We start from the raw sequence: 121,386 nt of genomic DNA on the forward strand, positions 1-121,386 counted from the left end.
ACTAGTGACCCTGTAGATACATCAGCTAGAAGAAGTTACCTTGCAGAGAGTTCAGCTACAAAGAAACCATTCTGTAAAGAGCTCAGCTGCAAACAAATCACCTATACAGAATTCAGCTACAAACAAATCACCCTGTAGAGAGATCAGCTAGAAGAAGTTTCCTTGTAGATAGTTCAGCTACAAACAAATCATCCTGTAGAGAGATCAACTAGAAGAAGTTACCTTGTAGATAGTTCAGCTACAAACAATTCACCCTGTACAGAGCTCAGTTAAAAGAAGTTTCCTTGTAGAGAGTTCAGCTACAGACAAATCACCCTGTAGAGAGATCAGTTAGAAGAAGTTACCTTGTAGATCGTTCAGCTACAAGCAATTCACCCTGTAAAGAGATCAGCTAGAAGAAGTTACCTTGTAGAGAGTTCAGCTACAAAGAAACCATCATGTAGAGAATTCAGCCGCAAACAAATCATGTATAGAGAATTCAGCTACAAACAAATCTCCCTGTAGAGAGATCAGCTAGAAGAAGTTTCCTTGTAGAGAGTTCTGCTACAAACAAATCACCCTGTAGAAAGATCAGCTAGAAGAAATCACCTTGTAGAGAGTTCAGCTTCAAAGAAGCAATCATGTGAGAGTTCAGGTACAAACAAATTGTCCTGTAGAGAGATCAGCTAGAAGAAGTTACCTTGTAGAGAGTTCAGCTACAAAGAAACCATCATGTAGATAGTTCAGGTACAAACAAATCACCCTGTAGAAAGATCAGCTATAGAAGAAATCACCTTGTAGAGAGTTCAGCTACAAAGAAACCATCATGTAGAGAGTTCAGCTACAAACAAATCGGCCTGTAGAGAGATCAGCTAGAAGAAATTACCTTGTAGAGAGTTCAGCTACAAAGAAACCATCATGTAGAGAGTTCAGCTGCAAACAAATCACCTGTAGAGAGTTAAGCTACAAACAAATCTCCCTGTAGAGAGATCAGCTAGAAGAAGTCACCTTGCAGGGAGTTCAGTTACAAAGAAATAAACCATGTAGAGAGTTCAGCTGCAAACAAATCACCTGTAGAGAGTTCAGCTAGAAACAAGTCACCTTGTAGAGAGTTCAGCTAGAAGAAGTCACATTGTAGAGCTACAAAGAAACTACCATGTAGAGTTCAGCTGCAAACAAATCACCCTGTAGAGAACTCGGCTACAAACAAATCGCCCTGTAGAAAGATTAGCTAGAAGAAGTTACCTTATAGGGAGTTCAGCTATGAACAGATCACCCTGTAGAGAGTTCAGCTACAAACAAATCACCCTGTAGAGAGTTCAGCTACAAACAAATCACCCTGTAGAGAGTTCAGTTACAAAGAAACCACCATGTAGAGAGTTCAGCTGCAAAAAAAATCAATCACTCTGTTGAGAGTTCAGCTAGAAGAAGTCACCTTGTAGAGAGTTAAGCTGCAAATAAATCACCCTGTAGAGAATTCAGCTACAAACAAATCACCCTGTAGAAAGATCAGCTAGAAGAAGTTACCTTGTAGAGAGTTCAGCTACAAAGAAACCACCACGTAGAGAGTTCAGCTGCAAACAAATCATCCTGTAGAGAGTTCAGCTAGAAGAAGTCACCTTTTAGAGAGTTCAGCTACAAAGCAACCACCATGTAAAGAGTTCAGCTGCAAAAAACTCAATCACCTTGTAGAAAGATCGGCTAGAAGAAGTTACCTTGTAGAGAGTTCAGCTACAAAGAAACCACCATGTAGAGAGTTCAGCTACAAACAAATCACCTATAGAGAGTTCAGCTAGAAACAAGTCACCCTGTAGAGAGTTCAGCTAGAAGAAGTCACATTGCAGAGAGTTCAGCTACAATGAAACTCCCATGTAGAGAGTTCAGCTGCAAACAAATCACCCTGTAGAGAACTCAGCTACAAACAAATATGCAGTGTAAAAAGATCAGCTAGAAGAAGTTACCTTGTAGAGAGTTCAGCTACAACAAAACCACCATGTAGAGAGTTCAGCTACAAACAAATCACCTGTAGAGAGTTCAACTAGAAACAAGTCACCCTGTAGAGAGATCAGCTAGAAACAAGTCACCTTGTAGAGAGTTCAGCTAGAAGAAGTCACGTTGTAGAGAGTTCAGCTACAAAGAAACCACCATTTAGAGAGTTCAGCTGCAAACAAATCACCCAGTAGAAAGTTCAGCTATGAACAGATCACCCTGTTGAGAGTTCAGTTAGAAACAAGGAATCCTGTAGAGAGATCACCTAGAAGTATCGCCTTGTAGAGAGTTCAGCTACAAACAAATCACCTGTAGAGAGTTCAGCTACAAACAAATCACCCTGTAGAGAGATCAGCTAGAAGAAGTCACCTTGTAGAGAGTTCAGCTATAAAGAAACCACCATGTAGAGAATTCAGCTGCAAACAAACACCCTGTAGAGAACTCAGCTACAAACAAATCACCCTGTAGAGAGATCAGCTAGAAGAAATTACCTTGTAGATAGTTCAGCTACAAACAAATCACCCTGTAGAAAGATCAATTAGAAGAAGTTACCTTGGAGAAAGTTCAGCTACAAAGAAATCATTTTGTAAAGAACTCAGCTGCAAACAAATCACCTGTACAGAATTCAACTATGAACAAATCACCCTGTAGAGAGATCAGCTATAAGAAGTTACCTTGTAGATAGTTCAGCTACAAACAAATCTCCCTGTAGAGAGATCAGCTAGAAGAAATTACCTTGTAGAGAGTTCAGCTACAAAGAAACCACCATGTAGAGAGTTCAGCTGCAAAGAAATCACCCTGTAGAAAATTCTGCCAGAAACAAATTGCCCTGTAGAAAGATCAGTTAGAAGAAGTTACCTTTTAGAGAATTCAGCTACAAAGAAACCATTCTGTAAAGAGCTCAGCTGCAAACAAATCACCTATACAGAATTCAGCTACAAACACATCACCCTGTAGAGAGATCAGCTAGAAGAAGTTACCTTGTAGATCGTTCAGCTACTAACAATTCACCCTGTAGAGAGAGCAATTAGAAGAAGTCACCTTGTAGAGTGTTCAGTTACAAAGAAACCACCATGGAGATTTCTGTAATCAATATAATATTATGTGACCGGATTTGCGAAAAGGGGTCTTCCACACACATCCAATTCCGTAACCGTTGGAGACCATAACTCAGTGTTCAAGTAACATATTAACCTGAAAATTTCACCACGTATTCAGCTATAGTGGTGCTCTCCACTGTCCAAAATTCAAGGTAATAGCTCTTTCCAATCTGAAGTTATCAATTGTCAAAGTTGGCAAATTGGATGTGTGTGGAAGACCCCTTTTCGCAAATCCGGTCACATATGTATTATACAGTATATATAATTTGTACATTTACTGATAAAATATTTAAAGTACATCTACTTCATCTTTTCTTCTTCCTGTAGTAAAGAAAAAAACATAGGTTAAAAAAGTCCCAAAGCTGGCCATAGGCCGGCTTTGGGGTATACAAATTCAAAAAGAAATGAAATCTAATCCAAAACAGCCAAGCTGTAAAAAAAGTGTGCGGCCCTCAGAAAGGCTATGGTGAAAAAAGATGTGAAATCCAAGGTGGCGGCCAGGAAATGGCTGTGATGGTAGGTTAATGGTAAAAATTTTAATAATGACAATTTAGGTAAATTTTGTGAAGCGGCACAAAAATTCACCTGAATTGTCGTTATTAAAATTTTTACCATTAACCTACCATCACAGCCATTTCTTGGCCGCCACCTTGGATTTCACATCTTTTTTCACCATAGCCTTTCTGAGGGCCGCACACTTTTTTTACAGCTTGGCTGTTTTGGATTAGATAGTCATTTGTTGATTAAATTATAGCATTTCCAGGAGCATATCAAGGGGGGTTTCCAGGGGTTTCCTGAAACCCTTTTGGATTTTATACACATTAAGAAATTGAAACTTCAGGTTTTCAGAATCTGGAATCTATCATGGAACAAGACACATTTTAAAGTTCCATCTTAGTTAAATAATAGTTTCCAACATGATAGCAACACTTATAGCATTTTTCTGAATTATGATTTTGGTGAAAAGATTGAGATACTCTAATAGAGCAGTCAGGTAATATAAACTACTCTAATATAACAGTCACTTAGCTGTAGTGGAAACCCCTTTTCAAAATTCCTGCATACACCCCTGATTTCCATCAATTTCCTTCTTGCTCTGATATTATTTCAGTTAAAAGGAGGTAATTTATGTTTTTGTATGTCCTTTGTTATTATAGCTAATTTTGGTGCATGCACAAGAAAGGTGTGCCACATATCATAGTGTAACACCATTTTAAAATGCTATAGCTGAGTGATCTATAGCTCTATCAGGGGCTAAAATGGGGCTAGTTGTAGCCAAAAAGCTAGTCATAAATGACTTTTGGCTAGTTGTAAATGATGATGGGGCTAGTTGTAAACTTGGACAAAAATAGCCAGCTCAAAGTCAGTTTTCCATGTTGTACATCTCAACTCTTTTACAATTTACTACAGTGATTTGACTAAAAGTACCTCAAGATCCAATCTTGAGATAGCCATTTTCAAAAAAAGATTTCATTTTGTAGTCTACTTATTGATTTAAAATTGCCTTACAAATCAACTAGTTTTAAGTTTCTTTCTTACAGTCCACTATATTTGCCTTAACCACTAAAATGAGGCTTGCGTTTTAAATTTTGTCCCTTTAGCTTGCTATTGTCTTAAATTACTTCCAGATCTCAATAAAATTGCTCCCAGATTCAATCTTGACACACTTACATTTCAAAATTTTTCCCAAAGGAGTTTGCCCCAGATCCCATTAGTTAGTGAGAAATCCCTACAGTGTCCTCTTTACTAGCTCTTTAATTGTCACACAAAGCCTTTTGTTTATTTTAACTGTTTGAACAATCTTTGCAATATACAGCACAAAAGACATGCTTACTTCAAACATGATGTGTATCTCCCAGTTCTGCAAAACAAAACTGTGAACAAGCTATGCATGGATGATTGTCATTATACACAATATGAGGTATCACATACCTTGAAACCATGTTGTGATTTTAACATGCAAATAGAACTTAATTAAAAATCAATAAAAAACATAATAATTTAGTTATATCCATACAAACCAGAAATATGTTGCCAGTTTTTGTAATTGAAGCATGGTGTTCGAAAACAGATGTGAATCATGTGATGGCACATAATGGTTACATGTCTAATTTCATCAATATTAGCCCAAATGATGGAACCTAGCTCCTCCATTAACTTAGTTCCATTAAGAGACTGAAGAAGGAGTACAGACACTTTAAGTGAATAAGTAATCACTGATAGTAAAGAAATTTAGATCCTATATTATTTTAGTAATGACCCAGACAAAATTTCTGCAGCTGTGTATTAAGACCCGGGACCAATTAAGTGTCCTGATTTTCCAGGTCAATTTACATGCTAAGGAAAACTTTGGGACCATTACCAAGTGTACATATCCAGATTATGCAAGTCTGTAAGTTTCACTGTATTATAATCATGACAGTATATAATCAAAACATTTTATGCAATACTGTTGCAAGGTCAGAAGTAGCTACCAAGGCAAGCAGCAAATCTTTAGAGTTGTTATTCATAGCACTACTGAGGCTGGTATTTCAATTGGTTATAATGCTTAAAATTAAGATGTTTCAATCTACATAAGGAGATGACAGGTGGTGCAAGTAATCAAATTGGTCAAGGCATGTCCTAATAACACCAGCAAAACAAGGAAGTTTGGTATTCATGTCTGTTATATCAGGTATCCACATTGAGAACATCTATATTGTTTAGTATTATGCTGTTATTGCCATGTTATTGGCAGTATGACCAACTCAGCATGTGAAAACCAGTTATATAGATTTTTCAAAAGCCTGCATGTTATAAGAGTTGATTTCTTTCTGCATGAACTTTTGAAATGAATTGGTCAAACAAAACATACATCATATAGCATATAAAAGTTGAGTAGTGATTTTAATTTAATCTAAAGTTATGGTGAAGTAAAATAATTGGAAGGCTATACATATAAGACTGGTTTTCACAGAGGTGGTCATGAATATAACAACATTCTTGCTGTCATGCTTGTGTAAAACTAAACACTAACAAAAATTCACAACTTTTTTCACAAGAAAAACTGAACAGTCAGTAGTATCACACAGCCACTGTATTAGTATCTTCTTTGGGAGTGCCCCACACTAACAGTTGATAGTGATCACTTGGTCTATCAATTGGTGGTTCAGCTTGCAAATACTTGGATGCCCCATCCTGGCTAAGGCTTTGATATCTGTTTCCAACTGTCAGTATAAGAGAGTCGTAGACAAAGGCAATCTTGTTTGTAGTGATGTTGGTAGAGGTAAACTTAGTACACTCCTCACTGATACTTTGTGCATGTACACTGATATTGCATATCGATTAATGTCATCTACAAAAATGTCATCTTCATCAGCTTCTCCACACAGTGCCTCAATAGAGAACGCAATCATCTTTCTACACCTGGTTCCAACATAAAGAGTGTTTGTACTAGAAACCAAGCTTGTAATTCTAGCAGCAGTTGTAACTGGGCGTGGGCTGGTAGGCAGTTTATCTGTACACACATTGTAAATGGACACCTTTTAGTATATTAAGTGAAACTTAATACAAATGCTGAAGATATCTATCTCTTTAATGTAGCTGCCAGTTTTTGATTTGTATCTTTTTATTACTGGTTGTTTGTAAAATGTAATGACGGCCACATCCTTCACTTGTTCAATATAGTTGACATAGGTCCCCGGTGAACCTTTCTTACGTTCATCAATGATAAACTACAAAGTCAATCAAAGAACAGCAATTACTGAGAAGACAACGTATTTCAGAAATGTATAATATTGTGTTGTGTATACAACTGTTTATTAGAATGATCTTGCTACTGGCCATGGAAAACCATAACATACAAAGGTTACCAGAAATTTCAATTTGGCTACCCTTAGTCCATCTACAAAAGCAATACTTCAGTGTGCACATGCAACCTTAAGATTTAAAATATTAATCCCTCAAAAGAATAGCTGTGCAATATTTAGGAACCTCAAAAGAATAGCTGTACAATATTTAGGAAAACACTAAATTACTGCATGTCAGCATGCCTACAACAGTCAAAATTGCTGTGTACATAGTAAAACTTGTCTAGCATGATTACGTTGTGTATTGTTATAATCAAGCAGATGGCTGGTAAATATTCATAAATGCAAACACATGAAACATCATAAAATAACCCACATTTTCTACTCTAAATGTACGTGGCTTGAAAATATGGGACACACAAGTACACAAAGCTCAAGAAATTAGGAGCACACACCACATAACTAAAATGATTATGCACACACGTAAAAGTTGTACTAGGCATCAAGATACCACAAAGTTGCAAGTGTAGGGACTATAACATACCACACAAAGTTATCAAGCAGGGCCTGTCTATATAACGGCTTGATAAGGCACATTGTAATTACAACCAAAATGTCATCACAAGACTGACATAAATACGTACAAGCACATTCTAACACTCTAACTACAGATAAATTTTGCACCTACACTGTACCTGCACTTGTAAAATTCAATAGAAAACTTATAAATTGTAAATTCTAGATCTCTAGCGTAACACCGAGTCATATTGCAAACTCAGTTACTTCTGCCCAAAACAGTAGATCCTCAGTTATTCAAACACCCTTGTTCTTATAAAAGTGTTCACATAATTAAAATTGTTCATAGTTGAAGCCCATTAATTTGTAAATGGAGCTTTGTTCAACTATTCTGACAGAACAATCATTTACTGTAGAGTCAAGCACATTTGTGTTGATAAGCTATACTTATTAACATTTTTCAACAATTGTGAGATTTACATACCTCATTAAATACATGAAAAATATGGTCAGTGGATCCTTGCTTATCCAAACCTCGAATACCTCAATTATCTGAATGCCAAAAGTGACTGTTCTATGAAAGTATTTTTCATGTGGCAGATTCTTCAATCTTCACCCAAAATAGCAAATAAACTGCTTTTGTACAAATAAAAACTTTAGTGCATTGGAATTTGGAAAAGCACAAAAAATTCAAAATATTTGTAACTATGCTTTAAATCATCTACACAGCTTAGCATGTGTACTACATGATGTGTACTCCATCATGTAGTTCATATCTAATCAAAAACAGCCAAGCTGTAAAAAAAGGTGCGGCCCCCAAAAAGGCCATGGTGAAAAAAGATGTGAAATCCAAGGTGGCGGCCAAGAAATGGTTGTGATGGTAGGTTAATGGTTACATTTTAATAACGACAATTCAGGTGAATTTTGTGCCGCTTGGTCTTGGCACCAAATTCACCTGAATTGTTGTTATTAAAATGTAACCATTAACCTACCATCACAGCCATTTCTTGGCCGCCACCTTGGATTTCACATCTTTTTTCACCATGGCCTTTTTGGGGGCCGCACCTTTTTTTACAGCTTGGCTGTTTTTGATTAGATATCACTTCTTTTTGTATTTGTATACTGCAAAGCCGGCCTATGGCTGGCTTTGGGGCTTTTTAACCCATGTGTTTTTTTCGTTACTACAGGAAGAAGAAAAGAACTTAAAGAAGAATTTTGTACTTCAATTATTTTTGATTTTATTAGTAATTATACAAATTATATACATATATTTATTACATGCCCATTATTCCCCACAGGATATTTTTTTGCAGCTGATCTCTCTACTGGGTGACTTGAAATGTAGCTGAACTATATACAGGATGGTTTCTTTGTAGCTGAACTCTCTACAAGGTAACCTCTTCTAGCTGGTCTCTCTACAGGGTGTTTTGTTTCTAGCTGAACTCTCTACAGGTGATTTGTTTGCAGCTAAACTCTCTACATGGTGGTGTCTTTGTAGCCGAACTCTCTACATGATGGTTTCTTTGTAGCTGAACTCTCTATAAGGTGACTTCGTCTAGCTGAACTCTCTACAGGGTGATTTTTTTGTAGCTGAACTCTCTGCAGGTTGATTTGTTTGCAGCTGAACTGTCTACATGATGGTTTCTTTGTAGCTGAACTCTCTACAAGGTGACTTTGTCCAGCTGATCTCTCTACGGGGTGATTTGTTTCTAGCTGAACTCTCTACAGGTGATTTGTTTGCAGCTAAACTCTCTACATGGTGGTTTCTTTGTAGCTGAACTTCCTACATGATGGTTTCTTTGTAGCTGAACTCTCTACAAGGTAACTTCTTCTCTACAGGGTGATTTGTTGTAGTTGAATTCTCTACAAGGTGGTTTGTATGAGGCTGAACTCTCTACATGGCGGTTTCATTGTAGCTGAATTCTCTACAGAGTGATTTGTTTGCAGCTGAACTCTCTACATGATAATTTCTTTGTAACTGAACACTCTACAAGGTGACTTCTTCTAGATGCTCTCTCTACAGGGTGAATTGTTGTAGCTGAACTATCTACAAGGTAACTTCTTCTAGCTGATCTCTATACAGGGTGATTTGTTTGTAGTTGAATTGTGTACAGGTGGTTTCTTTGTAGCTGAACTCTGTACATGATGGTTTCTTTGTAGCTGAACTCTTTACAAGGTGACTTCTTCTAGCTGAACTCTCTACGGGGTAATTTCTTTGTAGCTGAACTCTCTATATGATGGTTTCTTTGTAACTGATCTCTCTACAAGGTAACTTCTTCTAGCTGATCTTTCTACTGGGTGATTTGTTTGCAGCTGAACTCTCTACATGGTGGTTTCTTTGTTGCTGATAGGGACCCGCCGATTATGCTGGCATAATTATGAGCATAATATGTGTCTGAAAGCATTGAGCATAATGCTAGCATAATAGGTAGAATATTTGTGTAATAGTATGAATTCTTGCTTATCAAAATAGCTATCACAGAAAGATCGATATACTCTAATAGAACAGTCAGTAACTCTAATAGAACAATCACATAGCTGACTGTTCTATTAGAGTATATCTATCTTTTCTGTGATATGCATTTTGACAAGTAAGTTTGTGCTTCAGCCACTTATTATTTATCCATAGATTGGAAATTATTAGCAGAGCATGAGAACTGAGGCATAAATAATTGGGCATAATTTGAGCATAATGGGTAAGTATTGAGCATAAATTTAAGCATAATAGGTAAATTTTTGAGCAGTGCAGCATAGCATAATAGGTAAAATTATGAGCATAATCGGCGGGTCCCTAGTTGCTGAACTCTCTACAAGGTGAATTCTTCTACCTGATCTCTCTACAGGGTAATTTGTTTGCAACTGAACTCTGTACAAGTGCGTTTTTGTGGGTGATCTCACTGCAGGTTGATTTGTTTGTAGCTGAACTCACTAAAGGGTGATTTTGCTTGTAGCTGAACTCCTTGCATTGTATCTAATTTCTAGCTGATCTCTCTACAGGGTGATTTGTTTGTAGCTGATCTCTCTACAAGTTGATTTGTGTGTAGCTGATCTCTTTGCAGGTTGATTAATTTGCAGCCGATCTCTCTACAAGGTAATTTGTTTGTAGCTGAACTGTCTATAAAGTGATTTATTTGTAGCTGATCTCTCTGCAGGTTGATTTGTTTTAGCTGAACTCTCTACAGGGTGATTTACTTGTAGCTGAACTCCTTACATTGTGTCTAGTTTCTAGCTGATCTCTCTACAGGGTGATTTGTTTGTAGCTGAACTCTGTACAAGGTGCTTTTTGTAGGTGATCTCACTGCAGGTTGATTTGTTTGTAGCTGAACTCACTAAAGGGTGTTTTGCTTGTAGCTGAACTCCTTACATTGTGTCTAGTTTCTAGCTGATCTCTCTACAGGGTGATTTTGTTTGTAGCTGAACTCTCTATAAGGTGATTTGTTTGCAGTTGAACTCTCTACATGGTGGTTTCTTTGTTGCTGAACTCTCTACAGGGTGTTTTGCTTGTAGCTGAACTCTCTACAGGGTGATTTGTTTCTAGCTTATCTCTCGACAGGTTGATTTGTGTGTAACTGATCTCTCTACAAGCTGATTTGTTTGTAGTTGAATTCTCTGCAAAGTGTTTTGTTTGTAGCTGACCTCTCTTCAGGGTGATTTGTTTCTAGCTGATCTCTCTACAGAGTGATTTTTTTGTAGCTGACCTCTCTTCAGTGTGATTTGTTTCTAGCTGATCTCTCTACAGGGTGATTTTTTGTAGCTGACCTCTCTTCAGGGTGATTTGTTTCTAGCTGATTGCTCTGTAGGTTGATTTGCTTGTAGATGAACTCTCTACAGGGTAACTTGCTTGTAGCTGAACTCCTTACTTTGTGTCTAGTTTGTAGCTGATCTCTCTACAGGGTGATTTGTTTGTAGCTGAACTCCTTACATTGTGTGTAGTTTCTAGCTGATCTCTCTACAGGGTGATTTGTTTGTAGCTGATCTCTATACAAGTTGATTTGTGTGTAGCTGATCTCTCTGCAGGGTGATTTGTTTGTAGCCGATCTCTCTACAAGGTAATTTGTTTCTAACTGAACTATCTATAAGGTGATTTGTACATAGCTGATCTCTCTGCAGATGGATTTGTTTTAGCTGAACTCTCTACAGAGTGATTTGTTTCTAGCTTATCTCTCTACAGGTTGATTTGTTTGTTGCTGATCGCTCTAAAGGTTGATTTGTTTGTAGCTGAACTCTCTGCAAAGTGTTTTGTTTGTAGTTGATTTCTCTACAAGGTGATTTTTTGTAGCTGACCTCTCTTCAGGGTGATTTGTTTCTAGCTGATATCTCTACAGGGTGATTTTTTGTAGCTGACCTCTCTTCAGGGTAATTTGTTTCTAGCTGATCGCTCTACAGGTTTGTTTGTTTGTAGCTGAACTCTCTACAGGGTGATTTGCTTGTAGCTGAATTCCTTAAATTGTGTGTAGTTTCTAGCTGATCTCTCTACAGGGTGATTTGTTTGTAGCTGAACTCCTTAAATTGTGTGTAATTTCTAGCTGATCTCTCTACAGGGTGATTTGCTTGTAGCTGAACTCCTTAAATTGTGTGTAGTTTCTAGCTGATCTCTCTACAGGGTGATTTGTTTGTAGCTGAATTCCTTAAATTGTGTGTAGTTTCTAGCTGATCTCTCTACAGGGTGATTTGCTTGTAGCTGAACTCCTTAAATTGTGTGTAGTTTCTAGCTGATCTCTCTACAGGGTGATTTGTACATAGCTGATCTCTCTGCAGATGGATTTGTTTTAGCTGAACTCTCTACAGAGTGATTTGTTTCTAGCTTATCTCTCTACAGGTTGATTTGTTTGTTGCTGATCGCTCTAAAGGTTGATTTGTTTGTAGCTGAACTCTCTGCAAAGTGTTTTGTTTGTAGTTGATTTCTCTACAAGGTGATTTTTTGTAGCTGACCTCTCTTCAGGGTAATTTGTTTCTAGCTGATATCTCTACAGGGTGATTTTTTGTAGCTGACCTCTCTTCAGGGTAATTTGTTTCTAGCTGATCGCTCTACAGGTTGGTTTGTTTGTAGCTGAACTCTCTACAGGGTGATTTGCTTGTAGCTGAACTCCTTAAATTGTGTGTAGTTTCTAGCTGATCTCTGTACAGGGTGATTTGTTTGTAGCTGATCTCTCTACAAGTTGAATTGTGTGTAGCTGATCACTCTGCGGGTTGATTTGTTTGTAGCCGATCTCTCTACAAGGTAATTTGTTTGTAGCTGAACTATCTATAAGGTGATTTGTTTGTAGCTGATCTCTCTGCAGGTTGATTTGTTTTAGCTGATCTCTCTACAAGTTGATTTGTGTGTAGCTGATCTCTCTGCATGTTGATTTGTTTGTAGCCGATCTCTCTACATGTAATCTGTTTGTAGCTAAACTCTCTATAAGGTGATTTGTCTGTAGCTGATCTCTCTGCAGGTTGATTTGTTTGTAGCCGATCTCTCTACATGTAATCTGTTTGTAGCTAAACTCTCTATAAGGTGATTTGTCTGTAGCTGATCTCTCTGCAGGTTGATTTGTTTTAGCTGAACTCTCTACAGGGTGATTGCTTGTAGCTGAACTCCTTACATTGTGTCTAGTTTCTAGCTGATGTCTCTACAGGGTGATTTTTTGTAGCTGAACTCTCTACAGGGTGATTTGTTTCTAGCTTATCTCTCTACAGGTAGATTTGTGTTGATTTGTTCATTGCTGATCGCTCTAAAGGTTGATTTGTTGCAGCTGAACACCCTGCAAAGTGTTTTTTGTTTGTAGCTGATCACTCTAAAGGGTAATTTGTTTGTAGCTGTACTCTCTCCACAGTGACTTGTGTGTAGCTGAATTATGTGTAACTGAATTCTCTAGAGAGTGACTTAATTGTAGCTGAATTCTCTACACAGTGCATGACTTGTTTATAGCTGAACTTTCTTCAGTGTGACTTGTAATGTTCTGAATCTCTATAGTGATATATTTGCTTAACTCTCCACATGGTGACTGTCTTCTTGTTGAACTGTCTATAAGATTAACTGTTTGCAGCTGAACTCCCTACAGAATAACTTGTGATGTAATAAAATTCTATAATGGAATAAATAAATTAGCCGAATGCTCTATTAGGGTGACTGTTCTATTAGAGTATCTCGATCTCGCATTTGCTACACGGAGTTGGCTTTCGAATCATAACTCAGTGGTTTGTAATCCGATTCTTCTGTACTACTGCAAGGACTTTCAATGAAGATTATTCCAGCTATACACCGATTTTCAGCTCATTGCTCTAAGCGGTTTGCCTAGTAGGTGTGAAAACTAATACTTTTATATTTATAAAAAATCGATCGCGTAATTGTGACACAGGTTGGATTTTGTGTCATATCTCCATGGTCTTTATCTCGATTCCTTTCAAACCACCAAAAGGCACTCCTACGATGGTTACTCCATCTACATAGCAATTTTCAACTCATTCCATGAAGCGGTTTACCCTGTAGGCGTGACAACAAATCGATCTTGTTTTACGCGAATAATCGGTCATAACTCCTGAACCATTCATCGGATTTGTACCAAAGTTGATGCTAGGATTCGCCTTTAGACTCCCTTTCTGTGTGCCAAATTTCAAGGCGATCGGAGTACGCGTTTGCGAGTTACAGCAATTTTTGCAAGTGTGCGAAAAGACGAAGAAGAAAAAAAAAACGAAGAAAAAAAAACGAAACTTTGGCAGCTCATATCTCGGAAATGGCTGGAGCGATTTCCTTCAAATTTGGAATGTAGACTCCCTTGGCTGGCGGGCAACTGTATAGCAAATTTGGTTCCAATCAGATAAGTGATCACCGAGATACAAAGGTGTGAAAATGACGTTTTCGTTCTTCCTGTCAATATACTCACGGTGTGGCGCGCCGGCTTCTTGGGCCGCACGACACACTACCGTGTGTCTTGATACCAGTCCATTAGCTGTACTGAAATGTGTAGATGAACAAACACCAAGTCTTACATAGCAAAAAGCATTGCTACTACAGAGATACCTGTTTATTAAGGAAACCTTGAGACTGATCAAAAGTGTCCTGATTACCTAAATTTTCAAGTCAGATTACACATTCAAAGATACTTTAGAAGTGTCCAGATTATGCAAGTGTCCTTATTAACAGGTTTCGCTGTAGTAATAGCTTGAATCTTGAAAACAACCACTATTATAATTCTGAATGGCCCTTCAGCAAGTCCACTAAGTCATGAGATGTATGACATGCCACATTGGTCAAATTTAATTTTGTCTGCAAGCGGCTACTCTGTGAGCAATTTGTCAAATTTGCCACCACTAAAAATTTCCCTCTGTAATATGGGATATGACATATGTCCTACTGTGTAACAAATTTCAGCTTTGCACACCTCTATCCCAAGTTGAAGTGGATGCATGATGTACATTAGTTCTCTAGCTACAATCCAAAGTTTGCCAACAATAGATTTTATGCAGTTGATGTGAGTCAGTTGATCCGGTGGGCATGAGATCCTAACAGTGAGAGGTTATTCAATATTCCATGTAGCACTGTCATCTGAAACAATTTTCAAAGAGAATAACGTAGTATGCATGTTCATTATTTCATACATGCTAACAGAAGAAATTGGTTAATAACAAGTCTCAAAGCCAGGCTATGAGGTATTTAAAATACAAAAGGATGTGGAATCCATGCAAAAATAGCCAGGTTATAAAAATTAAAAATTGCTGCCTTTTCAAAGGCCTGGGTAAAAAAGTAATGAAATTAAAGGTGGGGACCAAGAAATGGTTGCAGTGATGTTATAACATATACAATCTTCAATAATGCACAGAGATGTACACTGAAAAGTTCACATGCTAATAAATTTATTAGCATTAACATCATTACAGCATTTCTTGGCCCCCACTTTCAATTTTTATCCAGGCTGCAACCTTTCTTACAGCTACGATGTTTTTACAATATCTTATACACTATATACCTTTACATTTCTTGAAGATCATCAAGTTACTATAAGACTGTCCAATAAATACGGAATTATTAGCATATCTGTATGGTATGATACAACTACTACATTTGGGAACATCACTTACTCAATACAAGAATAACAGTGAAGTAGTTCAACTGGATTCAGTTCTCTGTGACAAACCTTAACAACATTGTGGAAAGATAGCCTTTGGGCGTATACAGTTTAATTATCACACTAAATATTGATGCCAACCTTTTATTTTCTGAAATAATCCACATCACAAGTTCTCCAGCAGGTTCATCATCTTTACTTATGGAGCCTTTCCTCAATGGATCCTTATCGTCAGAAACAATGGGCAACTCAGCTGTCAAATTGATTCTGGAGCATTGGCATAATTCCTCTGATACAGGAACATTACCAGGTATATTGCCATCATGCACTGTACATACTGACATTTGGTGACAAATTGAGTTTTGACATGCTATAGACCAACAAACACAAAATATGAATACTGCTGCTTTGTCTACAATCTATAAAAACCTGTTAATATTCCACTACCTGTTTATATACATTTGTCAGCCATCAAGACCTTAAGGGGAAACCATCTTAAATACACACAGCCAGCAGTCTATGTAGATCCTTACAAATTTAGCTTCTACCCTTCCACAATCAAGCTCTGGAACAATTTACCTTCACATATTGTTGATTGCAGCTCATTAGATGATTTTAAGTTTTAAGGATAAGATGAGAATGTACTGTAATTGATAATGACCTTTATTTCCTTCCTCCCCTCCCCCAATTCTAATATACTCGTTAATATGAGGTCATACAATTATGATTATATTAGTACATATATTTTGCTAACATATTTTCAGGCAGTAAACTTTACCACATGCTTCACTGTTCAAAAACATTGAGTTCATGAATGTAAAAGTTACTGGCAACTAAAGGAGCTGATATCTTGTACAGCCAACGATGAATGGTAACACAACTATTAAACTATATTTTAGTAATAACAACAATGAACCCTTATCATTGACTTGTGCAGTCTTGCTACATTAATTCCTTTTAACTCTAATTGGCTTGTAATTTTGCCACCTTTTTCAATAGTCTTCTTCAAAGAGCAGCCAATTTACTAGCCATTTATAGTTTAAATAAATTTGTTAGGAATGCAGGAAGACTGCACGAGTCAATGACAAAGGATCAATATTAGAATTATAGTTGGTTGCTTTTTCTTGGCCACAATAGATATCAGTTCTGTTAGTTGCTGGTTACTTTTACTTATGTGGATGCACCTGTTTTGTACAGTCAAGCTTGGAGGTTTTGCTCATGTTTTGTGAGTATCTAAGAAGAAAGGTAAAAGCTAAACTTTTGAATATGATTTGTAAAAAAGTATAGGTCAAACTTTATTCATAAGTCAATCTAATTATGTATTATTCCAATTAGTGAATTTGTTTGGATAGGCCAAACAATTGTGTTTCTGGTCCACCACTTACAGAGAACGTGAAATTTGAGAAATGCATGCATGGCAAAATGCTTGCATTGACTGACTGAAAAAGTCAGATTTCAGAAATACAAATCAGGCTGCAGCAGATATATTTTGAGTGTTACGATCTGCAGAAAATTGGTGTGGTATTTAGTGTGGTCGATATACTTTAATAGAACAGCCAGTAAACCATAAAAATATATTAATTGAGCAGTCACTTCACTGTTGCTGAATCCCACTAAATCACCAGTTGGAGTGGCCATAAATGGACCTCATTAAATTGTCTAATTGAGCGTACACTACTTAACACTGGCAGGAGATATCATTGTTTGGACAGTGGACACTTCATATATTATTTACCCAGAATGTTGGCTTGCTATAAGGCTGGTACTCCATAGGTTGCTTGTCAGAACCATTGTTGAAATTTAAAGCCACAACTCTCAGCCACTATGTATGTGCCTAGCCCTGAGGAAGTTTTGTTACTTGTGGTATGGTGGGTACATGCAGTTTATAATTACTTGAAGTAGCTTGTTAGTACATATCTGATGTAGCTATTTTTGCTTTGTATTGTAAAGAACTATTGACTTTTAAAATGAATCTTACCACACCAGGCTTTGATCCAGGGAGCCAGCAATTTAGTCATGCTAGTAGTGTCGGTGGTGCTACTAGCCTTCTCCTGTCTGTAAGAATGCATAACTTGGTATGTAGTAAGTGACAATTCCACTGTGACTTTATACTTGGTTCCTCTTCAGCTGAGCTTTATGATTCTTGCAAGGATAGGATATAAATCATGGACTTAACAGGCTCATATTAAACAATGCACTATAATTATTATTATAGAGGTACACCTGACACTAGACTATACTCAAAGCCCATCAGGCATCATTGATCTCATAGTTAGAAGTATATATCCTTCTACAAGTTCCTTTAAACTTTCAAAGAAATGTTCCCAGGCAGTGTCTCTCAAAATCATTGTTATTTTGCGGAAGTTATTAATTCCAGTTGGCATCTTCACAAAAAATCTGCCAAACTGCTAGTTACCACTTCACAAAAAAAATTAAGTTTATTGCACTAATGTTTAATATTATTAATAGCAATAGTAAAAAGGATTACAAATTGTATGGCTTCATATTGTAATTTATACTTTTGTGGTGAAAGTGATCACCTGGGTGTAAGTGACAGTAATGAATCAACCAGCACCAATTCATTTCATATTGGGTGAGTGAATAGGTATGGTATAAAAATTGTTTATGTATAAGATGAAAGCTTGCTGTACTGAGGTGTTAACATCATGTGGATTATGGTGAGGATTGCAAAAACTGTTGCCACATGTAAACAACGCACAGTAGTGGTTGTGCTTGTTTATTTGTGATGTGCAGGTGTTACTTTCTTGGCTGCATGACTCACTACCGTGAGACTTGACAACACAAATAAACAAGATAGACAAAGTCTTACTTTCTCACTGGGTGACAACTAGTACTAGTGACAACACCAAGACTACTTCAATGTGTGACTCAGCTACTGGTAGCTACCCAGATCTCTGCTGTACATTGTCCCAGCTTGTTAACACCAGTAAACATTAATGATCTTTCTGATCTGGTGGATGCGGATGATGATTCTAAAGACCTTGTAGGAGAGACGTCCGATGTACAAGTGCCTTGCTAATCCTTGCAACAGCAGAGCAGTCAATCTAATTTAAAAATAAAGTTTTATATACACATAATTAAGTATTAGTGGAGTATGTTCCCTTTTTCACTGAGGATATGTACTAGCTGTAAAATCTTGCCCAGCCTTCATCAAAATTGATCAATATTAGCACCATTGTAGGCATTTCATGGCCACCAACTTTTTGACCCTGGGAGTTGTGCCTTCTTTGACAGTTTGGCTGTTTTAGGTATCACTTCTTTTTGTAATTTGCAAGCCCCAACGTCAGCATATGGTTGGTTTCCCTTTTTATATGTCTTTTTTCCTATGCATTTGTGATTACAGTGATTTTGCAAATCAAGATGAAGAAAAATTACAAAGTTCAGGGGCAGATCCAGGACCTGGCAAGGGGAGGGAGGCAAGTTGTAGGTGGTTAGGGAGAGCCAGATCCTCTTGTTAGTTGCTGCATTTTTGAAGCAGTAAATAATACACCTCTTAGTAGTATCTCACTGTTGATTGTTACCATTTTGGCTTTTGCAGATGGTTGTGAAGTCACGATAATTATTTTAGAGGCACTTAGTACACACGAAGGTGCTGGGTGACGATTTCATAGCTAGTTAGACTTTGGGTTGCTTTAGTTTCTGGTGAATCCGTAATAATCTAATAACTACTAGCAAAATGTCTGATATCTTGAGTGCTGCCTGAATTATGATAAATAAGTTGATTAAATAATAAGTCCAAGAAGTTCGTCCACAAACACACACTCGTTCCTGTATAATTTGAATCAGTGGGCCATCCAGCTAGGTCAGCAAAACACACTTACTGAAAATTAAACAAATTAAGACCTACTATTGTAATTCACCACTAATTTGACATGCTATTCTCTTACAGTTACACTAAGCGTAGAGTAGTGATGCACCATTTAATTGGTAAATAATCAGTAAACTGCTGTTTTAAAATGACAAAATACTTGCAGAATTTATGTATAAGTAAATCACATTGGATATCAGCATTGTCCAATATGTAAATTTCACTATTGGCTAATTAATTGGATATTTGGCAAAATGCATCACTACCATACTGTATGATATTTGGCGGGGGCAAGATGGTGTTCAAAAATTGAAAAGGAATGTGTTGGGATCAATTAGGCCAAGTTATGGGCCATTCAGGGCTCAAAACTGGCTAATATGAAAGGAAATTTACAACACAAGTCATTGTCCAATACCGCAGAGCTGTACAACCACACACAGCCATCTCCTGGTTGGCCAGGGCTCCATCAAGACCCCAAACCACTTGTACGGCTTGCCACTGTGCTTGAAAAAAATGCAGACCACTTTACTCTGGTCGACTGTGATAGTGAAATTTGATAGGGCATTCATCAGTTAAGGTTTGTGCTTGTGTGAAAAAAATCAAACTTCCTGTCTTGGGCGATAAGACTGGTTTTCACAGATCCAGTCACAATTGGTGACTTACGCTAGTAACAAGTACCAGACCGAAGTCAAAAAGTCAAAAGTCAATTCATGATTCAATTTAACACTTATGTATGGGGTTAAAAACAATAATAGCATTAATCATGAGTCAAAGTCTGCTATATATGTGCATGTATCCACACCATGGGTGGTTGTATGCAATCACTGGACTGGACTGGTGGACTGGACTACTGCATGAACTTGGGTTTTTTTCCCTTTTTATCCAAATATTTGAACAATTGGTTGATTGATTGATTGATTGATTGATTGATTGATTGATTGATTGATTGATTGATTGATTATTTGTTTAATCTCATGGTAGTCAGCAAAAACTGAGCTGTTCTTCCCTACCAGAGCACATACAGCAATAAACACAATACAAAACACAACTACAAGCTATAAAATCATACTGATAATACAAGATAAGCTACAAGTAAAAGTTCAAGTAAAAGTCCTTAACAAAGGGTGTAAATTCATTATAATTAAAAGTAGCCTGTGTGGTTACAGTAAGAGAATTCTACCAAGCAATGGTTGACGAGCAGAAAAACTTTTTGGTAGAGGAGAGACAACAAGTTTGTAGGTTAGCAAAGCTGTCCTTGTAAAGTGTTGATAAGAAGTTTCATGTAGTTAGACCACTCCCCTTCACACAAGAAAGCAGTGTAGCCATATTTGTCAACTATATAGCTAGCTATGTAAGGCATGCAGATGGGATAGCAAGACAGTTAACTATCACCACTTAATTTTGCTGACTTGGATGACCATTTAATACTTGTATCATGATGCGTACTATGCAAACATGTACTATATAATTTATACCCCATGTGTAAGAAGAATGGTAGTTATGAAAGAAGTTTGATAGATGAATTTGTATACTTTCATTTAAGTATATTGATGTAGCTCCTAATTGTTTCTGCACAGAATTCAAGATTAAATAGCACTGAAAATGATACCTGCTCAACTAAGTTATTATGAAAATTGCACACAATCCTACGTATGTAAGATGGACAGACAGTACCTAGTACAAAATCTAACAAGCAGTGCTTTAACACATGTATCAAACTCATGGACTAGAGTAGGTTCGTTCATTTACAACATGTAGCAAGAAAAAATGTAGCAATGATAATAATAGGTCAGGCACATTGATATATATGTATACCAATTTGACACCTCACATCAAAGGAAACCACAGGGTGTGACTGGATTTTGGAAAAACGATCCAAATCGCACATTAGAAGTTCCGAGATAAACGGTTTTAAAGAACTGAAGCCAGCATAACTCTCCAAGGATAGCAAGCACGCGTATGAAATTTGCACAAAAGATGCATCAATCTGTTACCTTTCAAGCCACTTCCAGTACTTGTAGCTGCTTGTACAGTTTCCCGCCAAATAAGATAGAAAATCTGAGCAGTTGGACGAGCGAAGTAGTATCACGAGTGCTCACAAAGGGGTGGAGGTTGGGGGGTGGAGGTTGGGGGGTGGAGGTTGGGGGGTGGAGGTTGGGGGGTGGAGGTTGGGGGGTGGAGGTTGGGGGGTGGAGGTTGGGGGGTGGAGGTTGGGGGGTGGAGGTTGGGGGGTGGAGGTTGGGGGGTGGAGGTTGGGGGGTGGAGGTTGGGGGGTGGCGGGGAGGGCAAAAGATAGACCTCAAAATGGAGGCAGACCACGATTGGAGTCCAGACACCAGATTACAGGGCTGTGCTGGCTCCTTAGTGGCTGATATGTAGCAAAATCAGCAGAGAACACGTCTGGCCAACATTATAAGGCTGTCCACCAGTAAACCACTGACTCTTGCCAAGCCAGGTCCTACACAAGGCCTGAAACCGCCATTTGAGCACTCCACACCACCCAGAAAAGACGTGTGTAAAAACCAGCCTCGTGTAGTTTGAGTAGTGCTGAGGGTCAAAACTTGTAGTACGATAGTGTAGCTATCCACTGGTGGTGTTAGTTTGATTTTGCCTGATGTGCGATTTGGATCGGTTCTGTGAAATCTGGTCACAGGGTTATATATCACATATTGCCCTGACCACAGGGCGATATCTAGATATCGTCCTGTGATTAGGGCGATATCATGATATAACCCTGACCACAACTGCGAGACAGTTACAAAGCATTGGTTCCCTTTGATTATTTATATAGAGCTGCTTAAAGTTTTGCATTGCGGGTTTGAATTAGAACTGCTTAAAGTTTTGCATTGTGGGTTTGAGTTAAACATATTGGTTTAGTTAGGGGAATTATTGTAAAGCAAAAAGAATTGAGTGAGTCAGCATTGCATAGTTCAGTTACTAGGCATCACTAAAATAATCACTTTTGCAATGTGGGAATTGTTTTTCTACAGAGTACATTTCAAAAGATACCTCAAACATTCCCAACCTATATGTCTAAGTGTTTATTTTAGCATCTTTGGTTACTTTATTCATCCACAAAATGGTAATTTGGTTAAAGTGGTATCATTACAACCAGTGAAACCCACAATCATTTCTTTTTTGTGCCCACAATTTAAACCCACAATCGATGTTTGCAAACCTCTGTATAAATAATGTGGTGAATGCAGGTTAGTCTTCCTTCACCTATTAGGTGAGCATACCGGAGTGGTATATATTACTTATACCATGGCCACTCGGGATTTGCCTGATATATGTACCCGCAGCCCTCGGGCTTGGGCATATATATATATCAGGCAAATCCCTCGTGGCCATGGTATAACTATTAAATATATATATGAAACTTCCGCAGAGCACATGACACTGATGAATATAAACAACAATAGAGTGACAATTACATGCCAGTACACATAAAACTGTTCTAAGAAGTTTAGCATTCTAGTAATGCTCACTCTATCATTGCTTTATCATACATCATTCTGTGGTCCTGGGTAGAAAGGTAAAGGCTATAAACAGTTAAAACAGCAAACAACTAGTCTCAAAAGAATAATTGTGATTGCATTAATATGCTCATACGCATGCACATACAGGCCAATTGTGTATAATTGTAGCTGAAATAGGACATAGTTTTGGAATACCCAAATGCAACTATATAGGATAACTCATTCTAGGATGAACATGCAACTTTATGTATACTGTATGTTGTACTTCATGCTTGTTGCTGTGTGCCCAGTAGAATTGCAAGAAGGTAAACACGCAATGTCACGCATGGTATAATTAAATGGTATAGAACAGATAAACTTTGCTAACATTAGCAGAAGACAAAATTAATTTTGCTCATTTCATTATTATGCTTTCCATACATGGGCAGTGGAAATAGAAAACCATGGACAGTCAATGCTTGTAACATAATACCGATATACTCTAATAGAACATTCAACTACTCAGTTCATAAAACTCTTGTACTTAAATTTTATCTGTGCTATCAGACTGACAATTGTCTAAAGTACTATCTGAAAGCTTCTAAAACTTTTCTGCCCACCACCATCACCACCTCATTCCTATATACTGGAATTGATCTCACTACAGCTTACACAAGAATAAATAAATAAATAAACAATATCATGATAAAGTACACCTGGATATATGAATTATGAATAATGTTGAATACATCCAGATATAATACAATACAGTGAGTAATATATAATTCATTCACTTGCACTTAGTACTATCACTTTGCTTTGTCGAGGGTAACAAGTAAGCATCTTCTCTCGTATTTCCTTATTGTACAACCCGAAGCACAATGAGTGGCTTAGTAGTTGACAATAGACCAGAGTTACACCAGCTATTTGTAAAACAAGAAACTCTGTCACTGGTGAAGATAGACTATTTATTCTGATAGCGATCAAGAAGAAATCAAATAATCCATCAATCCCCCCAGTAATCAATACAGACACAGTAGGCTTTACCTGTTCCATAAACGCTTCTACCAATCTACCCGCTCTGATGGCATTCTCCCTATCTGCAGAACTTCTCTGTATACCATGGACTAATCGATTTGACTTGATGATCTTGTAGCGCAGGTAGGCAGAGGCAAACAGAAGAACCACAAAAGACATCACTTCAGGTACTACAAAGATTAAGATTACTGCTGGGTGAATTTTAATAGTTGCAGCACAGGCTGCCAAAGATGGTACAAAGACAAGATGATAGTTTGCAGCAAGGACCACTGTAACTAATACACCAAAAACCCATAATGCTATTATCATTGCAATAATCTTCTTCTTTGTCATAATCCTCTTGTAAGAAAATGGATACATAACACTCACTATGCGATAAACAGCCAATGGAACAGCCATCAATGTAGTAACCCTTGTCAACATCCACAAAACTGGGATAACCACATTACAAAGATCATCCATCTCAAGACCAAAAATGTATATAACAGTGAGGTACATGTTGAAACTGAAATGCCCTACTACAAACATTAGGTATGAAACTAGAAGGTTAACAACTAGAAGATTGTTAATATTCTTTAACATCTTATCTTTTAGAGTAACACAGATGACCATCAAAGAGGACATAACCATCAAAAAGGCTGACAACTGCAACAAGAACATCTTCAGATAGACAGCCCACAAAGGATAAGTGACATTGTAAATGTCCAGCTCCTCAGGTCTATTTGACATAGTTGTATTGGCCTCCATAGAAACTATCTCAGTAGACACTGTCTTCTTCACCACTTTACTGATAGCTGCTCTGATACTTTGTGATGTCATATGATGTCATGTGATCATCGATAAAATACATAACAATAGTTAGCACTATGTGTTGATGGTTTACACAATTTCTTTAGTTACATAGACTATACTAGTGATGTAGACATTAATTTTTCATCAACTAATCCAACACCACTTATTTTAACTTAAGTAATACCAAAAGCCCATAATGAATTATGGACACTCACTTTAAGGTTTATTTGTTTCATGTATGTAGCTGATAGCTACTACAGTTATCAGCACTATTACACAAACAACTATGACACCATATAGGAATGTAGTTTGCACACTGACAGCCTTACAATTATATTATCACATAATCATTTTTTATAAATTTTATTGTGCAATTCTAACATGTACAAGAGGAATAGCTTCAGTCAGTTAACTGACAGCAGAGTTGGGAGTACCTACACTTTGAATTCATTTTAGTAAAAAATTAACCCAAAAATATTTTCATGATTTATTATTTTAAGGGACTGCTCTGTTAGAGTGGACCTCAATCTTTGCAGCTACGCCTGCATCAAATATACAACAGCTTAACTAGCCAGCATAATAAAGTAACTACAAACTTATCCCACTACTCACTTTTCCGTAACTAGTTTATAAGTTGCATGGGTTGAATAACAAATTACTTTTTTTGAAATGACTACCACAACTATTGAATAAAATTATATTTTGCCGCCCATTAATGGTTTTGGTATCTCCTTATTTTCATGCAAACAAGAACAGTACAAATTTCTGCTGTGTAATATATTGTTAACAAAATAATAAAATTCTAACTTATACACAGTTATTATTGATGTACAGTATAATAGTCTTATTTCATAACACATATCGCTCCCTATAATTATCATCATTACTGTAGTCTGTTAACTCCTATTCTGATTCAGCCGGTTTTGAAAAATGTTGACTGTCAAAATTGCTGCTATCATCATCAATCTCAGCTTCTTCATCATGTGATCCAGGCTCTCTGAGATACTGGTGTCTTGTGATACTTGGTGTTCTGGGCCTCTGGTGCGGTCAATGCCATGAATTTCTGCTTCTGAGGCCGGCATCCCAGCATCTGGATCACCTCCAGGAATAATAGTGACATCACTGTCTTCATCTGTGCTTCCTGTGAACTATATGACATTCTGTAAAACTACTGTTAAGGCTAGCACAGACGAGGGTGGAAGTGCTTAAGCAACGTTAAAATGAATTACGCAAAACCCTTGGTTCTCTGGATTAAATAAAATTATTAATGTTTCTGCCCTCCTCTGGATTAGCAATGTACAATTTGGCTACAGTGGATATCATAGGCTCATTGACAAGGTCACCATTACTGAGACCATATCTTGGTCCCCTAATTGCAATCCCTCCAATTCAAACCTTGGGAAAGTCAATTGACACAATAATGAATTTGAATTAGAGACAAATAGCTGTTTACCTGCAAGGTGGTTGGTTTATTCTATTAATAGCTACAGTTGCTAGGAGATAGTACATTATTACAGCCCAGGGGAGTGACCATAAATGTTCTGTAGTGATGTGACTTCCCCTTAAAATGGAAAGTATTACTATTGGTAGCAATAACAACACTGATCATGTTTTAATTTGATCACTGTAGCAGATATAACATGCATTTCTTAGTAATAGACATTTCTGAGATATGAGACTGGACAGCCGAGGTTTCTTATGCTAACTGTACGTGACTGTTTTAAAACAGGTTCAACTTACGAAATATTTCTACAGCTCTTTTTAGTGTAATTTTAGCACTGTTAGATCTCTCCAGGTAGTGCTTGCAAGACAGCACAAAACATTATACCAAAGGAATCAACACAACACCTCTTACCCATTAGAGACTTCATTACTCTGAGCTGGTGGTGACCAGTTAGCATAAGAGTACGTAGTAGAGGCATAAGGTTTCTAGTGGAAGAGTACCAACTAGTCTGTTAATACTACACATGTTAACACTTACCCTTTCTAGTTCACCATTCAACCACAAGAGGGCATACTTCCATGCTTTCTTCAGTCTAGCATCTTCATATACTATCTGCACTGCTAACTGAGACCTGTACAATACAAAATGGGTGGTGGTAGTAACAGTTGGTTGATGTTGGTATAGCTACTCAGGATGCTCAACATAGGCTGTCAACAATATCAGGGCCCTTGAACCCAGGTGCTTATCCTTTAATACTAATTCAGGAAACACAACTTTAATACTTTAATACAGATTTCATTTAACTTTTACTTCTTACGTAAAAGCTGCTTTTCCATTTAACGATTTTGCTCAGGTGGGTGCGTACAGACAAACATAGGTAGATAGGTAGGTACACACACACTTTTACGAAAACAATTTCAGTAAACCAGGCACGCGCCCACAGCCGGCCTTTGGCCAGCTGTGGGCATGCGTTTGGTTTAAAAATTCCATAACCATGCCTAATATTCAATTTGAAATAGCCTATCTATAAGTTTGGAAAACATCCACCCATGCAGTCAGTATTATACATGCAATGTTAGTCAGTACAGTATCTTAGTGATCTCACACAAATTATTTATTCACCAGATTCAACAAACAGTGCACTGCTAAAAGAATAATTGTGTACATGAGGTGCACATGGATATTACATCATTATGTCATCACTATGCATTGTGCTCTACCAATCATAGGATTTGGCTTCACCCAATCCGCACAAAAATCAAAATCAACACTCATGACACAGCCATAAATGACTAACCAGTTTCACAACTATTTCAACTGTTTTAAATCATAGTGAACTTGGACAACTATATGTACACTTTTAGGCACCTGGTTACCCCCAAAACTCTGATCCCCCCCAAAAGAGAAATCCTACAATAAACACTGGTTTTACTCCTGTCTGGAGTCCAATGGCGGATCCAGGATGGGGCATTAGGGGCAAATTCCCCCCCTCCCGGTCTGCACTTTCCTTTTAGAAAGAATAGCTATCACTTTAATAATGCCAGTTAGGCCAATATCAGTTTATTACTCAAGAAATGGATACTTTTTAGTTAAAAGGCAGAAATATTACCTCTCCTTACAACACATTTAACCTGAAATTAAACTCAAACTGTCACCTAGCACCTTCGTGCGTGTTAAGCACCTCTAGAAATAATTATCGTGTGACTGGTGTTTTAGCTTTTGCATACAACCTTCTGCAATGATCTAAATGGCACAATTCAATAGTGAAACACTGCTGAGAGGTGATTATTTGCTGCTGTGTGTATATCAACTACGACAGATTGCAGCCAGTAGTTGATTCCCTTTTTAATGGTGAATCTGAATTTGTTTGTGCCCCTCCCCTTGCCAGCTCCTGAATCCGCCCCTGGAGTCCCCAACAGGCTAGTGCCCAGGATATGGCCCAGGGCAAATTGCCCCCTTCTCTCAGCAACCCTGCATCTAGCACAAAACTGTGATACCTCAAACTCACCAAAAACTTACCTTCATACAGACAGTGAAAGACATCATTATGCAAACCTCAGGTTAGCATTAGGTTAGGGTCGGGTTCAGCTTTCGTTTTTCTTCACCTGATTTAGTCGTTCCGTTCCATTCCTGATTCCGGTTCCGGTTATCAAGTTGTTCGACACGATTTCTGGAACGTGATTTTTCACGTGATGCAGTGATGTGGGGGAGTACCTCGGAGAGTACACTGCATACATTGGATACGCAATTACAGCGAAAGTAGACTATATAATAACAATTTTTAATCAGTTTCAGTGCGCCCGGCATTAAAGATGTGGTGACGAAGACAAATGAGCGGAGAGGGAGAGAATTTAAGAACAAACAAACTCGAGAGTAAACTGGATATAACATGTAGTGGTGCTATCTCTATTGTATTTCTTTTTAGGGCATACTCGACCATTGCGACGGGACTTGTACAGCTTCGTAGTACCTGTGGTAGCAGATAAATGGTGGGACCTTGGTATACAGCTGCTACCGGTAGCTTCTGACGAACAGCGGATAGCTACTTTGAAAATAATTGCAGCAGATTATCCACACGATCACGTAAAGTGCTGCCAAACAATGCTTGAAAAGTGGCTACAAATACAAGAAGACGCCAGTTGGGATCAGCTAATAAAGGCTCTCGAGCGTCCAGGTATTCGGTTAATACACCTCGCCAGTCAGCTTAACAAGTGGCTGGAAGAAGGTGAGACTTTTTAGTGTGCTTATATAATTTGTGGGAGAGGTTGGGAATTCTAAATAGCTACACTACCTCGTACACTACTATATGCCTAGCTACACTACCTCGTACACTACTATATGCCTAGCTACGCTACTTGCTAGCACTGGTATCTGATCCATATGCGGGACATACATTAAATTGCACTCTCAGTTGGGTCATTCAGGTCAGGTCAAGCAGGTCTAGACGACCCAAAGTGTACATGTACATATATAATCCTTGCCCAGCTTTTTGTGAACCATTTATAATGTGTATGCATGGAGCCATGCCCATTTATGAGTAAAATGCATTGCTGTGTAGGTGTACACAAAACCATGCCAAAATGTATTTTGCTATCATGCTCTAACTGAAACTTTATTTTGGCTATTATACAGGTAGCTACCCATTTACTTAATACACTTAGTATAGAGTGCCCAAAATGTTGCTCTTGATGTGTGCCTCTGTTTTGATTAAACTGGGTCAACTGGGTCTGACCCTAGAAATGATACAGAGGAGGGGATGCTAACTAACAGGGGTGTTGCAGTAGTGGAGACTAAGAAAAGTGGTAGCTGATTGTGCAAGCCACACTGAGAATGCAAGAGGGGAGCATGTCCCCAATGGAAAATGTACTAACCTTCTGAGATTGAATTGGGTAGGTAAAAACTGTGAACCTGGGGACCAAAGACCCAGTACCTGGGGACCCGCAGAAATCCAACTCTTCTTAGAATTTTATACACTTCACAGTATTCTATACTTGTACTAGGTACCACTGAAAGTAGTCTTGCATGGCCAATCCACTTCCCCCCTCACGGTGCCTCACACGATGTTTACATCAATTAGAAATTATAAGCGCCTCTGAGAAAGTGTGTGAAGTTGACTGCATTAATTATAGGTCACTCGCTATTTCCCAAGAATATTTGTTTGCACTATGTTTCTAAACTTTAGTAGCTAGGTGACATAATAGACTAGCATGCTCATTGTGCAGTTGCAGGCAAACAATTACTAGCTAAGCCGAGCTAAGCAAGTTCCAGCAGCTCTTCATACATCATGGTGCATTTGTACAATGTTCCTAAACTACCCTAGTAGCTAGGCGGCATAATAGACTAGTATGCTTATTGTGCAGTGGCCTATAAATCATATAACTTTGATTTACACTGAATGTATTCTGCTTATTATTTGGGGTTGTGCAGTTGCACCCCCCTGTGTTGTATCAGCCTTATGGCTGCCTTACACAGTAATAAAATCCAAATCCAAAATGCAGTCAGCTTCAGACACTTTTCAGAGGCGCTTACAATTCTAATTGGTGTAAACATCATGCGAGACACCATGACAGAAAAAAAAGTGGATTGGCCATGCAAGACTACTTGCAGAGGTACCTAGTACAAGTGTAGAATGTTGTGAAGTGTATAAACATCCAAAAAGAGTTGGATTCCTGTAGGTCCCTGGGTCCTTGGTCTCAGGGTCCACTGTTTTTACCTATCCTGCAATTTTGATTTTTGACTGGATCTGTAAGAACCCCACGTGTTAGCACATTTTTCGAATTCAATTTTATTACATTTTCTTTATCTAGATAGCCAAAGGAATGGTCAACCAAAGTTTCAGCTCTAGAAGCCATGAACTTTTGAAGTTACAATACGTACTACAAGTGGCAACAACAGAAAAATCTATTTGTACTGTGACAATATGGAAAATAAAATACTCTTAATCAAGCAATAATAACTTATGAATGCAATCCTTTACTGAAATACAACTTACACCATCAGGTTCTTCATGAACAGGCAAATCAATTGCAGGGCAATTAAGTTTTGTCTTCCAGGCCCTTCCTACAATCACAGTGAAGGCAAACATGTGAAAAAAAAACTATAACAAACTATTCATCCAACACAAAGCAGACTATTGCTCATATCTTCCATCACAATTACATTCATAATCACAAGTAGTGACTGGGCCTGTGAAAATAAGAAGTTTGAGTGCAAACTATACCCTGTCACAAAACAGGACAGGACATATCTCAGTACAGAAATATACTATTTGCATTCTGCAACTTGTATTATAAAGCAAATTAATTGCTTAATACCTGTGGAAAATTTCAAAGCCACAGCGTGATTGTACGAAATGTTATGGGCAATAAAAGTTTGTAAAGGAATCAACTTTTATGTGCCCACATGCCCTATTTTCACAGATCTGGTTACAACTGTAATTGCAATCACTTTCCTTGTGTAATTGCCTGTTGCGAACTGTGTGCTGAGCTGGGCTATGGAAGAGGAGCTTTCCCAAGGGATCAATCAAATTTGGCCTCCAAATTTCTGATAATTCAGTACAGAAAAGTGTAAATTTCGACCTAAGCAATAATATTGGTATCATTGTTGAAACCAGGTAGGATCAACTGGATCATCCAGATCATCCAGATCTGACCCAAATCATGCATATTGCATTATTCATGTGCCATTATAACATCTTGCTTGATAGTGACGATTGGAACTCTATTCCTCAGAATAGATCAGTGTTAGCACAGTAGAGCATGGGAGCAGTTTCAAACCAGGCTACATGACTGCTCTATTAGAATATTTCAATCGTTTGGTGCACATACCTTCTTAAAAGTAAATAGCAGATAACCATTTTCAATATCATCTATATTTTTCAGTGATCACTCCATTAATACAAACAGCAAGAAAACAGTATGAGACATCCAGTTGGGGCCATGCCTACTTTTGTGTGCGAGAGTACTGATGAATGAAGCTTGCTTGTGTTATCTTTTGATTATAGCACAGAACCAATTAATATGGTGCCCAAACTTAAAGTTTTAGTGCATACCTTAACTTAATCTGTGTTTTACCTGAATTTCTATCCAGGTCAGTGTGATGAGCTGATTGGTATGATAGGATGTTTATTATAATAGGATGTTCTAGCTATCATTATCCTATGTATCCTACTCCGCACGTACCACACCACTTATGGTTTTATGTCAAGATGAGTTTTGCTATTTCTCTGTTTACTTATTTTATCAGTATGTGCTATGCTAATGTACATGCAATTTATATATGTGTATATTATCTTATTAGTTAGACTTTAAAACACAGGGTTCTATACTGAAATTTAGCAACATGAAGACTCTGTGTTGTAACACCCAAGGAAAAGGAGGGCATTACTACTATACTGCAGGGCCTGAGGGTTATACCTTAAGGTGACTAAATTTAGCAATACACTAAATTGAGCGATTTTGTATATTGGCGAAATAAGCGCATACAAAATTTAGCGATTTTATGAATTTGTGAATTGATGTAATTAACTAATCATACATTTTGCAGGTTTAGTGTGTACTAAATTTAACGAAAAAAACAAAATTGCTAAAATTGCGAAAATTGCTAAATTTAGTATATTGCAAATTTAGTCACCTTAAGGTAGAAAAATGACATTAAGTAGTAGAAACAAGTCCACTCTAATTCAATGCGGCTATTTCCTACAAGCAGGTCATGGACATGGGGAAGGCATACATGCAGACATACAATTTTCCTTGATAATAATACAACCAAATACTAATAAATGCAGTTGACATTACATCATATAATGAATGAAATATGATTGAGTTAATGAATTAATGTATGCTAAAACTAGAGGGCCTACAAAGACATGCATTTTGTATTGTCTTTTTTTTAATAATATACTGGTGAACCATTGCATATCGTATCAGAGGAAAGAATGGCACCAGACCCATTATAGAAACAAATTGTCCGACTAAACATTGGGTACTTTGAGATAACAAGTCACTCTCCAGTGTTCCTATGGATATAAATGCATGAAATGAACAAGGAGAAAACATCCTGACTGCCTGGCAGTCTCCTGTAAGCATTTAAGCATAAATCAGATAAGGCTGCCCAAGGATTTTCTCTTTTTTCTGTAACTTTTCAAACATACTTAATATAATGTTTTTAAACAGGCTATAGAGCCTATAACCTTCAGCACTTGTGCTTGTAAAGCCTTAAAAAATAACAACACATACCCTAACTACTGAAGCACAAAAATGACCATTCTGCTTATTTTCGGCTATATTATACCCATAAACAACATTAAAAATGAAGAACTGTACAAGAAGTGCCTCTCCAGTTGCTACATAAATTACAACTGAACTGTACATGCCTCGACTTTCCAATACTGAAATGAGAAGTAACCATTCTGCTTCAGCTGCATTATACAGCATTAATGGAGAATCACCTATGCAATCAGTCCGTGGGTTTAAAGTACTAAAGCCATGGCACGTTAATGCCAATCAACACCTATACGGTAGTGAAGAAAGAAATGGAACACAAAGGAGGGCAAAGGTAAGTCCATGATGCTCACATTGTAACTGCTACTGTTGGCAAAAAGGCACATCTTTGGCCAAAACAATGTCAAACAGTGTAGAAATTGTACTAAAGCCATGGCACGTTAATGCCAATCAACACCTATACGGTAGTGAAGAAAGAAATGGAACACAAAGGAGGGCAAAGGTAAGTCCATGATGCTCACATTGTAATTGCTACTGTTGGCAAAAAGGCACATCTTTGGCCAAAACAATGTCAAACAGTGAAGAAATTGAGCCTGTAGTCTTATCCGTTGTCGAATTATGCTTGGCTGGAGGCATCAGTCAATCATTTAGCAGAAAATTTAGTTGAATAAACAATTTCATAGAAACTAGTTGGAAGGGTTTAGGGTCACTCTGAAGACATTTATGGGCTTGACCACTGATATGAAGGAAAAGTGACTCAGAATAAGACTATGACTTGTTGTTCAATATTCAAAGTTGATAGTTTAGTTCATTCCAAAGTTAAATGTACTAGCTGTAGTTGTAGTAATATCTCATTAGTGTACAGTGCTTATGTTTCATTGACTTGTTTTAGTGATAACACTACATGCATTGTTAAACAACTGTCCTGATTTGTGCACATCTGTTTATAATGTGTGCACAATTTTGCTGTGTTACTATATTAAACCTTTACGCCTGTGCTCCAATGTGCACTTTTGAAGCCATTGATTTGTAAACTTTACTCTCATATAGGTAAAGGTGATTTCACCTCTGTGATACCTAGCATTCCTGACAGCTCATTATATGAACAGTGTAACCCTGAGTTTGCTGAGTATTTGCCCATAACAGAAGAGTTACTAAGTGACAAAGGTAAGAACTACATGCTGTATATACAATGTACTGCATTAACAACCAGAGGATTATATAGAATATCACGAAATAGAACCACAGTAATTGAGATTGCCCATGTTTTTTGATAGAATACTCGCCACATAATATCACTTTAAAAGCACTCCCAACCAGCGTTGTAAGTGGGTCAGTACTGTTGACCCATTTAACCCACTGACTCGAGTAGTAATCCGGATGGGACCCGGATCTGACCCACATGTGACCCTGTTTAATAAAATAGAGGCGTGCCTCAAGTGATGGATTAAAAGTTCACAAGTTCCATTAGTTAGCCCTACACTATAGAAAGAATTGTCTGCAAGAAGTGAGTAGCTATGTGTTACCAAGTGGGTGTGGCTCCACGTAAGTCTACATGCAGCTACAGCAATTAAGAATTTCCAGAAATTAGTTTTTTTGTTTGTTTTTTTGAGATTAAAATGCACTACACTTCAAAAAACAACAAACAATGCACAATAACAACTAAATTAAAGTAGAAGTTAGTTACCTACATGTCAAGGAGCAACACGGATCTTACAGAGAACAGCTGATACAATTCCGAGAAGTGTGCATGGTTCTACATACCCCACATATACAGCAAAGCATATTCCTGAATGGTGGGTGTGGCTCCACGTAAGTTTCTTGAGTGTTTACAACTGCATTTCCACCAATACAATCGAGCTTGTTAACTTATAGTCACACATGATCTCATCCGGGTCAGACCCAGATATTCAGTGAAGTGGATAAGACCCACTTGACACGGACAAAATGTGACCCAGATAATCCGGATTACCTGGCTCACTTACAATGCTGCTCCCAACTGCAAAGGCTTAGGGGTTAATATGTTAAAAGAGAAGTATTGGTTCACTAGCCGGCCAGTACAAAAATATTGAGACTACCATTGTTCAGTACTTACATACTTGTATGTGTACAATGAAGTTCTATACATACGTAATATCTTATAGCTGTTGGGTCAAAGCTTAAACTGCTTCTCCACATTGTTAAAGATAGATATGATAGTTATCTTGGTCATCTTGAAGTGCTGATAGAACACTTGACAGATTTAACCAACAAAGCAAAAAGACTTTGTGAAGAAGTTTATGAAGTTCGCAGACAATCTAAAACAAAAGCATATACAGGAATGTCAGCCTTTCTTACAGGAGGTGCTGTTGCATCAATTGGTGGTCCAGTAACCATTGGTTTAGGCATAGCAGCTCTTACTGTTGGTGCAGGTTGTTTAGTGGGTGCAATGTTCAATACTGCTACTGGAAATTCATTGCAGCATGAAATCACATCAATAGTTGAAGGGATGAAATCAGAATTTACAAAGGTCCAGAGTGCTTATGGTGAATTACAAAATCAGCTTGAACAGTTAAGTATAGCAGTTGTGGGAATACTTCCAATAATGAATTTGATGTGTTTTAATACTGTTGAACAGAGAGTAGTATTGGGATTTGCTTTAGCACGTCATTTGGTCTATAATCAAACACTGGACTTGAGCAGAACACTTGAGGTTATGCCCAGGCCTGACTTTGAAGGTCAATCAAGAAATGGGAATGGCAGCAGAAGTTATCTAAATCCTGTCATTATGTCAGTAGTACATGAAGCAATAGCAATGAATGTAGTAGGACGTCAAGCAATAGCAATGAAAGTAGTAGGCAACTTTTTTTCAGATATAAAAAGACAACAAGCAAAATATGCTGAGGTAAAGAACCACCTTTTTATACTCGAGGAAGTTTGTACAGATCTTAAAAAACATTATGCGTCATTTAAAGTTGACTAGTAGCTACAGTAACAAATAGCTGAATTAATTGTAACAAGCTGAACTCTTCATGTACGTTATATGTAGTTTTACAGCTATACATAAATAAAGAATTTTATATATACAATCAGTAGAGTAGTTCATAATTAATACAAATGAGTAACCAAGTGTCTGTGTGGAAACTATTACTACAGTGGCGGCAGATCTAGGATTTTTAAAAGGGGGTTTCTGAAAGTTGGTATAGCTGAATAAGGCATCTGCTGACATTTCTCCAGAAAAAAATTGAAATTTTAGAAGCTCTGAGATCGGATTTTAGGCTATTTTTAGTTAGCAATTACCAGTGTTGGGCAAGTTACTTTGTAAAAGTAACTAGTTACATATTACATATTACTTGCAACTGAACTATTTAGTTACAGTTACATATTACCCATAAAATAAAGTAACTGTAATAATATTACATATTATATTACTTTGTGTCCACAGCCTTAAGCTGTCACGTATGAAACTACCACCTTATCACATGACATGATTGTGTTGTTGGACAATATGCAAATTTTGGTTATAAGTAAGAAGCTGGTGAATAAGCTTCATTCAGTAGGCCTCGTTACTTTGTTGTGGCTAGCCGTTACTCAGAGGATAACTAACGAGATTGGTAACTTCGTTACTTGTAGTAATAATATTATGTAATATTAGACTCCTTACAGTAACTATATTACTTAGGTAACGCGTTACATTTGTAAGTAAAGTAGCTTGCGTTATATAACCTGTTTTATAGCGTATTTCGTTATATTACTTTATTACCACAAAAGTAATAATATTACGTAACGCGTTACTCCCAACACTGGCAATTACAATATAAATACTATAGCTAACTATAGGGCAAATATGGTGACAAACTGTAGCTTCGATTGCTCAGAGTAGTTACTTGACTGCTCTATTAGAGTATCTCAATTGTTCTTAATGCAGTGAGAGATGAAAATTGATGTGTTGCTAAGGGTTTAATAGCTATAAAAGGTGTTAGTTAAGTGCAACTGCATGCATGCTACTGAAATAGCTGCAGTGGTATATAGTTGTTTGCTATAACAAATTGTCAGTACAACAATATTTATGTATTTAGACTACCACTGAGCTAAATTTAAAAGGGGGTGTCTCTTGAAACCCCAGAAAGCTATCTAGATCCGCCACTGTACTATACTCTTGACAAACTATATTACCTGCAGCTTAGATAATTTATATTCATGACCTCCTTTGTTTGCTGTGATTGGACTAGTTTCTTTGTGTTATTTAGGCTAAAAGGAAATGTTTGAAAAATTTACTAATATTTGGTAAGAAGTTAACACTGTAATACATAGGAAACAATTTAATATTATTCATTTTCCATCAATGTTTCACCAAGACATATAATGACTAAAGGGATCTTTCATAACAGGTTTTTTGGATGAACTTTCCTTTTAACTCAGGAACACACAATAGCTGATAGTTGGAGCTTAATATGTGACCAGATTTTACGAAACCGATCCAAATTGTGCATCAGGCAAACTCAAACTAGCACCAACAGTGGAAATTTACACTATTGTACTATTAGTTTTGACTCTCAGTACAACTCAAACTACTCGAGGCTGGTTTTAACAGACATCTTTTCTAGGTGGTGTGGAGAGCTCAAATGGTGGTTTCCGGCCTTGTGAAGGACCTGGCTTGCAAGAATCAGTGGTTTACTGGTGGATGGCCTGATAATGTTGGCCAGACATTTTTTCTGTTGATTTTGCTACACGTCAGCCACTAAGAAGTCAGCACAGCCCTGTAATCTCGTGTTTGGACTCTAATTGTGGTCAGTGTCCATTTTAAAGTCTATCTCTTGCCCACCCCGCCACCTCCCACCCTCGACCCCTTTGTGAGCACTCGTGATACTACTTCGCTTGTCCAACTGCTCAGACTTTCTATCTTATTTGGCAGGAAACTCTACAAGCAGCTACAAGTACTGGAAGTGGTCTGAATGGTAATAGATTGATGCATCTTTTGTTTAAAATTCATACACGTGCTTGCTATCCTTGGCAAGTTATGCTGACTTGGGTTCTTTAAACCATTTATCTCAAAACTTCTACTGTGCGATTTGGATCATGTTTCCAAAATCCAGTCGCACATAATATACATGTGTATATAATTCAGCCCTGCATCCAGTCAGTAGTTAGTGTTTATTAGCTGAAAATAAATTTGTAGTCATTGTGATATGACATAAACAACTAAGTAGAGGGATATGTGATATGAATCATTGTAACATACTTTTCTATTAGTCTATCCTACCATTTTAACTCAAAGACTGCAGTACAAGTTGCTGTCAGACCTTCAGTGTTGGTCACTGTAAAGATAATGATAATTCTCTACTGGACTGATTGCTGAGGTGCATGTTCTTCTCTTATAATGGGCTGAAAACAAAGCCACTTTAATTGATAGTCAGGGTGTGCATCCATTCATGCAATTACTTTTATAATAGCGCTGCTCTTTCCTTTGATGTGGTATGCATTCAGTTAACTATCTTATTAAAAGCGAACAATCAAGTGTAAAGAAAAATTAGCAATTTTACATTTGAGTAGGAATTGTAGAAATAAAGCAATGGGTTCATCTGTCTGCTCCTGCTGGACATTTTCAGTCATGGCTATAGTATTATTGACAGGTTGTATATATATATGACTGAAGTAGAAATTAGTATAGTTGCAGGTGTAGATGACCTCCCTTGTTGTGATTGCAGTCTCCGTACACTGTGTACTGTTTTGAAACAATAAACAGAGTGTAGAAACTTTCTGTAACTGCAGAGACTGTTCCATTGTTACTTGTTTCTGTAACAAACATGCGTAACTCTTCATGCACATCCCTCTTACAGTAGTGTAACAGCTTCAAAATTTTATGATTCCTATAAATATGTTCTTCTATGGGAATTCTTGATACAAAAAAGTAACACCTTGGTATGGTTTCCCTGAGATTTGCATCATGTAATAATCACATGAGGCTTGAACATGGTATTATGGACTTTGATTATTACCAAGTTTGCCATCACTATGCACAATGCTACTCAGCCACGCAATTAAAATTTTACTATAAAGTAATAGAACACATATTATTTCATTTGCATGCCATCAATATCATAAATATGACTTCAAACCTACAACACCCGACTAATACTACTTGTTGACAACATCTTAAAAGCAATGGATTCTCAAGTTAGTGTTGTTATATAGATTTTTCTCTAAAGCATTCAACACAGTTGCCAACCAATAAGGCCACCTTTTATGGTAACATTTACAAATGAATTACCACTTGGCTTACCTCCAGAACACTAAGAATTTCTGTTGAAGAGTACGTATCTGGCACAAAGCTAGTCCTGCCCAGGACACTGTCCTAGCTATTAGAATTAGTTCACTAACTACAACTGTTTTGCAAAAGTGCATAGAATAGTTATTTGATGATTTTTAATGATAGCATTTTGGCAGGTGTTTATACTATACAGTACTACAATATATTAGACTACAAGTTGTGGTTACACATTTTAAATTTTTTGCTATGCACATTATGTGCATCCACAATTTAAACGTAATAGCTAGTGCAACATGTACACATGTGGCTCTGTATGTATAACCTGCAAGTGTGAGTTGCAAGTGGAAGGTGGATTCAAATTCTACTGATGAAAATATAAATTCTTCAATAAGTAATTTTAATGTTTCAACACTTTTATCATTTCAATAGCTACTTGTAGTGTATAGGATCTGCATGAATGTGTATTCAAACCAAATTCAGACACTAAAACTGTGTAACCTAGCAAGTCCCCCCTGGAGGTGTACAAGTGGGGCACTCCACCAGACCACCGAAAATTAGACAGCAAAAATTTAAGCTTGAGATTATGGCCTTTCACCCACTTATAAGTTAAGTTTGTGCCAATTATACCAGCTTAATTTTGCACAAAATAGGCTAGCTAAAGCATATGCTAGTATATTTCTAGATTTTTAATTGAAATGCACACACCTGAAGAAAGTAAAATTAATAGTGAACAGATCGAGTAAACATTAGAATAATAGCAATGCTCTTATCTGATAATTTCAAGATACTTTAATAGAGCAGTCAGAAAAATAATGTTGATACACCCTAATAAAACAATCAGCTGGTTAATTTTAAGGCTTAGTTTTTTGACCATTGCTCAAAAGTATATAGGCTAGTTTAAATTATCTTACACCTAGTTAGGCCATAATTTTGTTTCAGATTCCCACATACCCACTGCTATGTCTCACTACCTAAATTTGGTACATAATGCAAATTTTTACCTTTAATTGTATTGATTTTCTATCACCTCTTACACATATAGCTTATAAGGAGCTGAAGCCCCACCTCAATATCAGAAATGGGTTTTGAAGATAGTGATCATAAATCGAAATGCTCTAATAGAGCATTCAGCTAACTAAAGTGTAACCTCTCTTATCCGGATGGTCTGGTACATATACTACTGTTGATTTCATGTCCATTGAGAATTTGCATATTCCATAAAGAATTATAAAAGTGTGGTTTTATGATACGGGATTTTTGAATTCCACATGCAGTACCATCCATATCTCAGAAATTTTCATAGCTACATACATCTGACTAGCTGGTTTATTACAGTGGAACCTCCAGATCTCTATTATCAGCCACCTCCATTGTTCAGACAGCCAAATTAGTCATGTGCATGGCTTGTAGTAACTATATTGACTTTTGGTTTAGATGAAAGCACAAGGAGGGAGCCTAAAGATCGCTGTTTACCTGTTTGGTGGCTTGTTTATTCTACTAATAATAACTACCACATGGTTGCTAGGTGATAATGCATTTTTACAACCCAGGGGAGTGACCATGAATGCTCTGTAGTGACTTCCCCCTCTACCCACTAAACTGCATAGCACTACTACCAATAACAACCATTACTTGTATTTAAGTCATTTACTATTACCAAGAGTTCATAATGTAAGAGAGAGTATCCAACTGCCATATACTGCATCAAAAATGAGCAGGTCAAGTAGAGAAGCCATCCTGTAGTGCTTTCAAAGAAAGTGTTGAATGAAGTAATAAACACTTGCTAGCTCAGACTGTTTGAAGTGTCCAGGCATGATTTGAAGTCAAATAGTCTGAGCTAGAAGGTATTTATTACTTTATTCAACACTTACTTTGACAGTACTACAGGATGGCTTCTCTACTTGAGTGCTCATTTTTGATGCAGTATATGGCAGTTGGATACTCTCTCTTCCATTATTTACTCTTGCTATTACATAATATAGGCCTGCGTCAAATATTCCAGCATAATGAAAAGTATAATAGGCTCATGGAGTGCCATGCCAGAATATTAGATGAATATTTTATAAAATAGATTGAAAATAGATCGATGGCTACTCCCTAATAGAGCAGTCAGTGGAAAGTATTGTACATAGCTCCTCAGATTGATACTCTCTAATAGAACAGTCACTTTGTAATGAAACACTCTAATAGAGTATTCACTGATTAAAAGTTCCAAGATTTTTGTAAGAAATGTTGTTAATTAGGAGCATAATGGGAAGAGTATAATAGGCCTGCACCAATTATGCCAGCATAATAAAAAAGCGTAATAGGCTGGAGTGCTATGCTAGCATATTGGTCAAGATATTAGTGGATAGTTCAAACTATGGAGCTTAATTCCTTGAAAATAGATCGATACTCCCTAATAGAGCAGTCAGTGGAAAATGCAAACTGCAATAGAGCACTCAAGTGCATACGTACATAGCTCCTTAGATCGATACTCTCTAATAGAACAGTCACTTTGTAGTGAAATACTAATAGAGCATTCGCTCATTTCGCTGATTAAAATGTTCCTTTTTTTTTTTTTTTATGAGAAACAAATTAATGACATAAGTGATAAGATAAAACAGTACATAATAAACAAAAACAAATTATCTTACATATGGGCCTCAGCGACCTGCACAGCAATCGGTGCCTCAGCAATGGGACAGTGCAAACTGGACCTGGCACCGCGAATGCACATAATTGCAGACCTCAACAAAGAGAAGCTCAATTTACATCTCAGCCATCCCATCACTATTCCATAAGAAAGACTGCGCTTTGCACTCAAAAGGTTGGCCAATCTCTTATAAAACTGAGTAGCAGCATCCCCCCTTTCCACCAGTAGTAGTAAAAATTAAGGGAGTAAATGAGGCATTCTCTACTTCATGAACCCGTTGTTGGTATTCACGTCTCTTTTCCTTGTCATGACGTCGGTATGCAGAGTGTAGGGGTTGATTTGAGGGTGCACTAGGGTTAAAAATTCTGACATCAAAGTATGACCTCTCAAATCATCCTCCCCAAAACCATTAGCTGCAATGTCAAGCCTTGCGTTATCATCACGATTAGCTGTTTTGTATTGAAGGGTCTCACCAGAAAGAGGCTGAAGGTGGGGTTCAGTGACAACATTGTTACAGACCTCGGAAAGTAAATTGGCAGTTAGATCACGCACTTCATTATGTCTCAGAGAAGGAAACCCACCCTTTGGGCAAGACAGAGCATGTTCTATGGTAAAAGAGTGACCACAGACACAGGAAGTAGGGCAGGCAGATGGTAGCCAATGATAGCGAAGCGCAATTGCATCACGAAAAGCAGTTTTATGAAGCACAAAATTATGCGACTTCAATGGAAGACAAGAGAGCCAATTCGATGCACCCTTCTCTTGAGCCAACATGACTGAGGAACGCATGCTAGGAGGAAGTTCATGGAACAAGTGATTGGCAGATTGAAGTTGCTCTTGATGGCTCCTAGAGTGATACTTGGATCACAAGTGAACCTGTGCATCAAGACAGTCACCTAGTTGATGTACCTGAGAGATAATCAAGCCAACGAGACCAGCATTTACTTCTACAGAGCAGGAACGCTGCTGTGACACAACAATTGAAGGATCAAACACACCAAGGCCTCCTAGCCGCACAGGCAAGGCAAATAGCTTTCTCTCAACATCACCAGGGACAGTTCGACCCAATAGACTAGGAAGGAAAACAGATTTAACAAAATGTTCAAGAGGAAGGAAAAGGTCTGTAGAACAAGAAGAAACACGAAAAAAAATAGTTCCATCGGAAAGAGAGACCATGACAAAAAGCAGCATAGGAAGCTTGAGGTTGTGTTTCGGCAAAGAGGCTCAAGGTCTTAAGATCATCAATCCAGCCATCCACTTTACGTCTCAAAAATAGCTGTTCAAAGGTATAGGAGTGCCAATTACACCTCCCAGATAACGGTGTCCTTCAGCAGTAACCTGAATGTCACAGTCTCCAAAAATTGTTCTAGCATCAGTTAAAACAGTTTCCTTGACTATCAAGATAGTTTTAGTAGCATTTGGAAAATAGCCATAACGGGGCCCTACGGAAGATAACAAGTCCCACCACTGCTTAAGCTTGGAAAGCTTGCCACCAGCAGCAGAGTCATCAGTATACCAGCACTGCTTTACTAGACCAGTAAGACGAGAAATCAAGGGCAAAGTACCGATAGTGTACATAGCCATACCAAGAGGATCACCCTGGGTAGTCCCTTCACTAGAAAAGATGGTACGACCTCCAGTAAACAAAAAAGCATCAGTACGATAAGTGTTAATTAAAATGGGAGCAAGAGAAGGGCAGAGGACCTCAATGTTTCAGAGTGTTACTTGACGATTTAACTCATTAAAATGTTCCAAGATTATGGTAAGAAATGTTGCTAACCTGGGAGCATAATGCAAGCATAATGGAGGAAACTGAAGAGCATAATAGGTAAGAAATTCCTGAAAGCATTTTGGGCAAAATTTTGAGCATAATTTACATATTATATAATAGCATGCAATTCTTAGTTACAGATTTTAATGAATGGTGAGCCACAGAGTGCATAGTTTAGGCTAACTATGACACATAAAAATTTAATGGCCTTAGAATGCATACTTCAGAAGTATTTTCACTTTTTTATAATTAGTATAGTCACCAGCCTTCTGCTGGCATAAGACTCAACAACTACTTGACTATATAATAACTTTTTTCATAGCAACAGTATCCTTTACTTTTTGATCACAAATAAGTTATTAGTCAATTTAGAAAGTGATGTAGCTAGTTTGTGTATTCAGCATGATAAATTTTGAGCACTATAGTACTACATAGTCCCTGGTTCTTCTCCATTCTGTTGTACCAGAATACAGCTATAATTATAAGTGTTGAAAGGTACCTTCATCAGCACTTGCAAGTTCCTGGTTGTATTGCAAAGCAACTATAATCCTGCATGTACAGCAAGTATCAGTACCATCAAGAGTTAATAATATTATTAACTCTTGGTACCATTAGGTAGCAATAAAAATAACTGGCAAGTTCAACCATGCTTCCTGTTGGAAATTCAGTGAATAATCATTGCTGAGTAGTAACCACACCACAGCTAGATAAACAAAATCACAGAAATTTTTGCTGTGTAATATATTGTTAACAAAATAATAAAATTCTAACTTATACACAGTAATTATTGATGTACAATATAATAGTCTTATTTCATAACACATATCGCTCCCTATAATTATCATCATTAATTGTAGTCTGTTAACTCCTAATCTGAGTCAGCTGGTTTTGAAAAATGTTGACTGTCAAAATTGCTGCTATCATCATCAATCTCAGCTTCTTCATCGATGTGATCCAGGCTCTCTGAGATACTGGTGTCTTGTGATACTTGGTGTTCTGGGGCTCTGGTGCGGTCGATGCCATGAATTTCTGCTTCTGGGGCCGGCATCCCAGCATCTGGATCACCTCCAGGAATAATAGTAACATCACTGTCTTCATCTTGTGCCTCCTGTAGACAATATGACATTCTGTAAAACTACTCTTAAGGCTAGCAACAGACAAGGGTGGAAGTGTTTAAGCGATGTTAAAATTTCTGGATTAAATAAATTATAAATGCTTCCGCCCTCCTCTGGATTAGCAATGTACAATTTGGCTATGGTGGATATCATAGGCTCATTGATAAGGCCACCATTACTGAGACCATATCTTGGTCCCCTAAGTGCAATCTCTCCTTGGGAAAGTCAATTGATACAATAATGAATTTGAATTAGAGACAAATAGCTGTTTACCTGCAAGGTGGTTAGTTTATTCTATTAATAGCTACAGTTGCTAGGAGATAGTACATTATTACAGCCCAGGGGAGTGACCATAAAGTAGCAATAACAACACTGACCACATTTTAATTTGATCACTGTAGCAGATACAGTATAGTATGCATTTCTTAGTAATAGACATTTCTGAGATATGAGACTGGACAGCCAAGGTTTAACTGTACGTGACTGCTTTAAACAGGTTCAACTTACTTCTATAGGGAATATTTCTACAGCTCTTTTTAGTGTAATTTTAGCACTGTTAGATCTCTCCAGGTAGTATCTGCAAGACAGCACAAAACATTACACCAAAGGAATCAACACAACACCTCTTACCCATTAGACACTTCATTACTCTGAGCTGGTGGTGACCAGTTAGCATAAGAGTATGTAGTAGAGGCATAAGGTTTCTAGTGGAAGAGTACCAACTAGCCTGTAAGTATATACTACACATGTTAACACTTACCCTTTCTAGTTCACCATTCAACCACAAGAGGGCATACTTCCATGCCTTCTTCAGTCTAGCATCTTCATATACTATCTGTACTGCTAACTGAGACCTGTACAATACACAATGGATGGTAGTAACAGTTGGTTAATAGACTCTGATACTGTTCACAGCCTATGTTGAGCACCCTGAGGAGCTTTTGTTGGAGTACAGCACAGTGTGGTACAAAGGCTTTAATAATAATTCAGGAAACACAGAAAATACACTTCTAAGGCATAACATTCTCTGATGGCATATCAACCTCCTTATCTACTTACGTGTGGAAGATGTTCACTAATAATTTAATGCACAAGTAAGCTCTCTTTTGGTGACGTTGTTTAGCTTGTTGAATAATGTCCATTATCCCATCAACTGTGTTGGGTACTCCTGTAAGATGTGATGCTCATGTTTGCATCATTTTAATATGATACATACCTTTGAGTAATGCATTAAACCTTGCATGCTGCCATGAGTCATCAAGGAATAACAAGTTTCGTAATAGATCAAAAATTGGACGCAAATCAAATGTTTGCATTGTGGCAATCTAAAATTGACCATAACATAAAATATGAAATTAGAAATAAGTCAATAATATGAAGATTCAGAATCAAGAATTTCAAACTAGCACTAGTACATATTAGAAATACATTTCAAAGCATTACCTGCTGCATTAGCTCACTGAGTATGATGACAGAGAATGGATAGTTCTCCCAACAGCAATGCTGAAGAAGAAAAGGTTAACAGCTCTACAACAAAGTAGACAGAATCACAAACCTTTAACAACATGGCAGTTCCCTCCGCTTGATTGTTATCATCAATCACTTTCTTGATATAACTTGAGAACCGATTAAATTGCCTGTGAAAAAACCTATAATTTGATTGCTATTAAGTCAACCCTCATTTATCCGTAGCCTTTGTTTATCTGAAATGACTGCTCTATTAGAGTATTTTGAGTACAGGTGTATGTTCTATTAGAGTATTTCAACATGGGCTTTAGTAATCTGAACACTTTACCATTGCCTGAGACCATTGGAGCTTGGATATTTCTCTACTGTACAAGACACTTCTTTATAAAATACACCTTAGAACCATGAATTTCTGACCAATGTTTCCTGGTAAACCAAAATCTTTGGAGAATTTGCATTAAATTTTTTACTATAATTAGTTTGCAAAAGTGTAGGAAGGAAAACAATGCAATAAAGATCGATTATACAGTATAGTAGATACACGTGTCATTTACTATAACTCACCCTGTTCTCTCAAATATCCACTGGTTGATGTCATTGGTTAGGGGAACTTGTACCTCAACATCAGCTATAGGATTAGGCTTCAGTTTAGCTCCCTGTAGAGGACAAACAGAGTCCTAAACACCAGTGGCCACTAATCACTGACAACCAACCTCTATGGAGCTTTGTTGTTTAACTGAGAGGTCATAACATCTTATCAATATGCTCACGACGGCATACAACTTTGTGTAGTCAACATAAGGTGAACGAACTGGATTCCCTGGACCCTCATCCAGACATAATGCTATAAAACTACTAGGAACACCAAGTTGTAGTAACTGTTGTTTCTGTAATAATAAATGAATAAAACCATCAATAACTTCATTAGATTACACAGTAAAATTCCTCAAAAAGGAAACCCTGAAATGTGAATATCTTAGTAATCAGGACACTTGCATTTAGATCCCTGAAATCTGGACACCTCGCTACAGTGGTCCCTCTATTTTATAGGGCCCTGAGCAGAATCTCTAACCCTAAGTGTGTTCAGAAAATTGATAAATGAACACCATTAATTTTATATAGAGAGCACTATTCAATTATGCATCTCATAGACAAAATACTCTAATAGAACAGTCATTTCTACCACTTGAATAACAGTTAATCAATGGGCCGGATAATGGAGGGACCTGTAATAAGGACACCTCAATGATCAGGGCACTTTCCCATAGTCCCTTTTGTATTAGTGTACACACAACTAGAAATCAATGATGCCTATTTTTCATAAGGTTACTCAGCACGGTCCCAGAATAGTGGTGTAATAATAGTGTTCTGTGAACAGGATATACCCTGTATCACTAATAAGGACACTTCAACATGGTCCAGAGGTGTCCTGGTTCCACCGTAATACTAACTTCTCTGGCTCCTTTCATTGCATAAGATAAGAACACATGGAAGTATTGCTGCAAGTGGCGGCCATGTTCTGGTACCTCCTTCTTCAACAGTGATAATAAAATTTCTAGGATCGTCTGACTTAGGTATTTGGTACCACCTAATGTAAGACACATGTGCTAATAACTCAGTGTAGCATGTGGTGAGTTCTCTCACTTTTTGTTTCTACACTTTCTGGTCCAATTATTGGGTATGGCCCATCATCATTGGAGACTTGACACAGGTACACCAATAACTTGGAAAACATATTCCGTACCTGAAAATAAGAGATAGATAAGAGATAGACAAATAAAAATCTCAAAATCACAAACAGAAGCTAATACTAACAAATTAAACAACTCAATTAGAAGCCCTGTGTTAAACAAAGCTGATAAATTATGCTAATTTCACCATATTAGGAGATAAATAATTACTACTACTTATGGTAACACAGCTCACCTCAGTACTGGGACACTCCAATAAATATTGTGGTATTCTCTCAGGATGTCTTAGGAGTACATTTTGAGCAAACCATTGTCTGATGGTCTGGCTATAGTTGAAGTAAGGATGGAACGTGTCGTACCATTCATTGGCTGGTCCACTATAGAGACAACAAAGAAAACAGTCAAGTTATACATAAGCTACAACAAATGGTTCTCTTACCGAAGCGGTTTCTTAGTACGCAGACCAACACTAAATAGAAATTCAGTACCTAGTTTGACACAGAGTAGAGCAATTTCTTCACACTCCTCCTACATATATAGATGATTAAGACAATAAAAGTCTCTACAGCCCAAAAGGTGTACATCTATCAAATACATAACTCAAGGATTCTCTCAAACTAACAAATACTCTGAAATATAGTGAGACCTCCATACTGCATCACCTTTCAAAAGTAGTCAAATTAAAAGTTTTCCAAATAGTACTACATATTTATCTTGCATAATTTTGGCAATGGAAATTCCTTTAATAAAATGTAATTGAGAACACGGTGGTTTCCGTTACAGTACAGTGTATGACAACAAATATCTTACAGTTAGTTTCTTGTTCTGCTCCATACACTGGTGTAGACATTGTGCATTGACATTGAGTAGTTGTTTGATGAACTGGAAGTATGGCAGATTGAAGTGAGCTTTGTGATGCAGGAATTCCAAGTTCTGTTTCTGTACTGCTTTCCTTATCGGGCATGGTACAGAATACTCTGGCTCTTCAGCCACTACAATGGTAAGCAAGGTGATGGTAAAGGCTTAGCATGCACTTGTCATAAAAATACACAGACTGCCATTAAAGTACAACAGAAGTAGCTAATACCTAGCAACTTACAATATGAGATATGTAACATCTTGTACAGCACTTACCTACAACTTCTGCTGTGTCTTTGCCTATACGTTCATAAAATAAGAGATAAGCACTCCACCATCTTTTCTGTCGTCGATATTGTGTTCTAATAGATTGGTACAGGATAAATTTGGATCAGTATATACACACTGATGGACACACCTTCGCATCACATGATCATACACTTCTCCTGTGTACTCACCACCAAAACACTGAGCCTTTAGCTCCTAATTAATGTACATTAGTAACAATGAAAACACCTTGACAACTATTGAGGTACCTCATCATTATCCATCTTACACTCAGCCACTTCATTATCATCAAACTTGTACCATCGTGGGGTTGAGCTATTTGGAGGTCTAGGAAACAAAATCAGTTCACACACACACGCACAAGCACACACACACTACACAGGTTACCTGTAACTGATGAAGGAGTAGTAATGGCCTCCACTGGCTTGACCACTGTGTACCACAATCCCTCTCAGTCTGTAGCAAGTGTCATCATCACTTTTGTTAGTATCTTCTTCTTCAACTTTCTCCTTGTCAGTTTTCTCCTGTCCCTCTGGGGAACTATCAGTATTACTGGGAATGACTTCACCTGAAATAAGACACCACAGCTAGTCACATAAATGTTACAAAAGTTCATAATATCAGAACTGGAAATACAGTACTAGCTGATGCAATAAAACAATTTATTACCTTCCACTTTGGCTAATGTAGCAGCTGTGTATGGTGACATGTCAACTTCTCGAGGGAACTCAAAATAATCGTTAAACTTTACTGCACACTCCCTACACACATACAAACACACGTACACAACACCATTTAAATACTGTTAACACATTCCAGTACACACCTCTCCCAATCATAGTCAAATCTCTTCAACTGGATCACTAGTATCTGTGGTAGTTTCTTTATACACAATCTCTTCACCGTATCAATCTGTACAATAGAACAACACAAAAATAATAGCAGACTACTACTTTGAAAGACAACAACAGAACATGACACACAGGAATACAACCATAATAGAGTTATCCTCACTCTGTGATGGCACATGAAGCTGATATAATTTTACAAACTAAACAAAAGCACAGGATGCCTGTATCACCTACCTTTTTGTCACATTTTTCACAATGGTAGGCATTGGCACCTTCTAACAAGTCTCCCTTGACAAAGGCATCCAGTGACTCATAGAGGTTGTCATGGTGTCTTACATCAACATTGAGTGCTGTGAAGGGTTCTTCCCTTGAATATCTGTAGATGTAAAGATAGATAATATGCAACCGAATGTAAACTGGAACATAAGCACAGCACAGCACAGCACACGCATGCACACCATGCACACACACGCACGCACACACACACTGCACGCACACCTGTGTGGACAGCCCTTACAAATCTTCTGATCAGCAAAGGTACCACCAAGTATTCTAGCAATCACTGGCCTCTCTTCATGAGTCTTCAATCCCTCATCAACAGCATCCACTAAACAGTTGAAGAACTCAAACGCATCATGTTGTTCCCTCAGGTTAACTGGTTCTCCCCACAACCTGGTAGCATAGGAACAACAGTAAGTTAAGTGTTTCACAGAACAAGAGCATGCTGTTGAAATAGATCACTGTGTCACCAGCCAACTTCAATTAAAACTTGGAATGTTAGCTGTCAGAAGTCTATTTTATAGTTGTAACATGGGCACAAGTGATTTGCCAGAAATGTATGCCCAAAGTCCGAGGGCACAGCCCGAGCACTGTGGACATACATTTCTGGCAAAATCACAAGTGCCCATGTTACAGCTAATATGTAACACTTCTGTTAAGGCTGATAGTCTTAATGCTGATACGAGTGGAATCATTGGATTCGTTATATATACATGCCTTAAAGATTCGATTATGGTTAGGCAGCAAGTAACGTTGTAGCTACGATTGTTATAATAAACGGACGAGTCCTACGGATATCGCGGAAAGTCAAGTAGGGCAAATTTCGGGGAAGCTACAAGTGTTTTAATGCTTTCACGTTGTTTAAAGACTAATCACAACGTATACTAAAGACCTAAAGGGATACGCTTCGTTATAGAGTGGTTAACTCTGTTGTCCGTAATGTGGGAATGTCCGCATGCCAAAACGCTTGGGAATGCACTGTAAGACTAGTTCTCACCTTTAAGTAACATTTTCCAACTTGTAGAACGGCAAGGATACCAAAACGCCTCCATTTGACTGCTGCTTCTGGCAACGTTTCAATTTGTGGTAATCATCACGTGAGCATTGATTTATTCCCACAATCGATTTCGGTCTGAGCTTGTATGAAACAAACAGAGGGTGGTACCACTACCTCATCCACTATACTTGCTTTGATGAAAGTGGCTTGCTCTTTTAGAAGTGCAACCACTTTCCCGGGATACATTTCAATGTACACCGGTGTACATTGAAATGTCTCCCTGTGTTGAGGTATACATGGAAAATGTATCCTCTGGAATTCCTTTGATCTGAGGTGTGAAAGTGTTACGTTTCATATTAAAAAGCAAATAAAGTAGCTTGGTGAATTTATTTTGATTCAACTAAAAGTTGACATTTTTGCCTTCATTAACACTTTTCAACCATCAACACATTCATACTCTCATGCAGTACCTGAAGTCTCTCCATAAACCTTTTGGGATGTGAAATTGAACACGCCCTTGCAACAAATGTCCAAATATGGCCTGCAGTTGTGTTAACACCTTCTTGTTCGTGTCCTTCCGCTGGTCAGGTTGTCTTGGACTGGTGACCTCTAATGGTGGATCATCGTCCACAGTGTCCACCGGCTTGTTGTTCTGAAATATTGGGCATTAGTTAGAACAAGACAAAAGAGCAATAATTTGATGACTTGACATGTTGATTATACCACAGAAATCTACAGCAAAAATACTCGCTGATAGTCTGATGGGTGAAAAGTAAAGTGGTTTAAGCATTCAAGATGAATGTGCTCCAAACAAGACAACTCAGAAAGTACAACAATAAAGTAGGATTGTGTGAAAAATACATCACTTGGGGGGGCTCAAGACTAAATACACAACTTGGCTTTGCATAATCTTGTAGTCTTGTATTGGTCTCTCAACACCCCCCCCCACCCCATCGTGCTGTATTTTCCATACACATGTGCAGCAGTAGTTCAAGTAATAATATACAGCCACATTTTTCTCAGACCCTACACTATAAACAATGGGCTCTATTATAAACTCTCTACATTGTGTTTGTGTTAGTTTCAAAGGTTCTTTCTTGGGAGAATTCAGAGAACATATCATGAAGATGACCTCATTTGTTATATAGTGCCACATTACAGAAATGATTGTGGGAATGAATTTCAATATAAATTTTCATAGAACCACTTACAATTTGTATGGCAACTTTATAAATACAGTATGTACAGAGAATTCTCATGACTTACTTCCTTGTTCTTTTCTTCTTGTTGTTTAGCAGCCAACACGGCTTCTTTTTCAAACTCCTCCAAACACTCCGCAGCTTTCTCCACACAAAGAACACCTCTCCGTATATCTGGTATCATGTAGAGCTGTGGCCATCATTGAGAGAGAGTTAAGAACAATTTGTAAATGATATAAATAACACACAGACACAGAAGCAGTGTATACATGTGGAATTGATCAGTACAACTACATGTACTATTACATATTAGCCATTTCTGAATGGCAAAAAATCTACTCTACAATAGACAGTAGAGAATAGAGTATGTCTATAGAACTCAACCTAATAAAGTAGCTACATGAAAATGGAAGTGGAACTTTAAGCATTCTCTGTAGTACAGAAATGAGCACATGTACACAGGGACTAAACAATAATAAGTCCTATGAAAAAAGGACCACTCTGTTATAGCAACTTTGACTTGTTCACATTAACTCATTAATTCATCGAATTTATCAATTTTCTATTTGGTCAAAGTTTCTTGTTGGACGTTATTACACAAATTCATACACTCATGATGCAGCAAAATATCACCACACCTGTTGTAGTACTGAGTTCATGTAACAAGTTGCTCCAGCATTCTTTAGACCAACAAATCCTCTGTTAGGTCGTGACCCAACATGAGGAAAATACTCCCATTCCACTATCGGAGCATCTTCACCTATTAAACGACAAGCAACACAGTGATAACAAATAGCTCTACTAAAACTGGGGCTGGGAAACCAGTACAATACATTTGGCAAAATACATAAATAAATTTCTTAGAGTAAATTTCAAAAAATCGAATTTGGCACAAGTCTTATTTAGAACCAGTCAACTGTTTCAAATTTTGCGACAATAAATATGCATTATATCATTGACACCTGCTATGTTGGTATTATACTCGTCCCTGGCTCTGCCTTGGACTTGTGTAGCATAAGTGAAACCTATTATTGAACATTAACATCACATAACGTATTTGGAAGTTTACAATACTATTCCGCACAATCGTAAGGTGTTTATATGGAGAATGAGCTTTCCATCCTTTAGAGTTTATGTGTGGACATCACGACAGTCTTGATACTCATCACCACTAACAAAGAAATGAAGAAAAAGAACACAGGAATCGCCATGAAAGATCTACAAATCGAGCATGACTTTGGCGGCAGAATTGGCTGCTGTTTATCACTTTCCTGAGTGAAAGATGTATCCACAAAGACCGTACAGAAGAGATTGTTGTAAACAAGGATGATAAGACTGTGCTATTGTTCATAATATGCTGATTTTTTACTGTACGCATTTAACACTGAACAATTCACCATTGTAACTCACAAGTACATGCTTGTATCAAAACTATACTTCAGTTACAGTATCATGGTACTTCAGTTAACACATTGATATAATAATCAAGAGTGTGTAGGCTGCATGGAGGTCACCAGAGTAGAAAAGGTGCAAAACGTTTGATAATTTATCAACAGAAATTAATGGACGTTTGATAATAGGTACCGCTGTTTGATAATTCGTATTATATGGAATGCAGAAATCCACTCATAACACGGACACTAATCAGATACTATTGCTCAAACTTATGTGAGGTATTCTACGAGAAAGGCGCTACCTCATGGTAAAAATTTGAGGTTGATTCACTTTCCTGGAGATATTTATGAAGTAAAGTATAAACCTTGTTCGATAATCGGTCACTTACGCTAATATAACAACGATAATAAGGTCACTGGTCACCTGTCTAAACCAGCCACTGTAAACTGACCTACCAGCCACTAGTATATAAACCATTCACTAAATTTCTACCCTAAAGGTGACCAGAGTAGAACACATTTCACTACACACACACACACACACACACACACACACACACGCATGTGTGCGCACACACATACCAGTATAGAAGAGACTGTGTAATAGACCATAAAGCGTCTTAAGGTTCTCCACACATCCATTACACAGAGCTGTGAGCAGTTTAAATGCTGCTGCTGTGCTGTCAATACTATTACAGATTGGAGCGATAGATGACTTCTCTTCATAATCAAATGCTACAACAGCAGTGAGGAAGAACACATGATAACTTGAACATTTATGTGGTGTAATGGTTAACTCACAATTTTTTGTTCTTGATTCTACAACAAGTTTTGATGCAGGAAATAAGAAGTCATGAACCAATTTCTGCAACAAAAAATTCAGATACATTTAACAACACCTACAGCTTAGCTGACTGTTCTATTAGAGTAATTTGCCAGTGAAATACATAAGCAGCTACAGCAGAACTTTTCTAGTTAAACTACTAACAGAACTCTGTAGTAAAGTCAAAACATCGCGGTCTCTTGTAAAAGAAAACATTGTATGCACTGTATATTAACCAAAACCTCTTGGTCCCAAGGTGTCAGAGACGAGAGGGACATACACACACACTACACACATACTGCTTTATAAGCACTCATTCAGAGCACTAGTTTCCTTTGTATTATAAGGAAACCTGCCAAAAATTCTTTAAACATCATGGGTGATATTTGTATGGATACACAACAGCACCACACTGGTCAAACTTATAGTAGCAGGAATGATAATTGATTGTGGTATTTAGTTTTGTTTAAGATTACTGTAACTTTAATATATTTTAGTTTACGTTTGTCTCTACAAGTGGTGGCATCATGACACAAGATATGGCTCAGAAGAATTTTGGTCTTAACTTGGAATAATCCTGCTAAATCATTGTATACAAGCCAGCGATCAATATAATGTTCTTCTGCTACTTGTGTAGGCACACCCACATATTTCAGCCCTTCCCCTTAGCTCACCTCAATCAGCTGCATTCCTCCTGGTTTGCTGCCAATGTAATACTTGTGGTCTGCCTTGTGGTAGGTCAACAGTTCTACTGCAAAGTTCATGTGACCCTCCAACAAGGGACCTTCAACTGACACCGTCCCAGTGGATAAAGCATCCTCCTGTAAGAAGAGACGTCACCAAACCTGTAACAGCTTATTTGGCAAACATACATGTATATAGTACAGGACAATTCTTCTCTGCTACTTCTTACAAATAAGACACCAATGTGTTTCATTAATATGTTGCTATGTACTACTTAGGAAGCACAATTCGGAACTATGGATAACACGCAATATATGGACCTAATGGACTGGAAACATCAGCCCTTTCCACTACATTATTCCTGATAGCCCAAGGTTTTGCTTTGTTATCTTTCAGTCATTAAATACCTGTAAATCCTAATAAGAAGGTCACAACACCTGTAGAGAGTCGCTACACCTGTACTTCTAAGCAGCTAAAAGAAACCACCCAAGAACCAAACCAAACCTTACCTGTGGAGAAGTGAAACACAAGATCCAGGTAGTCTTTATTTCTCACATTTACCATTCAATGGTTTTACTCACGTGGGCGTGTACGGATAAACATAGGAATAACACGTACACACATTTTTAAAACAAAAACAGGAAACAGGAACCAGGTGCATTCCCACCTTGGCTGTGGACATGTGCCTGATATAAAAATTGGTGAGAAATCAATGCATTACACCAATCACACATATTCAAGAAAATTTGAATAGTATAACCTTGTTTGATCATCCATACAAACACCTACTGTACAATTACTAATTTTATAGCATAGCTAGGAAATTTCTTTTCAAACTTTTGCCTTTAGAAACAAGGTCTATTATGGTTAAACAGTAACACACACACACACACACACACACACACACACACACACACATATACTTTTACTAGCACCTGAGCTTCTATCTAACAGCAAGAGCTCATAATATATATACTAAGGAGAGTATCCTACTCTCATATACCCCTGTAGAAAGGCGTATCGTGAAGTTATGACGTAACACTTCTGAGTTCGCCCGTTTTTCTTTGTATAATTAATGATGTCATTAGTTGAACACAGTATCGATTGAACGCGTGCCTACCAACGTCGCTAGCAACCAAATTAACTCCAGCTCTAAGCATTTCTCACCCAACTACAATCGTTCCTTCATGGGTTAAGACCGCTTCATAGGTGTTTCTTACTAGGCCATTCGCGAATATGGCTATCCTGAGCGTCGCAAGTGAGAAACGGTGCTAACAATTCTTGCACTTTTACGGCTTCCTGTACGTCACAAACCACAATATCTTGTCGTTACGTCATAACTTCACGATACACCTTTCTACAGGGGTATATGAGAGTAGGATACTCTCCGTAGTATATATATTATGAACTCTTGCTAACAGTAAACAGTACCACAATTATAGCCACACAGTCTCACTCTGATTTTGCTGAGCCACTGTAACTCATTAGACAACAACTTGATAGTGTTGGATACCTGTACCCTAACAGCTTGTGCATGATTGAATAGTCTGCAGAAAGAAATAACAGGTGGTGTATGTTCTATTAGAGTGTTTAAAGGTCATACAAAAATATTGAGTGCATTGTAAATACCAAGCATGTCACTTTGAGTAAATACTGCATATTTATAGACATAACAATATTACAGTACTGTATGTTTTGTTGTTAGTAAAAAGGATGTGTGTTCTATATGAGTGTTCCATTGCCGTGGCAATTACAACTCTCTGCCAACATGCCATGTGTACAATTTATATGCATACATGGAACACAGTCACAAAGTGATGATGATCGACATACCTGGCCAATAATCTAAAAAATTCTCCAGAAGTGTTAGGATGTTCCTTTGCCACCGTCTGTTATGGAATAAGAATTTTAAGAGTAACACCAAACAAGTAAAAAGTAGAGTATAAAGCACACTACAACCGCTCCTTAACCAAATTTAGCCAAATTTTCATTCACAAATGATCTATTTTTAATACAACTCTAAAGTCCCCTTTTACAGCACCTATGATTAAGAAAGTGAAAATGCCTTTCAGAGATAAGTGCTGTTGGCTACGTGAGACTACATTTTCTCACCAGTAAGTGAGGAACACACACAGATACATGCTCTCACCTCAATGGTGTCCACAAGTAATGACAGAAGAGAGGTCAGTGGGATGGCGTCTTGTGTACAGTACGCCACCATGTAGAATAACTGATCTGCTGCCACCACACGAATGTTCCTATGACAACAAACAATGACATCACCACTGTGGGTATTATTATATATGGAACACATTTCCGTGATCTACAATGAGACCTTGTTGAAAGGAACTACAGTTATCAAACACACACATTAAAACTTCCCAAAATTAAAGCTAGCAGGCAGTTGACCCACTACGACACATGCATGCTCTGTTAAAACTGAAATTGGAAATGCTCTATTCATCAACTGGATTAAAATAACACACAACAATATGTCTTTGACTTTAGAAGTGAAAATTTTAACAAAGGAAGATGCACAGTGAACCCTCAGTTACCTGAACCCCTTTGTTCTCAGACAATCATAAAAAAGTGTTTAGATTGTTCAAGTCCATACATTTATAGTGTATGACAAAGCTCTGTTGAAATACTCTAATAGAACAGTCATTTCCAATTTCGGATAAAAGAGGGTACGGACGGACAAATGAGGGTCATTTTCTCAACTCAGCAATTATGAAAAAGCTAATAAGAATCTCTATCAAGATAATGACATACAAAACAACTACACACCTTGTCTTCACTCTCAGCAGTAAATCGGTCACAAAATGGTTCCATAGTGGACTCTGTTGTATGTTGAGTAGTAGAGCAGGCGAGAGGGATAATGCATAGCACAACACCTACAAGTGGAATAGTTGGGTCAAAAACACTCAATGGCAGACTTCAACATAGCAATAAATATTACAGCAACCTTACTACACAGTGACTAAAGTTATGTGATAATAGTAAAACCTATATCTCGATAAGTGACCACTATTTTAATATCGATTAACTCGATAATGATGGGATATCATAGGACTATTTTTGTAAACATATAGTTTTACATATTTTTTGACATTAAGTTACACATGTGCTTTTTTTTAAGTCAGAAATTTTATCATTTCTCCAACGACGTAGTTTGACACCTTTCCACAAGTTTTCCATCTTAATTACAAAGATTTACTATTGTCTTGATAAGTAAATTTGTTATCTTATTTATGATAAGTGATTTGGGTATCTAGATAATCTTTTTATCTAAATTATCTCGCAGTTCTAACAGTGATCATAATAGAGCAAGTTAACAGAACACATACAACATAACATGAAACACACATACAATACTATAGAACAATTCATTCTACAAAGACAACGAGATGTTTACAATACCTCCAGACTCTCACGGACAAGGTTGGTGTCATCCATTTCAGGTGGTCTCATACTGACAGGTTGGCAGTACAGCTGGTGGATCTGCTCCGGTTGGTTGAGGAACGCTAGTCCACCAATACCTGCTGCCCACGCTATTCTCTGTAAACTCTCTACCACTGCAAGATTAGGTAGTGGACCAGTGGCCTGTGGAAGAGAATAATAGTTAAGAGCTCCATACCCAAAGGAAATATAAGAAAATGAACACAACACACACACACACACTACATCCAAGTACACATGCATGCACTTGAGTATTTGGCTGATATTGGAGTTTGAATAATAGAAAGTCTATCACACACACAACAATTTACCAGTTGCATTAGATTTCGTGAGATATGCAGTGCAGCATTCTTGTAGCTATACTCCATGCCAGGCACAATGTTGTGTAGAGCATTCTGTAACACACTGGCTGATTGGTGGACTATTGTTGTGGGAGGATTATCACTCTTCAGCGCCTTGGCAACCACTGAGATGGTAGAATAGCCAATGGCAATAAATAACAATTTACACATCTTAACTGTGCTGAGGAAACATGACCTGGAGGCAAATACAACATGGCGGCAATTAAATTAAATAAGCATGCACTAATTAGAATACACACCTCATGATGTTAGTATTAGTTTTCATGATGATATTGTTATTAACAAATACTGACATTAGTAAGTGGATCCCTCCTGACTTGATGAAGTTCAACTACAGAAAATAATATGTAATGTACACCTACATCTACAAACACACGAGGTTGGACAATATTGTAACATTTGGGGCTTATACTTCAGCTTCATGTACGCCTTAATTGGCATGATACAAAATTAGTAAAATTGTGTGTTGAGCTCCAAAGATAGGAAAATTATTTTGAGCTTTGGGGTCCAGTTATTCAGAGTGCAGTTATTCTGAATTCCAGTTAAACAAGAATGATTGTTTTATTAGAGTAGGAACCATTAAATATTTATGTCTAGAAGTCATTTATCTGAATACTGTGGCCACAGGGTGGTCAAGATTTCAACAACAAAGGTTCCAGCATTTTCAGACTAGTCATGGTAAGTATTCTCTAAACAGTATGATAACATGCTAAAACCAAATGCACACATATCTTGGATACAAGATTCAACTTCTGTTTACAGATAATACCAACACACAGATATACAGGAAAAAACATGGCCACGTATCAAACAATACCCATACAAACATTACCTGAAACTCTCCACTTTCTACTTCCTTGAAGTCAACTGACGGCATTAATAGTGCATGACACACCTACAGACAGACATAAACCAACAATACATCACACTAACAACTATTACAATAGAACACGTGCAATATGGCTCCTCGCAGCCAAGCAACATACACCATAATATTAAGGTGCCCTGAGTATCAAGATGTCTTGTCTAGGTCAGTTTATATATCAGTGAAACTTTAAAGCCTTAACTAAGTGTCTGGATTATGTAGGTATCCTGAAGTATCCACATTAACAGGATCCATTGAGCACTTTGTGACCACCCAATAGTGCCCTAAGGCAGGTCAGTTAATGTACTAAGGGACCTTAACTAAGTTAAGGGTGTCTAGATTATCAGTGTCCACAAACAACAGGTTCCAGCATACATGGCTTATAGTACCTCCAGGTAGTAGAGAGTTTGGAATGCACTTGCTCCAAAGAAGAATTGAGTCAGCTTCTGAAATCCAACTGTAATTTCCACATTAGCAAATTCCTGACAATGTTTTATCATTTCCATTACAATTCTACGATCTGTGATGGACACTCTACAATAAACTGAATACCACAATCAATTGTTTACCTGATGGTATCAGTTTTAGTAAGTTTCTTGTGGCTTCTCTTAGTTGTACATTATTGTGTAATAGGGCAAATTCTCCTAATGACAATAGTAGGTCCATGTACTCCTCATTAATTGACATGATCTGAATGGGAAGCAGAAAATTGTGATGAAATGTGTAGGTGTGGACAGACGCAGACAAACACACACGTACACACTGTACATACCACAGATGGTAGCAGATTCTCAGCCTCATGATTAGGTCCCACTACTGGGTGATGGTGATGATGCTGTTGCTGCTGATGATGGTGATGGGAGGGGCTACCTGGTGACGAATCACTAGAACTCTCTTGAGATGAGGTTTCACCACTAACTCCCATGGAGACCACCTTAGCTGTGACCACCTGGAATGGGATTGCAAACTTGTATATTACATTCCAATAACACTTACTACTACAAACCAGGTAGCAAAATAAGATGGAATATATAAAAGGCTCTAATCTTATATCGCACACACATTAGATACGGTATTATAAACCTAATTGAGCAGTCATGTTTGATATTTCAGTTAAAAATGACACTCAGATTATTCTCTTTCTTTCTCAACTTTAACAGAAATAGTATTTAACACCTTATGACAGTTTGCGCTTCTGGAAGGTAGTACACAATTACTACTAGTTACAAACTCACTGAGCCATTCCGTAGTGGTACAGAGGCAACAAGCCTCTTGTCATCAGCAGTGTGTAGTAGTTCACTATTGATAGATAACTCCAGTCTGCTTGATGATGACAGTTTCATCCTAACAGGATAACCAACAACAATAAACACTTACTAGCTTTAGAAATCTACCAAACTACTTATTTGGTAGACAGATATGCCTGAATATGTGCAAGCATGAACAGGATTCACACAAAGCAAAACACAAAGCCTTTAGCTGCCATATATTCACAACAATGGGCCACCTGTGCACTAGTCAGGTGATAGCAGTCAGTGCTGGAAACTCCTCCTGGGACAGGACAGGAGGATATACCATGTCTCACAGTTGAAGGTGTGGGTACTCAATGTTCCATTCGAACCAAACCTACAGTATTATCTAAACAGTTGGCATTTGCTCCCCAGTTAACACCAGGCACCCATTTACAAACAAGTGCACACACAAAGCAAAAAACCAAAGCCTCTGGCTACCAAGCTGCATGGTCACACTTACCTAGTGAAACAGCACTGGAATACTGTGTACTACTCAGGTGCTACGAGTCAGCACAGGCAAATCCTCCTGGGGGCACACACGCACACTACACACACACTACACAAGATTGGTCCTAGTGATTGACTAAATCAACAAGCAGTGCTCTAGGCCATTAGCAAATGTATCAAACTCTAAAGACCAGGGTAGGTTCGTTCATTTACAACATGTAGCAATGGAAACACCTCCTTATTAAGCCTCTTTACAAGTAATAACAGAATAGCAGAATTATACAAAGAGTAAAACTGCTTATAAACACAAGCTACCATGTCTATAGCATCTATAAACTATTTACTTTGTAGTAATTCTGAAGGGCACACGACACTGATGGATATAAAGAACAACAGAGCGGCAATTGCATGCCAGTACAAATAAGATTGTTCTAATAAGTTTAGCATTCTAGTTGCATAGTTGTAGCAGAAATTGGTTATACTTTGTAGAAATATCAATACTCCAAGTCATTCTAGGATGAACATGCTTTTATGCATACTGTACTGTACTTCATGCTTGTTACCGTGCGCCCTGCAGAATAGTGCTAGAAGGTAAATACGAATTATATAGTATAAATGGTATAAAACAGATAGTCTTTGTTAACATTAGCAGAAGACAAGTTTTTCTCATTCCACTATTATGCTTTTTCCATATACATGGGCAGTGAAAATGGGAACACCGTGGACCCCCCCCCAAGTCAATATAGTCTAATAGAGCAGTCAACCACTGAGTTCACAAACTCTTGCACTAAAATTTATCTGCATTGTCCTGACAATTGTCTAAAGTACTATTCAACATTTTTCTGGGAGAAAGACCTTAACTCCCCCCCAGGAATGGTATTCATGTTTAGTGTATGTTATAGTCTGACAAAAATCTACTACTGAAAAATTGGCGAAAACAACTTTGGCGAATGGGGACTCCACCTTAATTTTTAAATTATCTTATGATCGGCTCAGCATACCATGTGTTGTCGTTCACTGGTTCTTGAGACCAATGTTTAGAGTCTTATGAACTCTTTCAGGACAATGGTCCTCGTGATGGTTGATGAACCTCGAATAGGAAGCCCATGCTAACTCGCTTCATGCAGAGTGACAACTTCGTGATGAAAAACATACGGAAATGATTGATGAATAAGCTATAGCAACTTAGCCCAAGGTTTTTTTTCAACTCATAGGATGGCAAGGATAACAAAACACTCTGTCTGAGTGGTTTTCATGGCAAAACCCAAGTCGTGCATCCTAATCATGTGAGTAGTAATCAATCCCACAATCAATTTAAGCCTTAATGTCTATATAATCACTGCCCCGATGTACTGTAGCACGGCTACATACAAAATGTAACCTGGGCGGCTCCTTTGATCTGAGGTGTATGAAATACATGTAATGTTAAATACATACACACAGATATAATACAATACAGTGGGTAATATATACGGTCCAATTCATGCGTTTGCATTTAGTGCTATCACTTTGCTTTGTTGTTGGTAAAACGTAAGCATCTTCTCTCGTACTTCCTTATTGTACAACCCATAGCACAAGGAATGACTTAGTAATTGACAGTAGAGTAGAGTTACACCAGCTGTTTGTATAACAAGAAATTCTGTTGCCGGTGAAGATAGACTACTCAGTCCAACAATAGCGATCAAGAATAAATCAAATAATCCATCAATCCCCCCAGTAATCAATACAGACACAGTAGGCTTTACTTGCTCCATGAACGCTTCTACCAATCTACCCGCTCTGATGGCTTTCTCCCTATCTGCAGAACTTCTCTGTATACCATCGATGAATCGATTTGACTTGATGATCTTGTAGCGCAGGTAGGCAGAGGCAAACAGAATAAGCACAAAAGACATCACTTCAGGTACTACAAAGAATAAGAGTAATACTGGATGAGTGTTAGTTACAGCACAGGCTGCCAAAGATGGTACAAAGACAAGACGATAATTCGCAGCAATACCTACTGTAACTAATACAGCAAAAACCCATAACATTATTATCATCGCAATAATCCTCTTCTTTGTCATAATCCTCTTGTAAGAATATGGACGCAGAACACTCACTACACGATAAACAGCTAATGGAACAACCATCATTGTAATAACCCTTGACAACAGCCACATAACTGGGCTAACCACATTACAAAAATCATCCATCTCAAGGCCAAAAACATATACACTAGTGAGGTACATGTTGAAACTGAAATGCACTACTATAAACATTAGGTCTGAAACTAGAAGGTTAACAATTAGAAGGTTAACAATTAGAAGATTGTTAATATTTCTTAACTTCTTATTCTTTAGAACAACACAGATGACCATCAAAGAGGAAATAACCATCAATGAGGCTGACAACAGCAACAAGAACATCTTCAGATAGACAGCCCACAAAGGATAAATGACATTGTAAATGTCCAGCTCCTTGGGTCTATTTGACATAGTTGTATTGGCCTCCATATAAACTTTCTCAGTAGACACTGTCTTCTTCACCACTTCACTGATAGCTGCTCTGACACTTCGTGATGTCGTATGATGTCATGTGATCATCGATAAATACATAATAATAGTTAGCACTGTGTGTTGACGGTTTACAGAATTTCTTTAGAGACTATACTAGTGATGTAGATACAACATTTTAATCAGCCAATCCGACATCAATTCATTTTTTGGTGTTGATAATAGTTTGACATACAATATATGCACACACGCACGCACGCACGCACGCACGCACGCACGCACGCACGCACGCACGAACACACACACAGAACACCAAACTCACTTTTGTAAGATGTGTCGTCTCAGTGCAGCCACAGTCTCATTAGAATGAGAGAACAAATCAATATCCTCTGGTGGTCGAGAGTGTCCCATGATACAACGTACCACAAGCATGAAGGGTCTACCCCACATTGACCTAAATTTCAAAACAACACTTGCTTATTGATCAGTAATAGTTTAAAAGGTAATCAAACATAACAGAAGTCTGTAATTATATTTTTAAATAGGAGTGTAGTCAGTGTACTAATATAACAATACATACATACGTATTGTATCGGTAGCCAATATGGAGATTTCTGCTAATACCCAATACTGCTGCTAAAATTGACATAATATACCAATATTAGGGTTACTAAAGTAAAATATCGACATGTTCAAAAATAGTTTGTTAACTGCTGTTACAACTCTCACTTGAATACAGTTACAGTGGCAGTAAATTCTATTGTCTTCTTGGGGTGGAAATCAATCGTAATGCCTGCAAATTATGAGACTACGAGCTGTAATTCCCAGAAACAATGATCATTAATCACAATACTGTACTTCAACCTTCCTCTGTGAGCAAACCTTCACTAAAAAGAATTGGTGGTTTGATTGGTGAAGCATGATTTATCGGCTCACGTGATTGAGTACGGTTGTGACTACTACTAGCACAATAAGCCAAATTTGTGTCGAGTTGTGGCTGTTAAAGCCACTAAACAAGACATCAAGTAGGATATGAAGTATTAAATTACCGTAAGGATGGAAATAATGTGAGCCTGAAGTTGTTTGGATAAATGCCTATTAGTTAGTTTTTACAGTTTCTAACAATGAAACACGACAAAACTATTGGTGCTAGTTATGTTATGGATCTTAAAGTTGTTTTACGCCAAGAAATAATTATGGTTTTAAGTTGTCGAGAGAGCAAGTGATGACAAAAAGATTTTTGCTCAATACCAAGATCGCCCAGATGGTTAACCACCTCAGAATTTAACCATACTTGGTATATGACTTCTTTGCTGACGGATGACTACTTCTGTGGTGCAAGGAAGTTTTGGCTATCATTCATTTGGTCCTTGTAGACGAAAATCCGTTTTTGGACTCCAAAATCCTGTCTAAATGATGCAGCAATGACAATCATGCTTCACCAATCAAACCACCAAAACTTTTTGGTGAAGATTTGCTCACAGAGGAAGGTCAAAGTGTAGTATTATGATAAAAGATATCGTTTATAGGTGTTACAGCTCGTAATCTCATGATTTGCAGATAATTTTGATCAAATAATTTCCACCCAACAAGGCAGTAGAATTTACCACCACTGCAGCTGTATTCAAAAAGTGAGAGATAGTCCAGCAGTTTTTGCTGTATTCAGCTTGAGACCACGCCAGAATGCAGTTTAAAGTGCTTCTGGTCGTCTTTGTTCAGATCATTCATTTTGTAGACACGAACCGCATCAGTTTTCAGCTATCAAAAAATCAATAAGTGTCTAGCACAAGTTTGGTCAAAAAACAAACAGATAGCATCGTTCAGGTGATTTAAATTTTATGCACGTGATCATCAGTGCTCTTTTCCTTTCAGTACTGTATGGGGGTTCAGAGAACACAAAGGAATAGGCAGCCACCTTTATCAGTTATTAATATGCAGAATAATCGTAATCCAACTAATCTTAACAGGGAATTATTGTGGGTACATTAATATCTGGGTTGTGTAATAGAGGCCACATCACCAGTTCAAAATTTCTGTATTGGTACTGCAGTGAAAACTCAGCCCACCAAACCCCAGGGACTGCCTGATAGATACTATACAATTCCTACCCATGTACACAATTCTGTTACCTTCCATGAGGTGGGAATGCTCTTTCCTCAGCATAATCTTCATCACACTCTCCGGCATATTCTTTTAACACGGTCAAACAGCGTATCAGTTTGGTGGCTTCTGCCCTGAAGCTATCTTGGATATCCTGAGGTTCTTGTGACAATTCCTCTGGTGTGTACTTGCGAAGGTTAGCTTGTGTGCGTCTTAAGTTCTCCATACACTTGTGAATAAAAGTGTGATGTACCTGTATTGGGGTACGTATATATAGCACTGTGGCATGGCAACAAATCCTTAAAATCAACTATTATCTATGTTGTGTTTAGCTCAGATTTATTTAGTGATAGAAACAATTATTAGGGGCAGGACAGTATTCCCACAAGAGAACTATTATACCAAATACCTTACAGGAAACAGTGTGGGAAACTTTTAGTTACACCTGAGCCTCAAGTAAATATGCATACTAACAGCGAGTCACGCACCCTATGCACACCACACACACACACACACACACACACACACACACACACACACACACACACACACACACACACACACACACACACACACACACACACACACACACACACACACACACACACACACACACACACACACACTTACATGGTCTTGTTGCAGTTTGGAGCTAACATTAGTAAAAATATCCTTCAATAATTCAATGGCCTTATATGCAATAGCATGATCAGCAGTTAACACAACAAGCCATAAATGATTTAGTCCAATCAAATCAACACTTTCAGTTAAAAAACCACGTCGCCATGGAACTATCTTGCGCTCAGACTGGTTGACATGACGGAAGAATCGGTCAAAACATCTACGGAGGAGACGTGGTGATCCACGCACTAAACAATCACAATAACAAGCAACTTACTTGAATCCATACTCAGATAATATCGATGGGTTGAGCTTCATCACATTTTCTATTAGTAACTTTTTGGCGGTTTCACCTTCAATGTCAGGTTCATCACTGACCAACTAAAGAGCAAAAACATGACAAGAATAATAAGTTGTGTTTCAATGACCAACACATGCAGACACAACAAATGAACAAAACCAAAAAGCAAAGCCCTTGTCTGCCATATAAAACAATCAGTAAAACACTAGGCCACCTGGGCACCACTCAGCAGACGCTATAAATCCTCCTGGGGCAAGACTTGTATTCTACTGGGAGACCATACCATGTCTCATAGATGAGACTGATGGGCTTCTGAAATCCAGTCTAACCTGAACCTCACCCATAATGTGAGACAACAGGCTTAAGCCTGCCCACATTTATAAAGCTGGTTGGACTGGACACACACTTGCATGCGGCACACATGCACACATATACACACATACACTCTCACACACATGTGCGCATGCATGCATGCATGCATATATACACACATATACTCTCACACACATGTGCACGCGTGTACACACACATGTGCGTGCGTGTACACACACACACACATACACATGCGCACACACACACACCACACATGGACTTACTCTTGCAAACCATTTGAAGCATGCTTCCCTATCACTATCATAAGCAGGGTTTTCTATCAATGCTCTCCAAACCTACAATCACACATACAACTCCTACCAACAGTAACACAATCTAAACCAACCATTATTGCTTGAGAATGTCCAAGCCATAGTTGTCCATCTCTCAACACAAGCCTACAAAATCACAAATAACATGATATGACACTAACACGTGTATTAAATAACAGCACGAATTCAAACCGCAACAGGGCCATGGAGGGTAAACACATGGAAAGTACAGTCTACTCCATACAAGCCAAAAAAAGCTATGAAACAAAACCTAACAGATTAAAGTAGCAGAAAACAAATTAAAAACCACCCTCAAGCACTGACTCAAGACTACAAGAAACATAGTCTACTCAGTACATGGTCAAACTCAGGAGATCTCTACAGTAAGATGCATGACACAAATAGTTTAGGTACAGAATAAAGTTTCCTATGCTCATTGACGATTTAATAGATTTAATATGTACATCGCACATTCCAAAGTACATATGTATGACATATACATGTCATTTTACCTCATGAAGTCCAGCCTGTTCTGTACTTGTACCACATGGTTGAACCGGTTGTCAAGGCAAAGGTCCTCTGCAGGAATACTGTGATCTTCTAAAGGAAAGAAATAAGTTATAATATCAGCACAAAAAGGTAAACATTGTATACAGACTTATTATTACTCTTATAAGGTAACCTAATGTTTGACTTTTGCTCGGGGTTGTTCGATACAGAGCAATCTCAAAGGTACTGAATTTCTCAGTGATGGAACAAATTGCTATAGTGACAGACAAAAATTACACTGGCATTGTCATTTGGTAAGCATACGAAAGGCTGGCAGCCTCAGCCTCAGTAGCAATCCCCAAACATTTAATGAGATTTCTGCCAAACATGTTAAGAGTTTCAATCAGCAATCCAAACAGTGCTGGTGTAGATGTGAACATCAGCCATACAAACGAGTAGCGTTATGTTCTGTGGAAGCCAACTAGAGTTATAAATATGGCCAGAGGTGGTGCAGAGTTTACCGTTCCGTTTCAAAGATAAGTTAGATAACTCACCAGAAGTTGTCTCAAGTCTTCGGGAGATGCTTTAGACAACGAGATCACTGCAGCTAATATGCAAGCCAGCTTTATGATTGGGGCTGCCACAGCTTCAGAATTAAAGTTGCCACGGTTTTATGAGGATGAGGACAGCCACAGCTTCAAGATTGTACCACCATACTACAACTTCAGGATTTGAGCTGCCATTGCTTCAAGATAGGGAATCTCACAGATTATGGACAGAGGAGGGTGGAAGTGTTTTAGATGCTACTTAAAAAATATTACCTTAATTGCATAGTTATGTTCAAAATCTCACGTGAACCTCAATAGTCTTAATACAAAACCAGCAAATGGTGAGGTTCACTGGATTTTTAGACCATGCTTCCTGTAAGGATTTTAAAGGTGATGTAATTAATTTGGTAAAGCGATTAGTTTTCTAGGCAAAATTGATGAAACACTATTTCGTGATTAGCGAGTTGGAGGTATGTTTATTGTAAGTAAAACAATGATGCCACGCTTTGTTACATCATCCGCACATTTAGGTGATGCTGAAAAACAAGGGTTTACATAATTCATTTTAATGGCGCTGGATTATGGATTGGGATAGCCACATGCAACTTCAGAATTGAGGCTACCACAGCTTTAGGATTGGGGATTTGAAGCTTTGGCAGTCTTAATCCTGAATCTGTGGCATCCTCAATCTTGAAACCATGGCAGCTCTGTTCCTGAAGCTGTGGCAGCCCCAATCCTAAAAGGTTAAGAAATGTAGGCAGCCACCCTTATGGTAACCCCACTACCAAGAGTTCACAATATATTGAGGGAGGGCTCTCTCCATATAACTATTATGAACTCCTGTCATTACTCAATGGGAAACTGAACTATGTGCAAACTCTTCAGAATCATATAGTGGCTGTAGCAGCCAAAGTAACCCACAATTGTGGCATTCTATTCAGCACTTTCATATGATGTACTGTATGAGATGAACACCTTCGTTATGTGTTCAGGATTATAAAGGTCAGGTGTGGTAGCTTCTCATAAGCAAAAGTTATTCATGGAGCAGTAGACATGGAGGCAAGACTGATGGGATGGCTTCTTGGGAATGTCCAATTAGAGTACTCACCAGAAAGGAAACCCCTACCTCAACTCTCAAGGAAGGGTAATGGGGGCAAGATGGGGATCTCAGACACACCATACAGTTGGCTAGCAGTGGAGTATTAGATTGTAAAGTAGTACCCATACTGTGTGTGTTACCAACATTTGTACAATCAGAATAAGATTATCAAAGAGTTAAGGTAAGCTAAAGAATTTATAAAGACAGTAATAAAAGTATTTTAACAGAAGACAGCATGAAGCTTATTGACTACATGGAGAAGTTCATGATCAGTAAATGTACAATGTAATAAAATTAATGTGCTTGCTCACATAACTTGTCCTATCTAAGCTATACACCACTATACAGTGCACATACAGGACTTACACTGATAATACAATACCACAATCACAAGTACTATACCTTGTACAGCAATCCTGGCCTGAGCTAGGTACTGCTCCAGGTTGTGACACACAGCTGTGAGCAGCTGAAACTTCTGATCAAACTGTCCAATGATGTCATTACGATAGTAGAAATGTGATGATCGATGTTGGTTGGCAAAATGTGCTGGTATCTGGTAACAAATATAGGCAAGTTGAAACTGTGTGCTAACTACTAAAAGTGTGCATGCGTGCGTGCGTGCGTGCGTGCGTGCGTGCGTGCGTGCGTGCGTGCGTGCGTGCGTGCGTGCATGGTACATTTATATGTTAAGTTGTATCACACAAAATGGCTACTACCTCTGGGAACAGTCCAAAGATCTCCTCCATTTGTTTCAGAGCAGGCAGTACCCAAGTATTGTTCATCAACTCATCCACACATCTCCTCAACCACTGCACTCGCTGGTTCTCTCGATCCTGACGTGAAATAACAAGCAAATCACACAAGTGACACGACCATGCAGCCACTGCAAATATCTCCAACCAACCATTAGACTTATCCATTAAAAGCTTGCCTGCCCTCTTCTCCAAAGTTTGTCTTAAAAGAATTAAGCCCTATTCGATTAAAAGCTTCAAATGTAAAGCTAAACACTGTTAGGCTCCCAGAATAGCATAAGCAATGTATAAGCCCTTGAGAAATACAAACAGCAAGGTATATACACACCTGGGAACACGAATAGTCCAGAATCTTGAGATGTGCATTGAGGGCGTGATCCATGGTATCCGTCGGACAATCATCACGGTGAGCAAGATTCCACAGCAGACCTAGCACCTGTCATAAAAGTAGAAACTATTAATTCAGAACCTCCTTAGCTTCTGAGGGGACCAAGGACACAATTCAAAAAGTATATGTAGCGTACATTATTGTAGCTATGTAAAAGCTTTAAGAGGGGATAATGTATCAAACATCATTTTCACCACCAATATAGCTATAACTATGGCACAAATGCTTTGGAGGGAAACAAAACTGCAGATTACATTTAAGTCACACATCATTGGGTGTAAATTATAGACACTATTGACTAATAAATTTCATCCAATAATCCTACGCACAACTTATTAATTTTATATCTCTTTCTACAATTAAATAGCTATGTCTACCTTGCCAGCCATTACTCCCTCTTTATCATCCTCAGCAAGATGGCGTATGAAAACCAAAAGGTCATCCCTCTGCTTCTTGCTAGCACCTACCCAGCTCCGCTGTATAGAAATAAGACAACAGTTAAATAAGGCACAATTTGGCAGGGAAGAAAATTTGTTATACCTGAAAGCAGCCAAACAAGTGGTCCAGTTGTTCAGGAGAAAAGTCCCATGCAAGTCTCGCCAATAAATCATGAATGTTCTTTACTATGGCTTCGTGCTTTCCATCCTACATACAAAACAATTTCTTGGTGAAGAAAAAATAAAACGAAAAGACAAAATTAAATTCACTTATAGGAACAATTAAAATTAACTGTATGTTCTATTAGACTGTTCCATACACTGACCTGGCAAGCCCAAATAGCATCCAAGTCTTCTACAGACAGGGAATGTTCCTTGATACAAAATCTCAATATCTTTTCTAGTTTTTCCACATACTATGACAATAATATGGTGATGAACAGAACTTGGTTACAAGCCACAGTGCTTACCTGAGGCTGGTGGAGGTTGTCCCTTAGCACAATTGATAGCACATTGTGCTCCTTCATCCATGCCTGCACAAGGTTGACACGTAAGGTGATATAAAAACGTGATATACAATGACATATGATGACACAGTAGTTACAGATAAGACAAACAAACACACATAGATACAGAAGGACAGACAAGACTCAATGGTAACAGACAGGCAGATGCCCAAACTTAGATAGATGAGCATGTAGCCAGCATATAAGGTGAACATGGACAGACGGATGGACGGACAGACAAATACACTCACAGCCACCTGATGAGCACATAATGGACAGACAGATGGACAAGCACACTTACAGCTAGCTTATCAGCAGTGATGTGGTCCTCTTCCATCTGATGTTGGTAGTTGTAGATCTGAGGATGATGACTCGGGATTATCTTGTTGATCTGTAGATAAAATTAACAAACAAGTAAACATGTAAACTCCACAAATACATAAAATCACTTTAGGACCGTTCTGAACACCTTAGGATCACCTCACAACAGCCTAATGATAAAGGTGTCTGTCAAGCAGGAGTCCACAGTGTATAATGCAATCACAGGTACTTTATCACATTTTGATAAGCATGGTTTTTGTTTTCAAAGTTATGTATGTGGGCTACATCCAAACTGGATATCATGTAACTAGGACACCTCCTACCTATCCACAGTCTCAAACATATCCATGCCACAATTAGTAACTATTGTGGACTTGGCTGTCATGTGACCAAACAGAAGTTCCCATCAATTATCCCTTCATGCACCAATTCTTGTGGAGGTGTTCTCATTTCGAGCGTCCACATTAACATGTTTCACGTACTATATACTGCACATCCCTGTCTATACTTTTCCACTTAGCAACTTAAGATACCCACAAGATAACCAAGGACAAAGCATGCAAGGTGAAGTACCAAATACCACCAGCTTGTGCTAAATTGTGCTAAATAACCCACCTCATTGAGAGCATTCATCTTCCCACTGAAGGAGGATATCTTTAGCAATCTGAGAATCATTTTCAAACGAAATGCCTCCACATCTTCTCGGCCAGGTATACGCCTTGATAAATGTCTCAGAGACTATACAAAAATCAAGGAATATACACACACATACGTGCACGCACACCAACATACACTCCACTAAACACACTACATTACACTGGAAAGCAAAAGACAACCTTAGGCTGCCAAATGCATGTTAACATCTATCCAGAAACACTGGGACACTCATGCACTATACTTAGGTACTAGGAGTCAATGCAAGCAATCCCTTTTGTAGGATACACGCATGGACACATGCGCCTTGTGTACATGCACACACCACACACATACACACCACACCTTCATTATAGAAGAAAAGGTGTCACTTTTAGCCTCTGATGCAGCTTCCTTCTTCAATGCATCATCCATGAGATTATCCAAAAAGTCCAACACCTTGTCCTAAATTCCCAGAAGAGAAGGTGGAAATGAGAGACAACTGTTAACGCAAAAATGTCCAATAGAACAATGGAAGTCTTACCACTACTGGAATAATATATGTCTCCACACACATAGTACTAAGGAAGTCTGCACAAAGTCCAAATGGTCTGTAAAACAAAGCAAATTACAGGTAACATTGATACAAGTAAATATATGACCACAAGTGACTACCAAATAAGTAAACACTTGTTTATGTATTTTCTAATTAATACCCACCTAATCATTGCAGCTATTATAGAAACATTCAGAGCTGAGCCTTTTAATATTCGATCTCGGAACTTCTCAAATCCACCGTGTTCACCAAACAAGTTGATCATATCAACCAACCAGCCCTGAACAAAACAATCACAGTGACACAAATGCACAGATGCACCTACTGTACACATAGAAGTATGAATGAGTGCGGCAGCACACACAAATTGCCAACATTCAATTACCTTTGGAGCTTGGGTTTCATAAGGTCGTGCAAATATCTTGTGTTCTTCAATATCCTGTAAAGGAGAATATGCTACGCAGTTGGACATACACACACTGCACATACACACGCACACACAAAGCCTTACTACAACATACAAAGTGTAGACATGTACAGCTCCAACACAAAGCAACTAACAATACATACCTTTCCACAAGTCTCTGGATCGTAACGATAGTTGTGTACATTCCATCTGCAAAAATAAGCTATTTTCATGCATTCAACCTCTCACATGCTTAACACAAGTACAGCAGAACCTGTCACTTATCGACCAAATTTTTGGACTTGGTAAGCAGGTGGCTTCAGTAGACAGGTGGATTATTGTATATGTGACTGACTGTCTTTGGGAAAACTCGAGTATAAAGAAGCACTTATTCAGAGTGCTGTAGCTCACCAATGGTTGAAGCTATGTGTACCAAATTTTAGCATATTTTATACTAATTCCTTACCCTCTGCAGCATCTACTATGCAAGTATAGCTAACAGCCAAGTTTGGAGCATGCAGAGGTAAATGAGGGCAAGTTATGGGCTCAAAGTCAGCTAAAATGAAAGGAATTTTACAGAACAAGACTTTATCCAATATCACAGGAGTTGCACAGCCACATAGCCATCCCCAGGTCCCAGACCACTGGTACATCTCACTACTGGGCTTAGAAAAAGCAGCCAGCAATACTGGTCACTTAACGCTATTTTAATTATTCATGTAGGTTTCCACTATGGAAAAGTCTAACTTGCTGTCATGGAGGGTAATAACAGTTTTCCCAGACCCAGTCATACGACAAACTTGTCAGCTGGGGAATTTGAAGTTGGCCATTTTTTAGGTGGTCGCTAAAATAGGTTCCAATGTAATACATAGAGTGTAAAATACAAATACGAATGCCCAATATAAATACTCGACTGACTTGTTTAGTGGGTTGATTACCAAGTTCAACAAGTCATGCAGGACAAACCAGTCCTGGTCCATCTTCACTGCACAAATCTCTATCAAGAGCTTAGCACAGTTGAAGATGCAACGCTACATGAATAAGAAGCAAAATATAACACACAACACACACACAATGTTAGGCATGTTCACATTCTGTGAGGTAAAAATTGCAGGAAATACATGTAGTATATGCATTCAGCAGGCGTACACATTTATTTCACTCGTGACAGAAATCATTAAATTAATTTTTGCTTATGAGAAATGGCCACTGAAAAAGAAGTAGACAACAGAAAAAGAAGCAGTGCATTATAAGCCCGTTACCCTTTACCCCCAGCAAACCTGTGATATCACATGAATGCCTTGGAAGACCACCTGGCTGGTTGAGAAGTAACAAGTGCAATCCTACTACACTAGCAACATACAACTAGAACCACCTTAATTAATGGCTGGCTCCTCCCTTTATATATCACTGGAGTCTCGTGCCCCAATTATAGTAGCTACTGTAGCATGAAACAGAGCTCTCTTTTTGTAAAGAGAAATGATGAGGAATCTCAGAAAATATCTCTGGGCAACACACACACACACACACACACACACACACACACACACACACACACACACACACACACACACACACACACACACACACACACACACACACACACACACACACACACACAGACACACACAGACACACACTACACACACTTGTATCTCTTCAGCTACAGCCACAACTTTTAATCCAAAAATCACATGAAATACAATTACACTGTGGAGATTTTTGAAAAGCTAAATTCTAACAGGATGATGAAATTACATTTTAAAGCTATACTTCATTCTGAAATTGCAAGTTTACCGCAATTATTGACAAATCCGTTTCATCTTTTTTAATACACACCACACAATTCATTAACCACTGTGCAACAAATGTATCCAGACATGGAGTTAACCACACTTGGTTTAAATAAGCTACAATGTTAACATCTTACACTACCACATGTGTGGTATTTGTTCCATCCCAAGGAAAAATGGAACAAGGAAATATAAAGAACAACGTACAATATATATCTACAGGTATATGACAGGTCCATAGGCTCAACATTTAACTTTGATACTATACATGTAGCATAAAATCCACCAGTCTTAATAATTTCATGTACATCCTTGACATACACAACTGAAGGGTATGCTATACAAAATGATTCATGCAATTAAATTGCGATTGCAACTGACAAGCACACTGCTACACAAGGCATCATGCTATTGTTCAGTCAACACATGTGTACATGAATGATTTGTACAGGGTATTTCTGACTGCCGCATTTCATTTACAATTTGTAAGCTGAAAATTTTATTTTCTGGGTTTATTTAAAGCTAAAGTTCTGCGTGAAAATAAAGCCAAATTTCCTTACACAATTAAAATGTGCATAGATTAAACAAAAACCCGCCTAATTTTTTCCTTAACATCCCAGAAAAAAAGGTTAGCATAGAGGATGCATAATGGAGTTATGCATTGTAAAAAAAATCATACTTATTATTAGCTCACCTGTATTTCTTCTTTCCAGTTAATGACAGCATCATCAAGCATGACTTTGGTGAACGACATCGTAAGTCCCTCTCGGAAAAATCTCTGGCATGGTTCACTTTTATCATCCACACCTAAAGAAACAACTTACAGGGTGACATTATGTGACTTGTATAAAGCATACCTTCATGGCAGAGGATAATTGCGGCATGCAGTAATTGTTCTAAATCACTTCTAGCAAGCACTGGTACAACCCAGCGCAAACGATTTAACTGTTCATCTAGAGCATCCAAAGCTCCAACAGGAAACGGAGGATCTCCGACTAAAGGATACTGAAACGGCTCTTTTTCTTCTTTCCCATCTGCTTGAGTCCTTTTCACTTGCTGCTGTTGCAGTTGCTCTTGCTGCTCCTTGGTTTCATCTTTCGTTTCATCAGAATCTTGCTGGCTATTTTCACCTCCACCGCCTCCATCCTGGTTACCGGATACCTCCGTGTTATTATTGTCGTTGCCGTCATGACCCTCCTCACCCTTATCCGGGTGTGTTTGATTACCTTCAAGCAACGGCATTTATACCACTTACGTCTAAAAACTAAAAATTAAATAAATAAAAAGGTCCCGAGTGCTCCCGCGATGTTCAGTAAAAGTCCAGAACTCTACTACTTGTCCGTAAGTTAAGATACATTGACGATTAAGTTCGGTTCTACTTCAGTCTGCAGCCCGATACGGTGACGCAGTATTGGTTGTAGTCTAGCAAAAACTAACAATGACTTCGCATATATGGCTGACCTCCTTAGCTGGACGCCATTTTCCAATAAACACGTGAGAGCAGCTCGCGTGCGCACAAAAAGGGAGAAATCCCTTGTAGTTTGAGTTGTGTAGTTTCAATAAGAAATGGACGACCTAAACGAACCACAAATAGACTTGGATAAAATTAGGGAGTCCAGATTGGAAAGGACGAGAGAAGTTATGAAGGTAGCTACTTGACTTTTTGTTGTAGAATTTTTAGTGAACGAAAATTTGATAGGAGCTTGATCACGATATTGCTGTTTCCGTGTTGCCTGAAACTCATGAAGAAACGAGGTTATCAGAAGAAGATGAATTAGAGACCAAAGCCGCCATATGTATACAGAAACATTTTAGAGGGTATTTAGGCAGAAAACAATACAGAAATAGATTATTTGAACAATTTGAAAAGGTGAGATGACACAATATTCAAATAGACTGTGACAATGTAAGTCAACTGAACAGATTTCTATATAAAGGTAACTGGCTTTACCAAATATGTTAATAAAATCAGACAAAGCCTTATAACAAGCACTGCACACACACACACACACACATCTGTTATAGACACAATACTACAAACAGAGCTATTGAGCTACAACATACTTAACGTATAGGATGAAGAAGAACGATTAAGAAAACAGAAACTGCAAACTGAAGAAGCTGAACTACTGGTTGAAACGTTAGCCTAGTCCTCTATTAATGTCACATCACCTGTAGTTATTCTTTACAGAGCTAGGCTACAGTTAGAAGCTGAGGAGGATGATTCCATTCATAGAAACAAGCAGAGAATGTTGAATGTCTGTGCAACAAGGTATTGAGGTTGTGTGGTGTATTTCATTGAATTCTTTGTATTTAGAATTCAGCGAGCTTGGAAGGACTATGCAGCCCGTAAGTCTACGAATGGCAATTATAAAGGAGTATCATTCGAAGAGGAAGTGTTTCGAGCTACTGGTTTGAAAGTTGATGAGCTAATTGGTGTCCACATTACAAGTACTATATCAGACCAATCAGATGTGAGAATTGATGCATTTGAAAACCCCTCCATTTTACATGACAACAGTTCTGACAATGAAGAATGCCACACAGAAACAGAAGACAGTAACTTAATTACTGCAGACCTCATGGAAACCCAACATGATGTAGAAGACATTAAAACTAATGATGACATTAATCTGGCTACCCAGAAAAATGATAAAAGGGTTAGATTTACTTTACCAACAAGTGAAGAAGGGAAAAACACAGAAGGATATTCAAGAGATACAAAGGCAAAACACAGTGTCAATGAAGAATCTGTAACTAATGATGGAACATCTACTGTTGAAAAAATGACAGGATATCTAGATGACAGAGGTGATTTTATTTTGTCACACAGTTCAGTGCCAGACAAAATTCCAGTTGAACAAATACATCAAATGGGATATATGCAACTGAGAGAATTAAAGTGTAGCTTGGAGACCATACTTGGCAGTAAGTCTAAATACTCTAATAGAACACACACTTGTACATGTCAACTATGAGAAACTTTAGTACTGCAACATAATGAAGCCATTCTATATAGGGCTTTCTTAAGGATCTATAGATGAGCGATACTTAGAATTTGAGCTCTTTTCAGCTTGAATAGTGTCTTGGAATTTTAAGAGAATGTCGTCAATAGGCTTCCCTTTACTGTAAGTAGTTCATAAATTACTATCACTTCTTTGAGAATCACACCAACTTTGGAGAGTCCATAAAATTAAGCTAAACATAGCACCATCACCCTGCAACTACAATTATGACCTCTGGAGGTTTCTTATTGAAGCACACGTGACATTATTAAGGTCACTATACATTTTCCATCTGTAGCACTTTCAGATGAGCTGGTCAGTGAACTACAACACAGAGAGAGATTACAGGCACATAATGAATCCATGTTGGAGAAAATTCAGAATTTATCACGGTTAGTGTTTAGACAGTAAAGGTAACATTGTAAGTCTAGAAAACATTCACACAAGCAGATTTTGCAAAATTGTATGATATAAAAACAATAGTCTATCATTTGCCACCCACTTCTCAAAAACAATTTATACAGCACAATGTCCAGTTGGCAATAAAATGTGGCAAGTAAATGTTTTTAGATTTTAAATATGTGCCAGATTTGCAAAAATCCCACATGTTTATGCAAGGCCAGTATACAGTGGAATACATTAAATAGGTGAAATATTTGGCCACCTGTTTTGCAATGAGAGAAAATGCTAATGTTTGCCAAAGCAAGAAGAGATTGAACATGTTTGTTTTATGCTAGTGAATGCTTTCAAAGAGATGCAGCATTAGCTTATTGGACAAGTGGTTCACTATTGTCTTTTGCTTGCAGTCTGTTTGTAGCACAGGTATCCTAATAGAGCAGCCAATTACTCTAATAGAGCAGTCACCTCTATATTAAAATTAGGAGTGGTTATTTTTTATTTAGTACTACTCTTAGATGCTATCACTAATTATAATCCGAAAATTTTCCTGGGGCATGCCTCCAGTCCCCCTAGAATGGCATCCATGTCTGTTGTATACTTCAAACTTCATTACGTAACTTTTGTTGCCAAAGTTGTTCCCCTCCATCCTGTTAGAGTAGTTAGCAAGAAGTCAACTACTCTAATTGAACAGTCACTTTTAAATTTCTCTGAAACTGTAAGTAGCTGCTTAGTTTATTCCCTCTTTCACCCTTAACTTGTTCCACTACCCCTGACTGATGGGATTCACAAAATTATCATAACTTGCCATATATGTGATGCAATCTGAAAAACCGGTCTTATCGCCTATTTAAAAGTATTGAGAAATGCTGGTTTTAAGTATTTAACATGTTGTAGCTTGCCAATGGTTGAAGCTATGTGTGCCTAATTTTCACAAGTTTTACACCAATTCCTTACCTTCCAGAGCATCCACTGTCAGCAGCTAACTTTCCCACCATTTTAGATAGTTTTTAGACTGGTTGGCTGTATCATCTGAGCTCCAAATGGGGAGGGAGGCGGAGGCCAGAAGGAGGGTAAGAAGCTGTATAAAAAATTGAAAAGGGAGGCGTAGGGATGAATTAGGTGCCATTCAGGTCTCAAAACTGGCTAAAATTCACAGCAGAGGTCTTTATTCAACACCACGGAGCTGTACAGCCACATACAGCCATCCCTTAGGCTGACTAGAGCTCCATTAAGACCCCACACCGCGTGCACGTACAGATTGCCACTGAGCTTGGGAAAAGCAACCAGCAAAAGCAGACTACTCAAGTCTAGCTGTGAAATTTGATAGTTTATTCATGTGGCTTTGTGTTCTTGGTGAAAAATCTAATCTGCTGACAAGGGCAATAAGACTGGCATTCCCAGATCCAGTCACATATGTACAGTACTTTGCATTGTGAAATCAATGTCAAACGTGGCTTTGGCAGACTCAAAAGAAATTTTGACAATTTTGTGACAGCCCATGGCCAGATTCTCCCATGGTATCATTTTGTTAATGAAGTGCGTGCAACTATATTTTGTTGTTTGCTATAATAGAGAATATTTTTCTACAGATTAGTCCAAGCACAGCACAAGTTAGTGCAGAAAAGACCAAGGATCAAATCATAGCTGGAACTATGTGGAATTCATTGCCCCTAGCTTGTAAAATTTAGTCCCCACAATTGCAAATGAACAGAATATATTTGTACAAACAAATGACTGCATAGCAGTATTGTATATTATAGTCAACTACAATCTAAGTGTACATAATGAAACAACAAGTGTATTAAATTTAAAAATGTGTAAAAAAGTCTCGTCAAATCTTTTTCTTCTTCTTTGGGGGCTTTGCTGTTGATTCTTGTTCTACTGATGGAACACTGACAGATGGTATAGCTGGTTTTACAAGAGACAATTTCAGTTTAGTGTGTTGCAGGCCTGATTTTTCAACTGACAACTGTACGACTACTTTGTCGAAGGTTCGGAACCTTGTACGACCAACCAACAAGGTAGAATTATCTTCATCATATTCAAGCTTAACAGACGTTTCCCCTTTCTTGTCTAAGAACAACATACTCTCTACGCCATAGCGGGGTACCAAGACTTGTAAGGCATTCCTCTTCGCAAACAAGATATAAGCTTCTTCTTCAACCACCTTGTCTTTGAAAAAGAGATGGGTGTGAAGTTGTATGGAGGCTCGAGATGCTCGCTGTGCCATCAAGTGTCGACGGTTGAGATTGTTACAAATCTTTTGGGTGTTATGTTTGTCCAACAGTTTCGGGTAAGTTTTGTCGGCAGTAATGGCAACAGCAAGAAGACGGTGAACCATCAAATCAGCATAACGTCTGATAGGAGATGTAAAATGAGTGTAAATTGGTGTGGCCAGTCCGTAATGGTGAAACTCTGCTTCGGGAATTGTTCCTGAACTGAAGTAGACAGCTTGCATCATGAAGCGTGTAGTTAAAATACGAATCAGGGTATTGAAATAAGGTTGGTTGGGTATCTCTGCTTTGTTCAGTGAACTGGCTAGCTCTTTGGCTGTTGCTACATCTAATTTAACATTTCTGGCACCAGCACATTTGATAAGTGTATCAAAGTTTGAGACATTTGGTGAAGGATGTCGCCTCAACACAGCACAGTCTGGAAAATGATCATGAATCTTTAATGCAACTGTAATATTAGCCAAAAGCATGAATTCTTCCACTAAAGAGTTAGTTTCTTTGAGTTCCTTTGTTGCAAGACCAGTTGGATCATGTGTCTCACTGTCTACTTCAAATCTCACCTCTGGGGATGCTAGATTGAGTGCTCCCTTGGTCATACGCTCTTGTTTCAGGATTTTAGCAAGACGATTGAGTCCTCTCAGGCTGAGTGTTATTTCATCACTTAGTTTTGGATCATCAATCTTAGCTTGAGCTTCTGCATATGTCAAGGCAGCACGAGACTTTATGATACTTTTTGCAAACCATTTCTTGACAATTTCAGCATTTTGTGTCATTTCCCAAATACAAGAGAAAGCAAATCTTTCTTCTCCACCACGAAGTGAACACAGATTTGAGCTAAGCAATTCTGGGACCATGTCAATACGTTTATCTACCAGATACACTGTATTTCCTCTCTCAGCTGCCTCCCTATCAATGGCAGTATTTGGTCGAATGAAATGAGAGACATCTGCAATGTGTACGCCAACCTCACAGTTACCATTGTCCAGTTCCCGGTAGTGAAGAGCATCGTCAATGTCTGTACAGCCAGGAGGATCAACACTACATATACAAAGGTGACGTAAATCCGTTCTCTTTCTAACGTCATCTTCGGTAATCAGCCATGGCAATTGTGGGAGGTCAGCTAATACAGCAAGGGAGAAAGGTTGGTGGGGAACTTCGTGTTCTAACAAAAGAACTTCATTCTCAGTGTCCTTGTCTCCAATCTGACCAAGGGCAGACACAAAATGACCTTGAGGAAACCGAGACGAACGAGGCCAAGAGTCAATACTGACAACAATTCTCTGACCAAGTAGAGTAGGTCCTTGGCGTGTTTCAATACGAATCCTTGGAATGCTATGGTTAGCTGGTACAAATGTGTGATGTGCCCCACGCATGTCAGGAAGTGGTAACAATGTCCCACAATAGGTCCTCCAGTTCCGTCTCACTATACCAACAACTCTACCAGTTACCTGTAAGTTAGACTCTTTCACAGCGACTGGTTTTAAGATTTTGTCATCAACTTTTTCTTCTACAGTGTCCTCAGCCTCTTTGTCGGTCACAACACCACTTGGGAGAGACCACTCTGTTTCTGGGAGGATCTCTATAGCAACCGTGTCTCCATGAACTGCTCGATTTAGATTCTGCAGACCCTGTATTAGAACCCATCTCTCTACGCCATCAATTTCAACTGAAATACTGCCCTCAAGATAATTCTCTCTGGAAGCTTGAAAGGTACCTTGGTACAATTTCTTACCCTTAATGCCAGCAAGTACTTTAGACAAGCTCAAGTGTTCAGGGAAGATAATTTGTGACTTGGCAGACGGAACTTCTGACTTTTTTGACAGTTTATCCACAATACCAGGACAATCCACAAGTGCCTCAGCATATTCAAACACAGTATAAGCAGTAAGATTGGCATCATTTGCTTTCTTTTTGCTATCTTCATCCCCTGATAACAGCACTGCTTTAGCCTCAATACGTGCCTTCTCAAAATGTTTTGAATACCAGTCTACAGCTTTCCTGACTGAATCATTGCTGCCATCTGATGATTCCCTTACGTAAGTTTCCTTATGATGTTCATTGCTGAAGACGTAAAAATTCTTATCTGGGTTGCTGACTGCGTCCCGTATTCTTTTGTATACCGTGAGTCTCTCTTGACGAACTGCTTGCAAAACTGTCTGCAAAACAATTACATTATTGATGGCGTTGTCTTCTAAGAAATCCACTTGATGCAAAGCCACACTCACATCAGGAACAATGTAATGAGGATATGGACACAAGGTAGATTCGATTATGGGGACACCTGACAGTTTGCTGGATGTAAGATTTGTCGGGCACGTGGAACAGTCCTCGACCCCACAACTAATATCACTTCTGAGATAATGTTCCCTCACTATTTTAAGCACTGCTCCTTTCCTTGTCTTCTTAACAGATGTCTTCAAATATCGCTCACTTAGGAGCGCCATTCCCACAAGCAGTACACGTGATTATCCAATATAAAACGCACCTTTGCTAAGCTCGCCCACGTGGTCCTCTAAGTCGAGGCAAGTGCAGAAAATGCAGAAATGCACTGAAATGGCTTTGCTGAAGACTGCATCGCATACATCTCAACTGGTAGAGTTGTGTAGTGTTACGAGCACTGGTGAAATAATTGGTATGGACGAGTCTTTGCTGTAAACATAAATGTTCATCATGTGGAACGAGATGTGCTGCTAAAGAAGTGCATCCGATTTTAGTGGAGGGAGTTACCCCAGAAGAACGCGATGCTACAAAAGTATCTTTTTTACTGAATGTGCCTTTATGAGTCGATTGCATCGTCCTAATGTGGTGCAATGGTTAGGAATCCATCAATTATCCTACTCGTGAAGCTAAGTTACCATGGCTTGTCATGGAAATGATGGAAATTAGCCTGAAGGGTTTCCTGGAGAAATATAACAAAGATCAAGTTTCTCTTCACATCAAATTATCCATCCTGGTTGATAGTTCTCAAGGACTGGAGTTTCTCCACAGTCAAGATCATGAAGATGTTATCCACAGAAACCTCTCCTCCAATGATATACTTTTAACAAAATATTTATAGCAAAAGTTGCTGATCTAGGAGTAGCCGAAGTAATTGAGCATAATCGAAAGAAGACACAAACTCAAGACACCTGGTACGCTTTATTTCATGCCACCTGAGGTGCTGTCTGTGAAACCACGATATGGCAAGTCAGTAGATGTGTTCTCATTAGGATGTGTTGCCTGTCATGTCATGTCTCATCAATGGCCAGAACCAAAGGATCGTGTTCTAGAACTTGAAGATACTATGATTGCCCTCACAGAAATACAGACGAGAGCAATATCTTGAATCATGCTGTGAATTATCATTAAAACAGTTGGTAGAGTCATGCTTACATAATAAACCAGCGAAACGGCCTGAAATATCATCAGTGTGTCAAGAGCTAAAGCATATTAAAGCTTCAGTAAATCAACAAGATCCTTTAGGCCACCAATTGTAGATTCCTTGTTTCCTGTCACCCACCCGCATGGTAATTTTAAAGCTGCATGCAAATTTATTATTGCATTTAATAGTCATATGACCTAAATATTAATACTGGCAGGGAGTTCGGTTGTGTCATTGGGAGGAAGAGGATAGATGGACTCTGATGTGAGATTCTGATGTAATTTTAGTGCATGACATCCAGCCTAATACTAGCAGTGAATCTCTTCAAGTAGCCATTGGTAAACTTGAGATGTTCATCAACACGAGTCCCATTCTCAATCTGTTATTAATGTGTGAAACATTCAGAAATTTGTACTGTTGAAGTTGATGGTACAAAGTCAGGTTAGTAAGTACAGTACTAGCTAGCATGTGTCACCACAAGCATGGCAAACCCAGCAGCTCTATACATAAATGCCTTTCTGGCTGCTCAGGAAACACTGCAATGCTTCAAATCTAAGTTTGAATCTTAGTAATCTAGCTCTCCTGAATCTCAGAGAAAAAAGCAATTTGGAGTTTTAATATCCTTGATATTAAATAATAGATTTTAACAATATAATAAATAATAACCGCCCGCATGGTAATGTTTGTCTGACTAGGGCAGGAAACAAGGAATTTACAATTGTTGGCCTTAGCTATAACAAGTGGTATTAAGCTGTTTGATGCAATTCTAAAAGAAAGGTTGAAAAATGAGAGATTGGCCTCTGACATTGAATTGGCCAATCAGAAACTCAAAGAAGTTGAAAAGTCTCTTACACAAGCTCTAAAGGAAAAAGTAGAAGAATTACAAAAAAAAGATTCAGACTATTTCTCTCAATAAGCAACCTCAGAAAGTGGTATGTAACTATCCATATTAATGTGTAGAAGTATCATACAGTACAATAGTAATCATATGGTATTGTAGTACTGTACATGGGCTTTCCAAAAATATCTAGCCTCACTATTCCTTCATAACAGCTTGGCGGTATATGGTTAAGCATAACCAAGCCAAAAAATGCCTTCAGAGTGACCCCCCAAACAAGTTTATATTGAATTTGGTAAAAATTTCTAATACTTTTCCACTAACCATAGATATTATACTAGTAAAAAAATATTAATTTAAGAATGAATGGTATTACAGCATAGCTTATGGTGGGAAGTCCCTACTTTGGCATTGAACAAAATTGCTATAGCTAATATGCCAAAGTAGGGACTTTCCCACTAAGCTATGCTGTAATACCACAATTCATCTCTTGTTTCACTACTTTTATTGTATAGATTCCTACTTCATTTTTAAATTAACAATTTTTTTAAAATACTTATTATTTTTATTTTATATAGTACAGTACAACTTGTGACTGTTCTATTAGAATTTCATACATGACTATCAAATGCCTTGGATAGATCTAATATATCAACATCTACTTGGAGTTTGTTATTTAATGCTTTGGCAAAGTCATATAAGTTGTTCAAAAATTCCTGGTGTAGCTCGAGTAATCGCGTCCGATTTTGGAGCCCGTCTGATATTAGATACATGAGTTACTCTAGCTTTTTCAGTCTGCTTGAAATGAAGATCAAGATACTCTAATAGAGCAGTCAATCACTCTAATAGAACAATCACTCGGTCACATTTACATTTTCTTTAACTACTTGATTTATTAACAAAAACATAATGAGATCGTCTAAACTAGAACTTTGATTAAATATTTAAAAAATGGGCCTTGACCCCATGAATGCTTCAACTCCATGCGGTGTGTGGATTTCATTGTCTTAAAGTACTCTTTGGCCTGCTCCACTGCATGCCCGTACTGAGAGGCTCTCCAGTCCATATTCACTGTGACATTCCAATACATTTATGCATAGATACAGATGATATAATTACAGTAGCAGTAGAAATACTTTGCCAAATGTCATCCATATAGCTGGTCTTGAGCTTGAATTTGCTGCCTAAATATTTATGTTATTTTTATTGACAGAAATGCCACCAAATTATTTTCAAAAAAATTTCCTAGGGGAACATGCCCCCAGACCCCCCTAGTTTGATGTAATCCCGTACAAAAAGGTTCACCTTTTCTTCTAAAAGAACCTACAAAAGTCTGGGTATTGTGAGGATAAATGAGGCTGTTTTTGTTGGTGTTATTTGGCTGGAGACAAACCTTTGTATCTCTACTATATAGCACTTTACTGCCACTGTACTGTACTGTATGATGCCAACCTGCCAACTTTATATTCTTTATGTTTTTGCCTGTGAAGCAACTAGTCAAGTTGAACTAATTCCTCACTATGTGTAATGTAATTTATTAATTTCGTAACCACCATTATCACCTGTGGAAAAAACACCATGACCATTATCACCTTTGGATATCACCTGTGTAAATAATACCACCATTATCACCTGTGGAAATAGCAGCACAACCATTGTCACCTGTGTAAATAATACCACCATTATCACGTTGTCACCTGTGGAAATAATACCACCATTATCATCTGTGGAAATAACAGCACGTTTTTCTAACAAGTTGCACTCTAAATTTAGTTATAAAGTGACGGTGTGCAGTGTTAGGGGTAACGAGTTACATGATAATTATTACTGCTTTTCTATTGTATTGTATTGTATTGTATTAATGCTTTACAGTGACCAGCACTGAAGGTCTGCAGCAACATGTGCTGCAGCCTTAGGATTACCTTACCTAATTTCAAGGACTTAGACTTAGTGACTTATAGCTGAAAAGGTGTAACAGAAAAGGGGCCAAAGTAAGGAAAAAAAATCCCTCCAACCCCAGGAATCGAACTGCAGGTCACCCAATGTCTAGTCAGGGCCACACTCAGTCTCCTCCAGGAGGGATGGATTTTCTTCCTTAATCCTAAAGTATTTATTGTATTAATGCTTTACAGTGACCAGCACATAATGCTGTGTGTGTGATAACTAACGAAATATGCTATAAAAGCCAGTAATATAACTTACTTAAAAATGTAACGTGTTACCTACCATAATTTTTTATTTTCATGCAAAAAAATTTGTGTAAAAATATTTTCATATGATTTATGTAAATGACTGCTCTAGTTCGATTTTGTATAAAAATTTTCGTGTAAGAAATTTTCATACAAATTTTTCATACTAAAATTATTTTACAACGAAAAAAAAGCTAATTACGGTATGTAATGAAGTTACTATAATGAGTCTCATATTAAGTAATTTTATTACTGCAAGTAACAAAGTTTCTATAATCAATGTATCAATCAATGCTGTTTAATATACTGTGTCTGGTTGACTTATGTACACTTTAAGCAGTGTGATGGGCAACTAACCAAATGCATCCAGATTGTAATTAGTAAAATTATTTTCTGGGGGGGAGGGGGGGTCACTTAATCAGGTCTGCCAAAAGAAATCCGGAGGCTATAGGCAGTAAAAACAAGTAGGATCCAGAAGGTGGGCTTTGGGGGCTGAAGCCCCCCTTCACTTTTAGGCTTTACTTAATCAATATGCTGAGGATTATAGTGAAATTTTGTCTTAGCATAATTATAATTATGATCACTAATAATACAAATACCCATAAACCCACCTTATAAACATCTTTCCAAGGCATTATTAGTGGATTTATGCTAAAAGTTATGCAACAAGGACCCGGATCAGCATTGGAGGTATACAAGATCGAGATACTCTAATAAAGCAGTCACCTAACTACTCTAATAGAACATTCAGTGTAAGCAAAAAAAAAAGTTGGTTCTGTTATGGAATTTTTCCAAATCTTCGTGCGCCTATACATACAATGTAGTGCATTGGTCTATTTAAAGGCTTGTTCATCTACTTGTGTAGATATTACCGGTACCAGTATCAGGTACACAATTTTCATCGAAAATTCTCTCAGATTCAATCTAGTATCATTCAAATTTCAAAATATTCCCATGTGCTTGGTTACCCAAACCTTTCCATTAGCAAATGCTGCAAGAGCCATATATCTAAAGGCAGTATATAAAATATCTACAGGCAGAAATATGCATTTTGTGTGGAAATGTCTCCAAATTGCAGTATTTTAGCATCTATTTTTCAAAAATTTCCTGGGGGGGAGGGGGCATGCCCCCAGACCCCCCTAGTTCCAGCATGGTGTGCTTTGCATACCTCCATCCAAGAGATTAGTACCTTGAGTTAGCCCCCCCTTTATAAATCCTAGATCCGCCCCAACTATATGTTATATTGTTTATATAGTGTCTGTGTTTACATTTTTATGCAGTAATACTAGATAAACCAATACCATGTGAAACACACTCAGCATGTATGGCATGTTCATGGGCAATTATGCATGGTTATACAAGCTTAAATGATGTCCCTTGTTTCGCTACCTTTTATTTCTATGATTTCTAAAATTCGTATGCTTTAGCTATTAATATGTATATAATTAATTAGCTACTATATTCATGACTATATAGTCCAGAATGGCACCAGACATATATCATATTCAGGGACAGTTCCAGGGTAAAATTACAGGGAGTAATGCTGAATTTTTTGTAGGGTTATACATACATACATACATACATAGACTTGACTGTACCCATTAGTCACTGTGAAAGAAGTGAGGCTGGTCTTGATTCATAATTCTAGCTAGATCTGGTGGAAAATATAAATGTTCAATATGTAGTATATTATAGTGTAATACTATAATTGTAACTAAAACTTTTGTCACGTTTTGTAATTTTGTCCAGCTCATGAAAAACAAAGAAGTTCATTATTTCCAATTTTTCAGTATACCATACATACATATAACATGTTCCAAAGAGAAACCAAAATTTTATGCGGTAGCAAGTTTTTCTCAGAACACAGCAAACTTTATGTGATATGCCAAAATTTACCCTTGAATAGGAAGCATGGTTCCTACATGTGTAGGGCTATATTATTAAGAAATTTGTAGGAAATATTCCCACACTATTGAATCCTGTAAGAAAGATTCCTACACATGGCACAATGCATGTGTAGGACATTTTCATGCTCTGTAGGAATAATTTCTACAAGTGTCATTATTATTCCTACAATTGTAGGAACAATTCCTACACCAACACAAGAACACTTTGTGCCAGGTGTAGGAATCTTTCCTACAAAATTTAAATTAGTGTGCGAATATGTCCTACAAAATTCTCAATAAAGCTCTACACATGCAGGAACCATGTTCCTACACAAGTGGGAATGGGCGAAAGATTTGTAAAATTCCTTCCTGTACTTTACTTTACTTAATTTGGAATATTATGTTGCTTGCATGCATTATTATCGATTTCTGTATATGCGCATGTGTTATTCAGAATAGCCGGCATTCATGGCCTATATGATCTTTTTATCATCTTCCAATCAACCCACAAGAAGGATAATAAATACAATACATCACGCAGCAATGTTTGTCAGCATGGTTTTGAGTGAAATAATAAATTAATGCCTATTATATAGCCTTTGACCCAGACAACTACATTGCATGAGTTACTTCTGTCAGCAAATCAGGATATCGATGATGCAGCTGAATAACTGAGAAACTGATGACATCAAGAGTAAAGAGGCTAGGTCCTCTGCTACTAACTCTTGGTAGCTAGTGTATTTTGCTGTACATATCCTGAAACCTTTTTGCAAACAAATTGATGAACCCAAAAGCAGACATAACCTTGCAGGGCTTATGGACTCCTGATACAACAATTGTTTCTACAGTTTTCAGTCTCTATAATAGTACAAGCAATGAAACAAACTTGTGAATGCATGTTGAAAACACAATCAAGTTTGTAGAATTGGGTAAGGGGGCATCTCCAAATTGATTTTGGTATGCTTAACGTCATAATGATGTTAAGGGGGGAGGGGGTTCAGCCCATGACATTATTAAAGTAGTTATAGTGTAAACAGCTAGGAATAGAGAAAGTGATGTGATTAAGCAGCTATACTGTTTGTAGACTATGTTTTCAGGTAAAGAATATGTTTTGTGCATCTATTGCCAATGCATTGTTTTCATAGTGTGACGTTGAGGGGAGGGGGGGGGGGGAAGTTAGCATCATTATGATGTTAAGCATACCACAATCAGTTTGGAGATGCCCCCAGCAGGCCCCATATGAATAAAAATGATCATGAGTGCCGCCAATCATCAATCAATAACTTATTTATACTATCCATTGTCAGTGTTGGGAGTAATGCATTACATAATATTATTACTTTTGTGGTAACTAAGTAATATAATGAAATACACTATAAAAACAGGTAATATAGCTCAAGTTACTTTACTTACAAGTGTAACACGTTACCTAAGTAACATAGTTACTGTAACGAATCTAATATTACGTAATATTATTACTACAAGTAACGAAGTTAGTAATCTCATTAGTAATCCACTGAGTAATGCCTAGCCACAGCAAAGTAATGAAGCCTACTGAATGAAGCTCATTTACCAGCTTCTTACTTATAACCAAGATTTGCACATTGTCCAACAACGCAATTATGTCACGTGATAAGGTGGTAGTTTCACACGTGACAGCTTAAGGCTGTGGACACAAAGTAATATAATATGTAATATTATTATAGTTACTTTATTTTATGGGTAATATGTAACTGTAACTAAATAGTTCAGTTGCAAGTAATATGTAACTAGTTACATTTAACATGTAACTTGCCCAACACTGCCCATTGTGAGGTATATTAACCACCTTAGCTAATTCCCGTCTCACTATTAAGCAACTAAGTTTTATCAGCTAAAATCTCCAGAAGTCATAACCGCACATAATATACAAGTTCTCCAAGTAATTATAACCATCTGAAAAAAAGCCTAGAACAGTCTTAATTGCCAACGTAACTGTACAGAAAGACCGCCTCTTTATAAAATGGTTAACTCCCTGCATTCCCCTAGAACTGTAATCAACCTGTCTAATGCAGCCATTTGAAGACTGAAGTTCCAGTGTAGTTGTATACATGTGTAAAGTGATAATTATTCAGTAGTAGCATATACGTAGTGACGATATAATTATCAATTATCTGAATGGTACTGAGCAGTGCTTATGAGCTCCTAATTATAATATTATGCTACTAGCATGCAATATGCTTTCAGTTTTCTACATACACTGCACTATACTAGCCTTCTTTTCTATCAATGATGTTTTAAGTAAATGAAGCACATTCATGCATGTAGATTCATGCTGCAAAAAAAGCAATGCAGAAAAGGAAGTGGTCAATAAGTTAGAACATAGCTATAATATTTAATTGGAACTGCTAAATGCCTACATCAGGTGATGGCTCATGTAATCACCCCTTAACCACACTAGAATAACTTCAATCTAATTCTTAAGACTCACACAATATATGAAGTGGATTTGTAAACTGTATATAGTTATAAAATGGTACGTCTGTCCGTGTTGTGATGACACTTTCTGTTGGTAGTACTAATCAGCTCGTATTATCTTTGTGGGGGTGGTGGAATGATATTTACCTGTTGCAGTGGTAATGTATTCGTGCATAACACAGCATAATTTCTCCTACCTGTGGTCTCATTTTGTTGGTCACTATCTTTAATACATGTAACATATTCTTCATCACTCTCCTGTGCCATGATCTCAACCCTATTACTCTGACAACAGTAAGCAAGAGACACAATGCAACCTCCTATACCTCTTTTACCTTTCGTTGTTCCAATATCAACATCATCTTCTTTACCTCATTATCAGCACAGTATGTTCTATTAATCAACACTTCTTAACAGACTCCATTTCCACAGCTGACTGTACTGTCAAACGAGCTCCCTTCACAGTGATGGAATTATCCGTCACATCTAATTTCTTAACACTTTTATTAACTAGTAATCTAGTCTTGTGCCCAGACCGCTTTTTTTTCTTTTGTGTGGGGGCGGAGAAAACTTTTTTTCTCCGCCCCCACACAAAAAGAAAAAAAGCGGTCTGGGCACTAGACTACTAGCTAGTGATCCCGCTGCAAGTGATTTTGCTCCAGTTAGAGTAATACCACAACCAAAGAGACACAGTCCACTAATCTGACTACAAATAAATCAGCCTTTCATTGCCCCGGTTGTATCTAGTCTGGCGCAGCCGACCCTTTTACGCCGCTCGCTTTTTGATTAGTTCGACGGCGCTCGCTGTAAAGGTTGTATCAGGCCTCGGACCTTGCCAACCAGAATTGGTAGGATTTATCGTTCTACTATCAATTACCCTTATTCCCATTAATTCCGAAATCCTTTGTCACAAGTGACGATATATTGACCAGAAGCATAGATCCCAGGGGCGTAGGGAGGGGGGGTTCCGGGGGGTTCAGGAACCCCCCCTGTAAAATTTAGACTTCTGCAAGCAGGATCCTAACACACCATTTAGTGTGGCAGGACAAAATGAGTGAGCAATATAGTGTGATGGCACAGCACAACAATTGATAAAACTTACATTCAGGCATCTCTCAGGGAAGGATTTACAGAGGTAACATGAGCCCTCTTCAAAACTTGTTAAATAGATCGATATACTCTAATAGAGCAGTCAGGTATATACTCTAATAGAGCAGTCAGGTATACTCTAATAGAACATGCATTTAAATATCCATGTCCATATGAAGTTTTTCAGACATTCCAACATTAAATGCAAAACTTAGCATGACCTTATACTGCTATAGCTTTGGTGTGCAGTGTTTAAAGATATAGAGCTCCAGTAATTTTATCACTTGTGTTATGCAAAATGAATTCATGCTATGCATATTTGTATAGTTATATTGTTTTGATTGTCATTTGTATCAGTGGATTCATGGCTCCTATACCACAGTGAGATATAACCATCACTTACAGATTACTATATGTGTCTCTATGTGTTATGCTGTCTGTTTCCACTAGGTGACTTTATCTAGTACTACCTTCATCCCAGGGGCACTTAATGCATCATAATTAATGTACTTTTTGCATAAAATATAGCAATTTGCTGAGTTTTGATTTAATAAAATATTGAAAGTCTCTCAGCGGCTGGGGGCTGTGCCCCCAGACCCCTGCTTCTAGTAACTCAATGCTGGTGCTGGAACCCCCCTTCAAAAAATCCTGGCTACGCCCCTGATGATCCTTTATATCCAGGGTGTGTAAAGGATCTATGCCAGAAGTGAGCGGATGAACCGTAACAAGGATTGTACGTGATGTCACTACAGGTTTAATAGGCGTGTTGCCAATACGTGTATTATCTATGCCAAGGTAATACTCAGTGGTTCTCTACGGAGTCCTCAAGCTAGTAGCTAGTTGACAAGTGAGTTTAAACATGTGTTCAGTTTGGTACAACATGATGACTAAACTTGGGTGGCCATCCTGTAAGCCAAGTTGTGCCTGGGTGTCAAACTCTTGGTCAAACTGATAAATAGTTTGTGTTGTATTATAGTATTTTATCCCTTTGGTTTCCCCCCAACTAGCTATCAGTCTTTTACGCTTTTATAACAAGGGGGTAACACAGAAGTACTCACTGTAGGTAGATTTGCGACCATGGTCAAAGTTTAAGTGAAAGGTCAAGGCTGCCAAATTCGTGCCAAGTCAATGGTCAAAGTTTCCAACCCACAATCAAAAAGTACTGAAATATCATCACTAAGTCACTGGTCAAGGATTGAAAAGGGCTCTTAGTCACAGGTCAAAGTAAATTCTGCTGGTCAAGACTTTGACTGCAGTTGCAGATCTACTTACAGTGTGTGCCTATGTGACATCCCCTTGCTTTAATAAGTCAGCCAAATGGGATGCTGTGATCTGTGACTGTAGCCATAGTCTTAAATTTTATGTGTTTGTTTGAACTGTAACTTTGTGACAAATTTCAATTCAGTGTGGATTTTAAAACTTTAGCACAGTGACTGGCTATTGACACTGACTGTTGGTGTCAAACTGCCACCACAAGCTAATGACACCAACTGGAACAACTCAAGACAAGTTATATGAAGGTTTTGGTAACTTGAATTTGAAGGTTGGAATTAAGGCTTGACATGTCACTTCACCTTGCAAGGCCATGGGCTATGCTATAAAAATGTACCAAATGGGTGACACACAGGTACTCACAGTAAGTTGTTCTGTGACTGCAGCCAAAAGTCAACAGTCAAGGCTATCAAGTTTGACGGTCAGGTACTAACAAGCCAGAGGTTGTAAGGCTGTACGATAATACAATTTCTGTTATCTTGATAATGCTACTTTGCTATTTTTATCACAATATTAATTTTACTCTTTGTTAATTTACTTGTGTAACCTCACTCTCTTGGCTCAGAGACATCATATACCTACAATGTAAACTTCTCCTAGTCTAGAATTTTGTACATGTACACACACACACACATGCACATTATGAGTTTTTGTGCATTATAAGTAAACAACCAGGAGCATATATGCATGCTTAGGATTTTTCAAAAAGGGTTTCCACTGGAAATTATAAATCCAAGATGCAGGGGTGTGGGGTACTACCCCCAGATGCTGATGAAGATTTAATTTTGCAGATTGTCAAATGCCAGTATAGTCTGAAGGCTACATAACGGAAGGATATGGTCAACTTTTAGCTACTGAATTGACCTATATAATTAAATGCCTACACAATCACACCCACACATACCTTGTATCATTAAAAGAATGAAGCAAATTATAATTGTGTTGCCTTCATCAGTATCATACATGTATGTATAATATACCCAGCTACTAGCTAGCCAGCTAACATATTAGCTATGGAATACCAGTTAACATTACAATACTTTACCCAGCATGCAAATTGATCAAGAGCCGTGACAGTCAGTGATGTGATGGCCACGAATACTCATGTAGTTCAGTTATAAGCCTAAAGTAATTTGTCATATACAAAGGACCATCTACTTCTCATTTGTAAAATCTCCTAGCAAGTGTGCCAATGGGATAGCGCTGAAAATGTAAGTCTTCATATTAAGCAACTGTGGAGGACTTTTAAACAGTGTTACATTTGATGACTGTTCTATTAGAGTATTTCACTGACCTGCCACTTTAATAATGTAGATTGATGTACTTGCGGTGCTTTGTGTTTGCTAACAATTCAGCAGCAACATACTGGCCTGGGTTTTGCTTGCTATTGACAATTTCAGTAGGTATTTCCTGAAACCCCTCTTGGCACACCCCTGACCCCCAACAACTAATACCACCATTCTCAGAGTTACTATTATCTGAGGCGAAATGTGTTCAACAAGATACAGCTTTGTTTGACTACACTAATAAAGAGTACACTTTGACAAAATACCCAGTTGCTTTGGTGTTCAGAAAATTGAGGTTCTGTCTAATGTGTCATAATTTAATTTAGTATTTGAAATGAAAATCTCCACAACAGCACCTGTGTATGTGTACAATTTCGAGTGCTGCAGTCCTCTTCAAGGATGTCTTTAATGTTTGATGACACAAACTAGTTACACCACCAGCTAAATTGTTCTAGAACAGTAGTTGACTGCTTGCTGAATGTTCTATAAGGGTAAGTTGAAAATAGCTTCAGTGTCATGAAATTGTACATTCAACAAATTTCATGACTAATAAAAAATTATCATAACTTCGGAGTGGAATGAGCTATTCACTTCAAGTAAAAGTCAAGTTGTTTCTTAGATCAACAGCTTTAATTTGTTTGGATGGCAGTGGTGAGAATGGACTGAAGACAATGCCTCGCAGTGACATTGTTTTATGGTATGGCACTGTACTGTAGCATTGTCTGGTTGTTGTCCGTGCTTTTCGTGTAGCAAGTGCCATGTTATATGTCTGATCCATCCCTGAACTAACGTGTTAAATATGGAAGTCTTAATAAACAAGTTGTGTTTTTCCTGTGGCTCTGTTTAATTTCACAGACCAGGCTGAGTAGTGTGATGCTTGCTCTCCTTTGCATACTGAAAATAGTACTGCTCCTCCGACAGACCAGTGGTGCAGGTCTGATAGGGGAAGTCATAAGTACACAACGTTGACTTACGTCAATTAATATTATGATCCGCATTCTGATCATCCACACCAACTACTTTACCCATGTTGGTCAGTGCCTGCTGTTCCCTCATCAGTTGTGACCCATGCTGTATATTTGAATTACAGGTACAAATAATTAGATACTAAGCTATACAATAGCACAGCGAAATATCTACAGTGTAACCTCTCTAATTCACCGCTTGATAGGAGACGGATTAAGGAAATTGTTGGGTTATAAAGTCACCGTCAGTTTATAATTACAATATTTGCAGCACACAATATGTTTTAACATGATAAATGTAAATATTCTAGTTGTCAACTTTAAGCTTACAGATTTCATTCTGTGATTGCTTTTAAAACTGTAATTCTCAAAGGACGTATTTCCAAGCCTAGGATGTCAAATTATGGAGTACAGAGGTGTCAGATATTTTCTGGAGAAATTTTAAATTAAAAAGTACTATTAACTGTAACACATTATATTTACTTTTACGTTAAAAGTAATAGCCTCAAATGTTAATGACTGTAAAAAAATCATTCAGTATTATAGTACGTACTTGAGCTGAATCCTGAAAAAAAGAAAAGTATTTTTCAATAAGAGAATTAATGTTTCAGCCAACCAGATGATTAGTGGGGACAGTAAAGGTATCAACAGCGTACATGTGTGACTTGGCTCCATTATAAGTTTGGGAAAGGGCCATAATGGATACTGCGCTTTACGGCATCCCATAACATGTGGTAAAAAATTTTGATTGCATCAGGCATTTGGATTTTGAATAATAGTTTTAAAACATGTTTGGTGGGTTAAGCAGTAAAAATTTAAAATATTTCTGAGGGTTCAGCTTAATGAGTATATACTATAACTTGTATACTAATGTTATAATATTTCTCCGTACAGCTGTTTTTTTGTTATCAAATTTTAAGCTATTCTACCTGCTTCTCCTAGGTCCTGTGGCTGATTGCAAGAGTTCAATAAGGCAACGTGGAGGAGGCTACTTTACAACATTGTATCCCTGTGGTATTGGGAAGACTATACTGTAACAGTAGTTACAGTACTAAAGAACCAGCATCCGTACTTGGGTATCAATCAATGCTTGGTCCCACCACATTGACCATCTATACAAAAAAGCAACTAGGAGTCTGACAAAAATACACAAAATCTCAGTAAATGTTCTAAAGAAGTACAGACAACAGTTAATTTAACATCTGTGCATCCACTACTACAATAATGCTTGGGACCTCAGCCAGCAATACAATTATCTTCATAAACAATTAAGAGAAAATCCAATGATGTTCTGAAAATCAGATGACAGTGGTACAACTTGGAAGTTAAGTTCTTCTCCATGTAGCTTCCTCTGGGAAAAAAATGAAACAGTTATCAGAATCATAAAAATTAATAGTGAAGCCTCATTAACTAGTGACTCCTGACCATTCCTTATTAATGCATACTGTATGGAGGGAAACTTTGGCACTGGCAAAATTTGGCGAATGACCATGAATTCACCAAATTTTTAGCATCCAAATATTTTGATCATCAGAAAACAGTGGCTCACTTACCAGTATACAGTCTATTGAGTAACTCTGCTCACCATGCCACTGGACTATTGAGCTAGAGTCCTGCCAGTGCCCACATTGACTAATGAGGCCAGGTGGTATCCTTCAAATTGGAGTCCAGACTAAACTACCGTATAGCGGAAAATTTTGGCAAATTGATCATTGACAGACATTGACAAATAATATTTTGGTGAATGCATCGCATTACTTTGCCCACATAATTTTAATTTGACTAACAACAAAGCTTTGCAATGTCAGTGGACGAAGTACTACAATTCAATGCCTCTCACTCAAATCGATGCGCTCTTCTGTGCAGAACTGTAGCTAGCTATAACAAAACAATACACATTAGCTTGCTGAGTCAGTAATCAAGACTGGAACATGCGGGGCGAGGCATGTGCATGGGCATCTACCTGAGCTATTGGTCTAAACCATACTGTATTCAATGGGATACCTGCGGAAGGCTGACTAACCACTGTAACTATATTCACTCACTGACGAAGAACAGCGTCTGGTAGCTACAATTTCAGTGTTTAGAAAAATAGTGAGTGGAATTTTGGTGATTCCATGCATACTCACCAAATTCGCCAAAATTTCTCCCACCAAAATTTTCCGCTATATGGTACATCCACTATTCCAGAGGAAAGTCTAATCAGGTTATTGTAGCAATTGGTAGTCTAATTAATTAAAGAAGGTCATGCACTTTGTTAAAAATTCTGTTTTGCCAACTGTGACATTTTGCTTGATTTACCAAATATTCCCTCCCCAACGTTTCCTTCCATATGGTAAATAAAACACAAACACTTTTACACATTAAAACAGTTCACATCAATTTATTGCTTCACAGGTGAAAGCACATCACATAATGTTGAATGCAGAATCAAACCAAATAGTATACTGCATGGCCTCTAGCATTCTGTATCCCAAAGTCTAAGGCATTAAATAATCTGCTAAAAATAAATACAGTATGCTAATAATTTATTAGACTACAATATTATAAAGGGGAAACTTGGGATGGGAAAAAAAAACTACACAACTGTCAGTTGTGAGTTTCATATACTTCATAGACACTACATACTGTGTTCTAATTAAACCATATACTCCTCAAGCGTACTTATCAATAAAAGCTAAACTCATCAAAACTAACAAACAAAGAACTTTCCACCATAAACTGCACCTTCACTGATCCTTGTACATTCTAGATTTCCGATACCCCTTTATAAATTGTAGCCTAATAAATTAATTCAAATAATCTGGCAGACCTATCACTTGCATATGCAGCACCTGTAGGGATACTATCCCACAGCACACTGTCAAACATCTTACTAATTTGGATATGCCATCATTGCAGAGGGGGCATTGGTCCACTCCCTATTAAGCAGCAACATGAACTAACCATGATTGATATGTAATATAGTTGACGCTGAAGTGGTAACTAAACTCATTACATAAGCGTTGCGGACTTCCTCAAAATCACCAGTTAATTGATTGGTGGTTTCTAGAACTGGTAAGTTTTAAATAAGCAACTGTCAGCTTTTTTTAAAATTTAAAAACACTAAATGAATAGTTATGAACGTGCTGAACACACCAATCATTATTTGAATTCACTAGTGATTAAATTTTGTAGATGCACAGCTTGATATTTTCATCATTTGGTATTGTATATTTAGTATGTATTTGTATTGGGAATAAACAGTGTGGGTCAGTAGGGCCATAGATACTATATACTACATACCCGGGATTGCAAACCGCCAGTTTTCAAAGGAACAATCTGCATTGTTCTCATTAACACCTTTCCTTTGTAGTTTACCACGCAAGTGTTGTACTAGGTGGCACAGTATCTGGCTCTACAGCATCATATATACTACCATCTAGTTTCAATGGCTATAGAGGACAAATCCTGATCGGCTAAGTATTGAAGCTGGTAAATCAGCACAAATTGAGTGGTACAACAGTGGTATCTGCTTCGCATGCGCTTCATGTTGCTCAGAAGGTGTTTGGGTCTCTCAGGTCTTATTAAATGGCTAATGATGCCACTTACTACCACTCTGTTGGTTGAGTGGATACAGACGGATGGTTTAAGATTGGCATGATGATTGTTTTCTGAGTTGTTACTCGATGAAATATGAGGTGGGAAGTCATAAGTACATAACCTTGACTTACATCAATTAATATTATCTGCATTGTGATCATCCATACCAACTACTTTACCCATGTTAGTCAGTTCCCTATTATAGATATTATATACTACATACCCGGGATTGCATACCGACTTCATTAACACTTATCAACATGCCAATCCATGTTGTACTTCAATATACGATCTTCCATTAGTTGTTGTAAATGTTTCCTGTAAAACTGGCATTTCAGTAATATGAAGGATTTACCTGAGGATTAAACTTCTTCAGTGTTTAGTAGGCGGTAAAGATATGCTAGAACACCCCTCAATAGACTGAATTACCAGGAAAATGCTTGAAATACAGTGTGAGCATCGTGAAAGTGATTTTACCAGCCCACCAGTCTATAGTCTCCCCTCTTGTGAAGTCAAAGGAGCAGTATTATTTTAAACTAACAAGGAGGTGTCGCGTAGGTACACACTGTAGGTAGATCTGCGACTGCGGTCAAAGTCTTGACCGGCTGTAATTTCAGTTTGATCTGTGACTAAGAGCCTTTTCGATCTTTGACTGGTGACTTAGCAACGATATTTCAGTACTTTTCAATTGTGGGTTGGAAATTTTTACCGTTGACTTGGCACAATTTTGGTAGCCTTGACCTTTGACTTAGACTTTGACCGTGGTCACAGGTCTACCTACAGTGAGTGCCTGTGTGTCACCCCTTTCATGCCCTTGTATGAAGGAATGCAAGCATCACACTACTCAGCCTGGTCTGTAAAATTAAATAGAGCCACAGGAAAAACACAAATATTAAGACTTCCATATTTAACACATTAGTTCAGGGATGGATCAGACACATAACATGGCACTTGCTACACGAAAAGCACGGACAACAACCAGACAACGCTACATACAGTAGTATAAATGGTACCGTGCCATACCATAAAACGATTTGTCACTGCGAGGCATCGTCTTCAGTCCACTCTCACCACTGCCATCCAAGCTGAGTAAAGTCTTGTACCATCCACGTGTAAGTGGCTTGTTTCCTTGGTCTGCCACTGTGAATCAGTGTTGCCAGATGATTTGCTCCAAATGTTCATGTGAAAAAATAAATTTGTTCATAAATCCATAGTCACTTTCAGAAAACTAGCCTACACATTATAAATAGGTGGATCTCTGGGTTAGTAGGGCACTGAAGAGCAAAAAAAAAAAAAAAAAAGGTTACCACCTAAAATTGCCAAAAGTTCATAAAAAGTTCACAGATTACTCCAGGTTCATAAAAAAGTTCATAGATTATTTCAGGTTCAAAAACCAACCAAAAGTTCATAAAAAGTTCATAGATTATTTCAGGTTCACAAACAAGACAAAAAGTTCATAAATCTATGAACTTTATTCACAGCATGGCAACATGCTGTGAATCACGTGGCAAAAACCCGCATATTATCTCCGTTTATTTCTGTGTTTGTATGTCTCGTCCAAATAAAAATTCGCCGGAAGCGGCCACCGTAGGGCAATCCGTTTTCGTACAGGAAATTTTCGTGAACGCTAGCCTTATATGAAATCATTCGTGTTTTCTTGAAAGTGTGGGGCTCGCTCAGGCCCGCCCCAATGACAATAATAATTGTGACTGGATTTTGGAAAAACGATCCAAATCGCACATTAGAAGTTTCGAGATAAACGGTTTTAAAGAATTGAAGCCAGCATAACTCTCCAAGGATAGCAAGCACGCGTATGAAATTTACACAAAAGATGCATCAATCTGTTACCTTTCAAGCCACTTCCAGTACTTGTAGCTGCTTGTACAGTTTCCCGCCAAATAAGATAGAAAATCTGAGCAGTTAGACGAGCGAAGTAGTATCACGAGTGCTCACAAAGGGGTGGAGGCTGGGGGGTGGTGGGGAGGGCAAAATATAGGCCTCAAAATGGAGGCAGACCACGATTGGAGTCCAGACACGAGATTACAGGGCTGTGCTGGCTCCTTAGTGGCTGATATGTAGCAAAATCTACAGAGAACACGTCTGGCCAACATTATAAGGCTGTCCACCAGTAAACCACTGATTCTTGCCAAGCCAGGTCCTTCACAAGGCCTGAAACCGCCATTTGGGCACTCCACACCACCCAGAAAAGACGTCTATTAAAACCAGCCTCGTGTAGTTTGAGTAGTGCTGAGGGTCAAAACTTGTAGTACGATAGTGTAGCTATCCACTGGTGGTGTTAGTTTGATTTTGCCTGATGTGCGATTTGGTTCGGTTCTGTAAAATCTGGTCACATATAAATTATTTCTGGAGCATCACGTGAGATCACGTGACATGCCAAGAATCCTGGAGCAGTGGAAAGAAGTCTGGTCAGTGAAAATGGAGGCAGACCACGATTGGAGTCCAGACACGAGATTACAGGGCTGTGCTGGCTCCTTAGTGGCTGATATGTAGCAAAATCTACAGAGAACACGTCTGGCCAACATTATAAGGCTGTCCACCAGTAAACCACTGATTCTTGCCAAGCCAGGTCCTTCACAAGGCCTGAAACCGCCATTTGGGCACTCCACACCACCCAGAAAAGACGTCTATTAAAACCAGCCTCGTGTAGTTTGAGTAGTGCTGAGGGTCAAAACTTGTAGTACGATAGTGTAGCTATCCACTGGTGGTGTTAGTTTGATTTTGCCTGATGTGCGATTTGGTTCGGTTCTGTAAAATCTGGTCACATATAAATTATTTCTGGAGCATCACGTGAGATCACGTGACATGCCAAGAATCCTGGAGCAGTGGAAAGAAGTCTGGTCAGTGAAAATGGAGGCAGACCACGATTGGAGTCCAGACACGAGATTACAGGGCTGTGCTGGCTCCTTAGTGGCTGATATGTAGCAAAATCTACAGAGAACACGTCTGGCCAACATTATAAGGCTGTCCACCAGTAAACCACTGATTCTTGCCAAGCCAGGTCCTTCACAAGGCCTGAAACCGCCATTTGGGCACTCCACACCACCCAGAAAAGACGTCTATTAAAACCAGCCTCGTGTAGTTTGAGTAGTGCTGAGGGTCAAAACTTGTAGTACGATAGTGTAGCTATCCACTGGTGGTGTTAGTTTGATTTTGCCTGATGTGCGATTTGGTTCGGTTCTGTAAAATCTGGTCACATATAAATTATTTCTGGAGCATCACGTGAGATCACGTGACATGCCAAGAATCCTGGAGCAGTGGAAAGAAGTCTGGTCAGTGAAAATGGAGGCAGACCACGATTGGAGTCCAGACACGAGATTACAGGGCTGTGCTGGCTCCTTAGTGGCTGATATGTAGCAAAATCTACAGAGAACACGTCTGGCCAACATTATAAGGCTGTCCACCAGTAAACCACTGATTCTTGCCAAGCCAGGTCCTTCACAAGGCCTGAAACCGCCATTTGGGCACTCCACACCACCCAGAAAAGACGTCTATTAAAACCAGCCTCGTGTAGTTTGAGTAGTGCTGAGGGTCAAAACTTGTAGTACGATAGTGTAGCTATCCACTGGTGGTGTTAGTTTGATTTTGCCTGATGTGCGATTTGGTTCGGTTCTGTAAAATCTGGTCACATATAAATTATTTCTGGAGCATCACGTGAGATCACGTGACATGCCAAGAATCCTGGAGCAGTGGAAAGAAGACTGGTCAGTGAAAATGGAGGCAGACCACGATTGGAGTCCAGACACGAGATTACAGGGCTGTGCTGGCTCCTTAGTGGCTGATATGTAGCAAAATCTACAGAGAACACGTCTGGCCAACATTATAAGGCTGTCCACCAGTAAACCACTGATTCTTGCCAAGCCAGGTCCTTCACAAGGCCTGAAACCGCCATTTGGGCACTCCACACCACCCAGAAAAGACGTCTATTAAAACCAGCCTCGTGTAGTTTGAGTAGTGCTGAGGGTCAAAACTTGTAGTACGATAGTGTAGCTATCCACTGGTGGTGTTAGTTTGATTTTGCCTGATGTGCGATTTGGTTCGGTTCTGTAAAATCTGGTCACATATAAATTATTTCTGGAGCATCACGTGAGATCACGTGACATGCCAAGAATCCTGGAGCAGTGGAAAGAAGACTGGTCAGTGAAAATGGAGGCAGACCACGATTGGAGTCCAGACACGAGATTACAGGGCTGTGCTGGCTCCTTAGTGGCTGATATGTAGCAAAATCTACAGAGAACACGTCTGGCCAACATTATAAGGCTGTCCACCAGTAAACCACTGATTCTTGCCAAGCCAGGTCCTTCACAAGGCCTGAAACCGCCATTTGGGCACTCCACACCACCCAGAAAAGACGTCTATTAAAACCAGCCTCGTGTAGTTTGAGTAGTGCTGAGGGTCAAAACTTGTAGTACGATAGTGTAGCTATCCACTGGTGGTGTTAGTTTGATTTTGCCTGATGTGCGATTTGGTTCGGTTCTGTAAAATCTGGTCACATATAAATTATTTCTGGAGCATCACGTGAGATCACGTGACATGCCAAGAATCCTGGAGCAGTGGAAAGAAGTCTGGTCAGTGAAAATGGAGGCAGACCACGATTGGAGTCCAGACACGAGATTACAGGGCTGTGCTGGCTCCTTAGTGGCTGATATGTAGCAAAATCTACAGAGAACACGTCTGGCCAACATTATAAGGCTGTCCACCAGTAAACCACTGATTCTTGCCAAGCCAGGTCCTTCACAAGGCCTGAAACCGCCATTTGGGCACTCCACACCACCCAGAAAAGACGTCTATTAAAACCAGCCTCGTGTAGTTTGAGTAGTGCTGAGGGTCAAAACTTGTAGTACGATAGTGTAGCTATCCACTGGTGGTGTTAGTTTGATTTTGCCTGATGTGCGATTTGGTTCGGTTCTGTAAAATCTGGTCACATATAAATTATTTCTGGAGCATCACGTGAGATCACGTGACATGCCAAGAATCCTGGAGCAGTGGAAAGAAGTCTGGTCAGTGAAAATGGAGGCAGACCACGATTGGAGTCCAGACACGAGATTACAGGGCTGTGCTGGCTCCTTAGTGGCTGATATGTAGCAAAATCTACAGAGAACACGTCTGGCCAACATTATAAGGCTGTCCACCAGTAAACCACTGATTCTTGCCAAGCCAGGTCCTTCACAAGGCCTGAAACCGCCATTTGGGCACTCCACACCACCCAGAAAAGACGTCTATTAAAACCAGCCTCGTGTAGTTTGAGTAGTGCTGAGGGTCAAAACTTGTAGTACGATAGTGTAGCTATCCACTGGTGGTGTTAGTTTGATTTTGCCTGATGTGCGATTTGGTTCGGTTCTGTAAAATCTGGTCACATATAAATTATTTCTGGAGCATCACGTGAGATCACGTGACATGCCAAGAATCCTGGAGCAGTGGAAAGAAGACTGGTCAGTGAAAATGGAGGCAGACCACGATTGGAGTCCAGACACGAGATTACAGGGCTGTGCTGGCTCCTTAGTGGCTGATATGTAGCAAAATCTACAGAGAACACGTCTGGCCAACATTATAAGGCTGTCCACCAGTAAACCACTGATTCTTGCCAAGCCAGGTCCTTCACAAGGCCTGAAACCGCCATTTGGGCACTCCACACCACCCAGAAAAGACGTCTATTAAAACCAGCCTCGTGTAGTTTGAGTAGTGCTGAGGGTCAAAACTTGTAGTACGATAGTGTAGCTATCCACTGGTGGTGTTAGTTTGATTTTGCCTGATGTGCGATTTGGTTCGGTTCTGTAAAATCTGGTCACATATAAATTATTTCTGGAGCATCACGTGAGATCACGTGACATGCCAAGAATCCTGGAGCAGTGGAAAGAAGACTGGTCAGTGAAAATGGAGGCAGACCACGATTGGAGTCCAGACACGAGATTACAGGGCTGTGCTGGCTCCTTAGTGGCTGATATGTAGCAAAATCTACAGAGAACACGTCTGGCCAACATTATAAGGCTGTCCACCAGTAAACCACTGATTCTTGCCAAGCCAGGTCCTTCACAAGGCCTGAAACCGCCATTTGGGCACTCCACACCACCCAGAAAAGACGTCTATTAAAACCAGCCTCGTGTAGTTTGAGTAGTGCTGAGGGTCAAAACTTGTAGTACGATAGTGTAGCTATCCACTGGTGGTGTTAGTTTGATTTTGCCTGATGTGCGATTTGGTTCGGTTCTGTAAAATCTGGTCACATATAAATTATTTCTGGAGCATCACGTGAGATCACGTGACATGCCAAGAATCCTGGAGCAGTGGAAAGAAGTCTGGTCAGTGAAAATGGAGGCAGACCACGATTGGAGTCCAGACACGAGATTACAGGGCTGTGCTGGCTCCTTAGTGGCTGATATGTAGCAAAATCTACAGAGAACACGTCTGGCCAACATTATAAGGCTGTCCACCAGTAAACCACTGATTCTTGCCAAGCCAGGTCCTTCACAAGGCCTGAAACCGCCATTTGGGCACTCCACACCACCCAGAAAAGACGTCTATTAAAACCAGCCTCGTGTAGTTTGAGTAGTGCTGAGGGTCAAAACTTGTAGTACGATAGTGTAGCTATCCACTGGTGGTGTTAGTTTGATTTTGCCTGATGTGCGATTTGGTTCGGTTCTGTAAAATCTGGTCACATATAAATTATTTCTGGAGCATCACGTGAGATCACGTGACATGCCAAGAATCCTGGAGCAGTGGAAAGAAGTCTGGTCAGTGAAAATGGAGGCAGACCACGATTGGAGTCCAGACACGAGATTACAGGGCTGTGCTGGCTCCTTAGTGGCTGATATGTAGCAAAATCTACAGAGAACACGTCTGGCCAACATTATAAGGCTGTCCACCAGTAAACCACTGATTCTTGCCAAGCCAGGTCCTTCACAAGGCCTGAAACCGCCATTTGGGCACTCCACACCACCCAGAAAAGACGTCTATTAAAACCAGCCTCGTGTAGTTTGAGTAGTGCTGAGGGTCAAAACTTGTAGTACGATAGTGTAGCTATCCACTGGTGGTGTTAGTTTGATTTTGCCTGATGTGCGATTTGGTTCGGTTCTGTAAAATCTGGTCACATATAAATTATTTCTGGAGCATCACGTGAGATCACGTGACATGCCAAGAATCCTGGAGCAGTGGAAAGAAGTCTGGTCAGTGAAAATGGAGGCAGACCACGATTGGAGTCCAGACACGAGATTACAGGGCTGTGCTGGCTCCTTAGTGGCTGATATGTAGCAAAATCTACAGAGAACACGTCTGGCCAACATTATAAGGCTGTCCACCAGTAAACCACTGATTCTTGCCAAGCCAGGTCCTTCACAAGGCCTGAAACCGCCATTTGGGCACTCCACACCACCCAGAAAAGACGTCTATTAAAACCAGCCTCGTGTAGTTTGAGTAGTGCTGAGGGTCAAAACTTGTAGTACGATAGTGTAGCTATCCACTGGTGGTGTTAGTTTGATTTTGCCTGATGTGCGATTTGGTTCGGTTCTGTAAAATCTGGTCACATATAAATTATTTCTGGAGCATCACGTGAGATCACGTGACATGCCAAGAATCCTGGAGCAGTGGAAAGAAGTCTGGTCAGTGAAAATGGAGGCAGACCACGATTGGAGTCCAGACACGAGATTACAGGGCTGTGCTGGCTCCTTAGTGGCTGATATGTAGCAAAATCTACAGAGAACACGTCTGGCCAACATTATAAGGCTGTCCACCAGTAAACCACTGATTCTTGCCAAGCCAGGTCCTTCACAAGGCCTGAAACCGCCATTTGGGCACTCCACACCACCCAGAAAAGACGTCTATTAAAACCAGCCTCGTGTAGTTTGAGTAGTGCTGAGGGTCAAAACTTGTAGTACGATAGTGTAGCTATCCACTGGTGGTGTTAGTTTGATTTTGCCTGATGTGCGATTTGGTTCGGTTCTGTAAAATCTGGTCACATATAAATTATTTCTGGAGCATCACGTGAGATCACGTGACATGCCAAGAATCCTGGAGCAGTGGAAAGAAGACTGGTCAGTGAAAATGGAGGCAGACCACGATTGGAGTCCAGACACGAGATTACAGGGCTGTGCTGGCTCCTTAGTGGCTGATATGTAGCAAAATCTACAGAGAACACGTCTGGCCAACATTATAAGGCTGTCCACCAGTAAACCACTGATTCTTGCCAAGCCAGGTCCTTCACAAGGCCTGAAACCGCCATTTGGGCACTCCACACCACCCAGAAAAGACGTCTATTAAAACCAGCCTCGTGTAGTTTGAGTAGTGCTGAGGGTCAAAACTTGTAGTACGATAGTGTAGCTATCCACTGGTGGTGTTAGTTTGATTTTGCCTGATGTGCGATTTGGTTCGGTTCTGTAAAATCTGGTCACATATAAATTATTTCTGGAGCATCACGTGAGATCACGTGACATGCCAAGAATCCTGGAGCAGTGGAAAGAAGTCTGGTCAGTGAAAATGGAGGCAGACCACGATTGGAGTCCAGACACGAGATTACAGGGCTGTGCTGGCTCCTTAGTGGCTGATATGTAGCAAAATCTACAGAGAACACGTCTGGCCAACATTATAAGGCTGTCCACCAGTAAACCACTGATTCTTGCCAAGCCAGGTCCTTCACAAGGCCTGAAACCGCCATTTGGGCACTCCACACCACCCAGAAAAGACGTCTATTAAAACCAGCCTCGTGTAGTTTGAGTAGTGCTGAGGGTCAAAACTTGTAGTACGATAGTGTAGCTATCCACTGGTGGTGTTAGTTTGATTTTGCCTGATGTGCGATTTGGTTCGGTTCTGTAAAATCTGGTCACATATAAATTATTTCTGGAGCATCACGTGAGATCACGTGACATGCCAAGAATCCTGGAGCAGTGGAAAGAAGTCTGGTCAGTGAAAATGGAGGCAGACCACGATTGGAGTCCAGACACGAGATTACAGGGCTGTGCTGGCTCCTTAGTGGCTGATATGTAGCAAAATCTACAGAGAACACGTCTGGCCAACATTATAAGGCTGTCCACCAGTAAACCACTGATTCTTGCCAAGCCAGGTCCTTCACAAGGCCTGAAACCGCCATTTGGGCACTCCACACCACCCAGAAAAGACGTCTATTAAAACCAGCCTCGTGTAGTTTGAGTAGTGCTGAGGGTCAAAACTTGTAGTACGATAGTGTAGCTATCCACTGGTGGTGTTAGTTTGATTTTGCCTGATGTGCGATTTGGTTCGGTTCTGTAAAATCTGGTCACATATAAATTATTTCTGGAGCATCACGTGAGATCACGTGACATGCCAAGAATCCTGGAGCAGTGGAAAGAAGTCTGGTCAGTGAAAATGGAGGCAGACCACGATTGGAGTCCAGACACGAGATTACAGGGCTGTGCTGGCTCCTTAGTGGCTGATATGTAGCAAAATCTACAGAGAACACGTCTGGCCAACATTATAAGGCTGTCCACCAGTAAACCACTGATTCTTGCCAAGCCAGGTCCTTCACAAGGCCTGAAACCGCCATTTGGGCACTCCACACCACCCAGAAAAGACGTCTATTAAAACCAGCCTCGTGTAGTTTGAGTAGTGCTGAGGGTCAAAACTTGTAGTACGATAGTGTAGCTATCCACTGGTGGTGTTAGTTTGATTTTGCCTGATGTGCGATTTGGTTCGGTTCTGTAAAATCTGGTCACATATAAATTATTTCTGGAGCATCACGTGAGATCACGTGACATGCCAAGAATCCTGGAGCAGTGGAAAGAAGACTGGTCAGTGAAAATGGAGGCAGACCACGATTGGAGTCCAGACACGAGATTACAGGGCTGTGCTGGCTCCTTAGTGGCTGATATGTAGCAAAATCTACAGAGAACACGTCTGGCCAACATTATAAGGCTGTCCACCAGTAAACCACTGATTCTTGCCAAGCCAGGTCCTTCACAAGGCCTGAAACCGCCATTTGGGCACTCCACACCACCCAGAAAAGACGTCTATTAAAACCAGCCTCGTGTAGTTTGAGTAGTGCTGAGGGTCAAAACTTGTAGTACGATAGTGTAGCTATCCACTGGTGGTGTTAGTTTGATTTTGCCTGATGTGCGATTTGGTTCGGTTCTGTAAAATCTGGTCACATATAAATTATTTCTGGAGCATCACGTGAGATCACGTGACATGCCAAGAATCCTGGAGCAGTGGAAAGAAGTCTGGTCAGTGAAAATGGAGGCAGACCACGATTGGAGTCCAGACACGAGATTACAGGGCTGTGCTGGCTCCTTAGTGGCTGATATGTAGCAAAATCTACAGAGAACACGTCTGGCCAACATTATAAGGCTGTCCACCAGTAAACCACTGATTCTTGCCAAGCCAGGTCCTTCACAAGGCCTGAAACCGCCATTTGGGCACTCCACACCACCCAGAAAAGACGTCTATTAAAACCAGCCTCGTGTAGTTTGAGTAGTGCTGAGGGTCAAAACTTGTAGTACGATAGTGTAGCTATCCACTGGTGGTGTTAGTTTGATTTTGCCTGATGTGCGATTTGGTTCGGTTCTGTAAAATCTGGTCACATATAAATTATTTCTGGAGCATCACGTGAGATCACGTGACATGCCAAGAATCCTGGAGCAGTGGAAAGAAGTCTGGTCAGTGAAAATGGAGGCAGACCACGATTGGAGTCCAGACACGAGATTACAGGGCTGTGCTGGCTCCTTAGTGGCTGATATGTAGCAAAATCTACAGAGAACACGTCTGGCCAACATTATAAGGCTGTCCACCAGTAAACCACTGATTCTTGCCAAGCCAGGTCCTTCACAAGGCCTGAAACCGCCATTTGGGCACTCCACACCACCCAGAAAAGACGTCTATTAAAACCAGCCTCGTGTAGTTTGAGTAGTGCTGAGGGTCAAAACTTGTAGTACGATAGTGTAGCTATCCACTGGTGGTGTTAGTTTGATTTTGCCTGATGTGCGATTTGGTTCGGTTCTGTAAAATCTGGTCACATATAAATTATTTCTGGAGCATCACGTGAGATCACGTGACATGCCAAGAATCCTGGAGCAGTGGAAAGAAGACTGGTCAGTGAAAATGGAGGCAGACCACGATTGGAGTCCAGACACGAGATTACAGGGCTGTGCTGGCTCCTTAGTGGCTGATATGTAGCAAAATCTACAGAGAACACGTCTGGCCAACATTATAAGGCTGTCCACCAGTAAACCACTGATTCTTGCCAAGCCAGGTCCTTCACAAGGCCTGAAACCGCCATTTGGGCACTCCACACCACCCAGAAAAGACGTCTATTAAAACCAGCCTCGTGTAGTTTGAGTAGTGCTGAGGGTCAAAACTTGTAGTACGATAGTGTAGCTATCCACTGGTGGTGTTAGTTTGATTTTGCCTGATGTGCGATTTGGTTCGGTTCTGTAAAATCTGGTCACATATAAATTATTTCTGGAGCATCACGTGAGATCACGTGACATGCCAAGAATCCTGGAGCAGTGGAAAGAAGACTGGTCAGTGAAAATGGAGGCAGACCACGATTGGAGTCCAGACACGAGATTACAGGGCTGTGCTGGCTCCTTAGTGGCTGATATGTAGCAAAATCTACAGAGAACACGTCTGGCCAACATTATAAGGCTGTCCACCAGTAAACCACTGATTCTTGCCAAGCCAGGTCCTTCACAAGGCCTGAAACCGCCATTTGGGCACTCCACACCACCCAGAAAAGACGTCTATTAAAACCAGCCTCGTGTAGTTTGAGTAGTGCTGAGGGTCAAAACTTGTAGTACGATAGTGTAGCTATCCACTGGTGGTGTTAGTTTGATTTTGCCTGATGTGCGATTTGGTTCGGTTCTGTAAAATCTGGTCACATATAAATTATTTCTGGAGCATCACGTGAGATCACGTGACATGCCAAGAATCCTGGAGCAGTGGAAAGAAGTCTGGTCAGTGAAAATGGAGGCAGACCACGATTGGAGTCCAGACACGAGATTACAGGGCTGTGCTGGCTCCTTAGTGGCTGATATGTAGCAAAATCTACAGAGAACACGTCTGGCCAACATTATAAGGCTGTCCACCAGTAAACCACTGATTCTTGCCAAGCCAGGTCCTTCACAAGGCCTGAAACCGCCATTTGGGCACTCCACACCACCCAGAAAAGACGTCTATTAAAACCAGCCTCGTGTAGTTTGAGTAGTGCTGAGGGTCAAAACTTGTAGTACGATAGTGTAGCTATCCACTGGTGGTGTTAGTTTGATTTTGCCTGATGTGCGATTTGGTTCGGTTCTGTAAAATCTGGTCACATATAAATTATTTCTGGAGCATCACGTGAGATCACGTGACATGCCAAGAATCCTGGAGCAGTGGAAAGAAGTCTGGTCAGTGAAAATGGAGGCAGACCACGATTGGAGTCCAGACACGAGATTACAGGGCTGTGCTGGCTCCTTAGTGGCTGATATGTAGCAAAATCTACAGAGAACACGTCTGGCCAACATTATAAGGCTGTCCACCAGTAAACCACTGATTCTTGCCAAGCCAGGTCCTTCACAAGGCCTGAAACCGCCATTTGGGCACTCCACACCACCCAGAAAAGACGTCTATTAAAACCAGCCTCGTGTAGTTTGAGTAGTGCTGAGGGTCAAAACTTGTAGTACGATAGTGTAGCTATCCACTGGTGGTGTTAGTTTGATTTTGCCTGATGTGCGATTTGGTTCGGTTCTGTAAAATCTGGTCACATATAAATTATTTCTGGAGCATCACGTGAGATCACGTGACATGCCAAGAATCCTGGAGCAGTGGAAAGAAGACTGGTCAGTGAAAATGGAGGCAGACCACGATTGGAGTCCAGACACGAGATTACAGGGCTGTGCTGGCTCCTTAGTGGCTGATATGTAGCAAAATCTACAGAGAACACGTCTGGCCAACATTATAAGGCTGTCCACCAGTAAACCACTGATTCTTGCCAAGCCAGGTCCTTCACAAGGCCTGAAACCGCCATTTGGGCACTCCACACCACCCAGAAAAGACGTCTATTAAAACCAGCCTCGTGTAGTTTGAGTAGTGCTGAGGGTCAAAACTTGTAGTACGATAGTGTAGCTATCCACTGGTGGTGTTAGTTTGATTTTGCCTGATGTGCGATTTGGTTCGGTTCTGTAAAATCTGGTCACATATAAATTATTTCTGGAGCATCACGTGAGATCACGTGACATGCCAAGAATCCTGGAGCAGTGGAAAGAAGACTGGTCAGTGAAAATGGAGGCAGACCACGATTGGAGTCCAGACACGAGATTACAGGGCTGTGCTGGCTCCTTAGTGGCTGATATGTAGCAAAATCTACAGAGAACACGTCTGGCCAACATTATAAGGCTGTCCACCAGTAAACCACTGATTCTTGCCAAGCCAGGTCCTTCACAAGGCCTGAAACCGCCATTTGGGCACTCCACACCACCCAGAAAAGACGTCTATTAAAACCAGCCTCGTGTAGTTTGAGTAGTGCTGAGGGTCAAAACTTGTAGTACGATAGTGTAGCTATCCACTGGTGGTGTTAGTTTGATTTTGCCTGATGTGCGATTTGGTTCGGTTCTGTAAAATCTGGTCACATATAAATTATTTCTGGAGCATCACGTGAGATCACGTGACATGCCAAGAATCCTGGAGCAGTGGAAAGAAGTCTGGTCAGTGAAAATGGAGGCAGACCACGATTGGAGTCCAGACACGAGATTACAGGGCTGTGCTGGCTCCTTAGTGGCTGATATGTAGCAAAATCTACAGAGAACACGTCTGGCCAACATTATAAGGCTGTCCACCAGTAAACCACTGATTCTTGCCAAGCCAGGTCCTTCACAAGGCCTGAAACCGCCATTTGGGCACTCCACACCACCCAGAAAAGACGTCTATTAAAACCAGCCTCGTGTAGTTTGAGTAGTGCTGAGGGTCAAAACTTGTAGTACGATAGTGTAGCTATCCACTGGTGGTGTTAGTTTGATTTTGCCTGATGTGCGATTTGGTTCGGTTCTGTAAAATCTGGTCACATATAAATTATTTCTGGAGCATCACGTGAGATCACGTGACATGCCAAGAATCCTGGAGCAGTGGAAAGAAGTCTGGTCAGTGAAAATGGAGGCAGACCACGATTGGAGTCCAGACACGAGATTACAGGGCTGTGCTGGCTCCTTAGTGGCTGATATGTAGCAAAATCTACAGAGAACACGTCTGGCCAACATTATAAGGCTGTCCACCAGTAAACCACTGATTCTTGCCAAGCCAGGTCCTTCACAAGGCCTGAAACCGCCATTTGGGCACTCCACACCACCCAGAAAAGACGTCTATTAAAACCAGCCTCGTGTAGTTTGAGTAGTGCTGAGGGTCAAAACTTGTAGTACGATAGTGTAGCTATCCACTGGTGGTGTTAGTTTGATTTTGCCTGATGTGCGATTTGGTTCGGTTCTGTAAAATCTGGTCACATATAAATTATTTCTGGAGCATCACGTGAGATCACGTGACATGCCAAGAATCCTGGAGCAGTGGAAAGAAGTCTGGTCAGTGAAAATGGAGGCAGACCACGATTGGAGTCCAGACACGAGATTACAGGGCTGTGCTGGCTCCTTAGTGGCTGATATGTAGCAAAATCTACAGAGAACACGTCTGGCCAACATTATAAGGCTGTCCACCAGTAAACCACTGATTCTTGCCAAGCCAGGTCCTTCACAAGGCCTGAAACCGCCATTTGGGCACTCCACACCACCCAGAAAAGACGTCTATTAAAACCAGCCTCGTGTAGTTTGAGTAGTGCTGAGGGTCAAAACTTGTAGTACGATAGTGTAGCTATCCACTGGTGGTGTTAGTTTGATTTTGCCTGATGTGCGATTTGGTTCGGTTCTGTAAAATCTGGTCACATATAAATTATTTCTGGAGCATCACGTGAGATCACGTGACATGCCAAGAATCCTGGAGCAGTGGAAAGAAGTCTGGTCAGTGAAAATGGAGGCAGACCACGATTGGAGTCCAGACACGAGATTACAGGGCTGTGCTGGCTCCTTAGTGGCTGATATGTAGCAAAATCTACAGAGAACACGTCTGGCCAACATTATAAGGCTGTCCACCAGTAAACCACTGATTCTTGCCAAGCCAGGTCCTTCACAAGGCCTGAAACCGCCATTTGGGCACTCCACACCACCCAGAAAAGACGTCTATTAAAACCAGCCTCGTGTAGTTTGAGTAGTGCTGAGGGTCAAAACTTGTAGTACGATAGTGTAGCTATCCACTGGTGGTGTTAGTTTGATTTTGCCTGATGTGCGATTTGGTTCGGTTCTGTAAAATCTGGTCACATATAAATTATTTCTGGAGCATCACGTGAGATCACGTGACATGCCAAGAATCCTGGAGCAGTGGAAAGAAGACTGGTCAGTGAAAATGGAGGCAGACCACGATTGGAGTCCAGACACGAGATTACAGGGCTGTGCTGGCTCCTTAGTGGCTGATATGTAGCAAAATCTACAGAGAACACGTCTGGCCAACATTATAAGGCTGTCCACCAGTAAACCACTGATTCTTGCCAAGCCAGGTCCTTCACAAGGCCTGAAACCGCCATTTGGGCACTCCACACCACCCAGAAAAGACGTCTATTAAAACCAGCCTCGTGTAGTTTGAGTAGTGCTGAGGGTCAAAACTTGTAGTACGATAGTGTAGCTATCCACTGGTGGTGTTAGTTTGATTTTGCCTGATGTGCGATTTGGTTCGGTTCTGTAAAATCTGGTCACATATAAATTATTTCTGGAGCATCACGTGAGATCACGTGACATGCCAAGAATCCTGGAGCAGTGGAAAGAAGTCTGGTCAGTGAAAATGGAGGCAGACCACGATTGGAGTCCAGACACGAGATTACAGGGCTGTGCTGGCTCCTTAGTGGCTGATATGTAGCAAAATCTACAGAGAACACGTCTGGCCAACATTATAAGGCTGTCCACCAGTAAACCACTGATTCTTGCCAAGCCAGGTCCTTCACAAGGCCTGAAACCGCCATTTGGGCACTCCACACCACCCAGAAAAGACGTCTATTAAAACCAGCCTCGTGTAGTTTGAGTAGTGCTGAGGGTCAAAACTTGTAGTACGATAGTGTAGCTATCCACTGGTGGTGTTAGTTTGATTTTGCCTGATGTGCGATTTGGTTCGGTTCTGTAAAATCTGGTCACATATAAATTATTTCTGGAGCATCACGTGAGATCACGTGACATGCCAAGAATCCTGGAGCAGTGGAAAGAAGTCTGGTCAGTGAAAATGGAGGCAGACCACGATTGGAGTCCAGACACGAGATTACAGGGCTGTGCTGGCTCCTTAGTGGCTGATATGTAGCAAAATCTACAGAGAACACGTCTGGCCAACATTATAAGGCTGTCCACCAGTAAACCACTGATTCTTGCCAAGCCAGGTCCTTCACAAGGCCTGAAACCGCCATTTGGGCACTCCACACCACCCAGAAAAGACGTCTATTAAAACCAGCCTCGTGTAGTTTGAGTAGTGCTGAGGGTCAAAACTTGTAGTACGATAGTGTAGCTATCCACTGGTGGTGTTAGTTTGATTTTGCCTGATGTGCGATTTGGTTCGGTTCTGTAAAATCTGGTCACATATAAATTATTTCTGGAGCATCACGTGAGATCACGTGACATGCCAAGAATCCTGGAGCAGTGGAAAGAAGTCTGGTCAGTGAAAATGGAGGCAGACCACGATTGGAGTCCAGACACGAGATTACAGGGCTGTGCTGGCTCCTTAGTGGCTGATATGTAGCAAAATCTACAGAGAACACGTCTGGCCAACATTATAAGGCTGTCCACCAGTAAACCACTGATTCTTGCCAAGCCAGGTCCTTCACAAGGCCTGAAACCGCCATTTGGGCACTCCACACCACCCAGAAAAGACGTCTATTAAAACCAGCCTCGTGTAGTTTGAGTAGTGCTGAGGGTCAAAACTTGTAGTACGATAGTGTAGCTATCCACTGGTGGTGTTAGTTTGATTTTGCCTGATGTGCGATTTGGTTCGGTTCTGTAAAATCTGGTCACATATAAATTATTTCTGGAGCATCACGTGAGATCACGTGACATGCCAAGAATCCTGGAGCAGTGGAAAGAAGACTGGTCAGTGAAAATGGAGGCAGACCACGATTGGAGTCCAGACACGAGATTACAGGGCTGTGCTGGCTCCTTAGTGGCTGATATGTAGCAAAATCTACAGAGAACACGTCTGGCCAACATTATAAGGCTGTCCACCAGTAAACCACTGATTCTTGCCAAGCCAGGTCCTTCACAAGGCCTGAAACCGCCATTTGGGCACTCCACACCACCCAGAAAAGACGTCTATTAAAACCAGCCTCGTGTAGTTTGAGTAGTGCTGAGGGTCAAAACTTGTAGTACGATAGTGTAGCTATCCACTGGTGGTGTTAGTTTGATTTTGCCTGATGTGCGATTTGGTTCGGTTCTGTAAAATCTGGTCACATATAAATTATTTCTGGAGCATCACGTGAGATCACGTGACATGCCAAGAATCCTGGAGCAGTGGAAAGAAGTCTGGTCAGTGAAAATGGAGGCAGACCACGATTGGAGTCCAGACACGAGATTACAGGGCTGTGCTGGCTCCTTAGTGGCTGATATGTAGCAAAATCTACAGAGAACACGTCTGGCCAACATTAGGCCACTCCAAGTCATACCTTAGTTTCTGGTCACTCCCTAGCCAACAAAAGGATGCGGGCGGGCGGATGATCAGGACTTCAGGACTATCATAGACTCTTACATATACACCAGTAATACTGTAATGTTATTAATTTTGCTCAATTTACCCATTTCATATTGAGTTTACAACCAAGCTTAACCAACATTCTTATAGCATAAGTAGTTAATTATGCTTCTACAAAATGCACCAGAAAAATTGTCGATGGCTAGCTACACTGCTGAGCACAACAATGTGTAGCTAACACTAAGGAAAGGTCTGCTCATGTAGCTACTTTTGCTTTACAAATGAAATGTTTCATTAGCTATGTCAGGAAATTATTATTTATTAGCTAGCTAATAATAATCCAAAGTTATATTAACACATCATCAGAAACTCTTTCAAATGTGAAGTCTTAGCCAACTATATATGCATACGTTTCCAGCCTTCTATACAGTAAACCTTGAGTAAAGTAGCTGTCAAAGTTTTGAGTTGAGTTGTTGAGTGCTCCAGGCTATATTGTTTTTCAGTGATCATGTGGGAAAGCTAAGTTAATGTTTTAACTAAGGGATGTCATGCACTTGCTAATTTAGGACCATACTTGCAATTATGTAACCATGGAAAAGTTGAAGTTTGAGCTCACCAAACGTTACCGGATTTCAAGTCAGTATATCAGTGATCAGTGATAAGGAAATCCAAGTTTAGATCCACTAGAAGAGTTACTAGACTAATCATTAGAGAACTACATCTGAATTGTTAGGAAAGTTTAAAGCTATGGTATATCTGATCATTAGGCTAGTGATCAATGCTACATACATACTGTACTGAAATTACTTACTGGCAACAGAAGCATTACTAATAGCTAGCTATATAGCTAGCTAATCAAGGACAAGTCAAAAACGTTATAGTAGTATCTGTCTATTCTAGTATTAGAGTTAAGGGTAGTGTTACTGCTCTATTAGAATCCCTGACTGCTCTATTAGAGTATCTCGATCTTTTGCAGTGTTTAAAAATCACTGTCCTTGGTCACGTACACTTAAGCGCTTGTAATATTAATAATAGTCCTCATAAACTGGGGTTCCAGTTTTCCATGCGGGCGGGTGACCAGAAACTAAGGTTTGACTTGGTGTGGCCTTATAAGGCTGTCCACCAGTAAACCACTGATTCTTGCCAAGCCAGGTCCTTCACAAGGCCTGAAACCGCCATTTGGGCACTCCACACCACCCAGAAAAGACGTCTATTAAAACCAGCCTCGTGTAGTTTGAGTAGTGCTGAGGGTCAAAACTTGTAGTACGATAGTGTAGCTATCCACTGGTGGTGTTAGTTTGATTTTGCCTGATGTGCGATTTGGTTCGGTTCTGTAAAATCTGGTCACAATTATGGTTTTAATGCGTGCGGTGGACTAGTCTCGTGCCCAGACCCCACCCACTGCCTATTCAACAACGCAGTGGGTGGGGTCTGGGCACGAGACTAGCGGTGGACGTGGAACATTATTTGGAGTGGCCTAATAATATTTATACTGATTTACACGCATAGATCTGTGAGTAGGACATATGATTGCGCTACTTTTTGTTGCAGTTGCCGTTTGTTTGGCTATTCTATGGCTGTGGTATCGACATTATTACGAACCTTACTTCGTATTGAAACGTTCTATTGGCTTGCCTGGTCCGACACCTGAAATGTTTTTTGGAAACTCTCGTTCCATAGTTGACAAAGGATGGATAGAATGTACGAAACAATGGAGTGAGCGATATGGACCTACGTATTTGTATTTTATTGGTATACAACCAGTGATTTTCACCCAAGATGTCGATATTATCCATTCAGTTTTTGTAAACAAAGCTGGCCATTTTCTTGAGAGATCTAATCTACCTAATATGATTTCTGATGAGAAAGCGAACGATATTGGTGGTGCAACTTGTTATGAATGGAAGAGGATGCACAGAATGTTGTCACCTTTGTTTACTAGCAAGAAGGTGATGCAAATGGGTCCACTGGTGGATGTTTGCTGTGCAAGAATGATGAAAAGACTGGACGAGCTTCTTCATGATAATGATACGATAGATGTTTACAAGTTGTTTGGTAATTATACAATGGAGGCTATACTGACAATAGCTTTTGGCCGTGATGTGGACAGTCAATCAAATGAGGGTAAACGATTATCAGAATGTCTCAGTATGTTGGGAGGTAAGACTTCCAAATGGGGAATGATAGGCGTGTCTACAATAGTGTCACATGCTAGTTGGACAATGTTGGTGTTTCGAGCATTACTGAAAAAATCGCCACTTGGGCAGAGTTGGAGTTATGTGAGGAAAGTAGCTGCAATGATGGTTGATGAAAGGTGTACGAATAAAACTAAAAGAGCAGATATTCTTCAAGGAATGATAGACTTGATGGATGATGGAGCGAGCAAAGATGATTTGGCATTTAATAAGCTAGAAGTTAATGCCAATGCAAAGTTATTCTTGTTTGCTGGTAGTGAAACCACTAGAAATGCTATTAGCCTGACTTGTTATTGTTTAGCATCTAACCACAAAGTTCAAGAGAAAGCTTTTGGTGAAATTGAAAAATATTTTTCTGAGAGTTCTGGTGCAAGTTTATACGAAGCAGTTGAAAATATTCCTTACCTCGAAATGGTTGTGTTGGAAGGACTACGACATTATATCCCTGTGAAACATCTTTACCGCCACTGCATTGATTCATGTGCTTTAAATGACAATCTGCTAGTACCAAAAGGTACTCTTATTTATGTTCCTATACTTCATATAAACTTTATTCCAGATTACTGGTCTAATCCAGATGCATTTGACCCAGAAAGATTTGACCCAAACATTGTTGTTAATAATACAGAAGGTTTTTTGAGCTTTGGTGCTGGACCCAGAATATGTCTAGGAAAAAGACTGGGCTTATTGAATATAAAAATGGGTTTAGTTTCAATCTTGAGAAAGTACAGGCTTGATTTAGCAAACGATACCAATGTTGAGATTGATTATAGTGGAATGGCAACTTATCCCAAATATGGAGTACAACTAAAATTAATTCCACGTTAATTGAATCTGACTGGTATGATCATAACTAATACGTGTACTTGTATTTTATATCTTCTTTATAACTGTATTGGTACTATGATCATGATACCCATGTGTATGGTATTGTAGACTTTGAACTATATAGAGACAATAATCTTGAATTATGTAGAGTCTAGCTATTTTTAGTTATTTGATACTTTTTATTTTCAAAAATATGCATTGCACTTTTGACTTCTTGTATGGCTTTACTGGGTTAAACATGACCCGTGTTTTGGTGTAGTAATTAGTGATATGGATTTTCAGAGGCATCTACTACTAATGTGACCACAAATGGAGATAATAATTGACATGTTAATTATGGCATCATCTATGCACGAGTTCTCTTTAACAGTTAAAACAGGAGAGACAAAAGCTCTTTTGTGAGGTGAGCATTTAGTGGTGAAGTTTTTGAATGATTTCTGGCATTAACTAGCACTGTATTGCTTAGCCAACTAAGTAAACACGTGAAATCATGGACTAGCGTTTCCCTTAATGTAACCAAGTCTTACATACAGTTTAGCATAATATTATAAAGATAGAACGGTACAAACAAT

The 121,386-nt window shown here is 39.1% G+C and overlaps 8 protein-coding genes and 1 long non-coding RNA gene across 11 annotated transcripts; 3 read left to right on the plus strand and 6 right to left on the minus strand.

Moving 5' to 3' along the window:
- Nucleotides 1-23,493: 23,493 nt before the first annotated feature.
- Nucleotides 23,494-24,564, minus strand: LOC136239930 (melatonin receptor type 1A-like). The gene has a single exon (XM_066030673.1). The coding sequence runs from the start codon at nucleotides 24,562-24,564 to the stop codon at nucleotides 23,494-23,496; it is 1,071 nt and encodes a 356-aa protein (XP_065886745.1).
- Nucleotides 24,565-25,280: 716 nt separating this feature from the next.
- On the minus strand, nucleotides 25,281-28,135 carry LOC136240736 (ubiquitin carboxyl-terminal hydrolase 9Y-like). Of its 3 annotated transcripts, none has more exons than XR_010693934.1 (4): nucleotides 28,001-28,135; nucleotides 26,519-26,612; nucleotides 26,278-26,466; nucleotides 25,281-25,685 (listed from the first exon to the last, which is right to left on the minus strand). XR_010693934.1 is itself a non-coding variant. In XM_066031774.1 (4 exons), exons 1-4 carry the CDS (start codon nucleotides 28,025-28,027, stop codon nucleotides 25,517-25,519), a joined length of 375 nt encoding a protein of 124 aa, XP_065887846.1. In that variant the 5' UTR covers nucleotides 28,028-28,121; the 3' UTR covers nucleotides 25,281-25,516. The 3 variants fall into 3 exon arrangements, 2 of the variants coding, with proteins under 2 accessions (XP_065887846.1, XP_065887847.1); XM_066031774.1 differs by having other exon boundaries at nucleotides 26,393-26,466; nucleotides 27,990-28,121; XM_066031775.1 differs by lacking the exon at nucleotides 28,001-28,135 and adding an exon at nucleotides 27,591-27,962 and having other exon boundaries at nucleotides 25,282-25,685; nucleotides 26,393-26,466.
- Nucleotides 28,136-28,184: 49 nt separating this feature from the next.
- LOC136240507 (uncharacterized) lies at nucleotides 28,185-35,789 on the plus strand. Its single transcript, XM_066031500.1, has 4 exons — nucleotides 28,185-28,354; nucleotides 28,407-28,706; nucleotides 33,754-33,870; nucleotides 34,848-35,789. Exons 1-4 carry the CDS (start codon nucleotides 28,312-28,314, stop codon nucleotides 35,663-35,665), a joined length of 1,278 nt encoding a protein of 425 aa, XP_065887572.1. The 5' UTR covers nucleotides 28,185-28,311; the 3' UTR covers nucleotides 35,666-35,789.
- An 8,287-nt stretch (nucleotides 35,790-44,076) lies between these two features.
- LOC136240376 (ubiquitin carboxyl-terminal hydrolase 9X-like) lies at nucleotides 44,077-77,017 on the minus strand. The gene is made up of 65 exons (XM_066031337.1): nucleotides 76,377-77,017; nucleotides 76,214-76,326; nucleotides 74,645-74,757; nucleotides 73,891-73,936; nucleotides 73,706-73,759; nucleotides 73,485-73,600; nucleotides 73,309-73,375; nucleotides 73,131-73,229; nucleotides 72,747-72,869; nucleotides 72,112-72,201; nucleotides 71,775-71,837; nucleotides 71,631-71,720; nucleotides 71,408-71,512; nucleotides 71,245-71,343; nucleotides 70,808-70,915; nucleotides 70,444-70,560; nucleotides 70,130-70,280; nucleotides 68,104-68,191; nucleotides 67,666-67,717; nucleotides 67,544-67,615; nucleotides 66,924-67,027; nucleotides 66,656-66,866; nucleotides 66,055-66,278; nucleotides 64,248-64,379; nucleotides 60,927-61,035; nucleotides 60,464-60,640; nucleotides 60,261-60,381; nucleotides 60,081-60,211; nucleotides 59,659-59,721; nucleotides 59,066-59,157; nucleotides 58,776-59,001; nucleotides 58,426-58,608; nucleotides 57,793-57,899; nucleotides 57,155-57,263; nucleotides 56,839-56,894; nucleotides 56,462-56,552; nucleotides 54,996-55,142; nucleotides 54,300-54,363; nucleotides 54,081-54,233; nucleotides 52,743-52,864; nucleotides 52,172-52,294; nucleotides 51,376-51,557; nucleotides 50,128-50,301; nucleotides 49,864-50,005; nucleotides 49,605-49,690; nucleotides 49,448-49,539; nucleotides 49,166-49,346; nucleotides 49,027-49,105; nucleotides 48,909-48,973; nucleotides 48,767-48,852; nucleotides 48,443-48,624; nucleotides 48,072-48,160; nucleotides 47,868-48,009; nucleotides 47,586-47,685; nucleotides 47,393-47,529; nucleotides 46,655-46,828; nucleotides 46,506-46,597; nucleotides 46,030-46,111; nucleotides 45,918-45,977; nucleotides 45,691-45,799; nucleotides 45,534-45,642; nucleotides 45,235-45,328; nucleotides 45,105-45,178; nucleotides 44,982-45,051; nucleotides 44,077-44,467 (listed from the first exon to the last, which is right to left on the minus strand). The coding sequence occupies exons 1-65, from the start codon at nucleotides 76,759-76,761 to the stop codon at nucleotides 44,228-44,230; spliced, it is 7,737 nt and encodes a 2,578-aa protein (XP_065887409.1). The 5' UTR covers nucleotides 76,762-77,017; the 3' UTR covers nucleotides 44,077-44,227.
- LOC136240379 (melatonin receptor type 1A-like) lies at nucleotides 62,846-64,126 on the minus strand. Its single transcript, XM_066031340.1, has one exon. It carries the CDS (start codon nucleotides 63,923-63,925, stop codon nucleotides 62,912-62,914), a length of 1,014 nt encoding a protein of 337 aa, XP_065887412.1. The 5' UTR covers nucleotides 63,926-64,126; the 3' UTR covers nucleotides 62,846-62,911.
- LOC136240378 (uncharacterized) lies at nucleotides 77,015-80,737 on the plus strand. Its single transcript, XM_066031339.1, has 7 exons — nucleotides 77,015-77,166; nucleotides 77,219-77,389; nucleotides 77,595-77,659; nucleotides 77,711-77,791; nucleotides 77,837-78,447; nucleotides 78,823-78,916; nucleotides 80,513-80,737. Exons 1-7 carry the CDS (start codon nucleotides 77,086-77,088, stop codon nucleotides 80,565-80,567), a joined length of 1,158 nt encoding a protein of 385 aa, XP_065887411.1. The 5' UTR covers nucleotides 77,015-77,085; the 3' UTR covers nucleotides 80,568-80,737.
- On the minus strand, nucleotides 80,607-83,641 carry LOC136240377 (exosome complex exonuclease RRP44-like). Its single transcript, XM_066031338.1, has one exon. The coding sequence runs from the start codon at nucleotides 83,599-83,601 to the stop codon at nucleotides 80,755-80,757; it is 2,847 nt and encodes a 948-aa protein (XP_065887410.1). The 5' UTR covers nucleotides 83,602-83,641; the 3' UTR covers nucleotides 80,607-80,754.
- An 8,232-nt stretch (nucleotides 83,642-91,873) lies between these two features.
- On the minus strand, nucleotides 91,874-92,952 carry LOC136240821 (uncharacterized). The gene is made up of 2 exons (XR_010693990.1): nucleotides 92,086-92,952; nucleotides 91,874-92,035 (listed from the first exon to the last, which is right to left on the minus strand). It is a non-coding gene; the product is annotated as an uncharacterized lncRNA (long non-coding RNA).
- Nucleotides 92,953-119,216: 26,264 nt separating this feature from the next.
- LOC136241052 (cytochrome P450 3A13-like) lies at nucleotides 119,217-120,954 on the plus strand. The gene has a single exon (XM_066032235.1). It carries the CDS (start codon nucleotides 119,318-119,320, stop codon nucleotides 120,812-120,814), a length of 1,497 nt encoding a protein of 498 aa, XP_065888307.1. The 5' UTR covers nucleotides 119,217-119,317; the 3' UTR covers nucleotides 120,815-120,954.
- The last annotated feature ends 432 nt before the right edge of the window (nucleotides 120,955-121,386 follow it).

The sequence above is a fragment of the Dysidea avara genome, chromosome 12 (assembly GCF_963678975.1).
Source record: "Dysidea avara chromosome 12, odDysAvar1.4, whole genome shotgun sequence".
NCBI classification, from domain to species: Eukaryota; Metazoa; Porifera; class Demospongiae; order Dictyoceratida; family Dysideidae; genus Dysidea; species Dysidea avara.

Coding starts and splice junctions, on each gene's coding strand:
- LOC136239930 (XM_066030673.1), bottom strand. CDS start 24,564: ATGACATCACAAAGTATCAGAGCAGCTATCAGTAAAGTGGTGAAGAAG.
- LOC136240736 (XM_066031774.1), bottom strand. CDS start 28,027: ATGATGTCTTTCACTGTCTGTATGAAGGTAAGTTTTTG. Junction 26,613..27,989: donor TGTATGAAGGTAAGTTTTTG/GTGAGTTTGAGG, acceptor TGTATTGTACAG/GTCTCAGTTAGCAGTGCAGA. Junction 25,686..26,392: donor AGTAATGAAGTCTCTAATGG/GTAAGAGGTGTT, acceptor AATGTCATATAG/TTCACAGGAAGCACAGATGA.
- LOC136240507 (XM_066031500.1), top strand. CDS start 28,312: ATGAGCGGAGAGGGAGAGAATTTAAGAACAAACAAACTCGAGA. Junction 28,707..33,753: donor TAACAAGTGGCTGGAAGAAG/GTGAGACTTTTT, acceptor ACTCTCATATAG/GTAAAGGTGATTTCACCTCT. Junction 33,871..34,847: donor AGAGTTACTAAGTGACAAAG/GTAAGAACTACA, acceptor AATATCTTATAG/CTGTTGGGTCAAAGCTTAAA.
- LOC136240379 (XM_066031340.1), bottom strand. CDS start 63,925: ATGGAGGCCAATACAACTATGTCAAATAGACCCAAGGAGCTGGACATT.
- LOC136240376 (XM_066031337.1), bottom strand. CDS start 76,761: ATGCCGTTGCTTGAAGGTAATCAAACACACCCGGATAAGGGTGAGGAG. Junction 56,895..57,154: donor TACTTGTGGACACCATTGAG/GTGAGAGCATGT, acceptor ATTCCATAACAG/ACGGTGGCAAAGGAACATCC. Junction 52,865..54,080: donor ACACAGTCTCTTCTATACTG/GTATGTGTGTGC, acceptor GTCGTTTAATAG/GTGAAGATGCTCCGATAGTG.
- LOC136240378 (XM_066031339.1), top strand. CDS start 77,086: ATGGACGACCTAAACGAACCACAAATAGACTTGGATAAAATTAGGGAG. Junction 77,390..77,594: donor TATTTGAACAATTTGAAAAG/GTGAGATGACAC, acceptor CTTAACGTATAG/GATGAAGAAGAACGATTAAG. Junction 77,792..77,836: donor TTGAATGTCTGTGCAACAAG/GTATTGAGGTTG, acceptor CTTTGTATTTAG/AATTCAGCGAGCTTGGAAGG.
- LOC136240377 (XM_066031338.1), bottom strand. CDS start 83,601: ATGGCGCTCCTAAGTGAGCGATATTTGAAGACATCTGTTAAGAAGACA.
- LOC136241052 (XM_066032235.1), top strand. CDS start 119,318: ATGATTGCGCTACTTTTTGTTGCAGTTGCCGTTTGTTTGGCTATTCTA.